We start from the raw sequence: 131,396 nt of genomic DNA on the forward strand, positions 1-131,396 counted from the left end.
GGGGGAAGGGTTTTAACACAGGAATTTGGGGACGCAAACATCGGGGCATAATCCAGAGCAGCGTGGTTCGGTGAGGGAGGCCGAGGAGGACCCAGGGACGCAAAGTGGGCGCGTCGGTGGTGCAAACACGAGGAAGGAGTAGCAGACCCTGTGCAACGGGGAAGGAGGGTTCCGGGCTGAACTGCGGGATCCCGGGGCGGGGCGGGGGGCGGGGGGACACGCCTGTCTTACCTCCCTAGAGTCATACGGAGGACGAACGTCCACCCAGATCTTGGGGATGTGTTCTTTGCAAAAATGGCAGGTCAGGGACACGGAGCCCTGCTGCTGTGACTGCGGATGTCGGAGCCTGTCCCAGCGAGTCCCAGAGCAGCCGGGGTTTGAGAAGGTTCCCGCCACGGAAGCGTTTGTCACTGGAGCGTTACACGGATGCTTCTCCCTCTGCCCGCGTCTCTGCCTTTCTCTCTCTCTGTCTCTCATGAATAAATAAATCTTAAAAAAAAAAAAAGCTAAGAAAATCTCACGTGCTGGGGAGGACTCCGAAACTGGAGGCGCTGCTGCTGGGAGCGTGAAATGGTGCAGCCCCGTGGACAACAGCATCAAGCTTCCTCAAAATATTAAAAACGGAATTACCAGCGGTCTCCCCTCCGAGTGCCCCCCAGGACCGGGGGCAGGGCTGCATCACACGCTCACAGGCGCCCAGAGGGGGTGGGGACCCGAGTGTCCCGCACAGACGGACTGACGAAGGAGGAGCACGGCAGCTCCAGCCACACCGGGCTGCACTCAGCCGCGAGAGGTGCGGACACGCCCCGAGGGCACGAGGCCGAGGGAGAAGCCAGACACGGAAGGACGCGCCGCGTGATGCCACGGTGCATGAGGTCCCCGTGGGGTCACCTTCCCAGAGACGGGGGCACAGGGGGCACGGAGGGCGGGGACAGAGTCTCAGCCTGGGGGAGGGGGCCCCACCGCAGGGAACGTGCTGGGTGATGCTGGACTGGATGCTTGATGGCTAAGATGGCAAGTTTTTTTTTTTTTTTTTAAGATTTTGTTTATTCATGAGAAACACACAGAGAGGCAGAGACACAGGCCGAGGGAGAAGCAGGCTCCACGCAGGGAGCCCGATGCGGGACTCGATCCTGGGACCCTGGGATCCTGTCCTGGACTGAAGGTGGATGCTCAACCGCTGAGCCACCCACGCGTCCCCCAAATTTTTTAATGTATATTTTAATGCAAAAAATTTTTTAAAAGGTATGAATCTATCGTCCAAGGGCCCTTAGTGAGATGAGAGGGGCCCTACTCTGAGGAGCAGTACTAGGAGATCCTGCTGGGGACCTCCCTCCACCCCCGCGCTCGCAGTCAGGCCCAGGCAAAGATGTGCTCGTGGGGGGACGCCCTTCCCGCTGCGGCGTGTGCATGCCCCCCGCCAGAGCCGACCCGGGACACCTGCACGCGACAGGCCCGCAAAGCAGGGTGAGGATGCGCTCACCCCGCTGACCCGCAAGGGGCTTGGAGTCTTCAGGGCATTGGCCACCGCACGTTTTTAAAGAGCGGAGCATCCGGCCGAGCCGCTGGGCTGAGCCAGGGCGATGGCAACAGCCAAGACCCCTCCCCTCCGGGGCCTGAAGCACTGAGGATACCAGGCGAGGAAACTTGGGGTTCCCTCCTCCGCAGAAGGGGCTGGCGAGGGGGTTTGGGGCCCCCTATTGTCCCTACCCCTGGGGGCTGGCAGATTTGCCCACCCTGGCTGTGACCTAGGAGGGTCTGGATGGCGAAGGGCCAGGATCGTGAAGCAGAGGCGAGCATGAGCATGTCTTGCGCCAGGGGACTTCGTCACCTCTATGGTTGTGGTCTCACAGGCCCCCAGGACCTGCCATGGACACCGTGGAGAGGTGGGCTCAGCTTTTGGGCTCGGGGAGACCACTCCTGCTCCTACCGGGGGCGTCTTCCGCTGACTCCTGAAAAGGACTTGGGGGAGGGGCTTGTAACCCACCCTAGGCCCACCACCCACCCCAGAGCCCCAGGGACTGCGGGAACCTTGGAACACAGGCCTGCAGAATGCCCACCCCCTCACTGAGCATTGTGGCCCGGGGCACCTGAGCGTCTGAATGAGCCCCTACTTGGGAAACTATTGTTATGTTGGGCAGGAGCCCCCGGCTACTTCCTTATCTCCCCAGGGCGGGAGCCCCTCCGGGATGGCCCTTTCGGATCCACCTGTGGAGGGTGGGGTCACAATTACTATTTGGAAAATGCTCCCAGGGCGGTTCTGGCCAAGTCTTCCCAGAACTGCAGGGGCCTGGTCCTTGACCTAAGTCCAAAGTCTCAGAGCCCCTGCCAGGGCCGCCAGGGCCCACCCAGAGCAACCACTTCCCCGGGACTAAAGAAGCCCCTTCCCGGAGGTGCCTTGGCTCTCTGGCCGCTCCTTAGGCCTGCCTGGGGCAGCTCGGGGAGGGGACCTGCCCACAGGGCCGGGCTGGGAGGTCGCTGCCACTCCCACCCCCTCCCAGCGTCCTGCTCAGCAGGGCTCCCGGGAAGGCAGAGGCTGGTCTGTGCTGCTGGGCCACGTCCTGGAGCCCCGGGTGTGGGAGACCTGGGGTCCAAGGACCCCAACCTACCGGCCAGCAGCCCCGCACACCCCTGGGTCCTCCCTGGGGTCTGGCTCCGCAGGCCCCACCAGCACATTCGCAGAACGAGGTCGGGAATAAACAATCTCTTTATTGAACTACCTAGACTGGGAGTAAGGGAGGGCGGCGGGACCGGGTCGCAGGAGACGCGCCCCTACGGGGGGGGTGGGCAGGCGGGCCTCACTCCCGCAGGTCGGCCAGGACGCCTCGCTCCGAGGCCGCGGCGCTGCCCAAGATGAAGCCCACGGCCAGGGACACCGTCTGGTCGAAGGAGCCGCGCAGCTGCTCCACGTGCTGGTTCAGGGTCAGCAGCTGGTCGCGCAGGGGGCCCAGGATGGCCACGATGTCGCCCAGGTGCCCCAGGGTCTGCAGCAGGGCGGTGTTCAGCGACGGGGCCGCGGCCTGCGGCGGCGCGTGGTGCTCGGGGCGCCGGGGCGGAGACTCGGGGTCCTCCCGGTCCAGGGACGGCGGCGGCGGGGAGCCCGGGGCGCGGAACGGTGCGCTGTCCTCGTGGCGGCCGGGCGCGGGGGCGGCGGAGAGCGGCGGCGGGGAGCCCGGGGCGCGGGGCGCGTCTGCAGACTTGGGCGGGGTCGGACTGAACCTGAGCCTCCAGGCGGACTCTGCTTCGGGGTCGCGGGCGGAGGGCGGCGGCAGGACGTCTGCAAGGCGGCGGGGGCGGCGGGGGCGGCGGGCGGGGCTCAGAAGGGCCCTGCGCCCCGGCCCTGACCCCCACCTCTACCCCCCATCCTGTCCCCGCCCGGGCCCTGCGCCCCAGGACCGCCCCCGCTTCAGACCCGGGGTCCTGACCCCCGTCCCCTCCCGCCCCCGCTCCCCGGCCCTGACCCCCACCCCCCCCCCCGTCCCCTCCTGGTCCCTGCGTCCCCGCTCCCCGGGCCCTGACCCCACCCCTTCCCCCTCCCCGTCCCCTCCCGCCCCCCACCCCGGCCCGACCCCCACCTCCCCTCCACCCCGTGCCCTCCTGGCCCCTGCGCCCCCGCCCCCCCGGGCCCTGACCCCCACCCCCGCTCCACCCCGTCCCCTCCTGGTCCCTGCGTCCCCTTCCCGGGCCCTGACCCCCACCCTTCCCCCCTCCCCGTCCCCTCCCGCCCCCCTCCCGGCCCTGACCCCCACCTCCCCTCCACCCCGTGCCCTCCTGGCCCCTGCGCCCTCCGCTCCCCCGGGCCCTGACCCTCACTTCCCCCCTCCACCCCGTCCTCCCCTCCACCCCGTCCCCTCCCGCCCCCCTCCCCGGCCCTGACCCCCACCCCCCCTCCACCCCGTCCCCTCCTGGCCCCTGCGCCCCCGCTCCCCGGCCCCGACCCCCACCCTTCCCCCCTCCCCGTCCCCTCCCGGGCCCCGCCCCCCTCACCTGGCTCGGGGGCCGGCCGACGACCGCGCGGGGGGCGCCCGGGCCCCGGGGAGCGGCGGCGGCCGCGGGGGTGCCCGTTCTCGCCCAGCAGCCCCATGAGCTCGCGGATCTGCGCGTCGAAGGGCCCGGGCGGCTGGCCGTGCGCGTCGCGGAGCTTGTCCTTGAGGAACTTGTAGCGGCGGCGGCACTGCGCGGGGGTGCGGCGCACCTGCTGGCGGGCCAGCGCGGCCGACACGCGGCGGTAGGTGGGCAGCGCCTGGCGGCGGTCGAGCAGCAGCGCGCGCCACACGGACGGCTGCAGGAGCGTGCCCAGCAGCAGCTCCGTCTCGCGGGCGCTCCAGGGCGTGCGCTGCGCCGAGCCCGGGGACACGGGCGAGCCGCGGAGGCCGGGGGACGCGGGGGCCGCGGGGGGCGCGGGGGGCGCGGGCGACGCGGGCGCCGCCAGCGCGCCGGGCGAGGCGGGCCGTCGGGGCGGGGTCCGCGGCTCGGGGTCCGGGCTGTCCGGCGAGGCCGGCGCGGGGAGGGCGGGCGGGGGCGGCCGGCGCGGCCGGAGCAGCATCCCGGGGCCGGGGCCGGGGCCGGGGGCCCGAGCGAGGCCGCGCACACGCGCTCGGACGGTGCGAGCGAGCGGGAGCCGGAGCTGGAGCCGCAGCGGGAGCCGCAGGTCTACGCCGCCCGCCCCCGCGCGCCCCCGCGCGCCCCGCCCCGCCCCGCCCCCGCCGACTCGCCCCCGGGCCGCGCGGGCCCCGACCGGGAACCACCTGCAGGACGCGGCGGCCGCGCTTCTCGGGCTCTCGCGCGCAGGAGCGAACGCGCACGGCCGCCAGCCCCGGGGCGCGGCGGCGACTCGCTCTTACGCATGTGCGGGCCCCGCCACCGCCCCGCACCCCGAGCCCTGGAAGGTTCCACCCCACGAGGCGCCCCCGCCCCGCCCCGCCCCGCCCCGCCCTGCGGCCTTAGCTGCGACCTCCCGCGGCCGCGGGGGCGGTGTGTGCGGCCCCGCCCCCACCTGCGGGGGTGCGAGCAGCGGTGCGCGTGCGCGGGGTGGGGCCGCCCAGGGCCCGCGGGCGGGGCTCACACTCCGCAGAAAACCGTTTTATTAAAGAGTCTCTGCAGCCCACGCCAGGACTGAGAATGTTGCATCCCTGGGGGCGATTCGGAATAAGCCAACGGTGCTGCAACCAAGCAGTGACTACGTGACTCGTGACTCCTTGTAGTCGACGTTGTTCTAGAGGTTTAGCCAGAGCAATAAGACAAGAAAAAGGAATGAGGCTCATGCAGGCCGGAAAGAAACAAGTAAAGCCACGATCATTTGCAGGTGACGCGATTACAAATAGGAAACGTACAAAGTAACCTGCGAGGACGTTATTGGAATTGAACGGATCTAGCAAAGTCGTCAAATACAACGAGAAATAACAGAAATCCGTCGTGTTTCTGTGCACCAGCTCTGGCAGTTTTTACAGTTTTTTATTTGCGATAGTTTTAGGTTTACAGCCAGGTGGCAGGGAAGACGTTGGCATCCCCGTGCTTCCCCTCAGGTGAGCGGCCGGCACCTCCATCCCAGCTGAGAAATTCTCAGTGGCCCAACGCCATGGGCTGAGCCGCAGTCTGGGTCTTGCCAGGTTTCCCGCAGATGCACCTCTGCCGTCCCAGGACCCGGTCCCGCATCCTGCCCTGCCTCCCCTACCCCTCGGGACCCTGGCAGCTTCTCGCTCTTGTTTTCCACGTTTCTGACGCATGGAGGAGGCTCTCGGGTGTTCTGTGGGTGCCCCTGTACTTGGGTCTGCCGGGCGCCTTCTCGTGATTAGCCTGGGGTCATGGGTTTTCAGAGGAAGACCGAGAAGTGAATGTGGCACCTGCCAGGTCTCCATGTCCCCTCCCTGCCCTGCCGGGGGGGGGGGGGGGCGGGCATCCGTGCACCCCACCCTCGTGGGTAAACCAGGCCGCGCCCGGGGCACCGACAAGTGCTGCTTGGGGTTCTCCCGGAATTGTTCCTGTTCGGTGACTCAGGGGTGCTCTTTGGTTGCAGGGTGCAGGCCCACGCGTGGCGTGTCGAGGTCAAGGATACCAGTCTTCCCCTTTCCCTCTCCTCCTGTGTCCTTCTGACATGCTCTACCCCCTGCCCCCCACACTTCCTGGTTTTGCAGTGTGACCAGAAACTTCTGTTCATCTTGTACTTGACCAATTCCAGCCCTAGAATCAGCCATTCGGCCATTTCTCCAAAAATCTGTGCTTCCTTTTTTTCAGAGCAGATAGAGGATGCTCTCTGGGTACAGGGTGTACTGATGCTCCTGGGGTGTCACTGCTTCCAGGCCACAGGTTGTCGGGGGGAGTAGTTTGTCCCCCAGGGTATGTTTGGTGGCGTCTGGAGATGCTGGCTGTCACACATGGGGGTGCTGCTGGTACCCAGGGGGTGCAGACCAGAGGTGCTGGGAACCCCCCGCCCCACGGTGCCCGGCACGGCCCATGGCAGAGATGGTCCACTCAGAACACCAGGGGGGCCGTGACAGCCCTGCGCTGGCACAGGGGAGGGGGTGAGGACGCCGACCCACAGGTCCACACACACCTTGCCTCTCCACTGGCTTCTCGGCCACGTCTTTCTCCGACAGCAGGAGGCCTGGCTCCCTTATCTGTGATTTCCTTCTCCATCCGTGAGTCCTTGTGTGTAAGGGAAGCGGCTGTAGGATGGCGCATGGGGACACTGGTGAGACTCGACTGCAGGCCTTACGTGGTCTTTGGCCCCGTCCTTTCCCTTCTAAGCACCGCTTCCCACGGTGCCTTAGGTCAGCCCCCAAAGGGGTGGGAGGTGGGTGAGGAGATGGGCAGGCCCACGCGCGGTGCCCCCTGGGAAGCCCCGGTGCTCATAGAACAAGCCCCAAACGGCAAGGGCGGCCAGAGGACAGCCCCAGAGTGCCCCTGCCTGCAGGGCGGTCCAGGAAGGCCGGCCTGGACCCATCCACCGGGAGCCGGGAGCCCATCCACCCCACGGCACACAGGACACCGAGCCGTTCGGCGCAGTGTAACCCAGCGCCCCGAGCAGTGGCTGGAGCTGGTGATTCTGGGGTCAGAGCCGGGCCTTCCCTCCTGACGGGGCGCCGTGCTCTGGGGCCTGGCTGCGTGGGGCTCCGCGGGCCTTCAGCGGGCCTGTGCTGGTGTCCCCGCGGCTCCTGGGCTGGCCGGCCGGCGCCGCTCCCTGCAGGTCCGCTCGGCCCACTTGGGGCCACCTGACGCTCCAGCCTGGTGGTCCTGGGTGGTCTGGCTGGTGTGGGAGGGGACTGCCCTGGTGGGGGTACCTGGAAGTCTGGCTGAGGGGGCGCTCAGGGGTCACCTAGAGGACAACCCCGTGATTTGCTTGGCCCCGGTGCAGAGGAGCTCCTCATGGTCCTCATGGCCTTGCTTGAGTCTCTGGGAGCAAAAGATACCGGGCTGCAGTGATTTTAAGGTGGGTGAGGACTGGGCCCACCCCTCCACCCAGGGCTGGGACGCGGGATCCACCTAGCGGTGGCAGCTGCTGCCCATGGTGCCCTTGTTCTTCGGGACCCTCTGCCAGGCAGAGGGCTTCTGGGGGGCTCCTGCTGAAGGTACCACATTCACGTCTCCGAATCTTCTGCGCCCACGGCCTCCCCCAACCCTAAGCTCTTCCCCCAGGACCCTTCCCAGCGGCTGGAAGCCAGCCCTGCCCCCGGACGGAGGATGGAGGAGGGGATGATGGAGGAGGGGGACGGAGGAGCCGTCGTCCCGCCCCTAGGCTCCGGTGGGCTGAGCTCCCTGCCGCCCGCAGACCGTGGTGGAGTCGCCTTGGGGCCTTGGGATGGCGGCCTCGGGGGCTCCGCGATTTCAGGCAGTTTGCCCCGGAGTGACGGGGTTTGCTTCTGGGGGCCCTGAATTGAATGGATCGGCAGACCTGGCCCGTCTCTGTGCCTCCCAAGGACACGGCTGTGGCCGGTCCTCCGCGTCCCCTGGTGCCATCAGGAGCACCCCTGAGGAGCCCACCCTGACCCCCCAGGGCAAGTGTCACTTAGGAGACAAACAAAATAAGGTGTCTGAAGCCGTGTCCGTAGAAATGGTTTTATTTAGAAATCTGTGCCAGTGACATTCGGGCGACATGCAGACAGTCGTGCTTAAGCCGAAAGCCCGGTCACTTCCCGCGAAGAAATCGTTACGACTGGAATGTGTCTCGGCGCCAGACGCTAACTCAGGCTCGGGGACTCCGCCGCTGCAACCTCGGAATCTGAACGTCAGCGTTGATTAGTGGAACGGGTCCTCGTGGGAAGGCCAGAAGCCCGCCTCCGCGTGGCGGGTACCGAGTCCTCCGCGTCCTGGAAGTAAGTCTCCGATGAATTTATGTGGGAAACACATCTTGACGTTACAAACTCAGCATCTTATTGCAAGTAGCCGCTTTCCCAGAACCCCACTGGCTGGTTGTCGTAAGAATCCGTGATTCTGAGGTGAGAACAGCCCTGGGTCTCCCGGCGATTTGCCACCGAAGGACGTTGGCACCTGCGATGGTGTCGGGGCTCAGACCACACTTCCGTGCCCGCAAGCCTGGCCCAGGGGGCCTTCTCGCTGCTGAGCGGCCCCCAGCACCGGCCGGAAACGGAGCCCCGGGAGGAGCCTGGCACCATCCGGGCAGCAACCGTCCTCTGTCCTCGGCTCTGACAAAGCTCTAGTGAAGGCAAGCGGCAGGAGCCTGGGCACAGGCGTGTGCAGCGCATGCACGGCTGCGGAAGGCAGGTGGGCACGGGCCCCAGGCCACCGGAGGGGCTGCCCTGGAGCTGCTGTCCGTGTGCTTTGCGAGGAAGCAGAGCCTGGCAGGCCTCCCCGGGAGCTGTCGTAGGTGGTGGGGTTGGCAAGGGTGGAGGGCGCGCGGGGCTGCGGGCACTTGGCCGCCAGCGTGGAGCTGTGAGGTGCTCACCAGCAGCAGGAGGCTGGGCTGGGACCGAGACCCCATCGGGCCTGTTGGGGCAGCGGCTGCAAAACTCGGGCACCCCTGCTTAGGCTGGAACAGGGGTGAGCTGAGCTGCTCCCCTAGGAGGAGGTCTGCAAGGAGGGTCTGGGGAAGCGGGGCATGTGGGGGTGAAGTGTGGGGTGTGAGGGAAGGTCTGGAAGAGTGTGGGCGGAGATCTGGGGGGCCTGAGTGGAAGGGAAGGGGAGATCTGGGGGGAGGCCAGATGGATGGGAGGGGGCGATTGGGGTCTGGGGGGAGGTCTGGAGGATGGGGGGTAGGAGGTGAGGGGTGGGGGTAGAAGGGGGAGAGGGGTGGGGGCGAGGTCTGGAGGGCGGGGGTGAGGGAGGAGGCGGGGGGAGACTTGGGTGGAAGCGGGGGGGGGGGGGGTCTTCTGGGTGGAAGGGAGCGGGAGGCCTGGGCAGGGGAGTCTGGACCCGGTTAGGGGCTTGGGCCACTGGGAAGCCTCAGGCCCGTGGACGGCTCGGAAACCCCTGGAACCTGGGTTGGCATGGGGGTCGGAGGTCATCTTGGTCCTTGGTTGCTGGGCAGACGGAAGCCAGACTCCTGGAAACAGTGCTCTGAGTCGAGGGGGTGGGTGGGGTCTGGGGGATCCCTGGAGCTGGGTGGGAGCGATTCATCTCTAGAAGTGTGGGTGCTCTTGGGGGGGTTCACTTACTCTATTATTGTTTTGATTTGTAAAGATAGTTTTACACGAGCAGGAAGAGCCCAGAGCCCGCCTCCGCGGGAGCCCCTCCCCTCTGGGCCCTGGGCCTCCACCTCCCGGGGCCCCGGGGCAAGCCCCGCCGCCCAGCCTGAGCCCCGTGTGAAGCAGCAGGTGCAGCGCCGCTCGCCTGGCCGGGCCGCGGGCTCCTCTCCCGGCCCCGCCCCCTGCGCTGCAGTTCTCGCCCCGGGGGCCCCCTCCCCCCGCTACTGAAACGTGGCCTTCATTCTGCGCAGCTTGTCCTGGATCTTCCGCGAGTGCTTCTCGCTGCTCATGTGGTGGGGGGAGGCCCTGCTGTCGGCCGCTAACACGGAGACGTCGGCCCCGCTGAAGCGGGCGATCCTTTGCTTGAGGTAGGACTGCAGCTTGGGGTCAGGGGCGAACGTGTAGGGGTTCTCCTGGAACGCGTGCACCTGGCTCACCACCTTGGCGATGTTCCTGCGTCGGGGACAAGACGTGCGCGTCGGTGTGCACGAGCCGGGCCTGTGAACTCCCCGCGTGTCCTGGGAGGCCGCGAACCGGACCGCGTCCAGCGGCAGCTCGGGGCGCCCTCCGCGCTCACGCTCGGGGCTGGAGCCCATGGCAGCCTTGGCCCGCCTGCCCTGCCGTCCGTCCCTCGGTCCGTCGGTCCATCCAGTCACTTCCGGCGCATGAACACTGCAAGTCTGTGTTGCGCCTGGTTGGTGCTCAGGGGTCCAGCAAGGACACCCCCAGGGCCAGCCCCCGAGGCTCCCCAGAGGAGGTCCCCGGGGCAGATGCACGCGGGGTCACCCCAGGGCTGTGCTCAGGGACGTGATGTGGCTCCGGAGCCGCCACCGCGGGAGCATCTACGCCCCGGGAACTGGCCACCGCCTGGTCCCAGGGCTCCCTTCCCCGGAGCGCTGTGACCCCAACGCCCCGGGCGTCGTCCGGGACACGGGGAGCAGGAAGCAGAGGTCGGGACTAACGCCTGGGGAGGCTGCGGGCCTTACGGAGGTTCCCACCCCGGTGGCGGACGAGGGACGGCGGGGCCAGCACGAAGGGTGCACTTTTGGTTGTTAAAACACAAACGTGCGTGGCGCCCGGGGGGCTCAGTCTGACTCCGGTCGCGGTCCCCGGGTCCTGAGATCGAGCCTCGCGAGGGGCTCCGTGCGGGGCGTGGAGCCTGCTTGGGGGTGTCCCTGTGCCTCTGCCCTGCGCCACCGCCCATCTCTCTCTCCCTCTGAAAACTAAAGAACATAAGTCGAAGACAAACATGCGAGCGCATCGGACGTAAAGCAGGGCAAGGGTGTCGTCGTCAGCCCGCCCCGCCGCCTCTGGACGGTGCCTTCCCTCCAGCCGCTGCGTTCTGTGTCGCCGGCGCCCACCGCGCTGTGCTGCGTGTCAGACAACCGTCAAGCTGGCGGCGGGGAGGGGGGCGCCGCGGGGCTCCGGGCCCCTGGGCCGTGGCTGCCAAGGCCTGCCCTGCCCTGACCCGCTCGCCCGCGTGGTGCTGCGGGGGCGGCAAGGGGGCAAGAGCACCCTGACGGGGAGGGGGGTGTCCGGAGGCGGGGCTCCTCCCCGGGTGCCACGGCGGTCCCCGCCAGCAGCCCCTCCCAGGCGGGTGGCCAGGGTGCCAGGCAGTGGCCCCGTGGCCCCATGGTGGGGGGGGAGGCTGAGGACGGGCCGCGGTGCAGCAGCCCCGGGGCGCGGCCCCTCACCTGAGCTTGCTCCACCTGTGGGCGCCGTTGGTCATGGTGAAGCCCCCCGTCTCCAGCTGCTGGATGTGCATGGCCAGGAGGCGCGCCGAGGGCAGCGTGGGCTGGGCGCGGAAGCGGCGGCCTTCCATCAGGCACAGGCTGTCGCTCTTCAGGAAGACCTGCGGGCGGCCGGGCGGCTGGGCAGGGGGAGGGCTGAGGGCTGCGGGCGGGGCCGCGAGGGAGCGCCGGGGAGCCGAGCGCCAGCCCCAGCCGTCGGGGTGCGCAGCCTTCCAGGGGCGGCTCTGCGGGCCCCGCCCTCTGCCCCCGCCCGCCGCCCCCGCCCGCCGGTGAGGCCCCGGGGACGCGGCCCGGGGTGGGCTGCCGGGCTGCTGGGCGGCCGCGGGGACAGTACCTCCACGGCCTTCAGCTCCTCCATGACCTCCGCTATCTTTGCGGGTAGGACCCTCCAGGCCTGGAAGAAATGCACGTGAGGCGTGGCCGGCCAGTGCCGTGCGCCCCCCGCGCCGGGCCACCACTCACGGGGGACTGCCTCACGGCGAGGTGCTCCAGGCCCCCCAGGATCTGCATGGCCGTCGCGAAGTTCCTCTGCTCGTAGCAGGACTTGGCGATGAGCAGAAACTTGGAGAGCAGAGTCACCTGCAGCTGGGGGCGGGCGGGGACGTGGTCAGGGCCACCCGCGCACCAGGCGTGGGGAGCGCAGGCCGCGCGGCGGGGTGGGGGGGTCGCTGCCCGCAGAGCGGCGGTGTCCCCCCGGGAAGGGGCGCGTGACATGTGGCCACCCCAGAGTGCAGCCCTCAGTCCCCGCCTGCCGGTGCCGCCTCACGGGGATGGGCGCCAGGGGCGCGGGGCGAGCAGGACGGGGCACAGCTGGGGGCCACGGTCCCCACCCTGGGAGCCGGCTCAGGCGTGGGCGCCGGAGCCCCTGGGGGTGTCCTCTGACCAAACCCGGTGTGAGTGTGAGTGTGTGAGCAGCTGTGAGCGCGGCAAAGAGGGCGTGTGTCGGGGAGGCTGTGAGAGGGACTACGTGGGTAACGCGGTTCAGGAGCGGCCCCGGGGGTCGGGCACTGCGTGTGAGGGGGCACAAGGAACAGTGTGTGAGGGGGTGTGAGCGAGGAGGCAGGTGTGGGCGGTGTGAGGGCGTGTATTGGCACGTGTTGGCGGGTGCACACACAGGGTACGTGTGCAAGTTCCGCGGAGGAGGCGTTTGCCACGGCGTGCAGGGCCAGTGCGCACTTGCAGGCGACGCGGGGAGCCACCGTGTGGCCGACGTCACCGTCCGCGGAGGCCGTGACGCTACTTGTACCCGTTGCCTGGGGTGGAGCGTGGCTTCCCTGCGCGTGGGGAACGTCCGCGGGTCCCTGGGAGGCAGCCGGCGGCCACGCTCGGCTGCGAAGGCCCCGTGGGACGGAGCCGAGGCACCCACCTTGGAGGTGTGGCTGGTCACGATCTCGGCGGCCACCCAGGTGCTGACGTCGTCCGCGCTCCGCAGGAGCTGTAGCAGGTACTTGTCCTGCACGTAGTTGGGCAGAAACAGGCTGCAGGTTTTGGCTGACAGGGACTCGCAGGAGCTGGCCCTGGGGAGACGCGGGTGCCCGTCACGGCGGGGCTGCGGGGCGCTGCCAGGTCCGCAAGCGCCTCGGGGAGGCCCCAAGCCCTGGTTGCGGCCGCGCGGCCCGGACTCCGAGTGACACCCCGGGACGCTCACTTGGGGATGGCCACACTCTTGTCCATGACGCCCAGGGCCCGTGAGTTCAGGAAGTGGACGGGATGGCACTTCTGGAACAGCTCCTGTCGGACAAGGGCGCGGACGTCGGGCGTCTCCGGGCCTCGAGGCGGGGCCGCATGTCGGGGACCCGCCGCGCAGCCTGGCTGCAGGTGGGATCGCTCTGTCGCCGCCGCGGCTGCCACCTGGGGCCCAGGCGTGGGGTGCGTGGGGCGGGCTCAGGGAGGCGGGGGCCGGGGAGGCGGGGGCCGCGGGCAGTGGGTTGGAGGGCCACAGGCAGGGGTGGGGGTGGTGGGGCCGGGGGTGGCGGGGGGGGGGGGCCTCGGGGAGGCGGGGCCGCGGGCAGGGGGGGGATGGGTAGGGGCCGGGGTGGCGGGGGCCACAGGCAGGGGTGGGGGGGATGGGTGGGGGCCGGGGGCCACGGGCAGTGGGTTGGAGGGCCACGGGCAGGGGTGGTGGGGCCGGGGGCGGGGGGGGGGGCCGCGCGGCACGCTCACCTGCTGCAGGAGCGTCAGCTGGCTGCAGAGCTGCTGGGTGCTGTACTCGGTCAGGAAGCAGGGCCCCTTCTCGCCGGCCCTGGCGTACGGCCCGTACAGGTCCTCGAGGAAGCAGGGCTTGGGCAGCGCCGACGCGATGCTGTACTGGCGCTCCTTGTGCGGCAGCGCCAGCCCGTTGCCCCGCGCCAGCCTCCAGGGGAAGCTCTGCGGGCAGGGGCGCCGTGTGAAGGGGCGCGGGCGGCCCGCTGCGGGGTCGGGGAGGAGCGGCCCGGCTAGAGCCCCCGCGCGAACGCCTCCCGCCCGCGGCCGTGTTGGCCCAAGGACACCTGTCCCGGTCCCCCGGGCGGGTCCCTCGCGGACAGAGCCACTGAAGTCCCCGTATAAGGTGGACAGGCCCCCCCAGGCCCCCGGCCCGGGCCACGTCCCGAGTGGTGCCTTCCACCCAGGCCCCCGGCCCGAGGGCGGGGAACGCTGGTCCTCCGGGCCGGGGCTCCCCCGCCGTCCTGTCCTCAGCGGGGCGAGGCCTCACGGGCTGGCGCCCCGGGCCGGCAGCGTGGGGAACATTGTGGGTGTGTCTGCCCACGGGTCCACGCGGAGTTGGCCGGGCTGGGCTGGGGAGCCACGGCGCCCGCCCGGGAGGCCCACCCGGGAGAGGCCCCCACCTTCCGGGAGACGCCGTCTTCCGAGAGCCTCTTACAGAGCGCGTTGAGAGGCCTGGCGTCGTCCTCGGCTTCCTTGGGGTGCTCCAGGTCCGCGCCCCGTGAGGGGCCCTCGGCCCGCCGCTCCGCGCCCACCTCCAGGAGGCCCAGCAGGTGCTCCGCGGAGCCGTCCAGGGGCAGGATCTGGGCAGGAGCGCAAGGCGGTCACTTGCCACCCCGACGGTGGTGGCTGTCGGGGCCCTGGCGCCGCCCGCGGGGGCCCAGGGGCTGTGCCCGCGTCACCTTGGAGGAGATGAAGTCCTCGAGGCTGCCCAGGAGCCCGCTGTTGCGGGTGAAGTCCACGGCGTAGCAGTCCTCCAGCCAGGCCTGCAGCAGGCAGAAGCTTCGCTTGTAGATCTTGGTGAAGGTTGAGCTGGGGTCCTGGTGGGCCCTGCGGGCAGAGGGGACGACAGCTGAGCCGCGCGGGTCCCCCCAGCCCTGCGAGGCCGTGCGCTGCGGGGGTGGAGGGCCGAGTGGGGTCTGGACGAGGCTGTCTCCGGGGGGGCAGGACGCAGAGGCGGCAGCCGGCCAGCTGGGCCCCGGGCTCCTGGGGCGGCTGTCACCCCCCGCAGCCGGGCTCCGCGCGTGGAGGTGTCTCCTGTGAGTCCCTGCCCCCAGGGTGGGAGGTGACGGCCGTCGGGCCGCGGCTCCAGAGCTCCCAGCCTGGGCACCGTGCGCAGGCCTGCCGAGGGGCGCATGGGGGTCTGGCGGGGACGACGGGCCGGCTCAGACAGCAGGCCACAGCCCGTCCGTCGCGCTTCCCCTCCCGTGACCTCGGCCCTCACTGTGTGTGTGGCTGCGGAAGGCCGAGGGCTTGGCACGCGCTTGCCTCCCACGGGTCCCGTGCCCGCCGCGGCCACCGCCTCCTGGAGCGTCCGTGGCCTTGCCGCCCGGGTCCCTTCCCGTGTACCCTCTGTCCTCCGTCTTTGCTCTTCCTTCCCCGACCAGGCTGTGGCTTGGGTCCCTACCGAGGCCCGGGGTGCGCCGGGGGTCGCGGCCGTACCTGGACAGGGTGCTGTTGATGCGGTCCAGCAGGAAGTGCAGGAAGTCGTGGGGCGTGCAGAAGTACCGGAAGGTGTAGAGGAACTGCTGCACGTAGCCCTCCAGGAAGGCGTCGCTGCGGCGACAGGACGCGCTCAGGGCACGGCGGGGGCCCGGGCCGCTCCCCACCCCGATCCCCAGCCGCTGTCCAGGGCCCGCAGGCCTCTCCTCCTGCTGGAGCCCGCCCGTGCCTCGGGTACATGGGGGAGGCCCGGCTCCCCGCGGCCTCCGATAGCGGTGCTGGGGTAGGCGTGTGGAAGGGAGCCGTGGGAATGTGCGTGAGCGTGCCGCGGGTGGGCTGCGTGTGTGGGCGCGCGTGCATGCTCGCCCTCGCCAGGAGGACGGCGGGAGAGGTGAAGGGGCGTGTGGGGCGCTGGGAACGCGAGGGGCTCCCAACCATTTCCGGGCGCAGGACCCTCTTTACCACCGATTTCTGAGGTGCCCTCCCCACGGGCTTCTGGAACCTGTTCGGAACCCCCGCGCGGCCCGGGACCCAGCCCAGAGCCCGAACTCGCTGCATCAGGGGCGAGGCTGGCAATTTGTGCCCCCACATTCTCGGTTCCTTGGGCAAACCAGCCGGTCAGGGGACGAGCGTTCCCAGCCTCGGGGCGCCCCAGGGAGCCCCAGGTCGGGCGACACCGCGCCGCTCAGTGACTCGGTCCCAGAAACAGGCAAGGCGTGAGGGTCCTGCGAGGCCGCCTCCCCGGCCATCACGCCGGGCCTCCGAGAGCGGACACGGCGCCTGGAGCCAGGTGGGCGCCCGGGCCGGCCTCTGTGGGCTGCGGCTGCCGTGGGCGCCGGGACCAGCCTGCGGGGGAGCCGCGTCCTCCAGCAGCCAAGGCCCCCGCGCCGGGCTGCCGCGCGCTCGTACACGCCCCCACGCACAGCCCACTCACACATGCACCCGTGCAACGCGCACCTGTGCACACCCCCCCACAACGCACCTGTGCATACACACCCGTGCACACACGCCCCCATGCACACATGCACCCGTGTACACCCCCACACTCATGCACACACAACCCATGCACACACAACCCACACATGCACCCATGCACACACCACCCACACATGCACCTATGCACACACATACACTGCACTCACACACGCACCCGTGACATACCCATGCACACCCCCCACTTACGCACCTATGTGCACACACGCGCCTGTGCACACACTCATGCACACACCCCACCCACGCACCCGCGCACACATGCATCTGTGTACACACACCCCACTCATATAAGCAGCTGTGCACACACACCACTCACACCACACACACATGCAGACACACGCACACCATGAGACCCCTCAACACACACACCCCCATGCACACCCCACTCACACACACCCCCACCCATGCACATATATACCCCCCATTCCCCCACAGGCAGATACATGCACACCATGAAAAACCTCTCAACACACACATTCCCCCATGCACACACCACACACACACCTCATTCAGCACACACACATGCATAACTCCCTCATGCACATATACACACATCCCACTCACATCCCACACACTCCTCACCCACAAACATGCACACACACACACACACACCCATGCACATATGCATACATCCCCCTCACACCCACATGCACATATGCGCACCCCCTACTCACACACACACATGAACACAACCCACACAGGTACACACACACTCCTCACACACCACACATATACTCATGCAATATGCACACCCCACTCACACATGCACACTCCCCCGTGCACATATATACACTCCCCATTCACACACCATACACACTCATGCACACATGCACACATCCCACTCACATACACACCCCCCTCACACACCACACATACACACCCTCCACTCACACAGGCACACACACATCTGTCATCGCACAGCCAGCCCTCGGTGTGTGGTACACTCATCACAAAGAAGAGGGAGGCTAAGGTCTGAGTCCAAGGGTCGGCCTAGGGCTCAGGGCCAGTGGAAGGCTCCTAGCGCAGCCAGGTGGAGCCCACCTTGGGAGAACAGGGTACACGGGAAGAGGCTTCTGTCCTGGGAAGCCCCTGCTCTCAGGGACTTCCCTTGTTCCCTGAGTGTCCCCGTATACCCTGCTGACACCTGACCATCAGTTCTAGGGTCACCACAGCCTCCAGCTCAAAGGTCTTGGGAGCTCCCAAGAGTGTTATGGGTCTCCCAAAGCCAAGACTGGGTAAGGCCTCCCACCCCTGTCTGGGAAGGTAAACTGTACCCAACCCTGAGCTGCCGGGCCCGTGCCTGGTGTGGGCCAGGCCACTGGGTCAAGGGAACTTGCCAAGTGGTCCTGCACCTGCATACCAGGTGGACATGAGAGGCCCATCCACACAGGACGTGGCCGTGCCGACGGACTGGTGGGCCCAAGGGTGGAGGGGTGTGAGGGTGTCCTGGGGTTCTGTGACCCTGAGGGTGAGGGGATTGGCCTCCCTGCTGCGCACGGTGAGCATGCACATTTATCAGTTACGGTGTCTGATGAATGGGCATAGTGCTCCTGCCCAGAAACAGTGGCTGCAGGAAGAATTCAATGAGCATGCTGAGACCAGCCTCCCTGGCAGTCCGGGGGGCTAGACAATTACGGGGTGTTCTGACGTGGCAAAGTGCCTAGGATCCAGGCATGTCCCGGAGGCTCCTGTGTCTGCTTAATTCTAGGGGCCCCCTGGGCTGTTACTTCGGCACGGCCACGCTCCCTGGCTCCTCCCTGAAGCACCTGCCCTGGCACACCTGAGGCTGCAGGTGCACGTCCACCCAAGAGCTTGGCAAGGGAGGCAAATTGCAGCTGAGCTGACACAGGCTTAAAGTTCTGATGAAAAAAAATTTAAATTAAAAAAAGTATAAACCCACGTCAGATGAGGGAAGGCAGAGACTTTCCTCACCTTGTTTACCTCCTGGGGGCCTGTTTCTTTTTTTCGGTCTCCCTTTTGCTTTCAAAAGGCATGAAAGGGTCCAGGGAACCCCCAGGCCCGCCTCCCCACTTGGGGCTGGGCAGCCGCACCTGGAGTAGAGGTATGCCATGAGCCCCAGCGGCGTGCCGGCCTGCAGGACGCGGGCCTTCCTCTGCTTGCCGCCGCGGGGGTGCTTGCTGACGTTGTAGAAGATGAGGGACGAGGACTCATCCAGAGGGCTGAAGTCCAGCGTGTCGCAGTGGGCCGCGGAGATGTTCACGATCACCGGCAGCGCGCAGGGCTCCAGGCCCCACCGCTCGGCATACATGACCTGTGTGTGCGGGGAAGCGGGCGCCTCGGTCTGGCTGGCCTCTGCCACCAGGTGCTGAGGGAGGGGGTGGGCAGGGTGCGGCGCACTTGCCTGCAGATACTTCTTGACCAGTCCCAGGAACTGCACTTTGCACTTCATTTCTTCCAGCTGGCCTCTCAGTTTGGACAACATGGTCTTCACCTCGGAACCTGTGGGCGGGCAGAGTGGGCACAAAGTGCCCCCCACTCCCCCGCGGGTGCCCTGCCCAGCGCCCTGCTACCTTTACTGCGCTTCTCCTTCTGAAGGAGCTTCTGGTAGAACTTCAGAGTCTTCCGGTAATTCCTCTTCTCTATCAGGAGCTGCTGCTCCAGCTCCTGGCAGGACAGAGCCGGTGAGTGTTGCAGGTGCCCGCCACCGGCCCGCCCGTCTCCAAGTGCACCTGTCCCAGCGCAGCCTCCAGAAGTGGCCTCCCCCACCTCTGCGACCACGTGGGGACCTCCAGGGACACAGTCACCCAGCTGCAGAAACAGTATCTGTGCGCCACAGGGGACTGGAATCCAATGGGGGGACGAGGAAATGAGAGGGGAAACCGTGGCAGTGGGTGTGGACGCTAACAGGAGGAGCCCTCAGCACCCCTCTCCGGGAACAGCCCCAGCAAGGAACCCTGCAGGTGGACACACTGCTCTACCGCGGAGGGACCGGGAAGGTTTCCTCCTGCCCTGGCAACAGCCCAGCCAATGAGAGACGGCCAGGGCCCAGCCAATGAGAAGCCGTTACTCTTGCAGCCCCGAGTTTACTCCAATGGGGTTTTAGTTTACAGCGGGCGCCCCAACTCCCTCTGTAAAAGAGCCTCCTCTTGGACCCCAGAGCTCCCCTGTGGTTTTGCCTTAATTTGCTGTTCTGTGCGATTCCCAAATAAACCTGTTTTTCTGGTAACATAACTGGCAGTTTTATCCTAAGAGTCCACAGAACTGGGGTGCAGACAGCACGTCGGTAGATCCCACTGAGCCACTGAGGACAGTGAGCTCGGAAGACGGCTGGGGTGGCGAGCACCTGACCTGGACCCAGACCTGGTCCCCCGACCCGGACCCTGCCCGCCGCCCCCAGCAGCAGTGCTGGGCCCCCAGCCCCCGCAGTGGCCCCCCCCAGCCCCCCCATGCTGCCCCATGCACCGGGGGCTGCCCTTCAGGGGGTCTCCAGCGCTGCTTCTGGCAGCAGGGTGGGGTGTGGTGGTGGGGTCTGCTGGCCAGCGCCTCCAGCCTTCCTGTCCCCCAGGCCCCTGTAGGCCCCCCATACCCCGGGCCCCTGCCACAGACTCCTCCCACTCACTCTCGTTACCCCAGGCCCCTCGGCCGCCCTGTGTGGGGACAGCAGCCTGGACGTGGGGTCATTGCTGCCCCCTGGCCATCTAGTGAGTCACGTCCTCAGGGGGTTTCCTGGGGGTCACGGTCTGTGGGGTGCGCAGGAGCGGGGGTCCCAGCTCCTCCTGGAGAACGGGCACCTCCCAGGGGACCCCCCAAGCTGGCCTGGCCGCACAGTGCCCCCTGCTCTGTCCTCCCTACAGGCACGGGTCAGGGTTCTTGTGTCACAGGAAAGCCCCGGACAGGGCTGGCTCAGGCAGCCAGTGGTAGCAAGGACCAGAACCCGCTCCGGACAGGTGCAGCCTGGCTCGGTGTCCCCACCCTGGGGCCCGGGGCTGCGGAGTGGTCAGGGTGGCCTGGCGCCTCTCCCCACCGCCGGCCCGGAGCCTCCACCTAAAGCCGGATACACTGTGGCCTTCCTCTGGGCCCGGGGATCAGCGGCACCCCGAGCGAGCTCCCCCTCACCTGTCCAACTGCCGCGAGGGACTTCGCTTTGTTGGTAACACCTACTTCTGTGTGGTTTGTAAGATTAAAAATGCAGGTGGTGGTGTATTTAAATGTTTGAATATCTGGTGGTTTTACCCGAAAGGTCGTTCCTCGTGCGGCTGTTTGAACAGCGGGGAGCAGGTGCTACCGGGGTGCTGCAGGGCCGGGGCCGTGCCTGCTCTTGGGGGACGCGGTGCAGACCGACCACCTCCTCCCTCTGCCACGTGAAATCAGGTCCCAGGCCTCGGGCTCGTTCTCCAGCCGCGGGACGAGGAGGTCATGGTGTCCCGAGTGGGCTGGAGGCCCCAGCGGCTAGCTGCCAGGGTCGGCGCGGGACCGACCCCCGGGGTACGTGGGCAGAACCGGGTGCGCAGGACCTGCGCGCCTGCAGCGGGGAGCCACTGGCCGCATGTGGCGTCTCTCGTACAGAAAGGACACAAAAATGTCAGTTCCTGGGTCCGTGGGCCGCACCTCGAGAGCTCAGCCGCACGGGGCCGGTGGATGGCACGGATCCGGCCTGTGAGGTCACCGCGGACAGGCTGCCAGGTGGCATGAGGCCTGACACAGCGGTCCCCGCAGCGGCCCCACAGCACTGTGCTCACAGGGACTGGCCCCCCGCCCCCTGGGGTCTGGCTTGACCCCCCGGGGTCTCTGCGGTTCTGTCCACACACACTTCTCTGCCATCCGGCTTCCTGAAGACGCGGGGACCCCAGCTGACGACCCCTAAAACCCAAAGCGGGGGACGGCCTGGAGCCCTGGGTGGGGAGCCCTCCTTTTGTGCAGCTCAGGACCGCCATGGGGAGAGCGCCCTTGGGGGACAGCCTGCACACGGCCCCCTCCAGCCCCGTCGCCCCCTCGCACCTGTCCAGGTGCGGGCCTGGACCGATGGCACGCACCCGCTTCCTGCCCGAGTGGGGCTCACACACACTCGTCCCCGCATCTTGGAAACTTCGGTTTATGAAGTTAGGTATGAAGTTTGTTGGCCACGCTTCTCACCCCACCGAACTACAGACTGGTTTTTCGGAAAAGACCTTTTTGACTGATTTTAAAACTAAGTTTACATGAACTAAAATTCACAGAAGATGTTGGGGGCCACACAGTGGCCGCAGGCCAGACACGGACTGGCCAGGCCTAGGTACACTCGGGGGCACGGGCGGGCAGGCTTCCGGGCCTAAGCCAGCCAAGGGTTCTCTGGGGTCATAGGAGCGAGTGTGGATTCGAGGCCCAGAGCACACGTGGCTCCTGGTGCAGGACCTGAGGGTGGTCGGGACCAGGACAAGCCGTTGGAAGGAAGCCGGAAAGTGGGAACGCGTAGACAAGGAGAGGAAAGGCTGAACGGGAATCAGCACTGAACGCCGACGACAAAGCCTGACAGCCTGGGGCCGCAGGGGCCGCGGGCACCCAGCCCACACTCATGCAGGGGCCTCAGGCCCGGCCACTCGCGCTCCTGTCGATGCCCTCAGCCGTGCTGCCCACACCACGCCCGGGCCTGCCCCACACTCGCCCTGTGTGGGCAGCGAGTGTGGACGCGTGTCCAGTCCATCCCTTCCGAGGCAGACGCAGGGGTTTGTGAGAGGAACGCGCAACGACGGCCGCCCCGTCCAGCCCGCCCACGACGCGTGGGGCGCGGGAAGCTCACCTGTCTGCATTCCGGTTCCAGGAGAGACGTCTTCCCAGGTGAGCGGGAATGAAAAGGAAAACAAGGTCACCCGGGTCACTCTGCAGCGCCCCTTGCACGGCCTGTCTCCCCCAGACTGTGCCTGTGGGGCTGAGCCCGGGTTTCAGAGTCCGAGGCCCAGGGAAGCTTGTCCACCTTGGGGTCGTGGCCGCCGGCACCTCCTGTCCCACTCTGGTCTGCAAGGCCCTTTCAAGACCCGTGGGAGCATGGTGACGGGGCCCGGGGTCCCCGGTGGGTGTGTGTCCTTGCGGGGAGCCAGGGATGGGCGACAGGGTCCACCAGCTGATGGGCACTCACGCGCACCAGAGCCACCCTCTGCGGTCCCCACACGGTGTGAGGTTGGCGGGTATGACCTGTGATGTCAGAGGACGATGAGGACGACCTGGGGCGCTGGAGGCCACACCTGGACTCTGGGCGTCCCCCTTCCCCACAACTGCGAGGATGAAGCTGTTGGGCCTCCGAGAGGCCACGTTCTCTGTGACTCGGGGCGTGACCCCCGGTGCCACCATCATCCCCGTTCCTGGGTCAGCAGGGCCCGTGTCCTGGTCCAGCTGAGGTCAGGGTGACAGGCCTGTGTGAACACCCAGGCTCGGACTAAGGGATGGCAGAGGGACCTCCTGGGGATGCCGCCCAGCGTCTTCTGCGCTCACTTTGACTCAACTGTGATGACCTGTGCTTCACGTCCCCAGGGCCGCTGGTCGTCTGCCCCATTTTGTTCTCAACTATTTTATTTAAAGATTGATTTATTTACAGGATCCCTGGGTTGTTCAGTGGTTTGGTACCTGCCTTTGGCCCAGGGTGTGATCCTGGAGACCTGGGATTGAGTCCCACATCGAGCTCCCTGCATGGAGCCTGCTTCTCCCTCTGCCTGTGTCTCTGCCTCTCTTTCTCTCTCTCTGTATCTCTCGTGAATAAATAAAATCTTTTAAAAAATTGATTTATTTGAGAGGAAGAGCGAGCACATGGCACAGTGGGGAGGGGCCGAAGCTGGGACCTTGAGGTCACGACCTGAGCTGAAACCAAGGGTTGGACACCTGACGGACGGGGCCACCCAGGCACCTCGTTCTCAGCTGGCTTTTACATTTCATTTTCAAAAGATTTTTGTGACAACCTATAGAATGTACAATTTACCATTTTTCATCATGCTGTTCAGCAGCATCACCCAGCTGGGTCACCTGGGCCACGGCGGTGCGGCCCCGATCCCCACCCCAGCCCCGTCCCCAGGCCTCTCCCACCCTCACCCCCACCCCCACCCCAGGCTGAGGCTCTGTCCCCGCCCCCGTGCTCCGGTGCCCCCGTCTCTGGGAAGGCGACCTCGCGGGGACCTCGTGCAGGTGGCATCATGCAGTGCACGTCCTTCTGCGTCCGGCTTCTCTCCCTCGGCCTTGTGCCCTCGGGGCGCATCCACACCTCCTCTCGTGGCTGAGAGATGCTCCGTGTGGCCGGAGCCGCCTGGCTCCTCCATCTGTCTGTCCGTCTGTGCAGGACACGCGGGGCCCCGGCCCCTCTGGGTGCCTGGGTCCGTGTGGTGCAGCCCTGCCTGGTCCTGGGGGGCCACGGGGGCGTGCTGAGTCGCGTGGTAAATCCAGGCGTAGGCTTGGAGGAGGCTCCCGGGAGGTGGTGCCACCTCCTTTCTCCGCATGCCGCCCGCGCATTCCCCGCCCCAGGGGGCTCCAGGAGGCTGGAGGAGGCTGGAGGGGGCTGGAGGGGGCCGGCAGTCCCTCTCACCGCAGGCGCCGCCCAGGTGGTCCTGGGCTTTCCCGCGGGGACCGGGGTGGGCGCCTCCTTGCGCTCGGGGCTGTCCGGCCCCTGCACGGCCGAGGTCCCCGCGCCCTGGGGTCGACCCTCTGCGGCCTGGGGCCTGCGTGGGCTCCGCCGCTGATGCACAGGCTGCCTCCTGGCCGCGCACCTTCTCCGCTGGTACCTCCGGTGCCTCGCTCCAGGCGCCACATCCGAGAAGCCGTGTCCGCGTCCCGTGTCGCGGAGCTTCCACGCGTGATTTCTTCCAGGGCTGCGGCTGCAGCGCTCAGGTCGGGGACGTTCTCGCTCCTCCTCGGAGCGGCCTGCGGAGCCCGGACACCCGGGGGTGCAGGGCCGGGTCGGCTCCTCCGGGAGCTGCAGGCCGGGCGCTGGGCCCGCGGCGCCGACGACCCCCGCCGGCACCTTCCGGACTCAAGGCCGCGTCCCCAGGCCGCGGCGGTCCGGGAGGTCCCTGGGCGTCTCCGCAAGCTCGGGTCGGCTCCTTCCACCCCCCGGACAGCACCGTGGGCGCCGCGCGGCCCTGGGCGTGGGCGTGGGCGTGGGTGTCCCAACGCTGAGCGGGATGCGCTGGTCTCCAAGGCCCTCCCGCCCCGGCCCCGCCCCGGCCCCGCCCCGGCCCCGGCTCCAACTCCGCCCCCAGCTCCGCCCCGACTCCGCCCCGTTCAGGCCCCGCCTCGGCCCGGCCCCAGCCCCGCCAGGCCCCGCCCCCGCTCCGGCCCCGCCTCCAGCCCCGACCACGCCCCCGCCCCGCCCCTGCCACGCCACGCCCCCACTCTGGCCCGGACCCGCCCCGACTCCGCCCCTACGCTGTCCCGCCCCGGCCCCGCCCTCCCGCCCTGACTCCGCCCCGGCCCCGCCCCCGACCCAGCGGCCCCGCCCCCTCCCGCCCTGACTCCGCCCCCGTTCAGGCCCCGCCCCACCCCGCCGGCCCCGCCCACCCCGCCCTGACTCCGCCCCTGTTCAGGCCCCGCCCCAAGCCCCGCCCCCGGCCCCGGTGCCCCCTCTGCGCCCCGCGGCGACCCAGGGAGGCCCAGCGTGGGGAGGACCGTCCCGCCCCCGGCGCACCCGCGCTGCGGCCCCATCTCACCCGCGGCGCCAGCCCCGTCCGCTTCGCAGCCTCAGTTTCCCTACGGGCCCACTCGGGGCTCCCCCCGGGCTTCGGGGTCGCCCTCCGCGCCAGGCCCCGGGGTGTCGTGGCCGCACGGCGCGTGGGGGGCGCAGGAGGCCGGGAGGAAGGGGCGGCGGCGGGAGGTGACCCGGGAGGCCGCCTCGACCCGGGGGACTGGGCGGAGCGCGGCAGGAACCCGAGCGTCTGGGGCCCTGCCCGTGGCTGTCCCGGGGGCCAGACCTGCGCCCCGAGGCCTGAGCGGGCCCTGCTGGGGGGCGCGGGGGCTACAGCCCCCTCCAAGCTGCTGGCTCCGTGGGCGCCGAGCCAGGGGTCTGGGTGTCCTCCCAGGGGCGGCCTGCCCGCTCTCAAGGGTGAGGCCCACCTGGCCCTGCTGACCCGGAGAAGCTTAGGCTGCCCAGCGGGGCGCAGGGGGACGCTGCCCACCTCAGTCGCCCAGGCCGAGGGACCCCTTGTGCCACCTGGACAGACCCCACGGGCCTGGCACCTCTGCTGTTCTTGCACCTCGCGCTGCCCCCCGTTTGGGGAGGTGGCCTGGAGGAGGGGCTCAGCCCGCCTGCCCCCGCGGGGGACACGGCCGCACCCAGGCCAGCCGGGGCTCACCGCTGCGGGACCTGCGGCTACCACGCCCCTCCCCGCACTGCCAGCAGCGGGCCGCAGGGGACACTCACCGGGCCCTGGGCATCCGCGTCACCAGCCCCGCCAGCCTTCTGCCTCGCCAGCTCCCTCACGTAGCTGTAGACGTCGGCGCCGAAGCAGTCGGCCTCGTAGAAGGCGCTGCACCAGCCGGGGCTGCAGCTCTGGAGCTCGGCCAGCCCGGCGTCCTTGGGCCTGGCCAGCCGGGTCACCGCCTCGGGGCCCGGGCCCCCGCCCGGCTGCCCGTGCTCTCCCGCCTCCTGCTGCTGCTCCCGCTCGGCTTTGACCGACTTCTGAGGCCGGAATCCCACCTCGAAGTTACCCCGTGACAGCTCGTCCGCGTCGACGTCGGACAGCGACGGGGGCGGGCAGGGGGCTCGGCTCATGCGCCCTGCGGTCAGTTTGTCCTTCCCTGCACAGGACGGGAGGACCCCGCTGGGAACTCGGGTGCGTGGGGCCGAGCGCATCCCGATCGTCAGGGGAGGCTGCTCGTGCTGAGCCGCGGACGCGAGGCCCTGCCTGCTGCTCGGGGGCCCACGGGGTCCTGAGGGTTCAGGGCACAGTCCTGCTTCCCAGGAGGCCCCCGATCCCCTCCCCAACGCAGGCTGCCCTGAGGCGGCATCCCGAGAGGAGCCCCCAGGGCCGGTGCAGGGTGAGCACCGGGAGGCGGGCCCGGGGGGCCGAGATGCTCGCTGGGCACCAGCACCCTGCTCTGCACCTGCCGTGGCTGCGCGGGGCGAGAGGGCGGGAGGAGGGCGCCTGCCTCGCCACCGCTGCAGTGGCCGTCACACGGGTGCTCGTGGTCACGCGGCCTGGCGCCCAAAGCCGCGACCGCCCAGGACTGATTCCATGAGCTTGCGAAGGTTTCAGTGACCTCGGAGTCCTGCGCTAGGACGACCAGCCCCAGAGCCTTGGAATGGCACAAGTTTGCAGGAAAAGTGCCAAGACGTCCCGGTCACCACGCTGCCGCCGATGATCCCAGGACGCCAAGGTGCCCGCCCAGCCTCGCCCTGCACCTGCTGACGTGGGGACCCCTCCCAGCACGGAGCCCCCGGGGGACGAGCCTGCGCTGGGGCCTCCGTGGGGGCAGGGAAGCCTCTGCCATAGTGACCCAGTCACAGGCAGGGGGCGGCGTGGACAGCTCCTGTCTTACCCGCTCCGCGCAGCGACGGCCTTTTGCTGGACAGCGAGCAGCCATGTGGCCCGCCGGCCTCGCTGGCCTCAGCCTGTGACCCGGCCTCCTCCTCGGGAGCTCTGGCATCAGAAGGGAGGACACTGCAGGCGCCCCCGGCGCCCCCCACCGCACCGCTTCCCTGCACTGCCTTCTGGGGGGAGACTTGGCGCTGGGCTGGGGGCCGCCAAGGGCACCTGAGTGCAGGCCCCAGGCCGTCCCGACACTCTCCTTCCAGAGTTCAGGGGCCCAGTGCTGGCACGGGGCTTCCTGGGCACCCGTTTCTGGAGGTCCCCGGAGGGCCCTGCTCACGCTGTGGGAACTGTGGCGTTTGCTGCCTCGCGGGGTGCAGGGGTGTCCGGGGGGGGGAGCGTGGGACGGGGTGGGGCGCTCCTGCCAGTGCTCCGTCGACGTGTGTGCACAGGCGCCCTCACAGCTCCCACGGCACATGCGAAGTGACCATGGGCCCCACCCGCCCGCGGTGGTCGCTGTGGCATCGGGTCACCCCCCTCGGTCCCCACAGCCCCCTGGGAGGCACTGTGACTGTCACCCCACCTTCTGCCGTTAGGAGGGGAGCTGTCCCTCGTGCTGACCTGGACAGCGAGGGGGCAGATGCAGTTCCCTGGGGTCACCCTCCTCTGGGGCTCCTGTCACGTGGCCTCTTCAAGCCGGTAGCTGAGCGGGGAGGTGTGCTGCCCACACCCCGGGGGCCCCCTGCCCTGTCCTCCCGGGGGTTCGGGTGGCTTCAGGCCCAGCCAGAGGGCCCCGGGGCCGGGGCGGCCAGTGCCGGGAGGGGAGGGGGACGAGCTGGACGTCAGGCGATAGGAGGGTGTGCGGGACACGGCGGGGCTGGGAGGGGGCGGACCCGGGGCCGTCCCGCCCGGCAGGGACCCCAGGGTGCGGAAGGCCTGGGGCCTGAGCAGGACTCACCTGTGGGAGGGGGACGTCCTCCCGTTCACCACCCTGAAGAGGCTCTGCAGCAGCTTCTCCCCCCAGTAGAGGTCGCAGAACTTCTCGGAGATGGCCCCGCAGAACGTGGCGTACGTGAGGTCTTTCAAGGCGTAAATGTATTCCCCTGGGTTTGCGGGGCGGTAGCGGCCAGTTACGCGGTGGGCGAGCCCCCTCGGGTCCCCTGCTCCCCACGGCTGACGGGCGGGCGGGGGAGGGGGGACCGGGTTCTGAGACCCTCGTCCTGCCCTCCCCGGGGGCTCAGCTCTGCCCCGAGCTCCTGGTGCAGATGGACGAGCGGGGCCCCTGCTGGTGCCGAGCCTCCCCCGGTGCACTGTGTCCCCTCGTGGCCTCTCCCGGGCCCTGGGGTTCTCTGGGGGACCCCGTGCCCCCCCACAATACCCATGATCAGAGCCTCCAGCCCGTTGTCCAGGTAGCCGTCGAAAGCAAACTCCTCCTGGATGAGGCGCATGGCCTCCTGCAGCGACGGGCAGGCTGTCCTCCTCGGGAGGGGCGAGGCGTCCACGCTGGCCGGGCAGGGCTTGCGGTCTGCTGGCGGGGGCCGCTCGGGGCCACCGTCCGGGGCCTGTGCATCCTGCTCTGGGACACGAGTGCGTGTGGGGCTGTCTGGACTGGCCTCGGCCGCGGAGGGGTCCCGGGGGGCTGGCGCGGGACCCGCAGGCTCCTGGCCTAGGCCCTCGGTGGCCTTGCTCCTGGGTGGCTGGGCCGGGCGGCGGGCGTCGAGGCCGGCTGCATCCGACCCTGGGGCTCCGGGTGCGACTCGGTCCGGCCCCTGCTCCGCGGTGGGAGGCGCCTGTGGCTTCAGGAGTGGGACAGCCGTGGCGGGCTCGGGCCTGGCCGGGGAGGCCCCCTCCAGGGCAGGGGGTGCAGGACAGGGGCTCCCCTGGGCCGTGTCCATCGCGGGGTCCCTGAGAGGTTCTGGGGCTGCTCCCTGGGGTCCGGGCCCCGGTGCTGGCTGCTCAGGTGTCGTCCGGCTGGGGGCGGCTCCGTGGGCCTCAGGGGCCTGCTTCCCGTCGCCCGCCCCATCCCTGAGAGCACAGAGAGCAGTCGTCACTGAGGGGGGCTTGGGGACCCCGCGGGGTCCGGGGTGGAGGTGCTCACCTGGCGCCACCTGCGTCGGATCCCAGCACGATGGGCCTGAAGCGCGAGGCTGTGGAGGTGAGGGCAGCCGGCAGCAGCGCGGCCCCTTCGCGGCAGGGGGGTGTAGCGGGCACGGGCCCCTGCGTGGCCTCCGGCCTGGTGGGGCCACTGACCCCAAAGGAGCCTGGGGACGAGCTGCGGGTGAGCGCTGGCGCCGACGCCCTGGTGGAGCCCCCGCCTCTGCCCACCACGGGCCCCGCGCGTCTCCGAGGGGACTTCCAGAGGCCTGAGCGGAGGCGGGGCGGCAGCCGAGGGGGGCTGGGGGACGCGGCGGTCGGCGGGATGTGCACGTGGCCGTGGGGCGAGAGCGGAGCAGGCTCACTGGCCTGCTGTGGTGGCTGGCGACGCGGGGGCTGGTGGCGGTGGGGCGAGGGCTGGAGTGGACGGCAAGGCCGCCGGACGCCCCGGGGCACCCCCAGGGCCGAGGGGGCAGCGGAGCGCGAGGGGCTGGGCCCGGGGCCCACCTGAGCCGGGCCCTGGGGCGGGCTCCGCGCTGGGCTGCAGCTCGACCAGGGAGACCGCGTTCTGGAGGCCGATGGTCTCTTCCTCCTGGGGAACCTGGGAGGGGACAGGGCCGGCCCGGTCAGGGCGGCAGCAGGGCCTGAGGCGCAGGGTGGACGCTGCGGCCCGCACCGGCTCACACGGCGGGCTGGCTCGTCCTTCCCGTGGGTGCCCTCGGAGGCCGGCTGCATCGCCTTCCCAAGTCAGCAAGGTTTTGTGGCTTTCCCCCATTGAGGCCCCGGGTGACTTGGGGCACAGACTCCCAAGCCGAGCAGGGGGGCATGTGTGCGAGTCCAGCGTCCGAGGGCCCCGCCTGGGGCAGCGTGCCCGGGAGGCTGGCAGGTGCATTTATGAACCCCACCAGCACCCTAAGGGTCGCCCGGCAGGATGTGTCCGCGTCCCCGTGGCGGCCGAAGGGCACCCACCCACGCGGGCCAGCAGCAGAGGACGGGGCGCGGGCTGTGGGTGGCCCCTCTGAGGCTAAGAAGTGACCACCTCTTCCCTAAACTCGCTCTGTATTTGCAGAAAACAGCATAAAATGAAGATCCTCCTGCCCCCCGGGCCCCCAGGGCAGAGAAAGGGGGTTCGCCACCTGCAAGGCCCCATCTCACCTGACAGGTCAGCGCCCTCAGGTGGGCCAGGATCTTTCTGCTGTCCATGCCTCGCTGCAGGAGGTAGGTGCTGCATACCTGCGGGGGACAGGCCTCGTGTGCAGGCGCTCTGCGATGCCACAGCTGGGCACGGGCCCCCAGGGCCCCCCGGGACCCTAGGTCACCCCCTGTGACCCCTGTCACCTGCACATGGAGGGGCACCAGCCCGCCATGTGGGAGCGTATACGGTAACGGGGGTGACCTGTCCCCTGCCCTTGAGCATCTGTGTCCCATGCATCTGTGTCCTACCCCCCAGCCTCAGGAGCACCATCGCCAGGAAGGACGGGGCCCCGGCTCCCAGCATCTGTGGGGCGGTGGGCACAGCACCCCCCGAGCCCCTCATTCTCAGAAGCCTCCCAGCAGGCTCCGTGCCGATCTGCAGTGGAGGGAAGGTCCTTCCCTGGGGTCTGTCCACCCGTCTGTCCACCTGTCCGCAGCCACTGAGCAAAGTGCTTCAGCATCGAGGCTGACGTCTGCTGCCTTCATCTGCCAGGGGAGTGGCCCGGGGCAGCCAGGGGCACAGGGGGCCGCACAGGGCTCCCCTGCAGAAGGTGGCCGCCTGCGGCCTCTTCATCTCGGGAACAATCTCGGGACCCCCTGGGCTGGTGCAGCTCTTGCTGGCAGATGGGGGCTCTCCTGGGAGGGGCAGGACCCGGCCCACGAACCCCTGCCCAGCCTGCAGAGACCACAGCGGGAAGGGGAGGCCCAGAGGACCCGAAGGAGGCGTGGGGGGTTGGGCTGTTGGGGAGAACACCCCGTCCCCACGCCAGCCGGGCGAACTCCCCGGAGACAACCGGGTGTCAGACGCTGTCGGCCACCTGTCTGCAAACGAACCCACGGCCCTCCCCGCGCAATGCCCACATGTCCTGGAGTCAGGCACCTGTGCACCCCGTCGGCCACCGCCCGGACCCCGGACCGGGAGCTGGGGTCCTACCTGCGGTGCATTACCTTGATGGCCTCAGCTGGGCATGGCCGCTCCTGGGCACTGCGTCTGGCCATGTCCAAGAGGAGGGTCTTGAGCCTGCGGGGCAGGGCCAGCTTGTGGTCTCGGGGGACGCTGAACTTGGCGGCCGTCCACAGCACCGCGGCCACGCAGTACACGGAAGCCTGGTGGGGAAGAGTCCAGCCCTGCTCAGCGCCCCCCCAGGGCCCCCAGGGCCCCAGCAGGGCAGCCGCTCCGTGGGGACCCCTCCTCGGAGCGTGGACGCCCAGCTGGACTCACAGGCAGGTCCCCCCGGGGGCCTGTGGCCTGGGAATGTACTCGTTGCCAAACACCCTGGGGTCACTCGCAGCCAAGACCCAGGGCCCCCGCGGGACCCTCCCACTTTCACTGACCTGGGGGGGGGGTGGAGGCCGCGTCCCGGGGCCCTGAGCCAGCGCGTGCTGCGAAATGGTCGACCGGGCTCCTGAGCAGAAGTGCCCGCCTCTACGTCCACACGGGACTTTGTTCTAAGTGCCCCGTGCGCAGGGCGGTGCACACCGTGGGCGAGAGGGGCGGGATACCGAGTACGTTCCACGGAGCCTGGGGATCGTCCCCGACACGCTCGCGCATTTGACTCGGGCTTGGACCTGAGTCCACCTGCGGCCGACACGCGGCCCCCACGCCTGCCGCCCGGTGTTTCCGTTTAACCCAAGACGGAAGCGCAAGTGGAAGGCCGTGGTCAGTTCGCTGCGGGGCGGGGGCGGGGACGGGGGCGGGGGCGGCTGTCTCGCCACGGGTGGCGGCTGCTGGAGGTGGCGGGTCGGCACCGGACACGTGCTTCACCACCAACACTTCCTCCTCACGCCGTGAGGTCTGCGCAGCCCTGGTTTCTGCGTGTGCCCATCTCCGGGGTGAACGGTCCACACGCCTGCACCGGGCACGGGGGGGCGGCCCACGGCGCCCCTCCTGGAGCGCAGATCCGTGCACGACGCTCTCATCCCGCAGACCCCGTTTGCTGTGCACATTCACTGACGTTTTTAGAAAACGTAACCCTTTATTTTGAGATAATTACAGATTCACGTACAGTTGTAGGAAATGATACAAACGGACCCGCGTACCCCATACCCAGTTCCCCACAATAGTCACATCTCACAAAACCGTTGGGCAACACCGACCAGGACGCTGGCCTCGACAGGATGACGACACAGGACGTGTCCCTCCTTGGGATGCGCCCCGCTGCCCTCGCCGCAGGCACTTAATCCCCAGCGACTAGGATCTGTGGTGCGTTTCTGTGATTTTGTGCAGTTCGCATGAATGGGCACAGCGGGTGACCTCTGGGGATCAGCATATGCGGAGATCCAGCCAGGCTGCTGCCTTATCGTCCCCCGGCTCCCCGTGCGCAGGGACCAGGCTCGCTTTACCACCATTTGCCCCCCGGGGGCAGACGTCTGGGCCGTTCTGGAGGCAGTGGCGGTGATCATCCGGGGGCAGGATTTTGTGCAGATTTACGACTCGTTTCTCCAGGACGGCGCCTGGGAATGCGCTTCTGGGCTGCAGGGAACCTACGTGTTGAGTTTCTGACCCAGCTGCCAAAAGGGCTGTGCCCCCCAGCAGCGACCAGGAGCTCCCGCCGTGCCGCGTCCTCACCGGCACCGGCTCTGGTCAGCATTTGGGGTCGAGCCATCCTCATCGCGAGGAGTGGGGTCTCCCTGTTTTGGTTTGCAATTCCCACGAGCCACATGACGTCGCACGGCTTTCATATGCTCGCTTGCCATCTTGTTCGGTGAGGGTCTGTGCAGATCTTTTGCCCACTTTTTAATAGGGTTGGTTTTAATTGTTGACTTATAAGAGCTCTTTGTATATTTAGGATATAGGGGCTTCATCAGATGTGTGTTCTGCCAATATTTTCTCCCATCCGTGGCTTGTCTTTTCACTCCCTTAGAGTGTCTTTTGCAGACTGGAGGTTTGAGGTTATAGTGAGGCCTACACATCGGACTCTCTCTTTCACAGACTGCTTTTGTGTCGTGCCCAGAAACTACTGCCAGATTCCTCCTCTGGTATCTTCTGGGGGCTTTACGGTTTGCATGTTGCATTTAGGTCTAGGATCCATCTTGAGTTAACGTTTGTGAACAGTGCAAGGTCTTTGTTAAGATCCGTCTTATTGGGATCCCTGGGTGGCCCAGCGGTTTGGCGCCTGCCTTCAGCCCAGGGCGTGATCCTGGAGTCCCGGGATCGAGTCCCACGTCGGGCTCCCTGCATGGAGCCTGCTTCTCCCTCTGCCTGTTTCTGCCTCTCTCTCTCTGTGTGTGTGACTATCATAAATAAATAAAAAAAAAATTAAAAAAAAAAGATCCGTCTTGTTTTTGTGTTTTGCACACAGGCACTCAGTTGTTCCAGTGCCATTTGTTATCTTTAACCGTTGTTTATCTCTTGACCGTTGTTTCTCCAAGGAACGGCCTTGGCTCCTTGGCTGAGACCGTGGACTATATTTGTGTGGGTCTATTTCTGAGTTCTCTGTTCTGTTCCATTTATTTGTCTTTTGCCAGCAACACAGTCGCGATAACAACTGGCTTTATAGTAAGTTTTAAACTTGAGCAGGGTCAGTCTCCTGATTTTTCTTCCCCTTCTCCTTCCCCTTCCCCTTCTCCTTCTTCTTCTTTACTGGGCCTTTAGTCTCCATACAGACTCAAAAACCAGATCGTTCACATCTGTGAGTAACTTGGGATTCCGACTGGAGTTGCATTCAATCTATGGGTCAACTTGGGAAGAACTGATATTTTTTTTTTTTAAAGATTTATTTATTTATTCATTCAGAGAGAGCGAAGAGAGAGGCAGAGACACAGGCAGAGGGAGAAGCAGGCTCCATGCAGGAAGCCCGACGCGGGACTCGACCCCAGGTCCCCAGGATCACACCCCGGGCTGCAGGCAGCGCTAAACCGCTGCGCCACCGGGGCTGCCCAAGAACTGATATCTTAACGGGATTGGATCCTCCTATCCATGAACATGGACTATCTCTCAATTTATTTAGATTTTTTAATCAGAGAGTTTTGTAGTTTCCCTTATGGATCTTATATGTATTTTGTTAGATTTTTGCGTGTGAATGTAAATCGAATTGTATTTTAAATCCCAGGTGCCAGTTGTGCACCGCTGGTGAACAGTGAAGCAACTGACTTTTGCATATTAACCTGCCATCCTAAAATCTCGCTTATTAGTTCCAGGAGGTTTTTGTTGATTCTCTGGGATTTTCTACATACACCGTCATGTCACTATGAACAAAGGCAGTTTTATTTTTTCCTTCTCAATCTGCACCCATTTTCCTTTCTTGTCTTATTCCATTACCTAGGACTTCCAGTATGAGGTCGAGCTGCAGTGGTTAGAGGGACACTCTTGAGTTTTTCCCAATCTAGTTCCTCACCGTTAATTGTGTGAGCTCTAGGTTTTAGTGGATGTTCTTTATCAAGTTGAGGAGGTTCCCCTCCATTCGTAGGTTGCTGAGAGTTTGTACCCTGATGTGTGTCAGATTTTGTCGATAGCATCTGTTGACATGAACACAATTTGTCTTCTTTGGCCATTGACGTGATGTCCTGAATTGATGGCTTTCCCATTGTTGACTCAGCCTTCTATACGTGGAATAAAATCTCACTTGGCCAGTTTCTGACTTTGGTGAAGTTCATTTTTCCCACTTTTCCTTTCATGGAAACATTTATGGACGCTGCTTGTGGTGTCAAGTTTTTTTTTTTTTTTTTTTTTTTTATTTTTTTTGTGGTGTCAAGTTTAAAGACTCTTTGCCTGGCACTTTATCGCAGAGATTTTTCTTTGATTTCTTTCATCAGCGTTTTGTAGTTTTCAAGACATAAGTCCTGTGCGTGCTTGGTTAGATTTACATGTAAGTATTTCATTGTTTGAGTCACTATACATTAGATTGAGTTTACATTTTATATTTTAATTAGATTTATGTTTATTCAAAAATAAACACTTTCCTTCAGCTAAGACAACAGAAGGGATTTATTGTACATGTTATAAATCAGCAGCAACTGAGAACAGAATTAGTCCTAAATGTCACAGTTCCGGGGCAAAGGACAAAAGGGATTGTTTTTGTATGAACAAGGTGGATCTCTCAGAAGTGGCTGTGATCAGGGACCCCTGGGTGGCTCAGTGGTTTAGCGCCGCCTTCAGCCCAGGGCGTGATCCTGGAGTCCCGGGATCGAGTCCCACATCGAGTCCCACAGGGAGCCTGCTTCTCCCTCTGCCTATGTATCTGCCTCTCTCTCTCTCTCTCTCTCTCTGTGTCTCTCATGACTAAATGGATAAAATCTTAAAAAAAAAAAAAAAAAGAAATGGCTGTGATCAGATGGCGATGGATGTTCTAGAGCCACTGAGACAAATTCTAGAAAGTAAGTGTGGCTGTCCAACAATTTGCACCAGTGTCCCTGGCCTCTGGCCTTTCTTTCCTGTGGCCTTGTGGGTGCACAAGCTTGCACTTTACTTGGACCTCAGCCTCCTCTTTCTTCTTTTTCACTTTGGTCTCTGCATTTGCTTTTTCCTCCACTTGGTTCGTGGCCCAAAGGTTTCCAAGATGGTGCCAACGCTGAGAGCAAATGCACTGTATATGTATATTTTTTGTACTGTATTTTAAATTTTGGTGTCTGCATGTTCATCGCTAACATACAGAAATACAATTGATTTTTGAACGTTTATCTTATATCCTGTGAGCTTTCTGAACTCACTAATCCCATGGGCTTCCTTGGAATTTTCTACATAGACAGTTATGTCTTCTGCAAACAGTATCATTTCATTTCTTCTTGGCATTTATGTTTTTTACTTGTTTTTTTTTTTTTTTTTTTTTTTTTTGCATTATGGTAGTGGCTGGAACTTCCAGCAGTAGCTATAGAAACTGATACTTAAAAAAAATAAAAAAGAAACTGGTACTTTATGTTTCCTGAAGAGTTGGTCCATTTCATCTAAGTTGTTAAATTTATGTGTGTAGAGTTGTCTGTGGCCTTCACTGCATTATTCTTTTGATGTCTAAACGGTCTGTGGGGATCCGTTTGCCATCCTGATATTGATAATTTGTGTCTTGTTTTTTTTTTCTTGGTCAGTTTTGCTGGTAAGTTTTAAAATTTTATTCATCTTTTCCAAGAACCAGATCACTAAGTTGAGCTTTTACCTTTTCTCACATAGGCATTTAGTGCTATGAATTTCCCTCTTAGGCCTGCTTTGGTGTGTCTCGGTGTCGATGTTGGCATCTGTTGATTGTCTTTCTTTCATTTGGTTTGAGATCTTCCTGGTTCTTGGCGTGGCAAGTGGTTTTTGGTTGAAACCTGGCCATTTTCATGTTGTAAGACTCTCAGTCTTGTTTAACCTGTTTTTCCTGGCTTTCTCTGACAGCACCGTCAGGAAGGGGGCACCATCTCATTATCGCCGGTCGGGGCAGAGTCCAGGTTCTGTATTTGGCTCCATCTGACACCTGAGTTGCGGGGGGGGGGGTCTCCTCTTCACTGTGAACGGGGTTGGGGGATACTCCTCTGGCTGGGGAGGCAGGCATGCATCCTTTCTGCTCCTCACCTGCCTCCCAGCACGAGGTGGGGGTGGCCTTGTGGCTGCTGCGAGGTGGTGGGAGCCCCAGGCTGGGAGGAGCATTTGCTACTGCCAGGGCTGGGGGGTGCGGTGGGGGTCCAGGCTCCCCCCGGGTCCCCATTCGCCTAATGGACAGAGGTGCCTGGGGGCCCACTCCTTCCCTTGCCACGTCCTCCGGCTTGAGAGCACAGCCTCTGTGTCTCCGTGTATGAGGTAGAGAGAGGGAGCACGGCCCTCCCTCCTGTGCCTTCCTCCGGCCTGAGGCCCCGGCCCGGCTGCCTTCTGCGCTCTACCCTTCAGACCTCTCGTGCTTGTTTGAGGGATCTGGGGTTTTGAGATGCGTTGGAGGAGCGGGGAAGTGGAGTTCCACCTCAGTTTTGAATATAATTTACCTAATTTTCAAGTTTGTACAATTTGATTTTTTTATTATTATTTTTTAAAGTAAGCTCCATGCCCAGTGTGGGGCTTGATCCACCACCCTGAGATGAGGAGTCGCGCCCTCTACTGACTGGGGCAGCCAGGGCCCCCTACGTTCGTACCTTTTAATCTTTAATAAAGCCTGTGCTTGGCAGGTGCCTGGTAAATATTCCTGCACGTTTGGCCCTGGGCTCTCAGGCCAGGACTGCCCAGAGTGTCCATGCACAATCCTGCCCATGTGGGGCTGATGCCCCCAGAGCCACTGCCCATCCCCCCTGGGGAGGCACCTGCTGGGTGGGCGCTGCCAGGACTCTGGATGCACCTGCTGCCCTGTGCCCGGGCCGGGCCCCTGCCTCTTCCCCCAGCCCCGCTCCTTGGGCAGAAGGGGGGCTCCCCGAGGATCTGGGGGCCGGAGGCTGCAGGAAGGGAAGGGACGGCCCCGTTACCTTCTCAGTCACCAGTTCCTTCTCTGCAACCTCAGGAGCCAGAAAAAATGTGTCATAAGTGCCTATAAGAGAAAAGCCCAGGTTCTGAGTTCACCTTTCAGCCTTGGGTACGGTGGTGGGGTGCAGGTCGGGGGGCTCCCGGGTACGCACCGTTGGCAGGGGGTGGGCTGAAGAGCACGGCCCCGTCCTCGGCCACCAGCACGGAGTCCAGGCACAGGTAGGCTGCAAGAGAAGGTGAGGGTCAGGACAGCTGGAATCACTGGGGGAACCAGCATTTCTCCTCATTGTCCCCAGGTCCTGCTCGTATCCAGGGGCCATCGGCCAGTCACACTGTCCAGGAGGGTCGAGCTTCGGGGAGCCGCAAGCCTGGCCCAGTTTGCCTCCTTGGGGACAGCGTCGCACCTGCCGAGGGGCTGCGGCCGTCCACGCTCCCTCACTTTAGAGCAGGGCCATCGCCCCTCTGCTGCCCCCTGACATCTCTAGGGCACTCCCGGCCCCAGTGGGGACACAGCCACCTGGTCCCTGGGTGTCCCTGTGGCCCACACGGGGCCATGTGCTGCCCTTGGTCCTGGGCCCGGGCCACATGCTGGGGGCAGCTGAACGGAACCACAGACGGGTAGTCACCTGGGTGCTCGCTGTGTGTGCGCAGGGCAGTGAGACACGCGTGGGACAGCGCCCAGAGCTCATACTCCTTGAAGGGCCGGCCCAGCTGGCACAGGAGGTCCTGCAGGGAGACGCCCTGTGGGGGGAGGTCGCATCTTAGCGAGAAGGGGCCGGGGGGTCGGCTGGGCCCAGGCTGCTGGGCCAGTGACAGGTGGGAACCCCTTCAAGTGAGGGTGGGATGTGCCTCCCACGCAGCCCAGCCTTGACCAGCAAGGCCCCCGCGTGTCCTGCACAGACGGACAGACGGAGGAGCACGGCAGCTCCGGCCACATGCAGCGTCTCTCAGCCGCGAGAGGAGGTGCAGATGCGCCCTGAGGGCACGAGGCTGAGAGAAGCCAGACGCGGAAGGACGCGCGCCATGTGACGCCACCTGCACGAGGTCCCTGCGGGGTCGCCTTCCCAGAGACAGGGGTGCGGGGGGCACCGGGGGGCAGGGACAGAGCCTCAGCCTGGGGTGGGGCTGGGGGTGGGGGGCTGCACCGCAGGGAACGTGCTGGGTGACGCAGGGCTGGGTGCCTGACGGCGGGGAACAGCAGATTCTGTGCCGTGAGTTGTACTCTAGCCCCACCGTCCCCGCCACACACGGAAATGTCCCCGGGTCAGAAGGACGCGCTCAGCTGGAAGGTCGGGCTAGGGCCGCAGCCATCACTCTTTAGGGAAGGTTCCAGAGGCAGCGTCTGCCCCCTGGGCCCCATCCATGCCCCGGGGTGCAGCCGCCCTGCTCTCCTAGCTGCTGCCAGCATGGCCGGCGGCCCATGGTCGGGGGGTGCCCTGCCCAGACCTCCCCACATGCGGGGCAGCCTGCTTGGAAAGTGGGAGGTGCTTGCAGCAGGCCCTGGGTGGGCCCTGGTCCCATGAGGCCTCTGGGCAGGGGAGCCTGCTGGTTAAGACCGTGCCTGGGCTCCCAGTCTGCACTGCCCCTCACGGGCACCCACCCTCCAACGGAGGGCATGCCCACTCCATGCCTCAGTTTACCGCCTGGCAGGTGGCTGTCTGAGGCTGCTGGGCATGGGAAGGTGGGCCCAGTCCAGGGCTGGGGTGTGTGAGGTTTTCCGGCCTTGGCGGCTGGAGGTCGGGTGGGTGGATCCAGGGGGCAGTGGAGACCGTGTGAGCTGAGGTGTGGACACGCGTGTGTGTGGCGGTACCTGTCAGTGCACTGGGATCTTCAAGGTACACATTTGTTTTAAAGTAACCGTATCTTTGGGGGGCCTGGGTGGCTCAGTCGGTCAAGCATCCGACTCTGGGTTCGACTCAGGTCATGATCCCGGGGCGTAGGGTGCAGCCGGGTCGGGCTCCCCGCTCCATGGGGTATAGGCCTCACGTCCAGGGTGAAGCCCAGGGCGGGGCCGGAGCTCGGATCAAGTCAGACGCTCAACCGACCGCAGCACCCAGGTCCCGAGTCCTCACACAATCGCAGAGGAAGCCGCTGCAGCCCCTGAGGGCCGGGGTGGGGGACAGGCCCAGAGGTCAGGGGCTCCTCCTGGGGAGCTGCTCCCGGCAAGAACATGAACCCCAAGGCGGCGGCGTGCCTCCTCCAAGGGACGCACCGGGTGCTGCCTGCGGCCGGAGCCAGGTGAGGCCTGGGGCCCGCGGGCCTCGGGGACGCCCCACCTCCAGGGAGGCTGCAGCAGGGGCTCCGAGCGCGGGGCACCAGGCTGTGCTCAGGCGCCCTGCGGGCCCGGGGAAGCTCGCCCGAAGCTGGTCGGTGACTGAGCGGGAGGCTGAGCTCCTCGCGGGACGGCAGCGGCCCCGGGCTGCCCACAGCCCGTCACCCACCTGCTCCGCGGCGGCGCTCGCCGGCTCCCCCGCTCCGTCCGGAGGCCCCCCGGCCCTGGAAGGCCCTCGGCCTGCGTCTCCGGGCTCTCGGGATCGGGGCGGCGGGCTTTCCTCCGCAGGGCTGCGGCCCGGCGCCCCCGCTGCCCTGTGCCCCGCGCTGGCGTCTGCGGCTCCTCCCTGCCGAGGCTCAGGCCCCCGCTCCGGCCACAGTCTGGCCTGGGGCTGCGTCGTGTAGCTGGAAAGGCCGCTCTTCCCGTCGAGGAAGGCCCTCCTGGGGTCTGGAGGGAAGACCTCGGAGGCGGGCGGCTGGAGCCTGGAGGGGGCCAGGGTCAGGCCGAGGGCGCTGGGCTCAGGGCCGTCGGGCAGGAGCCTGGGGAACGTCTGCACCTTCCTCAGGCGGCTCCTGTCCGGGTCCCCCAGAGGGCGCTGGGCGTCCAGGATGAGGCTGGCCAGCCGCTCTCCGTTCCTCACCGGGGCTGACAGGAGGGGCTTGGCGGGTGGCTCCGGGGGGCCGTGGGCTTCGCGGGCAGGGCGCGGGGGCAGGCCCTCGGGGTCGGCGGCACGGCCCCCGGGCGGCTTCCTGGGCCCCAGGCTTCCCGCAGCAGGTCTCCCCCGCCAGGCGCTCTCGTTGACATCTGGGCAGAAGCAAGGTGGTGGCTGCGGGGACCTCCCCGGGGGACCTCCCAGTGGGGAGGGCGCCTCTTCTGCTCTCCGGGGTCCCCCTGGGTCCCCCACGCCTCCCGCAGGACCCGCCCAGGACCGCCTCCTTCCGCCTCCTGCTCACATACCCCTGCGGATTCTAGTTACCGGGGCTCCAAAGGCTCCCGGGCCCTCCCCGCCTGCACGGCCGCCGGGTCTTCCTCAGGCCGCCCGAGCAGCGTGTCCCTTCCAGCACACGTCCACGGGCGATGCCCCCGACGGAAGGCACTGGATCTGGCTGCGGCCCTGTCCCGTGCACCATCTCCCCCACACTGTCTGGGTCTCTGTGCAGACACCGGCCCCTCTCGGTGGCCCGCAGCCCCTCCTGTGGTGACTGCTCTCTGCTGCCCCGCTGCAGCCAAGCCTCAAGCCTGCGGTCCCCCGGGCGGCGTGGGGAGAACCCTGTTGCCCCCAGAGGCTCTGCGCGCCTCCCCCGAGGGCCTCCAGGCTCCCTGCTGCAGGCACAGTGCAGAGCGGACGCCGGCATTTGTTCAAAATGTGACTCTAGACGGAGCCAGGGTCCCATGAGAGCCAGGCAAGTCCCAGATGCTGCAGAACAGCTTCCACAGTGGAGAACTACGGGTCTGCCGGACACTGCGTGGAGACCCCGCGTGGAGACCCCACGGGGTGTGTGAAATGTCCCCATGTCCGGGCACTGACCACTCACAGACTAGGACGGAGGTGAGAGGTCTGATACGCTCACTTCTCAACACGACCTGGGTTTGCACCCCCAGGGGCACAGGTGTCTGCAGAGTGTGCACACGGTGATTGAGAGTGATGGTGAGCGTCTGTCAATCTGCGAGCATGTCTGCCCAGGGGTCTGTACGCGTGGGGGAATGCTGTGTCTGTGCACAAGTGTGCATGCTTGTGTAAGAGCGGGCGTGCATGACTTTGCACCTCCATGTATGTTTCTGTGACTGTGAGCAAGTGGGCACGAACATGTGGGGTCCTGTGGGGCACCTGCGACCTGTTTGCATACGTGTGCACGTGAGTGGGCATTTGCAACGGTGTGGACCTGCGTGTCTGATCTGTGCTACGGTTTGTGCACACGCACGTATGTGAGCTGGTACGTATGTGCATGGCCATCTCTGTGTGCATGTGCAAGCACACGTGCACCTGCTTACCTTGAAGTGCTCCGAAGGACTCAATGGAGAGCACCCTCCTCCCGATGGCTGACAGGCTCCGGCAGAGGCGGCAGGAAGACGTGAAGAGCATCTTCTCTTCACACAGTGCGATGATGCTCTGCAGAGCGCGGGGCGCTCAGACGGGGAGGCGCACCCGGGAGGCCCGCCCCCCGCAGCCCCCCACCCGGCCTAAGGAAGCATCGTGCCCTGCGATTACAGAAAACCAGCCCGTGAGGATCACGAGCCAAACCTCGTCTAATAAGAGCGTGCAACCACGGGTCAAGCTCTTCTTGAAGCGAAAGGCAACGTGGCACCAAGGCCCGGGCGCAGAAGAGCCGAGACGGGCAGGGGAGAGGCACGCGGGCCTCGTGTGCGCTCAGGTCTCCGCCTCGGGGGTGCAGGCGGGGAGGGCCCCCCGCTGTTTACCTCGAGGTCGGGCCGGTCCCTGGGGTCCTCCGCCTGCATCTGGCTCAGCAGCTCCTCCAGGTCTCGGCTCAGCCGGGGCTCGGGCTCGGGCTCCGTCACATACTCAAGGGCGGCCTTCAGCGTGGCCCCCAGGGAGTAGATGTGAGCCTGCGGCGCCGAAAGCCTGTCAGCGCCCGGAGCGTGGCTGGTCCCCGCGCGCCTCTGCCCCCCCCCCGCCGGACACGTGTTGGGGGGCACCTGCTGGCCACGGGCGGCGCAAGGAGGGCTGGCGGCTCCCCCACCGCGGCTCACTGCAGTGCCCGTGCCCCCCCGGGCCTCGGGGTCGCCCCGGCCCCCAGCTCACCCCACCCGACGCTGGGATCCCGCTGTGATGGCGGCCGTGCCTCCGAAGGGCCGTCATCTCTTTTTATTATTTATTTATTTATTTATTTTAAAAAGATTTTATTTATTTATTCATGAGAGACACACACACAGAGAGGCAGAGACACAGGCAGAGGGAGAAGCAGGCTCCACGCAGGGAGCCCGACGCGGGACTCGATCCCGGGTCTCCAGAATCAGGCCCTGAGCTGAAGGTGGCGCTAACCGCTGAGCCACCCGGGCTGCCCCATCGTCTCTTTTTAAATCTGCGTTTCTCTAATTAGGAACGGGGCCGAGCATCTGTTCGTCACTATTTGCGGCTAACTTTCCTCTCTCTGCCCACTCACGGACCCCGTTGTTTCCCGTTCGGGGTGGAGCCCTGGCGCACAGGGGATCTGACTGCCGGTCTGTGCGCCACACATATGTTCTTACCATTTGTCACTTAGCTTTTGACGTGGTTCACACATCTTTTGACATTCACAAATTCTAATGTTTAATTTGTGAAAACAGACGTTTTATTTCTTTAGCTGCTTCTTAGGAGGAGCTTCTCTATCCCAAGATGATAAAAACAGCTTTCTTTTGTTTCCTCCAATATTTTTATAATTTTTACACATCCAGCTCTAATCCGTCTGAAATCTGTCAGCGTGCTGGCGTGCCGTAGGGATCTGGGTTTGCTTCCCTCCTCGTGGAGAGCAGCCCCGGCACCATTCACACAAGATTCCAGCCTCTGCTCGGAGCTGCTGCCCGACCTGCTGCTCCGCTGGGGCCCTGGTACCACTGGCCTCTCCTCCTCTAATGCTGGTCCCTGAGTCCGTCCTGTCCAGACTGTGCTGTTTTGATTATAGTAGCATCAGCGTGTATTTTCATATCGTGAGGACAAGTTGTCCCTTTTTTCCTCAAAAAGTTGGATTATTTTCACATTTGTCAGCTTTTAAAAAACAAATATAGGTTCTCCCATTCCCATTCACAAAACAAACCAAAAATGGTTGCGATTTTATTGTAATTGCACTCCCATTGCAGAATTTGGGAAGGACCAACTTCTTATAAAATAAAATGTTAAATAAAATAAAATAAAAAATAAAATGTTTAGGATGTTGCCAGGATGGTCAACAGGATGTCCCCAGAGCCTGTCCCTCAACAGCCATCCCACCTCCTCTGTGGGGGCCGCGGGAGCCAGCGCCTCACGCAAGGGACCTGCGTATCAGCTAACGGGTAGACATCGGTCCTGGCTGTGACCCCACTGCTGGACCAGCCAGAAAAACAGAGAGGACTCAAATGAGTAGAATCAGAAGTGCAAGAGGAGACATTACAAGTAACCCCACAGAAACGCCCTGATCTTAAGAGACTAATATGAACAACTGCACATCAACAAATAGGATAACCTAGGGAAAAAAACGGGTGAATTCCTAGAAACCTACAACCTACCAAGACTGAATCATGAAGAAATAGATACTCTGAACAGACCGTGAATAGTAAGGAGATTGAATCAGTAATCAAAGGCCTCCCAACAAAGAAAAGCTCAAGACCAGATGGTTTCCCCAGCAAATTCTACCAAACACTTAAAGAAGAGTTAACACTAATCCTTCTTAAATTCTTCCAGAAACCTGAAGAGGAGGGAATACTTGCAAACTCATTTTGTGAGGTCAGCATTAACCTGATACCAAAGTCAGATAAGGGACCTAAGTAAAACCACAGAGTAATATCCCTGATGAACACAGATGTAAAAGTTCTCAGCAAAACGTTAGCAAAGTGAATTTAACGACACATCAGAAGGCTCATACATCACGGTCACGTGGGATTTGTCCCTGGGATGCAAGGGTGACTCAGCATCGGCAAATCAGTCAACGCAACGACTACCTTAGTAGAAAGAGGAATAAAAATCGTATAATCATCTCAATAGATGCGGAAAAAGCATTTGACAAAATCCAACATCTCTTACGATAAAAACTGTCAAGAGATTGGATATAGGAGAAACACGTCTCAACATAACAAAGGCCACATGTGACGGCCTCCAGCCAACTTGACACTCAGTGGTGACAGGGTGAGAGCTTTTCCTCTGAGATGAGAACAAGACAGGGGTGCCCACCGTCCCCTCTCCCATCTGACACAGCACTGGAAGTCCCAGCCAGAGCAATCAGGCAAGAAAAAGAAATAAAATACATCCGAATCAGAAAGGAAGAAGTACAACTGTCTCTATTTGCAGACAATATGGTCTTACATATAGAAAATCCACTGAAAAGGCTCCACCGAAACTCTTAGAACCAATCAACAGGGATCCCTGGGTGGCTCAGCAGTTTGGCATCTGCCTTTGGCCCAGGGTGCGATCCTGGGGTCCTGGGATCGAATCCCACATCGGGCTCCCTACATGGAGCCTGCTTCTCCCTCTGCCTGTGTCTCTGCCTCTCTCTCTCTCTCTGTGTGTGTGTCTATCATGAATAAATAAATAAATAAATATTTAAAAAAAAGAACCAATCAACAAACTGAGTAAGGTTGCAGGACACAGGTCAACCTGCAGACGTCAGCTTTCTAAATACTAACAACGATATATAGGAAAAATAAAGGAAGAAAGCAATCCCATTCACAATAGAATCAAAAACTAAAAACAATAATTAGGAATAAATATGACCAAGAAAGTGAAAGTTTTGTACACGGAAAAAGTTTAAGACTTTGGTGAAAGAAATTAAAGAAGACACAAATACATGGGGAGATACCCCGTGCTGGAAGAATTAGTGTCGCTACAATGTCCATCCATACCACCCAAAGTCAATTCCTACGGCATTTTTCACAGAAATAGAACAATCCTAAAACTCATCTGGAACCACAAAAGACCCCTAAAGAGCCAAAGCAATCCCGAGAAAGAAAAGCGAAACTGGAGGCGCCGCACGTCCGGATTTCAAACTTTGCTTCAAAGCTATGGTGATGCGAACAGAGCGGTCCTGGAATAAAACCATCACACAAGCCAACGGAACCGAATCGAGAGCTGGCAATGAGCTCACGTCTATACAGTCAGCCTGTATTTGACACGGGAGCCAATAGTACTCAACGGGGAAGGGATGGTCTCTTCGATAAGTGGTGTTGGGAACACTGGACAGGCCCCTGCAGGAGAACGACGCTGGACCATCTTACACCACTTACAAAAATTAACTCAAAATGGATGAGACTCCACGTAAGATCCCAAAGTGTAACACTACTGGAAGGAACCATGGGAAAAAGCTCTAGGATGTTGGCTTTGCCAACGATTGTTAGGATGCGACAGCAAAAGCACAAGCAACGAGAGAAGAAACAGGTCAGTGGAATCACATCCAACACTGAAGATTCTGGACGCCACGGGAAACAGGCCGCAGAGCCAAAAGACGACCCACGAGTGGGAGGAAACATTTGCAACCCGCCTGTCTCCTAGGGATCTAATATCCAAAAACACATAAGGAACTCGCACAACTGGAGAACAAAGGAACAATCTGATTGAGAAACGGGCGGAGGAACTGAGCCGACACCTTCCCAGAGAAGACATCCAGATGCCGCCGGACACAGAAGATGCTCCACGTCCTTGTCATCAGGGGAGTGCGAATCAAAACCACCCCGAGGCGTCACCTCGCGCCGGTCAGAACGGCTGACGGCGAAAAGACACGCGATAACGTGTGGTGGGGAGGATGTGGAGAAGGGGGCACCCTCTGGCGCCGTTGGTGGGAACGCGAAACGGTGCGGCCACTGTGGAAACAGCGCGGAGGTTCTCAAAGGTCAAAGCGGGAGCCACCTTGTCACCCGGCCATTCCACTCCTGGGCACGGATCCAGAGAGCTAAAGTCAGGATCTCAGGCAGGTGTGTGCCCTGCCACGTTCGCGGCAGCATTATTTACAAAGGGGCAAGATGTGGAGGGCGCCTGGGTGCCGCGTTCGGCTGAACCGGCCAAGCAGTGTGGTCTAGAGACAGCGAGTGGGGTTCAGAGAGGAGGGCCCGCGAGGGCGCGGGGCTGCGGGAGGCGAGCCTGGCGGGGAAAGACACGACGTGTACGTGGGATCTAAGAAAGCCAAACTCTCAGAAACAGTGCGGGGCGGGGGGTCGCCACGGGCCGGGGCTGGAGGAGACAGGGGGACGCTGGAGAAAGGGCGCAGGGCTGCGGTCCCAAGATGAGCCAGCTCTGCATCTGACCCGCGGCTCGGCGACACGGGACGCCCGCCGCGCTGCAACCTCGAGGCTGACGCGGTAGATCCGGGTGTTCTCACAGCCAGGGGCGGTAGCTGCGTGATGCCGGTGGTGACCGTCCCTAGAAGCGGGAAGCATTTTGCAAAACACGAACGTGTCAAATCATCTGTGCACGGACCCAATGCTCCACGTCGGTTCCGTCCCCGAGGCCGCGGGGCGACGCTCAGGGGCACGGACAGTCCGTCTCCTTGTTCTCTTGCATCTCGTTTTCTCATCTTTGAGTGGTTCCCTTTACATTTCTAGCCTCCTGCTCTGTTTACTGCAGAACGACGCTTCCATGGCTGTTGCTGTTATCAATGAGATATTTTCCATTTCATCTCTAACTGGTCATTACTGACACACAGAGAAACTACTTATTTTTGGGGGGATTGGACCTTGTTTTCAGCTGGCCTCTGAAGTCAGCTCTGAAGAATTCAGGCCCACGATCTTGTCATCCATCCACAGACAAGGCAATCCTGCAACCCCCCCGCCCGCCCCTGGCACCACTCAGCGTCGGCGTCCTGCGGCCGGCTTGGGTCCCCCACGTACGTGATTGAGCGGCCCTGGTGATGCCTGAATCCACTCACTGTCCCTGTGCCCAAAGCTGGGCCCCGGGCCACTACCCCGTCTCTCACAGAAGACACGGGAACCCCCAGTTGGTCCCCATGTGGAGGGCAGCCTGCTCCCCCTTCTCACACACAGACCGTGCCGATCGCACCCCAGGTCCCCCCTGGGTCCCCACACAGCCAGTGTCCAGGGCCTCCCGAAGGGGCCAAACTAAAGTGACGCTGCTGCATGGACTCAGGGCAGATGCCTTGTTGTAGGGACCCTGCTGGTGACCTTGCTTGGGGTGGTAGGAAAAGCAAACCCTACGCGCCCCCACCTGTAGGGCTCCAGCCAGGGCTGTGAGCTGTGAGTCTGCAGTGAGCAGACCCCCCACCACCCATCACAGGTCTGAAAATAAAACCTGGCTCTGTACCCCCAATGTCAGGGCATCTGCTTCTGCCCTCTACCACCTTTTATTTCCCTCCAAGAACACTGGTACTCACCTGTCCAATCACCTGTCTATCTAGCCATCCGTCCATCTACCCACTCACCACCCACCCACCCACCCACCCACAATCCATCCATCCATCCACCCACCAACCCACACATCCATCCATCTACCCACCCACCCACCCACAATCCATCCATCCACCCACCCACCCACCCACCCACCCACACATCCATCCATCTATCCACCCACCCACCCACACATCCATCCAGCATCCATCCACCCGTCCGTCATTCCATATCTTTTAGTTTGACAATGATTCAACAAATAAACTTCTCCTTGGTTGTTGGGTGACACTGCCCGTGACATGCTGCCAATATCAGCATCTTTGCCACCCAAGGCCTCTGCCTATCTCCCTCCTTCCGTCTGGGTCCTCCCTGGTCTTGATCTGGTGAATCCTACTCACTCTTGGTTCCAACCTGAACATCATTTCTCATAAAGTGGCCTCTACATGAAAAGTCCCTAAAAGCGGATGAGGACCCTATTATCTCCTTGAAAGGCCCCGTGCTCCTCTCTCAGGACCCCGCTCACTGCCCACATCAAGTCTGTCTCCTGTGAAGATCGTGGTCCTCCAGGCGGCAGGAGCTCGTCTGTCTGCTCTGTTCACCGTGAGGCCTGACACACGTCTGTGGACAAGTGACAGTGGGCAGTAATGGTGGGTGGTGGGTGTTGAGGTTGTCCTGGCTGGGCTGTCCTGGCTGGGCTGCCCCAACAGGCTCAGGATGACGGGGCCCAGAGGAGAGTCCCGGGACGGTCAGGGCTTGCCTGGCGCAGGCCTTGAATGCTGGTGATGGGTCATAGCTTATCTTTAGGGAACTAGCCCACCTCTGGGGTCTCCTGGGCAGGGGGTGAGACGTGCAGGGGATGGTCCTAGGAGGGCCAGCTTCCATGTGTCTGGGGATCTGGGGACCTGAGGGGTCATCCCAGCAGCGGGCAGGGTCAGAAGGGGGAGTTCTGTGCGAGGATTAGAGGGCTCAGAAGAGCTGCCCCCATCTTTGTCCTGTGTGTGGGGTGGACGTGGGGACAAGACCGGACCAGCAGGGGCCGTGCTGACCGGTGGTCAGGAAGGCACACAGTGGGCCAGGGGTGGGCTCAGTCCCGACGTGGCCAGCAAGCACGACCCAACATGCTGCACCCTGGCCACAGTCCTGAGACCCAGAGGTCGCTACCGGAGGCGTCAATAGCAGCAGCGGCACCAATAGGCCACATTTGCCACTGTGGTCCTGTGGGCAGGGGGCTGCCGCCCCAGGCCGCAGGCAACAGGCAGCTGAGCATGTGACGTGTGCAGAACGTGGCACCTACGGAAGGGGCTCCTGACAGCCCCAGGAACAGGCACCAGATAGAAGCCAATCCGAGAGCAGCACGGAGACCCTGGGGGACACTCGGGCCATGCACACCGAAGTGTCGGTGCACACCCACAGGCCCTTTGCACGTGTCGGGAAGAAGGGCTTGTTTGCCCCGTTGGGGGGGGGGGACCCCACTGGGAATTGCCCTCATCACAGGACGATTCTAGAGATGCAAGTATTAAAAACTTGGAGCCTCCAGCTTGGCAGGTGGACAGGCTGGAGTGTGGACCCCGTGGCGCCCCGCAGGGTGCTGTCATCTCTGCTTCTGGATCCGGTGCTGCCTTAGGGACCTCGGTCTGTGAAAGCCCGTGGAGACGAGCGTGCTTCTGGGCGTGTTACATCTCAGTAGAAAGTCAGGAAGTGGCCAGCCCACTGCTGCTGAACGACTCACAGGCTAAAGAAGAAACCCCCGTGGGAATAAAGGAGACGCCTAGAAGCGGAGGACCCGCGAGCGCTCCCTGGCGGGGCTCTCAGGACGCAGCGAAACCCGCATCTCGAGGGGAACTCGTGGCCTGGGCTGGAGATGCTCGTACCTGGAGAGGAAGGGGGGCCCGAGACGGGCGAGCCGGGGGCCCCACGCGCGTTGGGAGGGACGCGCCAACTCCGAACCAGGAAAAGAGGATGAAAACTAACAGCAGAATCAGTGGAAAAAGAAAACAAAGACACGCCAGGACACTAGCAAAATGAATACCCCTGGCACGGCTGACGGGCGCGAGGAGGGAGGATTTCAAGCATCCCACGTCCCACGTCCCACATCCCACGGACCGTGTGGTGACTCACAGGAGACGCCACAACCTAAAAGCCCAGTAGGAACGGGGAAACGCTCGGAAATATCTAGTTTACCGGGAAGCCTCGGAGGGGAGTACACGACAGGTGAGGCCCGTCGCCGCGAGAAGCTGGGCAGCCGCGAAGGCCCTTCCCTCCAGGGACGCAGGCGGCTGAGGGGGCGCGGCGCCTGGCTCGGGGACAGGGGAGGGACGGAGGGAGGGGTGCTCGCACGCCCTGGGGGCCCCCCCGACACGTCGGAAGCCGCGCGAACGCCCCGAGGAATAGACGCGACCGTGCAGTCAGCTGGGCCCTTAGGCCTCCCTCGGCGGGAAGGGGGCTCGGCGCTGGAGAACACGTGTGCAAACACGGGACGTCCTCACGGTCACTTCAGAGGACGCAGAAGCACTTTCGTGAAAGCCCCGGTGGCTCGACAGCTGGTGCAGGCGCCGTCCTGGCCAGGAGGGGTGGGGACGCCGCGCTCAGGGACCCCGTCCCCCGTCCCCCGGGGCGCACACCTGCCGCCCGGTGAGGCCAAGGCCCGAACCGTGACCCCCACCCTCGCTCGTGCTGCAGGTGGGGCCGCGCAGAGGGAAGCCCGGGAGGAGCTGTAGGTCACGGGACACACGGAAGGAACTCAGCTCGACGGCGGGATACGACACGCAGGGGTCCCGGCGACTTGCGTTCCGTGGACTTGAATCAAACGGGCAGAAGGATGCCATCGCGAGGATGACGTGGGGCTAGGACGGAAGCAAAACACCAAGTTCCCGAGAGCAAACGCGTAAAGGATATTCAAGGCTCCCACGGGAAGGGACTCCCCGTGGCTGGCACGTTGGAGGCTCTCGCTAGGCCAGTGGTGAGCCGCGTGGGCAGAAGACCGCGTGTGACAGAGGCTGAGCGTGTCCCTGTGACCGACGGACGCGCCGCCCTTCCGTCCTCCGCTCACACTGCAAAGTCCCTGAAGCCGCTCACAGGAGAATAAGCGGGTCTGCAAAGTCCTCGTAGGAGATTTCAGGGAACCTCCGGGTGCCTGGGGCTTGGGACGGTCGCTTAAGGTACAAGAAACACTAGGATGCGAGCAGTGTCAGAAACCTGAATCGGTTTCACTCCACCAAGCGGGGGAGGCCTTGAGGCTGTCGTCCCAGCTGGGGCTCCTGGGGGGCAGCTGGGGACGTGCTGCGTGCCCCCCCCCGACCCCTTCCAGCTCAGCGCACCTGGACCTGCCAGGCGCTATGCCCGGGGACGCGGCCCTGGGGACACGGCCTGGGGACACTGCCATGGACCGAAAACCCAGCTGGTTTCCACGGAGCCCAACATTAAAGGGTGGACGACAGGTGGCTGGAAAAGCCCTACTCTTTGCAGATTTTGGGGAAAAATACTGCTATTTTTCATAAAAATACATTCTGGATGGTACGTGCAGTGGCTTGTTACTATTTTTAACCGGCCACGGGCCCTGGCCTGCAGGGGGTCAGGCGCTGCGGTGACCTGCAGCGGCGTCGGGAGTGGGAGGCGCCCCCGGAGCCGCTGGCTGCCCTCGGGACACGCTGTCCGCAGGACATTTACAATCCTGACAAAAAGAGTGAAAATTCACGGAGAGAGACGGGCCTTGCGGGGGGCGCGGGGCTGGGCGTCCGCCGTGGCGGGAGGCAGAGGGGCACCCGCCCGCGTGCCGTGGGGCCGCCTGTGGCCGCGTCCACCGAGGCTGTGCAGAGCGGGCCCGGCGCTCGGAGGAGAGGGGCCCGGACGGGGCTATTTCCAGGGCTGTCGCTTCCAGAACGAAATGCGAGGGAGAGAGAGCGGTCGGTGCGGACCCGGGACGGGGCGGCCACAGCCCAAGAGCACGCGGGGCCTGGTCCCCCTGGGGCGTCGAGGGCAGCAGAGACCCAGCCTGGTCCTGCCGGGCGCCCGGGCGGGGACGAGGGCCCCTGCAGCCAGGGGGCCGGGCAAGAGCTCACCTCAAGGTAAACAGCACGGAGGAGCCAACCCCTCGGATTTGGGGTAAAGATCTGACCTGATGTCACTAAGCTAACGGGTTTTCACTGAAATGTTTGAGTTTGTGATCACGCACGTGTTAACCATTGATTTATTTTTCCCCATGCAGGCTGCTCGGGGGGGGAGGCGGGCCGGGCAGGGCGCCCCCCTTCCTTGGTGGCCCAGACACGCTGTCCCGAAAACACGGGGCGTCCGGGGGTCCACCCTGTGAGCAGGGGCGTCGCAGGGGCCTGTGGCCCTCGGTGGTGAGGCCGGCGGGCGCTGCGCCCACCCCTCGGCTCCTCCCCCTGGCAGCTGGGGTGCCTGCCACCCACCAGGGCCACCTCGGCACCTTTAACGCGTTAAATCCGGCGAGTTCACACTCCAGAAACACACTCGACGATGGTGAGGACGAGCAGGCGTCCAAACAGCAAGCTGCCCCCGGAGCCAAGTGCATCACGGGGAGCCCGAGTCTGACCAGGGCGGGGGTGCCCCCAAGCAGCTCCCCGGCCCCGGCCCACGTCCCGCACGGAGCTGCCCCCGATGTCGCGGCCTTTCCCGCCCGTGGGGTCAGGGTCGCAGGGGCCCCGGCGCTGCTCACCTGGAAGGTGTTCCCGGTCACGTCGAACTCCGGGGGAACAAACGCGCCCTCGGGGTCGTCTGCGGAACGGAAGATGGGCTCAGATCACGGGCCACACACCCACGGGGCCCCGGGAGCAGGAATCCCGAGGCCGGGAGGCAGGCACTGGGGCCCGTTCCCACCGCCTGTCTGGGCCTGGGCCCCGGCATCGAGGAAACGGTGCTCGGGAACAGCCCCCCCAGCAGGGAACCTCCCTCCCCTGTGCGCCCGGGGTTTCGGGGTCTCGCTGGCCTCCCAGAGTAGGGGCCGCGGGCTGTGGGGGAGTCGGCCCCGCTCAGCCTCCCTGGCTGCGGGGCAGGGGCGCGCTCGAGCCAGCAGGGGCCCTCCCCGCCCGCCCAGGCCCTCGGCCCGCTCACCGCTCAGCTGCTCCATGAAGCACACGTTCCCGCTGGTGTTGAAGGCGAGCGTGTCAGGCGTGATGCACAGCGTCTGGAAGATGGCAGCGTGGGCGACGCTCCTCATGGACAGGCTGCACTCCAGGCACACGGCCCAGGCCTCCTGCTCGCTGAGGCCGCTGTCCCGCAGCGACAGGATGTCGGCCAGAGACACGTTCTCCTGCCGGGAGGGGCCGCGGTGAGGCGGGCGTGGGGCCGGCGCCTGGTGCCGAGGCGGGGCTGTGGGCCAAGGCTCCAAGGACAAAGGGCGGCAACCCAGGAGGTCACCCGCCGCACTGTCCCTGGCCGCCGGGCCACGGAGGATTAGGCAGAGCGGCCCGCACCTGGGGCCGGGACCTGGTTGTGCCAGAGATCACGGCCCCGCGGCCCCACGAGCAGCGGCCCCACCGCCGCGGCGCCGGCCCTCGGGCTCAGGAGCACGGAGGAGCGGTGGACGGGAGCCGGTGCGTGCAGAGGCACGCCTGTGCGGGGAGCCCGTGGAAGAGCACACGCGCTGCGATCGGTCCACACAAGCCCGTGACGTACGGAATCGCGTACACACGCGGCCGAGGAGCGGCCCAGACGTCAGCTCCGGGCAGTGCACACAGGGACGCAGACCCCAGGCCTCCCCGCGCGGGCCCTGCCCTCCGGCCTGAGCTCAGCGCCAGCGTGTCAGCAGCATGCGCACGGGCACTCACGTGTGTGCACACGCCTCCCCCTGCGTGCAGACACACGCCACGTGTACTCACACATGCCCACGTTTTCAGGGGCGTCCCACACGGACACACACTCATGCAATGAGTTCATGCACCCGTGGTCGTGCACGGGCCACCCAGCCTCACGCACGCACTCAGGGACCCACACTTTCACTCACGTGCACGATGGTGCCGTCCCCCCTCGCACGCCTGCACACGGACTCATACACACTCTCACAGTCACACACCTCGGATCTCTAGGCCCTAAGCTGGCCTGCGGCTCGGTGCCCTGGTCACCTCTGTGCTCCACGAGGGAGTCAGGCTGGGGGCTCAGGTGGGTCAGGGCGGGGTGGGGGGCGGGGGAAGCAGGGGCGATGGCGCAGGAGGCCGGGCCCCACCCTTCCCAGCCCATGGGCCCTCCTCCCAGGCTGCCGAGGCCTCGAGGCCTCGGGGCATCAGAAGTCTCCTAGCTGCAGCCCCTGAATGTCCCCACCAGCACCACAGGCGAAGGGCAGAGGCTTCAGGAAAGAAGGGGAGTGGGGGAGGGAAGGGGGAGGAGAGCGGAGAGGGAGGGGAGGGGGGGACGGGGGAGGGGAGGGGAGGGAGGAAGGAAGTGAATCAGGAAGTGCCGCGGGGGCACCTTGGCCAAACCTGGGGGTCAGCAGTGTGGGGGTGGGGACCCGGGGGCTGGGCCGCCCGGTGCCCATGTGCTGGGCACCCCCCCCGCCCCCCGCCGGCTTCCCAGTCGGGGTTGGGTGTGGGCCTCCCCTCCCGGCTCCCTCTGCCGGGTCCATGGGTGAGGGGGCCGGTTCTGGAAGCTTCTTCCAGAACTGGCCGCAGGGCACACCGAGCGCAGACGTGCCGTGAGGAAGGAGGTCGGGGGTTTGAAAGGAGGCTGCAGCGTGGGCAGGACGCGGTCACACCGGACACGGGGGGGGGGGGGGGGGCGGGGGGGGGCGGGGCTGGCGAGCCCCGAACCTCACTCCCAGCTCCCGGCTGTGCCCCGGGGCCCCGTGGAAGGTCTGCTTTGGCTCAATCCCGAGGCCTGTGTGCCCCCCGGGACTCCCGAGATGGCAGAGAGCCCGTGACACCTGGGGGCCTCGTTCAAGAGGGTCTTGGCTGTGTGCACACGCACACACCACACACGCTGCACCTGCATACACATGCGCACACCACACATGCACACGTGCACACACCACAATGCTACACTGCACACACATGCACACACTACACCACACACATGCACACATGCACACACATGCACACACCACACACTACACCTGCACACACGTGCACACATGCACACACCTGCACACACCTGCACACACGTGCACACATGCACACAACACTCACACTACATGTGCACACAATGCAGATACCTGACACGCATGCATGCTATACCTGCACGCACACCTGCACACCTGCACACACGTGTGCACACACCACACAATGCTACTCCTGCATACATGTGCAGATAACACACGTGCAGACACACGTGCACATGACACACGACGCCCACATATGCCTGCAGATAACACGTGCACACATGCGCATGCGTGCAACCACATACAGAGGCACACGCTAATAAACAACCCAACGGGCCCGTGGTTTTGTGCTATTTAGGAGAACAAGGCCGGCCCACGGTGTGAGTGTGAGCCAGTTCCCAGTGCAGGGGCTGGTGGACACCCCGCGGGTGGTTGCCCACACGGGCCTCACGCGCCAGCTCCCGCGGCTGCCAACTGGATGTGCTGCCAAGAGAAGGGAGCCCAGGGCAGCTGTGCCCCCGGCATCTCACGGCCCACGGCGCCGACCCGTCCCCGGGACACGCCCCCGCGGTGGGGGTGCCCTGCCCCCCAGCAGCCCTGTAGCCCCCCTGCCTGTTCGTGGTGGAAGCACCTAAGGGGGGACTCTCGGCGTGACTTTATGGGGTGAATCCTGTGGGTCCTGAGTCACCGCTTCCGGCGCTGAGGCCTCCGCTCACGGACACAACGCTCTCAGCCCCTCCGAAGCCCAGCTGCTGCGAGGGGAAGGCATGATTCAGCTGACAGCTGGCCCGGGGACAGAGCCGAGGTACGCCGCTGGCACTCCCGGTAGTCCAGGGCTGGGGGGCGGGGGTCGCCAAGCGCTGGGGATGCTGCACCATGGACCCCACGGTCACCTGTCCTCTGGGACCTGCCACCCACTTCCCCCGTTCACCCTGGCAGGAGGAATGACCCTCCCTCGCCTGAATCCATGGCCCGAGGAGGGGGGACATGATGAGGCTTGGCTGATGGGTCAGGTAGGAAGACGGCCATGTCCCCACCACAATCCCAGGGGACACCCCCACCTCGGCCACCCTGACTGACAAGGGCCATGGGGACATCCCGCACGTCTGCGCTCATGTCCAGAAGGAGCTGCTCCAGGACCCGTGGGCCCTGTTCTGTGCCCGGATGACACTGCGGGAGCCTCACTGGCAGACGTTTCAGGAGGAGGCCAAGCCGGCCACGGTGCCCCTGATGCCTGTCTGCAGCCCCAGCCCAGGGCACCCACATGCCCAGCACCCACGAGGGCTGTGGCAGGCCAGACGCATCATGACTTCCACGCCGCAGCTGTCCTCTGCCAACAATGTGTGGCCTTGTGCCTGCTGGGCAGCCTCTGGGGGCTCCCCCACCTGGGTGGGCCTAGAAGGTTCTCCAGAACCAGCAGAGCCCGTGGGTCCTGGAACCCCCACCCCGCACCGTTCTCCAGCAGGGCACCACCTGGGTGGGCCGTGGAGGAGGGTCACCGAGGTCACGTTCCTTGCAGGGCACGGAGGACTGTCCTTCCCTTGCACAGACTGTCCCGGGGGCCAGGCCGGGAGGAGTGGCAGCGCTCACGGCCGCCCCGGGGGTCAGGGGGCAGGGCTGGCTTCCCCCCGAGGACCCCAGATGCCCCCTCCCAGTGCAGCAGGGCCGCTGCGGGAGGCCCAAGACGCGCCCGGGCCGGGGTGTCCCGCTGGGGGCCGTTGGGGCGCGCTCCCAGAGCAAGCGCTGGGCAGTGGCCGCCTCCCACGTCCCTCTCAGAGCCGAGCTGCTTTCCACCTGCTGCCACCGTCGGGGCTGGGGTCTGCCGCCCTGCCAGTCCCTGCCGGCTCAGCCACCGTCCAGGGTTTACCGCTGGCGCTGCGGGGGCGCTCCCGGCGGGGCCTCTGTATTCCTTGCTGACGCCGAAGTTCGACATTTTCCTGTGTCTCCGGGCCCCTCGGGTTTTCTCTGGGGTTACCACCAGATTCCTCGGGGCTCCTGGGGGCGCACGTAGGGCCCCATGTCTGCGCCTTGCTAACGGTCTGCTCTAATCAGCTGCAAACCGGGTGACTCCCCAGGTGCACGTCCCTCTGTGGGAGCTGCCCGGGGCTTCTCCCTGGGGTCGCATCAGCACGGCCGGGCCTGGGGACGATGCAGTGGCCCCCCCTCGTCCTACATGGGAGGGCGAAGTCGCCACCTGACTGTGACGCCGTAGCAGGAGTCGGTGTCTCTGACGGGGACGTAAGACCTTCAACAGCAACGGAGCTGAGCGTGTGCGGGAAGCATGAGGCGGGACCAGGGGTGTTTGCGGCTCCAGGACATCGGTCTGGCTCCACGGCTGCGGCCTGGGCAGGCTTCCTGCTTTGTGGGCGCGGGCCCCAGACAGTGCCTCTGCCTCCCGGAGAAGGTGCGGAAAGGCGGGAGGGCCCACGAGCCTCCCCAGTGGAAGCCAGCAAGGTGGTGGCCATCCCACCTCCTCGAGGCCCCGGGCCTAGGCGGGAGGTCCCCAGCCCTGTGCACTGGGCACAGCTGGGGGTGCTCCGACCCGGAGACGGACCAGGGCACCCAGCGCCCAGGCCGTGGGCTGAATCTGGGCCCTGCTGTTCTGTTTACCGGGCACCAGCCGCTGGCTCCGTGGGGCATGAACAGGCCCCCAGGTGTGGGGCAGCTGGCACGACACAGCTCTGTAGGAAGAACCACGTTCTCCATCTGCTTCCGATGGTGACTCCGGAGGTGAGTCTTCTGAGAGATGCTCTGAAACGTGTCCTGTGGGGGAGCCTCTGGCGGCTGGGGGCGGGGTGCACCTTTCATTTTCCATCAAAGCCACGGAGATGCCCAAAGGTTCCTCACTCCCTTGCTTCTCCCTCCACAGTCTTCCCTCTCACCAAATCCAGGCCACCGTGGGTGGGGGGGGAGGGTGTCGTGGGGGAGGCAGCTCCAGCCCTCGGCTGCTGCCGCGGCTCTCACCGGCACCCTGTGGCAGACGTGCCTCCCAGGGCAGTGCTCCCGGGGCAGGAGCTCCGTCCTCACAGGCAGCTCTTCTGAGAAAGTGGGCGGAGGGGGGCAGCGGAGGAGGAAGTCCCTGGGGACCGCCGCTGTGGCCCCCGTGAGCCCCCTTGTGTGCTCCGGGAGGGTGGTGGCCACGTGTAAGTCTTGGTGTTGGAGGGCGTTCATGGGCACCACGCTGGTCACAGCCCATCCCACGAACGGCTGCGTGATGCCAGCATTCCCGAACCCCGGGCGCAGAAGCCCAGAGGCGGGGCGTTGGCCTGCTGGAGGCCTGGAGGGTTGACCCCCGGACCCCATGGCCTTGGGTCTTCCTGGGAGTGGCCGCCTATCACGTGGACGGACCTGGGCAGCTCCTCTGACCCCAAGCCACCGCCTGCGGGGCGCACCGGGGAAGCCGGAGTTGCGGGCGCACCGGTTCTGTGGGCACCTGTCCAGCTAATGACCAGGAGCTCCATGGGGTGGAGACTGCCGGGCCCTCTGAGCCTCCGGAGGGGGTGCTCAGGACCCAGGACCCCGCGTGGAGGCACCTGCTGCCCTCCGTGCCCTAGAAGCAGCCCGCAGCCCTGGGGGTCCTGCCCGACCCCCACCCAGCTCCTGAGCCTGTTGCCAGGAGTGGGCTCTGCTGGCTGGTGCCACCCGCTGACCTGCCAGGCGCACGCAAGGAGGAAAACCGCCGCCCACGCGTCCCCCCAGATGCCCAAGCAGCTCCCCCAGGCGCACTCGAGCCCGGAGCCCCCCCAGGGCACCCACTTCCTCAGGGACCTCCCACCCCTGCGGCCCACGCGGCCTTCGGGGCCTGGCGCTGCAGCCCGGCGGGCGCTGGGGGCCGCGGCCCGGGGGGAGGGGTGCGCGGCGGCGGCGGGACCAGCTCACCTCGTCCTCGGGCAGGGTGGGGAGCGGCTCGAAGTCGTAGCCCGCCAGCCCCGCGCCCTCCTCCGCGAGCACCGCGGCGCCCGCCGCGTCCGTGGCCTGCATCCTGCTGCGCCCGCCCCGCGCCCCGCTGCGCGCCGCTGGGTCGGGTCGCCTGGGCCGCGGGCTCCGCTCGGTCCTGCCCCGCGGCTCGGCTCGGCTCGGCTCGGCTCCGGCTACGCGCGCTCGGCCTCCATGGCAACGCGCCCGCCCCCCGCGCCCCGCCCGCGCCCCGCCCGCGCGCCTGCCGCAGTGTCACCCGAGCGGGCGGCCGGCCCGGGAGGAGGGTCCCCAGGGCCCGCTCCGGGGCTGCGCGGGGGCTCGGGGTGCGCGGGGCCTGGGGTGCGCGCTCGGGGTGCGCGGGGGCTCGGGGTGCGCGCGGGGTCTGGGGTGCGCGCGGGGCCTGGGGTGCGCGCTCGGGGTGCGCTCGGACGCGCGGGGCCTGTGTCCTCGGGACTGGCCGCCCTCTGCGGGGGGGGGGGGGGGCGGGGCCCTGGGGGCCGGTGTCGGTGTGGGGCGGCGCCACCGCAGGCTGCAGGGGGGGCACCTGCCCCCCACCCCGAGGCCGAGGCCGCGGTCCACTCCTCGGAGCTCCCTCCCCCGCCGCCCAGGGCGGGGCTGCCGCAGTCTTGGGGGGGGCTGGGGTGGGGGTGGGGAGGGGGAAGGGAGCAGGAGACCCGAGGCCCCCTAAGCCTGAGCTAGAGTCCGGATGCCTCCTGGGAGCCACCACTGCTTTCAACCCACCAGCCTTGGGGCAAAGGCCTTCCCAAGACCAGACAACCCCACCTGTGCCCTGGTTAACCCCTTCCCTGCCCCACTTACTGTCCTGGCCGACTGGCCTTCTCCAAGCTGGGGCCCCTGGTGGTGCTGGAGCCAGGATGCTCTCCCCACCCCCGCAAAGAGCCCCACAGCACCCCCACCGCCTTGTCCTCAGGGGGGGGGGGGGATGGCAGCCACATCCCTTCCCTCCCAGCAGCACCCTGGGTCACCACCCTCGGAGAGCAGATCCTCCTGGCCAGGCTATCAGCTTCCACGTCCTGACCTGGTACATGACCTGGCCATGGTACATATGCCACCTGGCATGGCCTGGCCAGGTACACAGCAGGCGCTCCATAAATGCTGCTCCTGTGAATGAGGCAGGGCTTGTGGCCAGGGGTGCAAAGTCCAGGCGTTCGCTGAGACGCGAATTCCCAGCGTTCTGTGCTCGGCTCAGGTCACTGTGACCCTGGGCCCTGGCACGGGACACCCAAGCACGCGGGGGGGCCCCCAGATGACCAGAGAAACAGGCCTCCAGATGGTCACAGGGTGGTCAGCCTCACTTTGTGCAAAGTGCTGGTCCTCGTGCCCACCCAGGTCAACGCAGCAGAACCTGGGTGCAGCCCCCCTCATGTGGCACTGGAAGGATTGGGGCGACAGCCGGGGCTGGAGAAGAGCGGCTCCCGGGGTGCGACAGGGGCCAGTGGTCTGTGGGCTGTGTCTGCGAGCACCGCACGGGGCCTCAGGGCAGGCAGGGGGTCTGGGGGCCCTGGGTCCCCCTGCCTCAGGGTCCTGGGGGGGCGGCTGTGGCACATAAGCCTCCCCCACCCACAGCCTAGGTGCCCGGGGCGGGGCACAGAAGAGCACTGCAGGGACCTCACGGAGGTGGATGTGGGCCTTGTCCCCGGTGTCCGGTCACTGCACCTGGCCGCGGGCACCAGGGTCAAGGCTGGGGACACAGCCCGGGAGCGGGAGATGCAAAGATGATCCCTCTCCGAGGAGTGAAAGCAAGTGTATGGCGAGTGCTCCCGGGCGCAGGGCACACGTGTCCCTGAGGGGAAGGTGCCTCCTCCTGCGGCTTGGGTAAGACGTGGAACCGACAGGCTGCCCGTGCGCCCCCATGTCCTCGGCCGGCGGAGCGTTGCCGTGGACAGCCACCAGGAGCGTGGGCCGGCCGGGCCAGGGGTCGTTCTCCTACCGCCGGCTCCCCTGCTGAGGGCAGCGATGTCCCCCCCGCTGGTACCGGGGTGCGCACTTGGCGGCCGCTCTGCTGCAGGAGGTGCTGGCCCCGCGTGCTGCTGCCCGAGCGCTAATGGGCACGGTTGGGCAGGTGAGGCTCTAACCGGCAGGGCAGCTCCCCACGAGGCCCTGGGAACCTCCCAGAGCCGAGGAGGCCACGCACGCGGCCGGGAGCACGTTCAGGCAGCCCCGACGGCCCCCAGGATCCCCGCGGCTGTGGCTGTGCCCGCGCCTCCCGCCCCGCCCGCTGTGCACCCCGGGCCCAGCCGGCTCGCCCCCTCCTCAGGCCTCAGGCCCGTGGGATCCTGCTCCGGGGGTGAGGCCAAGACGTGGGGGCGCCCCGACCTTCCGACTGCTCTCCCTGCCCCCGCGGCCCTCCCGCCTCCGGCCTCTGCCCTCTTCAGGCCGGGCCAGGACGCCCCCGAGGCCCGCTGCATCCTGCAAAGGCCCTGCTTGCCCCCGAGCCCCCGTCCTGGCACATGGGGGCTCCGGCCCCTCTCGGGGGCGCAGGCGGCACTCGGCCCGACAGGCCTGAGGTGACGTCGGTGCAGCGGGCTGGGGGGCGTCTTCGGAGTCTGGCTCTCGTTTTCCCTAAATGAATTTTGAAAAGTTGTCAAACTGCTTGCACAGTTTGAAGTCAACATTTAAATTTTGTAAGAAATCTCAAATGTAAATAATTGCGAAGGGTGGAATTTCTGGCGTGGTAAATATTGATGTTTTGCAGTGAAGCTGTTGCTCTCGTCAATGTATCCGAGAAGCTAAATATCGAAATGTTTTTTTTTGTTGTTGTTTTCCTTTTTTTTTTTTAAGTAGGCTCCGTGCCCAACGTGGGGCTGAAACCCCCCCCCCTCCCCCCGCCGAGATCGGTGGTCACGCCTCCACTGACGGCGCCAGCCAGCCGCCTGGATACCAAAATGGTTTTGCTGCCCACCGTCAACTTAAAAAAAATCACATAAACACGTTGTTTAGCGTCCAAAATCTTCATCACAACATTTTCCCTTAAGATAGAACATGGGAGACTCCTAATTCTGGGAAATGAACTAGGGTTGGGGGAAGGGGAGGAGGGCGGGGGGTGGGGGTGACTGGGTGACGGGCACTGAGGGGGGCACCTGACGGGATGAGCACTGGGTGTTATTCTGTATGTTGGCAAATTGAACACCGATAAAAAATAAATTTATAAAAGAAAAACAACAACAAAAAAGCATTTTCCCTTAAACTTACTACAGACATCAAATTCCGGCCAGAGTCTATCCTGCTGGGATATCCTTTTGCCTCAGAAGCCTCTATACATACCTCCCCCATCCCACGTCTTTGCAACAAATACACATATGAATTTTAATAAATCGTATATTCAATAAATTAAAAAAAATTAGACTTTTTTTTGGTTTGTTTCCAGTGACCATAAGACTCGCGTACAGTCCTGAAGTCTTTTGGTGAAGTGAACATTTGTCCTGGGGCTGGGAGCACACCCGAGGATGGTGGGCTGCTGATTCCCTGTGGCCGTCGCCCCGTCCCTCTGTCGCTCTCACCCTGCCTGTCCTTTTTTTCACAGACACCGTTCATGTTGGGTTATACCCACCAAGCACTTATGTCCGAATACGACGACTCTTGCAGGTGCCTGGAGTCAGGCCTGACGTGTCATCCTGGGGACGTGACGTGCTCCGGCCCACCGAGCTGGGAGCCTCTGAGAGCTCAGCAAGGCCCAGGGCCCTCCCGGGGGCACCTGCACCCCACAGCCGGGGCTCTTCTCCGCGGCGGGTGGGAGGACCCGGGCCGGGGAGGGGTGAGCAGCGGCAGGACGGGCCGCTTTGGGCCGGCGCCCGCGATGGGGTGTCGTGTGCAGCCCCGGCCCCGCCGCCCCCGCCAGGCTCTCCCCAGCTGGGCGGCCGCTGTGCCCACTGCAGGTTGAATGATCGAGCCGCGCCGCGGTGCTTTCCTGTGTTTTCACTGCGCGCCGCTCACGATGATCCGCGAGGACAAGAGCAGGCGTGGGCGGCGCAGGGCCCGACTCTGACGTGCCAACGCCAGACGGTGGCGGCGGGGTGGGAGTGGGGGCGCCAGCTGCCTCCCCGCCCCCACGGTGACTGTCCGCACGCCTCCCCTTCGCGGTTGCTCGAGACGGGGGGAGACGAGGAAGCCATCGGGGCTCGGCGGGGGCCTCGCTGGGTCCGGAGGGTCCCCGCCAGCGTCAGCCCTTCGCTGCGGCCGAGCGTCTGTCCTGGTTTGTAAGCAGAGCCGGCCCCCGACTGGGAACCAGCGGGAACTGGCGCTTCTTCCCTTGTTCCTATTCATGGAGCCGGATTTCAAACAGGGCTTTTATAGGTTATGGGGCGGAGGAGGGGGCAGCTCTCACTCCCCAACGTGAACCCGCTCAGGCAGGGCCACGCGAGATCCCTCGGCCAGGACACTAATACTAACCCGTTATAAACAAACATTGGTCTTAGACACACGATTCCAGAATAAATCCAACTGAGCCCAGTTTAAACGAGGAATTGCCAGGAGCTTATTGCTCCCGCGGTTCCCTAACGCCTGAAGCGTGAAATTGATATTACGCCGCGGGTCCCTATAAATAAAATGCTAAAATGCTGCCCCCTTTCCTGGATGGATGCTTAGGGTTATTGAAAGCCAGCGGAATACTCCATTCCACCCGCTCCAGTGGGAAACGTTTTGCAGAAAAACACAAGAAAGTCTGGGGCTCAGATCCTATGGGCGCGGGCGGCAGCGGGGAGCCCTGGGCCCTAGACCCCGCGGGCGGCGGGAGCAGGATTCCCCGTGTCCCGGCGACTCCCTCTCCTTTCTCCAAACTCCACGCAGGGGTCTTCATTCCTGGACGCCCCGTGATGTGTCCCCTCCAGCTCTCTGGAAGCTTCTGCAGCCACGGCTTTGGCAATCTTCCCACGGAGCCCTGGGACCCGAGCCCCGCGGCCTTCTCGGGGGTCCGCGCGGCCGCCGGCGGTCAGCGGCTTTCAACGCTGGGCTCGGGCTCAGGCTTCTCCTTTTCCACGGGGGGTTCACCGCATCGTCTGCCCCGAGTCCCGGGCCGGCTTCCCGGCTGGCCCCGTCTGAGGACGGTCGGCGTGACGCGCTGTCTTCACCTGCTGATTCGTCCCTTCTGGAGGCTCTTGGCCTCCCCCGGGCCTGAGGCTGACGCCTGGGCTCAGGACGGTGTCCCACGGCTCCGGAGGGGATTCCGCACGTTGACCAACAGTCTGGACATTCACACTCACCTGCCTGAGTTTCTGGCGCGTCTGCAGGAAATGGGAGACTTTGCCTCGTGAGCTCCGTCTGCAGCCCTGGGGCTCTGAGAACATGACAGGCGCCCCCGTGAGTCGCCGGCACCGGTGGTCACTGGGGCCCTGGCCACTGAGCCGTGGGGATGCGCATCTCACGGACGGGAGGGAGGCCCGGGCAGCAGGGAGCGGGCAGGGGTGGTGGGTGAGCGCCTGCGTCAGGCCGGTGCCCCCCAGGGAGCGCTGGCCATGGGGACTCAGACGCCCGGGCGTGTGCTTCACGCAGGTTCTGGCTCCGTCTCGTCCCGACTGTGTGGCCCTGTGCAGGTCACTCGACCCCCTGGGCTCATGGGGCTCGACATCAGCGTTTGACAAGTGGCATGGGGAGGCCCCCAGGTGAGAACAGCAGGGGCTGATCCCCGGAGCGCACCGTGGCGGGGGTCCCGTGACACTTGTCTGTGGCGGAGGCCAGAGGCAGGCCGGGAGCGGGGACGTCGCGGTGGGGAGGGGGCTCACGACCGGCTGGGGCGCTCGGCTCCCCCATCACTGGGCCTGGCCCGGAACAGGGTCCGTTACTGAGCCGGGTGCTGCGGACGCCGCGGGTGGTCCTGGGGCTGCTGAGAGCTCAGACCGTGGTCCCGGGAGCCCGGGCTCTCCTGGGTCCCCCCACCCGGGGCCTCAGGCCATGAGCCCTGGGGCACTGCACACGGTCAAGTGAGGCCGGACGGGGGGTGACAGGGACGCCTGCAGGCCCCTCCTCCGGGCAGAAACTTTCCTGTTTTCCAGTTTCCAACCCGGGGCTGTGGAGCGTGTGCAGGTAAGAGGTGAGGCGCTTGCTGCGCTTCACCCGCAGGTACCTGGTGAGGTCACTTCTCGCCGACCCTGTGTCCTGGACCCAGTGGGTCACCGCCAGCCCGGAGCCTGCGGTGGGGGGAGAGCCGTCTTTCCCGAAGATTCGGGTACCGTTCGTAGGGGCTGTTTTACATCAATTTAGATTTTTTAACAGGGTGTCCCAGTCCGATGACAGGACTTTTGGTGCCTGCCAGCGTGTGCTGAGCGCGATCCCAGGACCTCCCGGGTCACGTGCCTTCCACGGAGCTTGGGCTGGGCCGCGGCTGCAGGGGCGCCCTCTGCTCCCCAGAGGTGGGGTCTCCGAGCCGGGCCGCCTGTGAGGTCATCGCGGGGTGTGGGGGGCCCTTTCTTGCACCTTCTCGCTCGGACTTCTGGTTAAGTTCTGGGGAAGGAGCAGGTTTTCCAGGTGGTGCTTCTTTTTCGGGGTGTGTGGGTGAGGGGAGGCTTGGCCTGCCCCGACGTGGCCCTCAGGCCTGTTGTCTGTGAGTCCTGGGGTTGGGGAGGGGACACCTGGGGACAGCTGGGAGCAGGGCAGGAGCACAGGCCTCCAGCTTCCGTGCAGGGTGTGTGGCAGGCAGACCCCTGGGTCCTTGTCACGGCCCCAAGGCCCCGAGGTGCACGTGGTGACGGACTGTCCTCACTCGACTGCTCAACTCCCGGGGCCTGGCTCCTGGGCTCGGAGCTTCCCTCCAAGCCGTCCGGTTTCAGCGAGTGTCCTGCTGGCCTGTGAGGCCGGATCCCGGGGCCTGGCAGCTGACCGGCCACCCCGATGCCTCCTGCGGGGATCCCAGGGGCCCCAGCTCCTGGTCTCGCTCCCACCGTGTCTGAGAGCAGCGCAGGGCGGAGGCCGCGGCAGTGCAGGCTCCTGTGTGTCAGGCAGCTGTGGGGCAGGTGTGGGCCCTGCGCTGAGCACAGCGTGGACGCGGGCGCGGCCCTCGGGGAGGACCTTTCTCCAGCAGTGGGACCCGAGCCAGCCCCTGACTGAACACAGGAGGGAGCCGGGAAGACGGTGGCAGCGCACCCAGTGCAGGACCTTGCCCACGACGGGCCCGAGCCCACAATGAGACCCAGGCCCTGCCAGTGGAGACCCCGGCCCCTGAGGTGTAGACCCCGGCCCCGGCAGCGGAGACCCAGCACATCTGAGGCCCAGGAGACAGACGGTCACACGCTTGTCCTGGTTCGCCTCCCACTGGGGACCACTCTGCCCTCGGCCAGCACATGTGCTCAGGGTGGCCCCGGGCACCTCCCGCCTCCGGCCCACCATGAGCCTCACCTCGTCCGTCCTTGGTCCCTGGTGCCGAGGAGCAAGGGCAGCCGAGCAGCAGCCGAGCAGGGCCTGGGCGTGCCCCCCCATGTCTTTCCCTCGTTTCTTGCCCACGGCCTACGGATGAGTTTCTAGGGTTTACGGAGGGATGAGGACACCCTGAGCTGTACTCGTTTGAACCGCGTGGATCCGCGGGGAGAGCAGCAGGGCAGTGGGCAGGGCCACCCCGTGTGCCCGCGCGGGGGCAGTGAGGACACACGTCAGGGCCCAGCCCTCAGATGAGGGCTTCTGGGAGGGAAGGCAGTAAAGGCCCGAGAAGTTGTACTTGGCTGTTTCACGCCGATCGCGGGCACAGGTTCCAGAAGCGGAGACGTCAACCTGGATGAAACAGGGACCCTTGCAGGTGAATTTCCGAGCCAGCCCTGCAGCGGGGGTGGCCCTCGGCTGCCGTGATGTCCCCGAGTGGCCCCGTGGCGGAGCCTGTGTCACGGTGTGACCCCGGGCCAGCTGGGGAGGGGGCGGGGGGGTCAGGCCCCCAGTAGCCCTGGGCCAGGCTGCGGCCCCACCCGTGAGGGGGGCTGCGGGGCTGAGGCGTCCTCCTGGTGTGGTGCATCCCGCTGGCTTCTGAACGGGCTGTCGGGGGTGGTTCCCGTGTTCGCGGGCTCCCCACCGCGTTCCCCCAAAACCAGGGTCCCTGTGTGCGGTGTGGCCCAGCGACAAGTGCTGCGGCGACGCCAGCCCCTGGGGGGCGGAGCCAGGTCTGGGGCGACCTCAGGTCCCCGGGGGCTCACACCTGGCCTGGACACTCAGCCTGAGGTGGCGTCTGCTGTATGATGTGGGGACGTGTTTGGTATGGGGGTGACCTGCGGTGCCCACTGCGATGTCTGTGTCCTCGGGCCCCACTGTCCCCGGGTGCCGCATTCCCTGGGCCTCCCGCACACAGGGCCCTGTGGGTTTTCTCCGTCTGTTCTCTGCTCCTGACCACCGACCTTGCAGCCCAGGGCGGGGGCTGCACAACCTGGGGGGGTCGTGTGGGCGCAGCCACCTGCGGGGGCTCAGCCCTCACGGCCGGTCTGCTTGCTCTCCACCTGGACTGGGGCTGGGGCTCCATGGAGGGGGGTGCTCAGTGTCCAGCACCCGGGGCTCCATGGAGGGGGGTGCTCAGCGTCCAGCACCCGGGGCTCCATGGAGGGGGGTGCTCAGTGTCCAGCACCCGGGGCTCCATGGAGGGGGGTGCTCAGCGTCCAGCACCCGGGGCTCCATGGAGGGGGGTGCTCAGTGTCCAGCACCCGGGGCTCCATGGAGGGGGGTGCTCAGTGTCCAGCACCCGGGGCTCCACAGAGGGGGTGCCCAGCGTCCAGCTGCATCCATCTGGCAGGAGGAGCTGCCCTCCACTTTCCATCCAGCCTCTGCGGCCCTGGGGGCAGGAGCCTGACCAGGCCTCGGGGGCCTGCAGGGAACTGGCTCCCTTTTCCGGGCCCAGAGCCGGGGGTTACGGGAGGCAAGGGCCCCCAGGCCTGTGGGGTGGGAGGTGGGGCCTCAGGGAGCTGCTGGGGGAGGATGGGCGGGGATGAAGCCTTCGGTGTGTGAGTGTGCACGTGTGAGCGTGCCCCGTGTCCTCATGGGACTCCTGCCCTGTCCCGTCCCCACCTCCAGACACACCCATCCCTGCACACGCAGAGCTGCCCTGCACCCCAGCCAGACGCCCCTCCTTCCCGACCTGTGGGCCCAGAACGTTCTTTGATCTTGGATCCAACAAGAAAGTTATAACCCGAAGGTGCCTGTGTGATAATAAATCACGTAATACCAGCTTCTACTGGAACCCCTGGGTCGTAGACACCCCCGGGGACAAGGTGAGAGGGAGGCCCCGGCTCGAGCGGGTGGGGGGTCGGCAGTCCCCGGGAGGCTGCGGCCGAGCTCCAAGGGAGGACACACACAGCCTGAGCCCGGCGGTAACCCCCCCTCAGAGACCCCGGGGGTCACAGGGAAGGGGGGCAGCCTGGCGACAGCCCCGGCTCTGCGTGCGGCTCTGTGTCCACCCAGGGCCCTGAGTGCGAGGGCAGGCTGCCACCCCAGCCCCGCACACAGCCTGGCACCTCGTGGGAGCGCCCGCACAGCTGCCTTTGGAGGTGTGACCTGTGCCACGAGGTGCACCCCAGAGGCTCTCCTGGGCTCCGGCCCCCAGACAGCTGGCGCTCACGGGGCTCCTGGGGGCTCAGGGCTACTGTGACCATCATGTAGAGCCCCAGGCAGGCAGGGGGGCCGTGGGGTGATGGGGGGGACGCTGCTGGCCCTGAGCCCGGATCCTTCCCCTTCCCCAGGGACCTGGAGGGGCTCCCCGTAGCGCGAAGGCCCTGGGGTCCCTCATTCGGAGGGGGCTCCGGAGGCTTCTCGGAGGAGTCAGGGGCCGCGGGGTAGCCTTCATCCAGTCGGCCGTGCCCGCGGGGGCGGAGCCTCCAGGTGAGCATCCTGGGCGCAGGCAGGTGCGCGGCTGCTGCGGACGGCCCGGGGAGCGGGGCGGACACCGAGGCGGCGCCCAGCACTGACCGTCTGCGTCCTTGGCTCCAAGCGCCGGAGGGACGCTGTTCAGGCCTGTTGGGCTTCCAGGGCCTTCGGCTGATGGGGTCAGCGTGGCGTCCCTCCCCCGGGCAGCTACTCCGGCCCACCATGCACCTCACACGCTCTCAGAGGGCGGCACACGCGCAGCTCTCAGCACCCACACGTGTACACACACACACACACACGTGTAGACAGGGGAAGGAGGGGACACACCGTGAGACCGGAGACCCTGGTCCCGTCCCTGACCTCCGTCCCGCATCCTCCTGGAACACGCCCCGTGTCGTGCGCTGAGGCCTGGGTGCCCTGACGAGGTGCCAGGCAGACGGAGCAGGTCACAACACCGCCCCAAGTGGACTCAGGAGGCTGAACCGATATCGAAACACGAGATTTAATGTTTAATGTTGAATTTCTTTGGTTTGAGTTGGGGAGGTGCGCTCCGCTCGGCCGGGCCGCTGGGGCAGGGAGGACTGCGGCCGCCTCCCAGGGGCCCGGAGGGTCGGGGTGGAGCAGCCTCCCTGGGCGCCGGCCCCGCCCGGTCCCCGCGTGCAGAAGCAGGAGCCCCCACCGAGGACGACAGACGCACGTGATGCCATTAACCAGCCTCACAAGGGCAAACAGTGCAAAATACTGTATTTTGTCTGACAGGTGTGCATCTACAGCGTGTACACAGCACAGCGTCGGCTCTCTGGGTCCTCTCGGCTACGGAAGCAGGCGGCCCAGCCGGACAGGCGGACACTGCCGGGCGGTCATCTGGCGGCCTGTCCGGGTGGCCTGTGAGGATGCGCGGGGCTCGCGGCGCGCGTGGGACGTCGTCAGGTCTACGGGAATCCCGGGAAGCGAGGCTCCTCGTGCTCAGATGCTGAGCGGTGGCCCTCGGACCCCGACACACCCCTGTCCCCTAGGCATGCGGTAGGACGGGCCTGCGCCTGGTGGAGCCCCCGCCCAGAGCGTGGCCACAGAGACGACGTCCGTGCGGGGCAATGACACGGGCGCTCCGATGTCTGGGGACACGGGCTGTGCGTGCGCACGGAGTGCTGAGTGTGTGTATGCGCACGCACGTGTGCAGGTGTGGACACACACGATGCACCTGTGCATCAGTGTGCCACGCACACATGTGTGTGGTGTGTGCACGCGTGTCTGCACGTGTGCGTGGGCCTGGGGGGAGGGAGGGGTTGGCTGTGCACAGTCCTGCACACGTGTTCCCCGGGAGGTCGGGCCTCCATCCATGGCCCTGCCCGCGGGATGAGCCTCGCTTCATTCACTGTCCTGACACCCGTCCTGAGTCGGGGCGTCGTGCCCGGGTGTTCCTGGAAATGCCAGCCCCCCTCTTCCCAGCCCTAGTGACCTCGTGGGGTGGGGTACGGTCCCGACAGAGGCTGGCGCGACAGGCGAATCTGAAGGGCTTTTGGGCATTTCCGAAGGCACGCGGCCCCTCAAAGACCCCAGCCAGCGCCCCGGAGCCCGGTCGCACGTGCACCCGCATCACAGTCACAAGCCCCAGCATCCGTGACGCCCCCAGGGCGGCCGCTGCAGGCAGAGGCGGCGATGGGGGCCCCTGACTCTGACACGGGCCGGCGAGGGGCCAGCGGTGACTGCCCAGGTCCCGGGCACCTGTGCCGACCAGCAGGCTGCCCGTGCCTTGGAACCAGACCTAATGACACACTCACTAGACGCTGGAGAAACCGGGTGGCACCTCCTGTCGCGGCCGGGCTGGCGGGGCAGGCGCCGGGCGCCGCGGGTGTTTCCCTGCTCGGTTCCTGGGCTGCCCCGGGGACTGGGTGCCACAGGCCAGGAGTGACCGGGATGCGGACGGCCCGTCCGGCCTCAGGGTTAGCGGAAGCAGGCGTGGCCCGAAGCGCGTTCCCGCTGGGTCCGTCGCAGCGCAGGTCAGGGGCGCCAGCCACTCGGAGAAGCGGCCCCGCTGGCCTCCCCTGGGGGCCGGCTCTGCCCGGCGCGTGTGTGGGGCGGGGGCGGGGCAGCTACACGGTGGTCTCGTTCTTCCACGGCCCCGTCCGGATGTTGCCCATGCCGTTGGCGCTGAAGGACAGGACCTCACACAAGTCGCCCTTGAGCAGCCCGTTCTGGCCGGGGCCGCCGAAGGGCAGGGACTGTGTTCTGCGGAGCATCTCGAAGTGCGGCGGGCCGTGGGCCGACTCCCGGCCCGGCCGCAGGGCGCAGCCGTACAGCACCGAGCCCGCGTCGCTGCCCTCGGGCTGGCTGACCAAGGGGAAGGGGTCGGCCTGGGCGCAGCAGGCCAGCGCGTGCGCCCCCACGGGGCCCTCGAGCGAGCTGGGGGGGCTGTCCGAGCGCGAGCTGCGGGGGCTGCCGTCGGGGCTGGACGGGATGTGGTAGGCGTACTCCTCCGCCGCGGCTGCCCGGTGCCGGCCGAAGTAGGGAGGCTCAGTTCTGGCCTGGAGGCACCTGTGCAGGTGCGCGTCGTGCCCGAAGGCGTCCTCCTCGTGCACGTGGACGTGGGCCGCGTCCTCCATCAGCTGCTCGCAGTGCATCTTGGCGCAGCACGGCGTGGCTGGCGACAGGCAGTTGACGTGGCTCTGGGCGGCCTGCAGGTTGGTCATCTTGCAGTGGCCGGTGGGCGGGGGGCCGAAGCCCCGCGGCTTCCCCGGACACGGCGAGTCCTGCAGGCAGGCCGCGTGCCCCAGGGCGTCCCCGTTGGTGTCGAGCGCGGGGCAGGCCCCGAGCTTGGCGCCGTGGGCGTCCCCGCGGGAGGGGCAGCAGGACCACCAGCAGTGCCACACGTCGTCCCGCTTGGCGCAGTGGTGGATGAGCACGAAGAGCCCCAGCGTCACGCAGAAGGCGCCATACAGGCAGCTGAAGACCATGTCCAGGAAGTGGCCCTGGGACACGGCCAGCGCCCCGAAGGCCCAGGTGGCCGCGAACAGGAACAGCGTGAAGGCGGCGGCCCGCAGCTGGGCCTTCAGCGAGTGCTCGTTCTGCAGCAGGGAGGCGGCCAGGGCGTCGCAGGCGGGCAGCGAGCCGGGCCGGGCGCCGGGGCTGTGGCGGGCCTCGGGCACTGCCAGCCGCTGCTGCTCCTCCGCGCGTGCCCGGAGCTCGTACCTGCGCTCCGGGTGGCGCCGCAGCTGCACGTAGGTGCCCAGGAAGTAGACGCAGGTGACCAGGGCGATGAAGGCCGCCGGCCCGTAGAAGGCGCCCAGGCTGGGCTCCCAGGCCATCCAGCAGCTGCGGGGGGGTGGCGGGAGGGGGGGCATGAGGAGGGGGCATGGGGGGCAGACACACCTCCCGCTGCTGGCGGGGCCCTCACCCCTCCCTCCCACCTCAGGGGCCGCGGGCCTGTGCCCGGCGCTGGAGCCCGGGGAGCAGAGATCAGCTGAGGGCAAGGGGCGCTGGGCGCTGGGCGCTGGGTGTGCACCCTCGGCGGCTGCAGAGGAGCCGCGCTGGGTGGGGAGGGGCCGCGGGCGCCGGGGGACTCACTAGGGCACGTCCTCGCTCTCCGTCCCGTAGTTCCTGATGTTCGTGGCAGCCGTGACCCCGCAGATGATGAAGGGCACCCCTCCGCTGACGAGGTAAAACCTGGGGGGCGGAGGGCCGCTGGGTGCCTGCGGAGCCGCCCCAGCCCCCGTCCAGCCCTCTGTGGGCAACGGGGGCCTGTGCTGGACCCCACCCTGCACCCCCGGCCCTGCACCCCTGGCCCTGCGCCCCCACCCCGCCAACCCCACCCCGCAACCTCCACCTCCCTCGCCCCACACCCCCCAGCCCTGCATCACTGCCACCCCCACCCACCCTGCGACCCCCGGCCCCCGCACACCCCGCCCCTGCCCCGCAAACCCCACTCTGTAAACACCCTGTCCCCGCATTTCCCCCCTGCAACCCCGGCCCTGCATCACCATCTCCTCCCCCGGATCCCCTGCAACCTCGGCCCGCAACTTCCACCCGCCCTGCCCCCCCTGCCCCCCCCCCACGTAGCCCCTCACCCTGTACCCTGCCTGCTCCGCAACCCACACCCGGCATTCCCCCGACCCTGCAACCACCCCCCACAAACCCCGCCCGCAACTCCCCCGTCCTCGCCCCCCAGTCCTGCACACCCCCTGTCCCACCCCCAACCCCCGCCCTGCATCCCCCCTGCAACCACTCACCCTGCCACATAACCGCGCCCCCCCCCCCCCCGCAACCCCCCGCTTCCCGCCCCCCACGCCTGGCAAACCCTGCCCTGCCATGTAATCCCCCCTGCAACTCCTGCCACCGGCCAGGTAACTCTGTTCCCCCCAGCCCAGCGCCCTGCAAACCCCCACCCTGCACGCCCCCCCAACATCCTCTCCCCCGTAACTCCCCAGAGGGGCCTCTGCCCAGCCCTCCTCTCCCCCTCGCCCTCCCCCTCCCTTCTCCTCCCCTCACACCCAGGGCCCTGCCTGGCAGCCCCGCCTCTCCGCTGCTTGGGGCGCATCTGACCTCTGACCCTGCCCCAGGACAGTGACCCGTGTAGAGGGGAGTTGGCCCCACTCTGGGCCTGGCCGACCTTGGCAGCAGGGCCTGAGCCAGCAGCTCCCCCTGGAGGCATTCTAGGGCCCCCCCAGGCCGGGTCCTGGAGGAACCAGAGCTCCGGGCCCCACGGTGAGGGTCGTGGGCGAGGGGCAGCTGACGGATGATGCCCCACGCTCCCGGCGGGCACCACGGCTCTTTGTCCCCCGCGAGGGGATGACACGGGTCCCAGGCCTGCAGGTGGGAGCCCAGGGACCCCGGGGACTCTGTGCCTCCCCGAATTCTATATGCAGACAACGTGTCCTTCAGAACAGGAAAAATACAGACGCTTTCTGACAAAAATAAAACTGAGCGCATGTGTCACCAGCTGGCCTTCGGGAAACGCTGCGCTGCGACCTTCAGGCTGAAGGGCTACTGCACCAGACTGAAACCGGGGGAACGGGGCACCCGGACGCCAGACCTCGGGACAAACGGAACACTTTGCCTTCTCTTCCTTAAAACACACGTATGCGGTTGTGTAAAGAAGCGCCACGCTGCGGAGCGGAGCTGCCAGGGCGTGTGGGCGCGTGGACGGCGGGGGCCGGCCCCGCGGGGGCTCCTGCGCACACTTGCACGGACCAGCGTGACTCTCACTCCAAAGATACGGGAAGAGTCCGTGGACTTTGATCCCCAAGGCAACACCGAAAACTAATAGGCAAAGGGCTAAGAGATAAAACGAAATGTAGAAAAATATTAAAATAATTCAAAAGAAGGAAACAGGACAAGAAAGGAGGAGGAGAAGGGAGAAAAGAGGTAAAACCAGAAAACAGGTGGTGAAGCGGAGCCCGAGGGCCCCCTCGTCCTGGACGGGAGGCAGAGGCGGCAGCTCGGGTCCACGGGAGACGCCCGGGGCCCCCGCGCCCAGGCTTCAGGGGAAAGAGAGAGGAAGGCCCTTGCGTGTCCGCGTCAGCACAGCCCACGGGGGACCCGGCGCCCAGGGAGCCCACATGGGAGGGAGCATCGCCCCTGGGACCTCAGGGGACTGGGCCAGCGCCGCACGGGAGGGACGGGAGGGAAGACGAGTGAGCGCATGGCAGCCGGGCCGCGGGGACCGGGGCCAACGGGGGCAGAGGTCGTCAGGCCAGAGGACAGGAAAGCCACCCGGGACGTGGATGAACCCCACGCGGGTCCTTTAGAGCCGCCCGCAGAGGTGGTCAGCTGCTGGCCGCACCGACCCGGAGCGAGAGCGAGAGGGAGGGAGGGAGGGAGGGGCTCGTATGGTCCCAAGGCCCGGCCTGAGCCACCAGGCGGGAAGACACGCGTCCTCACTGGACAGGTGTCCCGTGGCCGATGACAGGACCGTGGACGCAAGATCCTAGGGACCCACGGGCAGCTCCCCGAGCTCGCTAGCAAGCGCAGCAGATCTTCCAGACACAAGGCCTGTGCACGCGACTCGGTTGTGTTTTGACCCGTGAGCGACGCTCGACCCAAAGAGACGATGAAGGAGACGATCCCGGTAAAGTCGCGTGAAAACGGTCCGTGGGCAGGGAGCCCAGCCCGGGTGGCACAGGACGCACGCTGGGGGCTGGGAGCATTGGATGCTGTGGGCGTGGGCGCGTCCGTGACCCCTACGGGCTCTGTGGGGCCCAGGCTGGCGCCACCGAAATTCCAGGGGCTGTTTTCCCAGAAATGGAGGAACGGATCCTACTATCCACGCAGGAGGGAAGGGACGCGGGATAGACAGATCAGCCTTGCGACGCGAGACCCTGCACCCCCTGTGCCCCTTGAGCCGCCCGCCTGAAGGCCGGCCCCACACAGGGACGCGGGCTCCCAGACCGGCAGGCCGTCCGCCCGGCAAGGACGCCCCGGTTGCTCCACATTCCAGGTCACGCGGCTGCAGTGGCCGTGAACCATCTAAACGGGTTTGGTTCCCCCAAAGCTGCGCGGAGGGGGCGTGCAGACCCCAGCACGGCCACAGGGACAGTGGGGCCCTCGGCAGACCCGTGGGCCACAGTCCTGGGGCCACCTGGCAGCGGGGCCAAGGTCAGCGGTTAGACGACTGGGCCCTTGTCTCTCCAAAAGCCGCGTGCTCGGGGGCACACACCGGGTCCTAACCCACGACCACTTTCCTTTTATCTGTCGTCAGAAGTGAGACGGAGCCCCCGCCCGCCGCCGACCGTGTCCCCTGCTCTGCCCCCCGAGGCTCTGCGGGGCCTCTGGCCGCTCTCTCGGCCTTGGCGGGGGCCCAGCAGCCCGAGCAGGGGCTCCCCCCTCCCCGGAAGGCTCGGGAGGGACATTCCTGCTGATGGGCCCTGCTGGGAAGGGGGCCGGGGGTGCCGGGGGCCGCCGGGGGGGCATCGCTGGTAAGGACGCCTCCGGCTGGACGGGGCCTGCAGCGGGAGGGCACACGAGGAGCGGGGCTCAGGGAGGAAGGCAGGCGCCAGCGGTGGGGCCCCACCAGCAGCCCCGGGCAGGGCCTGGGCGGAGAAGGCGGTGAAGGGGGCAGGCCCGCAGCCCAGCCCAGAGCCCGTGTCCCCCCTGCCCCCCAGGGTCAGGCTGTTTGTACTAAGAAGGGGACACGGGGGACAGGGACAGGTGACAGTGGTTTCCAGACGGCACAGTGAGGGTCTAACGTGGCCGATGTATTACACGGTCCCCGAGCCCACCCCTGCTGGTCCAGGGCCCCCTGAGCCCCCGACCCACAGGGCACTTGTCCCCCGAGCCCTGGGGCCTCTGCTCCCAGAAGCACCTGGGAGCCTGGTTCATTTTGTGCATGTGATGCCATCGGACAGAAAGGTGCCAGAATGTTCTGAGGCTGCCATCGTGTTCTTTCATCAAGTAGAGACCAGGACAATCATTTTGAGACGGACTCTTACACCCAGGAATGGGGGCGCCCCAGCAGGGAACCCCTGCCTCCCTGGGCTGAGTGGGCAGCAGAGGCTCCGGGGCCCTGGAACGTGAGGCGCCGGGCCCGCGGGCTGCAGCGTCGGGAAACCCCGGGGGTCGGCGCGTCCTCCGCCGGCAGGTGCACGGAGGTGTTTTCCCAGATGCCCCTTGGAGTTTGGTCCTGGACCAGCTCTGTCCAGGGGGCTGGGTGTCCGTGACCCAGGGCCCAGGCCACAACCCGATAGCAGCGTCAGCTGCCCCTCACGGCGACCACCTGCCCTCCCGGCACCCTCCCAGCTTGACCAATAACTGCCCCCCAGCCTCGGGAGGCCCAGGCCCCGTGGTCACCCTGGGGCTGGTGCCTGGGCCGCCTCAGTTTCTCCCAGCTGAGGAGCCGGTGCCTGAGCTCGCTGAGGTCCACGTGTGAGCCGTGGGCAGGCCCGGAGCAGTGATGTGTCCCCCGAGCTGTCTCCACAGCCCCTGGTGGGCACACTGGCCCCCGGCCCCGCTGACTCGGCTGCGGCCCAGCACCCCCACGTCCCGTCCCCGGCCCCCGGCCCTAGCACCCACCCCACCCTGGCCACCTGTGCACACTGGGCTGCCCTTGACCCGTTTCCCTGGAGCCCGTTTGCTGAGGCCCCGGAGGGGAGCCCAGAGCTGGCGGCTGCGGGCGCCCGGGGGGTGCGGGAGGCCGGGCACGCGCGCTTGGCTACCTGAGCAGGGGCTGCCTGGGGTACGGTGGGTGGTCTGCGCCCGGGCACGGCGGGGCCTTCTTGGTCACCTGCTTGTAGATGTTCCTGGCGGTCACCCCGATCCACAGCATGGTGGCCAGCGTGGAGTAGTGCAGGAGGATGCCCACCTGCAAGGGAGAGGCTGGTCAGCTGCGGCCTTGGAGCCCGTGCGGTCCCCTGGGTCTGACCCTCCCGCTCCCCCTGCATCCTCAGGACAGCCACCGGCGACCGGGAGGAGGGCACATGGGGTCCCGCGTCACAGGGAGGCGCGCGGGCACCCGGCCTGGCTCTGCTGTCCCGCGGGGAGCCGGGGCTTGGCGCACACGGACCCATCCGCACGATCCCCCGGGGGGTTCGCGTGAGGCTGGCCACGTGTGTGCCCTTGGCAGCGTGCACTCGGCGCCCGCCCTTCGGGCCTGCGTGCCCTGTGTGTGCAGTCGGCGTGTCCCAGACGTGGGCCCGGAGGGCTCCAGGGAGGGCGTCCTGTGGGCTCGGGGCCACACAGGGGCCACGTGGTGGAGCGGGGTCCCGCAGCGGGCTCTCCGGGGGCCGGCGCGGGTGTGGCAGGCGCTGAAGCCCACTCCCCACGCCACGCCGTCCGCAGCTGCCCCGCACGTGCCCTGGCCTCCCTCGCCTCGTTAGCTATCGTGCACCCCCTCCCTCGTCTCCACCTGCCTCCGGAAAACAAGGTCACCTGTGAAGCCACAGCCGGACATCTCACGACGACGAGTCGATCGTGGCTGTGACTGCACAGGGCCCGCGGGTCTAAGGAATGCCGAGATTCTCTGAATGAGCTGACGTTGCCAAATCCAGGGTCCACGTTCACTTCTTAGAAAGCTCTAGAATCGGGGATCCCTGGGTGGCTCAGCGGTTTAGCGCCTGCCTTTGGCCAAGGGTCCCGGAGTCCCGGGATCGAGTCCCACATGGGGCTCCCTGCATGGAGCCTGCTTCTCCCTTGCCTGTGTCTCTGCCTCTCTCAGTGACTCTCATGAATAAATAATTAAAATATTAAAAAATAAAAAAGAAAGCTCTAGAATCGTCATTGAGACCGGGGTGGGTGCGGTGTGCGGTTCCAGGTGCGCTCCCTGCGCCAAGTCCCGCCTGCCCTCAGCCGGCGGCCTCGAGGGGCACCCGGGCCTCCCGCAGGCTGCACCCGCCCCGGGACCGGGGGCCAGCGCCCTCCGCACCTGAGCCGGAGGGAGAAAGGGCCACGTCCGCCCAGCCCTCAGCTGAGGGACGCAGGGTGTCTCTGTCCGGGGGCAGCTGTGCGGCGTCGTCCCGGGTGACCACGGACACTCACGGTCCTCGGGGGATCAGGGCTGGCCCTGCCGCTGTCCGGCTGCCCCGAGCCTCGTCCTCGGGCTCACTTGCTCGTTTGGTTTGCAGGAGGGTGCCAAGGCGCGACGCCGCCTCTGGACGCTTGGAGAGGTCACAGGGACCCGCCCTGCCTTCCGTCCCGGGCCGCTGCCGACACAGACGCACATCATCATGTGGGACCACTGGCCGCTCGCGTTTGTGCTCGGGATGTCACTTAGGACTTTAATGACACGCCTGGTCCCCTGGTGGCTGCAGCAACCGCATGTTCCCGGCCGAGCAGAGCTTCGGGCCACGTGCTGTTCATCGTCTCACGGTCGGGGTCTGAGCCGCACCCGGCAGGGAGGTGGTCCAGGGCGGCCCACGTCCAGGCGCCAGGGTGGTGGCAAGCTGTCCCTTGTGCGGCGGGGGCCTGGCTGCGGCCTGGGGAGGACACGTGAGCTCGTGGAGACATGCAGGCTGCGACGTGTGGAATCCACAGTGGGCAGGCTGGTGGCCGGGGAGAGCTGCGTCCAGGGACGGAGACTGATGTCCCCGGCCGCACAGGCTGGGACGGGATCCCTCCCTCCTCTGCCATTGTCCCTCGGCCCTCAGGGGAGTGGACAAGCCCCAAATGGGGAGGGCACCCGCTTGGCCCAGCCCAGGCTCCAGCGCTGGCCTCGCCCGCACCTGCACGGCCCAAAGGCGGCCCCACGGCCGGGAAAGCCGCCTCCCAGCCGCCTGCTGCCGGGCGGGCCGGGCGTAGCCTCCGGAGCAGCGACCGACTGTTGGCGTCTCGGGGCACGCGGCCGCGTTCCAGAAATGGCAGAGGAGTCCCGGGCAGAAGGTACCCCCGACGGCTCTGCGGGCTCCTCCCACCGGCTCGCTGGGCCCCAGCTCTGTCCTCCCGCCCGCACACGGGGCCCACGGGGCCCACGGGGCCCTCTGTCCCTCGTCCCCGCTGCAGAGCTGGGCGGCACCGCAGAGCTCCAGGGACTTTGCTCCCCAGGGCGGGTCCGGTCCCGATGCACGTTTGCAAATGAGCGCGCGAGGGAGCCCGGGCCCTGCTGCCTCGTGGACGGGGGGTGGAGGCCAGGGCGGCCTCCCGCGGGAGGACTGTCTCCTCCGTGAAGCGGCCGTTTCTCACGCCAACCTCACTCTCCTGCCCTGGCCTCTCGGGACCCGGCCGGGCCCGGGCCGACCCCAGACTGTCTGCCCGTAGGCGCCGGGCCCCACGTGGAGGAGGACCCTGGCCTCCGGGGCTCGCCACCCCGGCTGGAGCGCGGGCAAGGCTCCCGGGTGTTCGGGGGGAGTGAGCCCCGGGGGCCGAGAGCCGCGGGGCCCAGAGCGGCGCTTCCTCACCGCCAGGGGCCCAGCTCGGGGCGCGCTCGTGTGGCCGAGTGTGACCTGAACACGCGGTCGAGCTCACGGCTTGCCCCTCAGCAGGCGCTCACGGGCCGGCCGTTCCCACGCCCGTGCCCAGGCGCCCCAGATGTGCGGCCGCCCCTGGGCATGCTTCCACCTGCGCGCTGGGGGCTCCTCGCTGCGGCCCAAGCGCGGGGCCCAGGAGGTGGCCGGCCGGGGGTGTCGGGCAGGCCTGCGGGCCGCAGGCGCCAGGGCTCGGAGCCGGCCCTCACTCCTGTTCTTTCCCAGGCACCCCTGCGGAGCAGCGTCCCCCGGGGCGTCGCCTGCCACCTGTGCCAGGGCCAGGTCGTCTTGTTGCGCGGACCCCACCAAGGGCGGCACCAGCGCCCCCGGCTGTCGGGTGAGTAGGTCCCAGCAGCCCCTGCAGCCCTCAGCCAGTGTTGACTTCCCAGAACGACGGCTGGGGGGGACCAGCTCGCCATCCCTGCTGCGGCCCAGGAAGGTGCACCCGCTGACAGACCGAAGACGCGGGTCCTCGCTAAGATGCTCTTCGGTCCCCGGGGCAGCCCCACTCCGGCTCCTGCCTGGGTGCTGGAGGAGACGGTCCTCCTAGAGGCCACTGTCCACATAGAGGTCACTGTCCACTCTGGCGGTCACTGTCCACCCTGGAGGTCACTGTCCACCTAGAGGTCACGTCCATCCTAGAGGTCACTGTCCACCTAGAGGCCACTGTCCATCTAGAGGTCACTGTCCACATGGAGGTCACTGTCCACCTAGAGGCCACTGTCCACTCTGGAGGTCACTGTCCATGTGGAGGTCACTGTCCACCCTGGAGGCCACTGTCCACCTAGAGGTCATGTCCATCCTAGAGGTCACTGTCCACCTAGAGGCCACTGTCCATCTAGAGGTCACTCTTCACTCTGGAGGTCACTGTCCACATGGAGGTCACTGTCCATCCTAGAGGTCACTGTCCACCTAGAGGCCACTGTCCACATGGAGGCCACTGTCCACCTAGAGGCCACTGTCCACATGGAGGTCACTGTCCACCTGGAGGTCACTGTCCACATAGAGGCCACTTTCCACCTAGAGGCCGTTGTCCATGTAGAGGTCACTGTCCACATGGAGGTCACTGTCCACATAGAGGTCACTGTCCATCCTAGAGGTTACTGTCCACCTAGAGGTCACTGTCCACCCTGGAGGTCACTGTCCACATAGAGGTCACTGTCCATCCTAGAGGTTACTGTCCACATGGAGGTCACTGTCCACATAGAGGTCACTGTCCATCCTAGAGGTTACTGTCCACCTATAGGTCACTGTCCACCCTGGAGATCACTGTCCACATAGAGGTCACTGTCCATCCTAGAGGTTACTGTCCACCTAGAGGTCACTGTCCACATGGAGGTCACTGTCCACTCTGGAGGTCACTGTCAGCCCTGTAGGTCACTGTCCACCTAGAGGTCACTGTCCATCCTAGAGGTCACTGTCCACCTAGAGGTCACTGTCCACATGGAGGTCACTGTCCACCTAGAGGTCACTGTCCACATGGAGGTCACTGTCCACATAGAGGTCACTGTCCATCCTAGAGGTTACTGTCCACCTAGAGGTCACTGTCCACCCTGGAGGTCACTGTCCACATAGAGGTCACTGTCCATCCTAGAGGTTACTGTCCACATGGAGGTCACTGTCCACATAGAGGTCACTGTACACCTAGAGGCCGCTGTCCACATGGAGGTCACTGTCCACCTGGAGGTCACTGTCCACATTAGAGGCCACTGTCCACCTAGAGGCCACTGTCCACATGGAGGTCACTGTCCACCTGGAGGTCACTGTACACCTAGAGGCTGCTGTCCACATGGAGGTCACTGTCCACCTGGAGGTCACTGTCCACATTAGAGGCCACTGTCCACCTGGAGGTCACTGTCTATGTAGAGGCCACTGTCCACCTAGAGGTCTCTGCCCCCCTGGGCTGATCTGGGGCCCGAGCAGGAGGTGGGGTGGGAGCTGGAGGGGGGAGCGCACAGAGCACCCCGGGTTTGGGGTCACTCGTCCTGTGCCCGGGGCCACGGTGAGCAGCACAGGGAAGCGGCTGCCCGCTGGGGAAGGGCCTCTCCTGCGCCCTGTTGGAACCAATGGGTCTGCTCCCCTTGGAGAGAAAAGCCAGGTGAGGCCACAGGGGGTACGAAGACCCCTTGGTGACTTGTTCTCAAGGCCGGATGCGCCGAAGAGCGGAGCAGAACCTTCCCGAGTTCTGCAAGGGGGGTGGGCAGCTCGGCCCTGACCAGAGCCTTACGTGGCCGCGGTTGCGGGAGCAGGTGAGCCCTTCTCGTGCCCCTGCTGCCCCCACCTCCGGGGGGGACAGCTCTGGCCCTGTTCCTGGGACCGACACATTGGCCGGACGGCGGACGTCCAGTGAGCGTGTCACCATAGGCCCCCGCAAGCCGACGTGAGCCAAAGGTGAGCGAGGCCGGGGGCCTCGTGTGGAGAGGCTGTGGTTCAGGCGCGGGGGCGCCGAGCCCTCCCCGGGGACGCGTCTGGACAACGCCGCAGGGTCCTTACATGAGCAAGACCGTTGGCACAGATGCCCCCTTGGTAGCAGGGTGGACAAACGCTTCAAATCTGTAGCGAAATGAGGACACGGACAGCACTCACCGCCTGGCACAGGATCGGGTACTTGGTGCGGTTCACGCCGCCGGCAAACACCGTGAAGGTCAGCGCCGCGTGGAAGCAGAAATTCAGGAGCGTGTGCCGTCCTCTCCGGCTGATCCGGATGGCGCTGCGGGAAATGGAGGTTTCCCATCAGGACCCGCGTGCAAGTCAGCCCTCCTCCCCAGATGCCGTGCTCCGTCCACACGGGGCGGAGCTGAAGGCCTCTCGGGGTGACCGGGGGTCGGGGGAGCACACCCCAAGGGCCAGGCGGAGGGAGGACACAGTGAGTGGCCGGTGGGTCGTTCTGTGTTACGTCTGTCTGGAGCGCTCAGACGGGAAGGGGTTTGAGAAGTCTCCAAGCTACTCATTGGCCAGATGCTGACATTGAGCCCCGAGACTGACTAGTCTGGTCACAGAGACAGACGGTGGGAGGGACCCCCCGGCCTCACCTCCTCGTTCCCCAGACGGACGTCTTCCCTCTTTGTGGAGAGGCCTGTCCTGACTGAATGTTAGCAAGACCCCGATAGCCACACTTGCCCCGGCCATCGCTGTGACCAGGCCTCACCCAGGCTGTGGCCACCACAGAGATTGTTCAGCCGATGCCTAGAACTCTGACGATGGCCACAGTGTCTTCATGGCCTGGGACATGTCCCAGCCTGACATGTCCATGACCCTGACCTCGGACATGCCCAAGACTCTGACCAAGACCATGACCTTGGACACGCCCAAGCCTGTTCCCATGACCATGACCTTGGACACGCCCAAGCCTCTCCCCATGACTCTGATCTCGGACACACCCAAGCCTCTCCCCATAATCATGACCTTGGACATGCCCAAGCCTGTTCCCATGACCCTAACCTTGGACATGCCCAAGACTCTGACCATGACCATGACCTTAGACATGCCCAAGCCTCTCCCCATAACCATGACCTTGGACACGGCCAAGCCTGTTCCCATGACCATGACCTTGGACACGCCCAAGCCTCTCCCCATGACTCTGACCTCGGACACACCCAAGCCTCTCCCCATAACCATGACCTCGGACATGCCCAAGCCTGTTCCCATGACCCTGACCTTGGACATGCCCAAGCCTCTCCCCATAACCATGACCTCGGACATGCCCAAGCCTCTCCCCATGACCCTGACCTTGGACACACCCAAGCCTCTTCTCATCACTGTGGTTATGGCCACAGTCTGGGCTTTGCTCCTGACTGATTATGAGCTTGGCCCTGACCCTGTCCGAGACTCGTCACATTTCCCAGGTCATCCTCCCTGCAGGCAGAGGTGGCAGGAAACCAGCTCAGAAGGAAAGCAACTAGACCCCCTCCCCCCGGGCTAAAGGGTGCAATGCCAAGGTGGGGAGAGTTCTGGCAGCTACGGTAACTTCCCAAGTGTGTGGGCTCTTGAGCTGACCCTGCGCCGTTGGAGGAAGACGTAGGTCACCAGATTTGGTAAGAACACGGAGGCCACTGTGAGAAGACCCTGGTGGAGGCCTAGTCTGAAGGGCATGGCTGTCCTGGAGCGCTTGGCCACCCTCGGCTGCAGCGGGCCACCCCTGGTGCTAGGCAGGCGAATCTGAAGCACCTTCCGGGACCTCCTGTTATGTGAGGGTGGGCTTGCATGTGCGGGGAAACGCACGCGATGCCGAGGCAAAGCGGGGCCTTACTTCTGGTGCACGATGTAGGTGATGACAGAGGCGAGGAGGCACAGCAGCATGACAGCGGTGCAGGCGTACACCACGGGGTGCAGGAACTCCCCTGGGTACTGGGGCAGGGAGAGGACAGTCTTCAAATCCTGGAAAGAACACAGACAGGCCGTGTGGGCCAAGTGGCCAGGGAACGAGGCGCCCGGCAGAGCCGCCAGGCTGCCCCCAGGTCCGGCCTCGCCCCTGCAGGCCGTCAGAGGTGTCTGCTGAGTTGGGTGGAGATCTGTGATGGGTGCCCCGCTCCCTCGGGGCCCACCTGGGTGAGGGCGCGGGCAGCAGAGAGGCAGCAGCACACGGCAGGTGCCCCGGATCCCACCCGCCCCGGCACCAGGAGATTGTGCTCCCCGGGATCACACCAGCCCCTGGAGCCGACTCTGGCCGGTGGGGAAAGGGCGGCGCCGTGACGGGGCCGTGTGGCTGGGCCCTCCGGAGCGCGCCGACCCAGGGTCGGGGGGCACGTCTCCCCACGGGGACGGAAGGCTGAGGGGCGAGGGCCCGGCTGGCGTGTGAACCGAGGGCATTTTGTCTCTTTGTCTGCGAGGGGGTGAGGTGAGCTCTTGCGGGGTCAGCACAGGCCACCCTGGGGTTCCGGGCCCCAGGCCCGGGTTCCCAAGATGCCGCCGATAGAAGAGGCACCAACCAAGCTCAGGGGGGTGCGGGCGGCCGTGCACACCGCGCCGGGCACCCCGCTCCCAACCTGCTGATTCTGTGCGCTGAGCGGGCCCCAAGGGTGCAGAGCCTCCTCTGCCGCGGGCTCCGGAGGGGCAGAGACAGGAGGCAGGGAGGCTGGGAGTCGGGAGCCTGGCCTCGTGCACCTCTGACCTCCGACCTCTGACCCACACGGAGCAGTGTTCCAGCCCGTCGTGTGCCGTAACTGCCGCGGGACAGGGAAGCCGGGCTGTGGACAGAAACGGGGCCCTACGGCTCAGGGGCTGGAGCCCTCGCACTCCACGGGCTTTCAGGGGGGCGACTAAGGTCACGGGGGGTCATAGGGCGAGGCCTGGTTCCATAGGACCCGCGTCCTTAGCAGAGGGAGACGCGCCCAGGACCTGCCGGCGGGAAGGCCGTCGGAGGCCACGGCGAGAAGGCGGCTGTGTACACGACCGGCGGGGTGGCCTCGGGGGAGACCTGTGACTCCTGGACCTTGGACTTCCAGGCTCTAGGACTGAGGGGCGGGTCGCGTCTTAGCGGGCTCGAGGGGCTGGGGGTTGGGGGCCGGTTATGGCCATGCCCTCCCTGCCCGAGCCGGTCATGGCCCCCGCGGCAGATGCGCACACTCGACGGGGGTCTGCTCCTGCTCCCACTTTGCAGGTCAGAGGGTCAGAGCGTGAGACCCTTTCTTGGCCTCTGGGCTCCTGCTCTGAGCTGCCCGCTCTGCTCCCACGGCCCGGATGTGCCCCGCTGGGGGAGGCAGGTGGACGCTGGTGCCCCTAGAGGGTCGCCCGGGGCCCCATGAGAGCGTGCTGAGCCGTCCAGCTGTGACAACAGGCTGGTGGCTGGCGGGGGAGGGGTGGTCTGCAGCCTCGCCAGCCGTGCCCGAGGCGGGTGCACCCACCCCAGGCTGACGCGGGACCTGGGTGCGCGATGGGCCCCTCCCGGGGCAGTGAGGGCGGCAGGAAGCAGCTGGTGCTCCTCCAGGAGGGTGCCCGGCCTGAGTCACGCGGGAAAAGGAGAGAAACTGGCCCTCGCAGGGCTTGGGCTCGCCCCGGCCGGGACAGTGCCGCGTCCCAGAGCTTTCCTGGTGGACCACATCTTGCCGGGGCAGCGAAGACGAGGCCCCAGGCTGTCGGGGATTTCCAGGGACCGCAAGGGCCACCCTGGTGTCCAGCCGTGGCCTCTGCACCCCGATCTGGCTCTGCCGGGGGACGTTTCCGAGGAGAGCTCCCAGCGGTCTTGGCAACAGCAGATGGAGTCCCGTCACCAGGGAGAAGGTGCCGAGCGACCTGGACACCAAGGGACTCCTTCCAGCTGGCCGCGCGGGAGGACCGACTGACTCTCGAAGCCAGAAGTGGGATCCCTGACCCAGCACATGGCCAGCTGCAGCCGAGGCGGGAGCGCGTGTCACTGGGTAGACCGGGGACGGCACGATGGCGGCGCGCCAGGAAGCCTGAGGGCAGGTGCGGACGCGCGTAGGACGCCAAACCCCAAGTGCCAGGGCGTCATGAGCTCAGGAGGGAAGACAGCCGAAGGACGCCAGCCTCGCGGTGGCAGGGCCACGTGGAGGGCCCGCCGGCCTGGGCCGCCTGGCCACTGCGCAGGCTGCTCCCCGGGGCACACACCTGCCGGGCCTCCGTCCCGCGGCGTGAACGTGTGTCCCCGGGGCACCGCTGTGCCAGTGAAGATGCGGAGCGGGGCTGGGAGGTCTCGGCCAGCTTGTGGGCTTCCCGGGCTCGCCGCTCCCCTCGGCTCCCCGCCTGCTGGAAGCGCTCTTGCGTCCCGACTCCATCCCAACTTCTGAGCGTGAGGGACCCTCCCTGTGGCCCTGGGGGGACGAGGGTTCTGACGCTTGTCACCTTCAGCCTCCTGCCAATTGTAAATCGCTGCAAAAGTCGAGGAGGGCACGCTTTCCTGGTCTGATCCTGATACGGAATCGTCTTCTCGTGGCCGTTCCTTCTGGAATTCCCCGCTGCCCACCGGGAGGGAGCCTGGCAGGCCGTCGACAGGCCTCAGCACGCCCCAGATACGCCCAGGCCCTCGCCCGCGTCGTAGTCCCTGCCACAGAGCAGTGGCTTCTAACCCGGGGTCTAAACACCCTGACGCTCCTGACCTGAGGCGCCCTGGCTGCTGGGACGGGCTCCCTGAGTGCGGAGCTGGCGCCTCGGGTCCGGGCCAGGGGTGGGCACGGCCCTCTGGGGGCTTTGCCAGGCGCTGCCACTGCTCGCCCAAGGCCCGCGCCCTCCTGCTGCGTGGCAGCCCCGAGTCCTGGCGGGGGCGGGGGGCCGAGGGAGCAAGCACACGTCCCAGAGCAGCGATGCCCAGCCCCGTGCCCTGCGCCCCATGCCCCCTGTGGCGCCCAGGCCTGCATCGGAGACATCACGCTCAGCACGTCCCACCCACCGAGGAAACCAGGCCCCGGTCGTGCCGCCGGATGATGCTTCTGGGCGATGCTCCAGACGCAGCGCTTCCCGGGAACGGCCCCTGGCCCCACGCAGGCCCCACGCACCCGCCTTGGGGGCTCCTCAGCCCAGGGCCGGGTTTTGAGTGAGGTGGTGCCGGGGGGGCGGGGGGGGGAGCTTCCCGGCTCCGAGCTCTGCGGCAGCAACATCTGCTTTATGAGAAACGGAGCCTCAACCATCGGGGCTCCTGGGTTTCTCCTCCGAGTTCCCGACCGACTGTGCCTTTTCTACATTTTTGAGGTGACATTTAAAGCTCCAAGTAGGTAATGCGAAAGGGAGGTATTTTATATGTTAAAGTTCACGCGTGTCCCAGCTCCTCCTGGAGGACCTGCTTCACTAGCGTCCCACGGACAGGGTCCTCGTGGGGTGCGGACGGGCCCGCACGGAGCTCGCACGGAGACGCCGGGCTCAGGCCGCAGATCCCCTCCTGCCGCGGCCCGGCCTGGGGAAGACGCTGCGCCTCCTGCCAAATCCGGGCTCCGTGTTCCCTCGGACGGGCCCGTGCTCCCGCGGAGCCCGGAGGCTCAGAGCCCGGCCGGGTTGGCTGGTGCTCCCCCTCCTCTCAGGCTTTACCTTCCTTGCACGTGTTATTATTATTTGAGGGGATGTATCCTTTTTGGTATGTTCTGCAAACAGTCGACTCGGATGTTGAGAGAGAGACAAGAAGAGGGAGGAAGGAGGTGCTGTCGTCCGATCCTGACGGGGCCTGTGCCGGCCGCGGGGTGGGGAAGGGGCCGCCTCGGCCTGGGAGACGCGGACGGTGCCGGCGTCCCCTCCGCCTCCGCTCCGGACCGACTGAGACGGATCCCGTTACTGGTCTCCGGCGTCCTTCGTGTTTTTAACGATCATCGCGGCTCATCGATCTGTCAGCCTCCCGCGGCAGCGTCCCGGGGGAAAGGCAGAGGCAAAAGGTAAGTAATTTATTCATTTGGAGCACAAATTACCCTAATTGGACATCACATTTGTACAGCGTGTTACACTTTTCTCTGGGAGGGGAGTGTGGGAAATAGCACAGGCTCGCCTGCTGGCTGGGCTGCCGGCCTCAGGGTAATGCTCAGGTGGGCGTAGGGGGGACATTTCTGGGACGAAGGTAAGCTCAAAAGTTTTTAGAACCTTAGATATGAGGCCGAATGAAGAGTAGCACAGGGGAGAGCGGGTGGGGTGTGGGTGCTTGTACGTGCCTGCAGGTGTATATAGGTGCTTGCGGGTGCTTGCAGGTGGTTTCAGGGGACTGTAGGTGTTTGCAGGTGGCTGCAGGTGCTTGCAGGTGGTTTCAGGTGATTGCAGGTGTTTATAGGTGCTTGCAGGGGGTTGCAGGTGGTTTCAGGTGATTGCAGGTGTTTGCAGGTGCTTGCAGGTGTTTGTAGGTGGTTGCAGGTGGTTTCAGGTGGTTTCAGGTGTTTGCAGGTGTTTGCAGGTGCCTGCAGGTGCTTGCAAGTGGTTTCAGGTGATTGCAGGTGTTTGTAGGCGCTTGCAGGGGGTTGCACGTGCCACAGGCGCCTTGTGTGGCCGGCTGGAGGTTATGAGGGTGCAGCTTCGACGAGCTGTGGTATGTGCACAGGCCAGGCTGGGTCCTGCCCGGCTCTGCCTGCGCAGCAGTGTGGTGGGCACCAGCCAGGCTTCTGCGTCTCCGCCCTGCAGCTACCCCTGGTCTTTTCAGGGGTCTCAATTCCACTGTTGGCTTTTCAAATGTGGGGTGCTTTTGTGCAGAAAAGGGGTGTCCTGAGCATGCTGTGTCCTTGGGATCCTGTGCTCCGAGCACAGCCAGGGCAGGCCTTGCTTTCTATCCTTCCAGCCCCTGCTGGATGTGGCAAAGGACAGTCCGGCGACACGGAGGCCAGCCCGAGTTCAGGGCAGGTGGGGCTCTGCGGGGTCCTGGGCTGCTGCCGGCACCTGCTGGGCCAGGGCCACGTCACACAGAAGCCACCCAAGGGAGGTCTCGGCCCCGAGGCTCAGCATCGGTAAGTGGGGAATCTTGTCCTCTGAGATCCGCTTGGCGTCCCAGCGACCAGGGGAGTCCCCGGCACACCTCGTGGCCTCGGGAGATGTGGCCGGAAGGCAGAGCTTGTGCAGCGTGAACGTGGTGACCACATGCTCCTCAGGCCACCAGACCCACATGCTGAAAGGAAACAGGGAGAAAGTGCACAACTTTGGACAACTTCTTACTCCCTTCTGGCGCCTGTCACGTGTTCCTGTGGGGGAGGAAGTGTGAAGCTCACGGAGGATCACGAGGTGCAAAGGAACATGCATTTTGGTCGCTGCTTGAATTTGGACACTAGCGGGGCTGCTGAATGCACACTCGCATGCACACACACAACTGCCCGTGCACACACACACACATACACGTGCATATGCACATACACGCTCACACAAGCACACACCGCAAGTGCACACGCACACGTGCACATGTACTACACGCACACGTGCACACACAGACATGCACACACAAGTGCACACGTACACGCACACACATGCACACACATAGACACAAGTGCACACGGGCAATACATGCTCACGTGCACGCACACAAGTGCACGTCCGCTTCTGTTTGCTCACAGCTGGGATGGAGGCCTTGGTCCTGCAGGCCCGGCTGGGGAGTGTCGGGTGTGTGTGCGTGCATGGTCCTGCTGGAGCACCGAGGGCAGCTGGGGCGCACGTCCAGGAGGGAGGCACAAGCGTCTGTGGGGCCCCCCAGGTGCCTCCAGGGGACCACGTGGCGTCACCCAGGAGCCAGAAGGCTGATTGCCAACCGCAGGCGTCAGGGAAGCCGACCGCCAGCCCGAGGCAGGTGCCTCGCAGGTGAGTGTGGCAGCGTGGGCCGGGCAGGTTGGGCCGCCCTGCTGGCCGCAGCCTCCGGGCGTCCTCCCCGTGTTGCCTGGGCCCCAGGGGTGAAGCTTGCACCGGAGCTGCCCCACGCGGGGCTGTCTCCCCATGTCTTTGGAGACTCTCCAGTGAAAATGTTATTGGGTGAGAATAAAAACCAAACAAATTGCTAAGACTCCAAACCCTCTGGGCAAGTGTAACCCGCCCGTCTCCACTGTCCTGGACTGGCCGGTGTCAAGAGGCTGGACCGGGGCAGCACTGTGCATGGACGCCGTCACCGGGGATGGGACGCAGGGTGGATGTGCTTGGGGGCCGGGGTCAGAGAGGAAGAAGCGCCAGGGCAGCTGCTCTGGCCGGGCCCGCCCCTGCCCCGGCCCCTGCGGGCCTCCTGGCTCACGCTCCGTGTGCCGACAACGGGCTCCACTTTGCAAATAAGGCTCTAACCTGAGGACGAAAAGCCAAGAACCAGGCTGACCTAGAGGCCCCAGGTGCATCGGGTGAGGCACCGCAGGCGACAGGCTGTCCCTTAGGGAGCCTGGCCAGGCTGGTGGTCTCCCGAGGAGCCGCCGAGCCTGATGCACAGCCTCTAGGGCATCTGGCGTCCTCCTGGCCGGCGAGGCTTGGGGCGGCGGTGTGGACGTGCGATGCTCAGTCCTGGCAACCAGCACCGACCTTGTTTGCGCGTCTCGAACGGAACAGGAAGGAAACAAGTGACTCAGACAGACCCCCCCCTTAGGAAGCAGACAATCGGGTGTGCATTTGACTCATTGCTGGCGTCCGCGCCACGGCCACTGCCGGCCACGTGTCCCGTGGCCATTGGCATTCCCTGCACGCGCTCTGGGCCCTCCGCGGTCGCCGTCCCTCACACACGCACACGCACACACACAATGCATTATTTACTCGGCCCCCAGCCTCCCAGGGTCCAAGCTGGCAGCGACCACACGGAGGCTGCACGAGCCTTCACGACAATCCCCCGTGGCCCTGCTCGCTGCTGACAGCGGCCGTGCCCCCTTTCCTGGCGAGAGAAGCGTCCCCCCCACCCCGTGTTTGCCGTATGCGCTGCTGAAGCTCACCCACGTCTCCCCGCCGTTTGGCCAACTTTCCGAGGGGAAGGGGCGGGCGGGCCTCGGTGGGAAGGCTGCACGACAGCCTGGGACGGAGGGCGGGGCCCCAGCCGGGGGTCCTGGGGCTGAGCCTTGGGGGAGGGACGCAGGCCCGCGTGTCCTCCCCTGGCTCCACGGCTCCACATTGCGGCACGCCTGCCACTAATTAGTATGATCGACGCCGAGCGAGCCGACATCAGAGCAGCCCGCAGGCAGCCCCGGGGACCGGGGACCGAACGCCACTACCTGACCGCGCGGTGGCCCCACCGACGGGGTGGCCGCCCTCGGTGCTGCTGGGCCCCGCTGCCCGGTGGGGCACGTACTCACCATGAGCCCTGCGAAGTGAGTGCTGGACGGAGGGGGGTCGCCGCCGAGCCGCTTATGTGGCACCTTCTTCCCCGCCGGCCTCCATGGCCAACCCGAAGGTCAAGGTCCCACACAGTGGCCGTGGGGTCGGGCCCCGGGCCAGGTGCCTCGGGGCGACCGTGGGACGGGTGAGGGTCAAGAGGCCGTCCCCATCTGCGAAGACAGGGCACGGTCAGGGCAGGGCGGAGGGTCCCCTGGCCTCAGCCCCCGCTGGCCCCACGCAGCTGTCCCACCCTGGCTCGGGGCACGCAGCGGCGGCGGCTGCCGGGGACCCGGGGCGGGACGTGAGAGCAGACCCTGCCGCCCGCCCGGGAGCCTTTCCAGCGGGGGGGAAGGCAGGGCTCAGAGCCCCGCGACATGTCCGTCAGGTTCCATCAGGAGCAGAGCAGACCCGGGATCCGCCTCCTGACAGGCAGCTGCGTGGGGCCGGCACACACGGGGGCCGGGGTGGCCCCCCAGACGCCCCCGGGGCCCAGCCGCTCGCCCCCGGGAGCCCGAAAGTTGTCAGCGTCTGCATGGGGCTCCGTGGCGGATCCGATGTGGGGGGAGCCGCCCCAGCCCGGGGAGGGAGGCACCCAGGGCCGGGAGCCGCAGGGGCAGGTGCTGGGGTCCGGGACCCCTCACCCCCTCGTCCCGCGCCCCCCGCCCCCGCCCAGGCCCACCCGCCGCGCGGCCGGAGCCGCAGCTCAACTTCTCACCTATTTTGGCAGAAGCAGCCGGAGCGGCCGCGGCGCGCCCCGGGGAGGCGAGCGGCTGCGGCGGGGGCTCGGGGCCCGGGGCCGGGCTGCCATGGCGGGGGGCGGCCGCCGGCGAGTCCGCCGATCAACAGATTGCGGGACCGCAGCCCGGCGCGGGCTCCGCAGCCCAGGGGATGAGTCAGAGCCCGCGGCGGCAGACATGCGAGGCGATGCTCCGCGGGCGGCCTCCGGGGCTCGGGCGGGACCGCGGCCGCCTCTGCGCCTGCTTGGAGGGCGGGCGACAGCCGCCAGCCAGGGACGGGACCGGCCGCGAAGCAGGCGCCGTAACCATGGGGACGGGGGAGGCGCCGGGCGGTGGCCGCTCCCGCTCCCCGCTCCCCGCTCCCCGCTCCCCGCGCCCGCAGTGGTTCTTCCCGCGCCGCCCGCCACACTGCGGAGCCGATTTAAAGGGACAACCGGCCGCTGTCGCCTTGGCTCCCTACAGAACCAGACGACTCCGTTAGACATCCCCCGAAGGGAGGCGGGGGGACTGGGTGGTTTTATTCTATTTTATTTTTTGCAGGAAATCTGTGTCTGTTGAGGCTCAGGAACGGACACGTGAGCAAGAAAATTGATTTCAGAGGAATTCTCACGGGCCTTGTGTTAGAGTAGCCTCCAGCTCACACTGTCCGCAGGAGGTGAGCCCACCTAGGGTCTGTCCCCCCGAGGGCCGGCGACCCCCTGCCCCAGCCCGGGGTCCCGGCCCCCAGCCCCGCGACAGGCCGGGTGCCGGGAGGGCGACGGGGCTGAGGGCAGGCGTGAGCCCCGGGGACGGGAACCCGGGCAGGCGAGGTGGTCCCGGGGTTCCAGCCCCGAGCCCCAGGCAGCTGCGGTGGGGGCCCTGGGGAGACCCCCGCTGTCCCCTCTGGGCGGGAAGGTCGTGACACTGGGCCTGCTTGGAGAGTCACTGGGTTCAGGACGCCTGGGCCCCGACGCTGGGGGGACATCCTTCAGGGTGAAGCCTTCAGGGGGCCCTGCCTGAGGGGCTGCGTCCTCGGCTCCTGGGGGTCGGGTCACTGTGAGGAGCCCGGGCTCCCGACCAGGGACGTGAAACCCGAGGGCTGCACGGATTTTCCGGTCGCCCAGAGATCGAGTGTCAGCGTGGGCGCCCCTCAGGCCCCGACCCACCCTGCTGCCCCGGGGTTGCACCCCCAGAGCTCAAGGGGTCGAGGGCCCGGGTTGGTGCTTCTGTGTGAGTGGGGGCAAGAGGAGGGCGGGAAGGCCCACAGCCCCTGACAACCCCCAGTCCCTGAGCACCCCCAGCTCCTGACGGCCTCCAGCCCTAGACCACCAGCCCTTGACCACCTGCAGCCCCTGATGACCCCCAGCCCCTGACCCCGCAGCCCCTGACCCCCCAGCCCCTGACCACCCTGTAGCCCCTGATCGCCCCATCCCCCAACCGCCCGCAGGTCCCTCCACGCCGACTGCCCACAGGAACACAGGTCAACTCCTCACCACCTCTGGGGGCTCCCAGCCCAGAGACGATGGGAGGACAGACGCCTGGGGGGGGTGGGAAGGCCACAGAGGAGGGGGTTTGCGGGTCGCCGCGGCCCCCTGCTCTGTGCGGAACCCCGTGTGCTGACCCCACACGGCCTGTGCTATGCCCTGGCCTCGGAGCAGGGGTTGTAGGGCCGGGACCGGGGCCTCCTGCATCCCGAAGAGGTGGCTTCTGGGAGAAGTTACAAAGATGCATTGGGAGGCAGAGGGTGGGGCCAGCCAGCCCTGGAGGCCCCGCAGAAGCCCCCACCCTGGCCCTTGGGGCCCCGGGGAGGCACGTGCACCCGGACCTTTGTGGCCTGGATGCGGGGGGGGGGGCGCGCCCAGAATCCCAGTGTTAACCTGGTGAAGGTGGGGGTGTCCCTTTGGAATTGCTGGGCAGGCCCTCATCAGGGTGGGGGGGCACGACGGAGGCCTCTGGCAGGTGCCCTGCCCCTCACAGCCGCCCTGCCAGCCCACCTGCGGGCTGCCGGGTGCCCCGGCCTGGGGGCTGCCCCCAAGGGGCGTCTGCGGCAGGTGGGGGCGGGGGCCAGCGGGTCTGCACGTCACGCGCCTGTGAGATGGGGAAACCGAGGCACCAGCAGTGGGTGCCCCCACTGCCATGCTGCCCGGGGGGCCAGGGATAGCGGGTCCAGTGCTCGGTGTGACCATCCGCCGCCGAGAGCCTCAGACCTTCCCTCCAAGGTGACAGCGTCCTGGGCGTGGAGAAGCCGGGGCCCCACTGGGTGTGACTGTGGATGTCACAGGCGCCGGCCCCCCGCGTTGCACCCAGAGCCTCAGGGTGACCCTGGCGGTGAGTCCCTGGCCCTTCACCCTGGGCTGCGGGTGCCCTGGTTTTGGGAGCATGGGGCTGGTGTGGGAGACGGTTGTCACGCACCTGTCGTCCCTCCCAGGGCAGCAGCCTCGTCTCCTCGACAAGCGAGTGACCCCTGGACACGGGCAGCCCCGGGGACTCGGCCGGCACACCTGCCGTCTCCCGGGAAGGCCACACGGTCCGGGCTCAGGCCTCCGCGTGAAGGGCTCCCACGGCCGACGTGGGTCCGCGCTGTCCACGGGGAGGCCACGCCGACCTCGGCACGTCCAGCTCTGACCTATCTCACGCCTGAGCTGTTCGTTCAACCGAGGGAGGTTTTTTCCGTCTGGGGGAGCCTGTTTCCGACGCGGAGGTGGGCGGCTGGTGGGTTCCGCGCGGGGCGGCTGGACGGGCTGCTCTGCCTGTGTGGGGCCTGCCTGCCGGGGTGGGGTGGGGGGTGGGGGCCGGGCCCGCCCTGCTGCTCGTCCCTGCTGAACAGCCAGGGTCCTAGAGCCCTGGGTCCCCACGCCCAGGCCACATGCTCAGGGGTCGGGGTTTCTCTGCACCTGCTGCCTTCTCCCCAAACGCCGGGACCTGCAGGCGTTTGGGGAGAAGAGGAAACGGTTCAGGGGAGGCTGGTGGGCCTCGAGGTCGGCCTGAGTGACGCGGCCTGGGGATGTCATGAGGACGGAGTGGCACGGCGGGGCTCAGGGAGCTCGGGTGCCCGCTGTCCTCCGTCCCTTGCGAGTGCCCAGCCCCCACCCGCGCCCAGATGGCCTTGGAGCCCCTGGCAGGTGTGCGCTTTCCTGCGCTGCCCGGGCCCTGGGCCCGAAACAGAAGCCCCGGGAGCCTGGCCGGTGGGGGCGGGGGGCAGGACGCGGGCGCGTGCAGCCTGTCTCACCGCACACTTAGCATCCAAGCCTCACAGAGCGGAATTAAAACCAGCTCTCCCGTTGCCGTGGCAACCAGCCCCCACCCCCAGGCGTCAGTTTGAGTTTGTGCCGAGCGTTTCTAACAAAGATTTGCAGCAACAGATTCATTCTGCCCTGAAGTGAAGCCTAGTTTGAGACCAAACACACGTGTCGGGCCCCAGGGGCACCCAGGCGGCGTCCAAGCCGTGGGGCGGGGAGGCCGCGGGGAGGCCACGGGGCATTTTGCACGACTTCCCGGTGACCGTCCGTGGTTGGCGGGGAGCAGAGTGTTCAGGCCCTGCCGGAACGAGCCTGGGCGGTTTCTGCTGTGGGAGGTGTCCTGCGGGGTCTGCGCCCTCGTGCGTCTGGGCTCGGGGTCGGGGGCCGGGGGCAGGCCCACCTCGGGCTCCCCGGGACACAGGTGGGTGGCCCTCGGTGACTGAGCACCTGGGGGCCGATGGCCATTCCTCCGGTGCATCCTGATGGCCCCCCGCAGGCACGGGGGGCAGGCGGGGTGCTGAGGTCCCCGGTCACTGGTGCATGATTAGTCCTTTCTCCTTTGAAATCACATTTTTTCTTCTTCCTCGTCTTCTGGCCCCTGGGAGTGTCCTTCAGGGGTGCGTCCTGGAGCCGACGCGCTGGGATGAGGGGTCTGCGGGCCGCAGGGCTCCAGGTGGGCCGGACTCGCGGAGGGGGCGTGGGGGGGGATGCACTGGGGGCCTGCGGGCGCCGCTCCGCCTGGAGGAGGTTCGCCTACGGAGGAGGAACAGCTGGGATGCTATTCGGGACCAGGTGGGGAGGGCGGGTGTGTGAGGAATTGTCGCTGGTTCCGAGGCACTGGGGAGTCATGGTGGGTGTCGGGGAGAGAGCAGCCCTCCGCGGCGCCGGACTGTAGGTGTGCCAGGGCTTGGCTCTGGCTCCTGGGTCAGGGCTGCCGCCCGAGGCCGGTCATCGTCCTCGGGGGCCTCCTCCTGGCTCTGCTGACCCCTGTACGCCCCACGGCCGTGCTGCAGCCTGTGCCATGGTGGGCACCGCGCGGTGGGAACGCACGTCCGTCGGCCGGCCCGTCGGAGGACATGCCAGGGCTCCCTTGGGAACCGAGCACACTGCTTGCGGCGACCGGCGACCCTGTCGAGGCCCAGACCGGCCCGCGATCTGCTCGGTGCAGGTTCTCGGCGGCCGTGACCGCAGCTGCCCTGTGACCCCGAGGCCCCCGGGCTGTGCAGACGTGCACATGACGGTCCCGGGCACGCATGGGGAGGCCGGGCGCTCCACACGGCGTCGGGCCCTATAGGCCGTCCGAGCCCAGGGTGCAGCACACAGCAGAGGCCGCGGGCGGGACCCCGGAGCTGGAGACCCGGAGACTCCGAGCCCAGACCCCGGGCGGAGAGGAGGCCTGGCCCCGTCACAGGCAGCAGCCCGTGGACCCTGCGGTGGGGCGTCACCTGTGGTGCACGTGGCTCCTCTTCCCCCCTTGTCTGCGGTGGTGGTGGTGGTGGTGGTGGTGGGGGGGGGGGATTGCAGGCCCGGCGCGGGCTTTGTGGGGCGGGGGGCACATGTTCCCTCCAGACCCGGAAGTCGCGTGAGTCGTCCAGACGCTGCTCTCGTGACCGGGGCCTCCATGCGACCGTCTCTTGGTGGAACCGCTGCGCCTGCCACCGGCCCGATGGTTTTACACCAGGACCAGACGCCAACAGTGGACCGAAAGCTGATGTTCCCTGGAGGCGTTGGGCCTGCTGGACGGGGCGGCCGTCGTGGGGCTGGGTGGAGGCTGGATGCTCCCTGCCTGCGCCCCAGCTCGGGGTCCTGCTCCCAGGAGCTCCATGTGGGGAGGCAGGTGGCACTCACGCCCCCCGGGCACGCTCACCAGCCCTGCTGTCCCCGAGGTTCACGCGGCACCTCCCTGCCCTGCACCTGTGAGGCTGCAGCCCAGACAGTCCGTGATCTCCCTGCTGGTGACCCGCCCGGAGCCCTCAACCCAGCTCCAGGCTCTTGGTGCCCCTGCCCGCGTGTCCTGCCCACCTGCTCCGCCAACGTGGCCGCTGCCCCGATGCTGCCCGCCAAGGCTTCCGCACGTGAGCCAAGGCAATGTTACCAGATTGGAAGTGGTCAGGAGCAAGTCTGTCTCCACCCGGCGATTCTCTTAGAACCTGATTTGTCTGAAAATTAATACTCCCAAGTGGCTGGCTTCCATATTCCACACACGCAGGACGGTCCCACGGCGCCCGACGTCCTGGAGCAGCTGTCCCTCTCCTTGGAAAATATCCTTGGGCATAAAAGCATCTTTAATTTCTGTTTCTCAGCCATTTAGTCCCGTTTTGAGCTGCTGGAACAGCAGTGGGTGGGAACGTGCTGGACGCCTAAGAGCAGGGGCTGGTTGGGGTCACCTCCGGGTGGGCGACAGCGTGGGCACCGGTGCATGTGCCGGGGGTGGTCCACGCGGACCCCGCGGCCTCGGGACGGGAGCCCACAGCCGCGCAGGACGGGGACTGTTGTCACCTTATTCTTTTGCATCCATACTTCCACTATGACTTGCTTGACCATGTAGAGAAAAACCCCAATAAAATTGACTTAAACAATAAAAAAACAACATGACGTTTTTATGTGGCGACGTCCAGGTGTTTTCAGTTAACTCCTTGCTTGTGCTTTGGTTTGTCCCACTGTTTGCCCAGGTCACAAAGCAGGAGAGGAAAAGGTAACTAAAATTTATGACAAAGTAAAAAAAAAAAAAAAAAAAATCAAGGGATAAGGAAAAGGCAAACATTGTGATAAGTAGAAACGTCGGGGGCAAAGCTGGTGGATCCCGAGGAGGAATTCGTGAGCATGAGCGTGCGTTTACCCAAATCGGGTCCTAAGGAAGCTGCGGCGGGCGCCCCACGGGGTCTCTGGTGACACAGGGACGACGGCCGTGTGCAGGGCGGCCGTGAGGACGGGGCGCGGGCGGCCCCCCGGAACTGGGCTTTGGAGGGAAGCGCGTTGCAGGGTCCCGGGCCACAGAGCCAAGGCCCTGCTCACGGCCCCGCGCCCACGCCCCCGGTGCACCTGTCATCCGGGCAGGCACTGGCTCTGCTGCAGGTGGAGCTGCCCCCCTGCACCGCCCCCCCCCGACTTCGGGTCCTTCTCTCCCGGTCGGCGTGCTCGTCTACGCAAGCTAAGATCCTCATTAAATACTTGACCAGGACGCCCGCATGTCCCGCAGCTTCTCCCCACGGAGGCGCAGGTGAAGGAGGGACCGAGGAGACTGCAGGGGAGCGGTAGGTGGGGGGAGCGTGGCCGCGGCGGGAGGCCTGGGGAACACGGGTCCCAGCTCCCCTCTGCCCTGCACTCACCTCTGTCTGCAGACCCGGGTGTCCCCCCTGCCATCCGCGGGTGGGGCTCACGGGCCGCACTGGCCTCTCCCGTCCTCACCCCTGTGCCTGCCCCACCCAGCCCCACGCATCCGGAGGGCTGGAACCTCGCCCCTGCCCGGCCTCCGCAGAGCTGAGACCCCGAGGGCGGCCCGTGGGGCATCCCTGCTCCCGGGCGGGCAGGCGGGGGACGCTGTCTGTGGGGCGGCCCGCAGCCTTCGCCCCTGCTCAGGGGGTCGGCCCAGTGCAGGGAGCGAGACGCCCGGCCGTGCATGCGGGCTGGGGAGCGGACTGTGGGGGCTGGCGTGGGCAGGTGTCGGCCCGGCCGCCAGGTGGGAGGCCCAGCTCCCTGGGCTGGGGTGGGGGGGCGCCTCCCGCAGGGGCGGAGCGTGAGGGGCCTGGGGCTCCCAGCAGGCAGAGGCCGGGACCCCCAGGGCTGACCACACAGGCCCCGGCCATGTCCCTGGGGGTGAGGGCGCAGCTTCCCAGGGAGCCCCCGTCTCCTGCGTGGAATCCCGCCGGGCTCCGCTGTAGTCCTGTCGCCTCTGAAACGCGATATAACAAGCCGCCGTAATCCTGGTTACTAAGAGATTCGCGATGAAGCATTTTCTCCAAATGCAGTTTGGACACAGCCGGATCCATCAGGCGGGGTTGCAGGACGACTTCCAGAGCCCTCCGTCCGTGTCCACCCTGAAGGGTCCGCGGCACCGACGGGCGCGCAGGCACCTCCCCACGGCCCGGAGCGCCAGGTCGCCGCCCAGGTGGCTGCTGTACGGCCGGACGAGGTGCCTGGTGCCTGGGAGAGGCCGGCCCCCGTCCAGATGCTACGTCTCCTGACCGGGGGCTCCCGGGTGACCCCCGGGGTGGCTGGCTATGCCCCGCGGGGCGTGGGTGCGAGCGGGGCCCCTCCTCTGACCCCAGCCGTGTGCAGCCGGGCTGGGGGGCTGGTGGGAGGAGGGTCCAGAGGCCAAGACCACCCTGTGTCTGGAGTACCCCCAGGCCGGTGGCCGGCCCCTGGCTATTCCTCGCCTGGAAAAGTCGGGGACAACCCAGATGCCGTCTGGAAAGAGGATGCTAAATGGGAGATGAATTTGGAAAGCCCGATGTTCTAATTCTGTGAACGAGGGGCCACGGCTCGCAAGCTCTCGATGAGGCATAACGAGCGTGTGTGGATGTGACACTGGCCTGCGACGCCGTGAGGAGCCTCCAGGGCCCCCGACTCCGCGTGGCTCGTCCGCGTCTGGGGTCTGGGGTGCTGGCGGCTGCTCCCCGCCCTCGGGCGCTCGGCCTGGGCCCCGCTGCCTGCGGCCTTCCTGTCGGGGGCGGCCCAGCGGCGCCTCCGCTGTCCCTGAACCGGTCCCGGAGAGGAGCGCAGGCGCCCCGGGACTCTGGGTCGGAGACCCGGGCCCCGGCGAGCTCCTCCCTCCCCCACAAGCGCTCGGGTCAGCGGCCTCTCCAGAAGGGCCTCCGGCCGGGTCCCGAGCCCTCTGCACCTGGACGTCCCGCCTCGGGAGGCGTCCTCCGGGGGGGGGGGGGCAGGAACCGGCCTGTGCCTGGACGCGGGGAGGGGGAGGCCTGCTTCCAGGTCAACGGCTCCTCGGGCGGTGGCCGGGCCGTCCTCCCACTCGTCCTCCACCCGCCGCTCACTCCGGGTCCAGCCTCTCCTCCCACGGGGCCTTGTCAGAGCCCGAGCCCCCAGGCCAAACCCGCACATGCCTGCTTGGGGGTGACTTGAATTCCCTCAGAGACCACGTTCCTGCCGGCCGCCTCTCCCAGCTCCACGCCCGCTGCCCCCTTCCCGGCTCCCCCGCACGCCGCCCACGCTCCCCCCTCAGGCCTCCATGGCGCCTCCATCCTCTCCCCTCCCCTGCGGTGACCAGACTGCCCCGGACACTCAGAGGCAAAGGCCCCACTGGTCACGAGAGAGAGAGGGACAGAGGGACAGAGGGACAGAGGGACAGGGAGACGGGGCGACAGAGGCCTGGGGTGGGTAGCGGGCGGGAAGGCTGCCCGGACCTGCTGACCCTGGGGGAAGAGCCTGGAGCCCGAGGCGCCCGGGAGCAGCTGGAAGGCCCGTCGGAGAAGCCGCCCTCGTGCTGACCACCCACTCCTGGGTGGCTGCCCGGGGTCACAGCGGCCTCGGGGACCCTGGGGGCCCGGGCTCGGGTCTCTCAGGGACATCTGCTCGGGCCGAGCTGAGGTCGGTGCGTGTCTGGGCGGCTCCCGGGGGCCCGTGCGTCTGTCCCCGGCGTCTGCCCAACCCGTGCTCACTGGCCCGTGTCCCTCCGCCCAGGCCACCGCCAAGCTGCGTGCTCTCGGCGACAAGGGGTCTCGCGCGATGTTTCTTGGCAGCCCGCGCCCGGTTCCCGGTACGTGGTTTCTGTGGTGATGCGTCCCTCCTGGCGGGGTGCACCCGCGTGGAGGGCAGGCCGCCCGAGAGATGGGAGGTCCCCCACGTGGTCTGCAGAGCTCGCAGACCCCGGAGGAAACGGCCACCCCTGGGCCGCGGAGCAGCCTCGAGCCCGAGTCCAGGGCCGGCCAACTACCTGCAGGACGAGCAAGCTGCGGGGCCTCCCGGAGGAGGCGGCCTCGGGCAGCGCTTGAGGGATGACCGGCAGCCGCCTGTGGGGAGAGATGGCGGCAGCGGGTGGGGAGCGGGCGGGCGTGCTGGGGGGACGCCGCAGGGACAGGGCAGGGCCTCGGAGGCACCGGGACGCGGGCAGGGGACCCTTCCTCCAGGTGCGCCCCGGGGCCACTCGTCCCTCAGCCCGCCCTGCCTGTGCCCGGGGCCTCCGCTCCCACCGCACCCACAGCCGCTCGACCACCCCCGGCGGCGGGTCCGCGCTCTGCTCCGGGTGGTGGAGGTGCCCTTGGGCACACAGTTAAACCACCAAGTACGTCCACGGGGGACGTCACAGGCATTTCCATTCCTCGATTTCGGGTCAGCAAACGTCTGTGGAGGTCTCAGGCGGTAGAGGGTGCGGGTGGAGGGTGTGGGTGGAGGGTGCAGTCTCCTCTGACCCCCGTCACCCCCCCATCCCGTGCCCCCGCGGTTAGGTAGGGCAGAGCCATGGGGTGCGGTCATGGGTCACGTCCCTGTGCTGAGTCCCCGCCGTGTTGCCCTGTAACCCAGGTCGCTGACCTGGGAATGACCCGGATACATGAGCGATTCACCTGCAGGTCGGGCAGGCGTTGGTCACCCCGACCTGGGGCAGCGTCAGGCCCGCGGTGCTGCTGTGGGCACGTGTGTCACGGGGTCATGTGTGATGATTGGGGCGTGGGTGCCCCCCCATCCTGCCGGACAGTCCATGAGCGGGACGGCACAGGTGCAGCTCCAAGGTGATCCCAGACGGGGCCGTGGGCAGGTGTGTGCAGGTCGCACCCTGGACCTAGAGGGTCGCGGTGGCTGCTCCTCCCAGCGTCAGGACTGCTCCCCCCATACCCCCCCCGTCAGGGCTGGTCCCTCCACCCCTGCGCCCCCGCCCGTCCTTGTCACTCCAGCCCCCGCCCTGTCCAGCCCTGGCGAGCCCCAGCCTGTGGGAAGTGGTGACGGTCTCTGCTGTGACCCAGATCACGCGGGGCGGGGACCCCACTCCTGACGGCCGGCGAGGAGCACGTGTGGACTTGGCCTGTGCCCCCTCCTCAGGTCCCGGGAGGTCAGGACCCGGCGTGACCCCCGGAGGGGCCCCGTGTGGCTTCCTGGGGGAAGCTGGCCCCGGTCGTCCTCCTGAGGCCTCTGCTGGACACGGTTCTGAGATGCTTCCTGGGGCGGGGCCCCCCCACCTCAAGGCGCCACGCCCCTGGAGGGCCCCGCGTGGAGGGCCGGCCTCCCCCCCCACCCGTGACCCTGACGCCTGGCAGAGCTGCGCCCCGGAAGCAAGTGTGCCGGGTCCCCCCGCCCCGGCTCCCCCCGCCCCGGCTCCCCCAACGTGGGACCGTGACCCCAGACCCCGCCCCTCTGCCCCCAGGGGCGGTGCCCGTGGCCCTCGCCTCTGCGTCGCCTGCATGTTTGCCTGTTTCTCGGGTGACAGCCGTCCTGGCCGCAGTCCCGCGTGTCCGCGATGGCCTTGTTCCGCGGGAAGCGGTGCCCGCAGCAGCCCGCAGGGACGGACAGATGGCGGGCGCAGACGTGGGCACCTGTGTCAGGGACAGAGAAGGGGACAGACTCCGCAGGCTGGGGCGGGTGGCCAGCAGCGCTGAGTCCCGGGGTCAGACCTGGGCGGCCGCTTGGTGTAGATGCCGCGGCGCGGGGCCTCGGCCACAAGTTCCGGTTCAGCAGGTCCGGGTCGGGACCGACACTGACCTTACGAACCCGGTTTGTGTGGGTTTCCGGCTCCGTCACGGCGGAGGCTCCTAGGCAGCCGGTCACTTGGCGGCTCGGGGGTCAACGGGCCGAGCGGGTGGGGCCTGAAGGTTCCCTGGAGGTCGCGGCCTGAGGCAGTCCCCCCCGTGCCCCCTGCGTGGAGCCCGATCCTGAGGGCGGCCCTGCCCTGGGCACAGGCGGTGGGGGTCCCTCCGGCCCGGGGACGGGACACTGGCTTCTGTGGGGACGCTGCCGGCTGTGCCGTCGGGTCCTGTGCGGCGAGCCCCACGGGCAGGGCTGCAGCGGCTCCGACACAGGTCCTCCGAGGCGTGGGTGCGGCAGGAGTCGGCCGTGGGCAGGCCGGTCAGGGCGGGCAGCGTCTGTGGGGGGAGCCCAGTGGGCGTGCATCTGTCCCCAGCCCGCTGTCCCCACCCGAGCTGACCCCATGGCTGTGACAGCCCGTTGCCCGCCTGCCTGACGGCCCCCCCACCCCCTGCTTCCGGAGCCCGGCTGTTGGGGTGTGCGGGGTCAGGACACTCAGGGGGCCCGGGGCTGTGGCTGTGGGGTCACCTACGGGGTCGGGCAGGAAACGCGGCTCCGAGCCACCGGCAGTGCGTTGTCCTCACCCAGCGGCCTCTTCGTCGTTTCCTTAAAATGACAAAACTGAGGACAGAGCCGGGGGCGCGGGGGCCTGGGAGCCCCGCAGAGCAGTCAGGGAGCCGGGGCAGCGGGCGGCGGCCGGCCTGGGGGCTCGAGGCCCACGGCCCGACGTCACAACACGCTGGTGAGCAGCTCCGTCAGCACTTGTCAATGTTCTTCTTTTTTCTAAAGATTTTATTTACTTACTCATGAGAGACACAGAGAGAGGCAGAGACCCAGGCGGAGGGAGAAGCAGGCTCCATGCAGGGAGCCCGACGCGGGACTCGATCCCGGGGTCCTGGATGGCGACCTGAGCCGAGGGCACATGCATCACCCCCCGAGCCCCCGGGCTCCCCAAATGTCAGCATCTGCGTCACAGTCTCTCTACAGTATTTTCACACACACACAGGTGAGCAACACACTGACGCCTGTGGGAGAGGTCGGGGCACAAATCCAGAGAAGCTGCCCAGGACCCAGGGGCCGGGCGTCTGGTGACGGTGGGGGGGCGAGTGGCCACGGCAGAGCCGGACACACTGGGTCCCTGCGGGCCTCGTACAGCTGGGGTCGGGCCTGGTGCCTGGGCTGCCTGGGGGGGGCGCGCAGCGTCCGCAGGGCGGGAAGCTCGAGGCCCGCAGGAGCCCAGGCGGGAGAACAGGAGTCAGACGGGCTGCAGAGAACTGTGCTCCTGGAGGGGGACGCCTGGGTGTCACCTGGGGGGATACATAGGGGTCACCTGAGAGTCACCTGGGGGTCACCTGGAGGGGGATACATGGGGGTCACCTGGAGGGATAGATGGAGGTCACTTGGGGGGATAGATGGGGGTCACTTGGGAGGTTACCTGGAGGGGGAGCTTGGAGGTGGCCTGGAGGGGGATAACTGGGGATCACTTGGAGAGTCACTTGTGGGTTACCTGGGGGTCACCTGGAAGGGGATACCTGGGGGTCACCTGTGGGTCACCTGGGAGGTCACCTGGAGGGAGACACCTGGGGGTCACCTGGAGAGTCACCTGGGGGTCACCTGGAGGGGGATACCTGGGGGTCGGGTGGAGAGCCTGGGGGCTCCTGCAGGGGTCTCCCAGGGGATGAACCGCGTCTCCCCAAGGACGGCTCCGTGCTGCCCACAGAGCTCTGCTCACCCCTCTGGACTGACCTCCCAAGGACGAAGGCAGCCCTGTGCCGACACACGAACTGTCTGGCTCTGGGTGACCTGTGTCCTCAGGTGCCACTTCCGACCTGGTCCCCGAGCCGTGGCTCCCCGTGGCTCCTTCCCGCCCGCTCTCGGACGCCGCACTCATCCGTGATCCAACTGCGTTGCTGCAAATTCCATTAGTCCTGGTGCTGAGCTGCAATACGAAGACTTTAAGAAATTAATTTCAAGTTTTTTCCCTTGATTTGTACTTGATTTGCTAAAGCAGTTTTCATTTGAAGATGCTCTCTTCTCATTAAAAGAGCAAAGCCAAAAAAAAGAGAAAGGGCTACGTGTGTCTGTGACGGGACTACACCTGTGGCGGGGCGGGCACGCGCGGCGGGTGGGCAGCCAGAGGGGACGGCGGCCGCAGCCCCTGCAGGACCCCGCGGCCCGGCTGCGTGGACGGCAGCCGTACTCAGCGCAGTCACTAGCAGATTCCACCGGCGGCTTTCAGGGGTCTGAGGGCCCCTCCCGTGGGCGCGCGACGAGGCGCAGGGGCGATCGGGTGAGGCAGCGTCCCCTCCGCCAGGGCCCCGGGCTGCGCGGCAGGGAGAGCCTCACTGGGGGCCAGGCCAGCGGCCATCGCGCTGCCCCAGGTGCACCTGTGTGCCGTGTCCAGCGCCGCCACCACGTGCCCCCGCGTTAGCAAGCGGCCCGGACGGCCAGGGAGCCGGTGGCACGTGGGGGGAGCTCGGGCTCAGCGGCAGCTCCGCAGGGCCAGGAGGGGACGGGGCCCTGTGCCTGCAGCGCCAGCCCCGCGTCACCTCCCCCTCGGTCAGCTGCCCCAGAGGACGGTGGCAGGCGGGGGCGGGAGCGCATCTGTCCCCGAGGTTCCTTCAAGGCCATGGCTGGCTCAGCCAGGGCATCGCTGCAGCGGGGGTGGGGCTAACCCTAACTCCCACCCTAACCCCAACCCCAACCCTAACCCTAACCCCTCCCCGAAGGGAGGACGCTGTGCCAGAGGCACCCCCGTGAGTCCCCGACCCACACCCTGCCATGGGCAGCACCGAGACGAGGCCCCAAAGGGGAAAGGGGCCGTGGTCCTGGAAGCGCTTCCGCTGGGTCCGCGGGGGGCAGGGCTGCGGGCGGCATGTGGTGGGGACGGCAGATGCGTCCGGAGCCGAGCCGGGCAGACCACGGGGCCGCGACGCATCTTTTCAGAAAATACGTCCCACTCGAGGCTGGGTGACGGCCACTTTGTCCTGGGGGTTTTCTTTCTCTGAGTTTTTATTTATTTTATTTATTTTTTAAAAAAGATTTATTTACTTATGAGAGAGAGAGACAGAGACAGAGAGAGGCAGAGACACAGGCAGAGGGAGAAGCAGGCTCCACGCAGGGAGCCCGACGCGGGACTCGATTCCGGGACTCCAGGATCAGGCCCTGAGCCAACGGCAGGCGCCAAACTGCTGAGCCCCCCGGGGATCCCCTTTCTCTGAGTTTTTACCTGAGACGCGTTCCTCGGAGTGGCCCAGACACTCCGGGTCGTGGGCGCCCGGTGGCCCCTCCCGCGTGCAGTGAGGGCAGCTGCTGCTCGTGGGCCCGGCGCCCGGCTGGGAGTGAAGAAACCCCACACCCCCGCCCCCGTGAGTGGGCCCAGGCCTAACCCTGAGGCAGCCCATCCAGGCGCCTCCCATGAATTCAAGCAACAAAAACATTCTGTTTTTCCGAGATAAGAAAACTATCCCCCCCTCGCCCTGACTGGAAAAGTCCCTGAATGTGGTCGTGTTGACCTTCAAAGAAGTCAATCACGTCATAACCCGAATGCTATGCGACTCCCGCGGTTTTTTGCCTTTAAAAGATGCCTGTAATTGCCAGTCGGGGCTCTGCCACCTCGGAGGCGGGGGCCCGTTTGCGCAAACGTCCAATAAACCCTCTTGCTTGTTGCATCTGCCTGTCTGGGGTCTGAGTCTCTGGGGTGTCCACCGGGACACGTTGGCCCCCGTGAGCCAGGGTCCAACAGGAGGGCGAGGTCACAGGCAGGCGACCTGGAGCCACGGGGGGGCGGCTGTGGCGGGGACGGGCAGTGACGGGGGCGCCCTGCACCCTGGCGTCCGGGTGTCATGCTCACGACGGCAGCACCGAGGACCAGCAGAGCAGTGGCTGCTTGGGGTCGCTCCAGGAGTCCGGGGGCCCAACCTCGGGCCGTGTCAGGGTGAGGGCAGGACCCGCTGCCCCAGGTGCCCGCGGAGGCAGAAATGTCTCGTGAGTAAATCGGAGAACATCCCAAGGCAGGAAAATCTGTGTTGCTCACTACAAAGGGCTGAGGAGTCCCGGCGAGGCGCGTCATCCCTACGCGTCTGAGCTGGGTCAGGGGGGCGGTGTGCCCCCAGCCTCGGAGCAGCCTGGCCGCTGGCACGGGCATGGGGCACGGGCAGGGTTAGGGGGCAGGGGGCAGGGTTGGGGGCAGGAGCAGGGGGCACAGGCAGGGGGAGGGGGCAGGGGCAAGGGGCAGGGACAGGGGGCAGGGGCAGGGGCACGGGCAGCCATACAGTGTCACAGCCTTGAGGGTGGATGTGGCCCCAGGCTGCCGCGGGCCAGGGAGGGACCCCGCTGAGCGTAGCACCTGCAGCCCCGTCCGTCTCGGGGTCCCGCGTCTCAGGAGGTGCCGGGCGGCAGCTGGCCCGAGGGTCTGGAGGCCAGTGGAGGCCTGGGGCCGTGAGGGCCTCAGAGGACCCGGCGTCTGCAGAGGACGTCGGTCCCCATGGCAGGGACGTCCAGAGGCAGGGCTGGAGGCCCCGCTGGAAGCCCGGCTGGCGTCTACGCGTGTCCACCACGTCCCCAAGGCCTCAGTCCAGCAGCCACGGACGTCTTTGCTTCCTTGACCCCAGTGGTGTGCCAAGGACACGACCACGCGGCTCCTGCAGCTCCAGCCCCGGGGACGACTGATTAATCACAATATGCAAATGGCTCATTAAAAAAATCCATCACCCGGGACGGTTAGATTCATTATTCAGGGCCGAGGTGTGCACAGAATTCCTGATGACCCCGCGAGCCAGGGCCCAGCGCGGTCGGTGGAGACGAAACGACCTGCGGGGTGGGGGGACACTGCTGCGCCCCGCCCGGCTCCCTCCCCCACGTCTCCCCAGATCACCAGGACCCAGGGCCCGAGCAGGGGGGTGGGGGGCTGGTCAGCGGGTCCAGGAGGAAATGGGGTGGGCCAGAGGCCGGTGCTGTCAGCTGGCCTGTCCAGGAAGGAAACGGGGTTCTGGCGTCTGCGCTGCCCCCCAGCCCGCCCCCAGGACCAACCCCCGGGCCCCTGGCTGCCTCTGCTCCCCCCGCCCCCTGCAATCCCGGCTGGGAGCACTGAGTCCCCTGTGACCTGTCCCCCGGGCTCCGTCCCGCAGGGACACTTGGAAGCTCCCGTCCGCGGCCGCACCCAGAGACCAGAGCATGGGCCTGTGAGGGAAGCGGCGCTGCGCGTCCCCGTGAGAGGAGCCACGTGGGTCCCCAGGTCCCTGCGCCGTCCTGGCTTCATTCCCGGGCCAGCTGGGGCCTCCTGATGGGCCGGAGGTGGGGGTGGCCGCCCTAGGGTCAGAGGGGCGCGGGCGGGCGGGCAGGGCAACAGCTTCTCCTTGGACCCGGCAGGAGGGCAGGGGGGCAGGAGCAGCCCCTCCCCGCACCCCCTCCTCCCTGGCGGGAGGGTCAGCTGGCCCCGGAGGGGCTCGGCAGGCGGGCTTTGGGCCTGGCTCGGCTCCAGGCTCCGGGGCCACAGGTCACAGCTTCTTGCGTGGGCTCCCTGGGGTGGTCCTAGCAGATGGCCGTACACGGGGCCCGCGGCCCGAAATCGAGGTGTCGGCAGGGCTGCGCCCCCCGCAGGCTCTGGGGGTCGGAGCGACTTTCCCCGACCTCCCTGCGTGACCCCATCTCTCCCCTCCCGTCCCGTGTCAGGACCCTTGCCAGTGGACGTGGGTCCATCTGGACCACCCGGGGCGGTCACCTGTCGAGGTCTTCAGCTGGTGTCTGTGAAAGACCGTCTTCCGGAGGTGGCCACACGCACAGGTGTCGGGCGTTCACACGCGGGAGACCCTTCGGCCCGGGGACCCGCAGCCCAGGGCACAGGGGCGAGGGCTCGGCAGCGTGGCTGCGTGGGCGGGAGCGCGAGGGCCCCGGGGACCCCTGCTGGGGGCCAGCGTCACCTGCCGCAGAGGGGCCGTTACCTGGGCTCTGAGAGCTGAGCCGCAGCGCAGGGGCGCAGGGACCGAGCTTCGTCACCCTCCTCTCGGGCTCCGGGCCGCGGGAGAGCGGGTGGTCCGGGGGGCCTGGAGCGGGCGGCGGAGTCCTCAGAGCCCGAACCCCGAGATCCAGGCTTTCAGGCCTTACTTTTGCACCCGAGGCCGGCGCGATCCCCCGCTGGCAGGTGCGCGGAGCTGGGGCTCGGCTCACCGCCCCCGGGCAGGGTTCCTGGGCCCCCTTGCGCACCCGCGTCGGGAAGGCCTTTCCCCGCTCCCTCCGGCCAAGGCCGCCTGCGGGGGTCACGGAGCGCCCGGCACACGGAGGCCTCAAATCCGGGGCCCAATCAGCTGGGACGCACCGGGAGGCCCTTCGTCAGGCGGCCCGGCTCCGGCACCCGTCACCCCGGAGGACAGGAAGGACGTCCGACAAGACAGCAAGACGACCTTGGCATCCGCCCCACAGGGCTTCTGTGACCCGCCCGTGGACGGGGGAGGGTGGTGACGCGGGCACGGCCACACGTGGGCGCTCGCTGGCTCTCGGCGGCGCGCCAGGCCTAGTCCCGGGGGTCCTTCTGTCAGGGGCGCCTTGGCTGAGCCTGTTCGTGCAGACCCTGGGGGGGGGGGGAACCCGCGTCCTAGGTCCTCACGACAACCAGGGAGCCGGAAGGCCTTCCCTCAGCTCAGAAACACGAGGACGCCTGGGGGCGCTCCTGCCTCCCGAGGTTCGGGTTCAGTATTTCTGCCATAATTGTCTCGTTCAACGACTTCACTATTTATTTAGAGTTTATTTTGGACCTGAAATTTTATTTTTCTTAGAGAAAGAAAACGCTCCCAAGTGTTTTCTACTTACTGTCCCAACCTGGGAGCGGGCCACGCGGATTGAAGTATATGATGGAGCATCGGGGTTTAGGCTCACTATGATTTTATATTTTTTAATTTTTATTTTTTAAAACATTTATTTATTCATGAGAGACACACAGAGAGAGACAGGGACACAGGCAGAGGGAGAAGCAGGCTCCCTGCAGGGATCCTGACGCGGGACTCGATCCCGGGACCCCGGGATCACACCCCGAGCCGAAGGCAGATGCTCAACCCCTGAGCCCCCCGGGTGTCCTGACTCACTGTGACTTTAAACGTTACGTGCTGACCGAAATGGAAAGTTCATCATGAAGGGTTTCCCTAAAAATACTCCAGAACTGCATTTACTTGGGACGAGATTCATTAAACATGTATTAGGTTTTATGAAACGCTGCGTTCTGAGCTCTCACTTCGGGTAAAGGATCCTCCTCCCTCATCCGCATGTATTTTAAACATTAACGTGTTTCTTAAAATGATGTTTTCTCTACAAAACAAAACTGTGTGTAGCCTTTTAAACATCCGTATCCTATATAATCCTTAAAACTTCCTTCTCGGATGCTCAGCCTGGCACTTTCCCTGCAAACACGACGGTTTGTGGAGGCAACAGCTTCATTTCGATGCGCGGGGGCCCCTAGTGCCCGGCAGCCGTGACGTCGCGTCTCTCACAGAATCATCATCTCTTTTGGGCTAAAACACAGCCGCTGGGAAGGGGGGGCAGATGCCACGGGTCACTTCTGTTCACGGAGGAAAGGGGTCCCCCTCCACCCCCCGGCCAGAGCAGCACAGAGGGTGGAGTCTGCCTGTGCCAGTCTTGGGGGGGCGGGGAGTGGAGGAGCCGAAACCAGATGCCGTCCTCCCAGGCTGAGTCCTCGGCACCGCGGTCTGACACCACTCTGACCCCCGCTGTGACCCTGCTGTGACCCCGCTGTGACCCCACTCTGTCTCCTGCTGTGACCCCGCTGACCCACTCTGAACCCCTCTGTGACCCTGCTGTGACCCCACTTTGACCTGCTGTGACCCTGCTGACCCCACTCTGACCCCTTCTGTGACCCTGCTGTGACCCCACTCTGACCCCTGCTGTGACCCTGTTCTGACCCCCGCTGTGACCCCAATCTGACCCCCACTCTGACCCATGCTGTGACCCCCGCTGACCCTAGTCTGACCCCCTCTGTGACACCAAGGACAGGAGCGGTCGTCACCTGGAGGCGCAGCTGCGGGGCCCTGAACACAGGTTGGTGCGGAGACAGGCCTGATGGTGCCCTGTCCTGCTTGGGGGCCCTGGGGGGCAGGGTCGTGGGGCTGTGACCTGGGCTGATGCAGCCCCGCCCACAAGGACCCCACACTCTGCTGTTGCTGTCCCGAAATTCTCGGCACTTTTTCAACAAGGACCCTACGTGTCCAACTTGTACCGGACCTTGAAAACCAGGTGTCCAGCCCTACGTGTGGCCTTGGGGCCTGTCCTCCGGCCATAAGGGCAGGCGGTGAAGGGACACGGGGGGCGTCCTGCATCCTCGATGGGGCTCCTCCCGGGGGCCGGCCACCCTGCCAGCCCCGTCACTGCCCGAGGAATGTGGGCTGCAGTGGGCGTGAGGATGCTCGGAGCCCCCCACCCTGCCAGGCACCCGGGGCCAGGGTCCTGTCTTCCCTGGGGCAGCCCCTGCGTGGGTCAGCGGGGAGGGCGGGTGACCCCGCGCCCTGGATGCCCTCGCAGTCCAAACGCCGGGGGGGAGGTGGCTGGCGTCCTGGAGCCGCGTGGTCAGGGCCTCGTGGGGCCGTCCCTGGGACGGGGCAGCCCCGGGGTGTCAGGTGGGGGCCTCGGGACTCCTCTGCGAGGTCCGGGGACGTGGACTCTGGGGGCATGTGCGTCGGAGCAGGTGCACGCGTGTCAGCCCGGCCTCTGTAGGGCTGAGCGTGTCCTCACCCTCGCCCCCGCCGCCCGCACTGGAAGATGTCTGGTTGCCACGGCTACTTTCACGCACAAGTCGCGCAGGCCCAGTTGTCAAAAACGGTCCCTACGTCTAGGCTGTTCAACTCCATTAGCCACGGAGAATTGTCAGCGTGACCCAACACGTGTGTTGCATCGGCGCGTTTTAACGGGAGGTTCCTTCGTGTTTGCTCCAAGGCAAAAACGATTCTTTAGAAACCTCCCTTAAAAGTACTTTGGGAGGGGATCCCTGGGTGGCGCAGCGGTTTGGCGCCTGCCTTTGGCCCAGGGCGCGATCCTGGAGACCCGGGATCGAATCCCACATCAGGCTCCCGGTGCATGGAGCCTGTGTCTCTGCCTCTCTCTCTCTCTGTGACTATCATAAATAAATAAAAAATTAAAAAAAAATTAAAAAAAAAAAAAGTACTTTGGGAGGAACGAGCATCTGGAGAAAACCACGTGCGCAAGGGGAACACGAGATCTGAAACCCAGGCGGCGCCGGGCTCTTGAGTGCTTGGTGACACGTCAGCATCCCCGGGGACAAACGTCAATAGGAAAACAATTTCTCGGGCGATTGAAACAGAACCAACGCTCACAGACATGTCGGTTCTGGAAGGAGGAACGGCCTCCGGCTCGACGTGCTGCTCAGCTGCTCTGCGGCGGCCCGAGGCGGGAGGCTCCCGGGTGAACCGCCCACCGCGTGGAACCCTCTGAACCAGCCGATCGGGGAGGGCCTCTCCTGGCTGTGGGCATCTCGGGGGAGACGATACTCCCGCTGACTCAGCCTGGATTCGCGGGGAGGCCAGCCCGGACCCGGGGCGGGCGGGGGGCTCCGGGGTCGGCGGCCGCGCTGTCCGTGGGGCTGCCCTTCCTTCCGCGGCTTGGCGAGGCCACGCTCACGGGCTTCTCTGAACTGGGGCTGGTGGCCCAGGTCCCCGCCCGCGGCCAGGGCGCAAGCATCCGCTGTGGACGGCTCTGAGGCCCGGGACAAACTGCGCCTGGCCCGAGGCTGGGGGGCAGGGGGGTCACGGGGTCTGTCCCCAGACCAGAGCTGCCGGCCATTCTCGCCCCAGGGTGGACGGCAAAAGGCAGGGGCGCTGCGAGCTCCCGTAATTTGTTATCAGGCTGTTTAAAAAAGAAAATTAAGACCCACCTGGTTGAGCGAGCTGCACACTCGGCCGCCCCCGCGTGCCCTCTGGGCCGTCCCGCTGTCCCGCGGGCACTCACCTAGACGCTGCACTGCCAGCAGCTGCCGAGCGCCTTTGCGAGAGGACCTCACGGCCCCGATGGCCAAGGAAGGCCTGACCCCGGCACGAGCAGAGGAAACCCCATTTCTGGTGGCCACTCCGCCCCCACGGGGCCAGGCTGCGGGCGTCAGAGCTGCAGACGCACAGACCCCGAAAGCAAGGTTTGGGGTGGAGAGTCTGCTCCGGGCAGAACACGGACCCCAGAAGTAAAAGAACAAGGACTCTTCGGACACCGGCAAAGCCGTCCCCCCATACGGAGCGAACGGACCAGAGCAGCCAGGCTGGGAAAAGAAGAGTGTGAGGCTCCCACGGCCCGCTTCGAGCTAGTCCCACGCACCGGCCATCACGGCCTGTGGCTCTGGCGTGAGGACGGACATGTGGATCGGAGCCGCGAGCGGGGGCCGGACATCAGCCCTCACACCTCGGGCAGAGGCACAGAAGCATTCCAAGGGGGGAGAGGACCTGAGGCCACGACCGCTGGACGTCCACGTGCAAGAAGAGGAACTTGCATGGAAACGAGAACTGGATCAAAATGAGTCAAAGACCTAAATGAACAAACGGAAATTAAAAAACTCTTAAAGCAGAGGAGTAGGACTTCCTGAGCTCGGCTCAGGCAGGGATTCCTTAGAGGGACACGCAAAGGACAAGCAAATGAAGAACCAGTCAAATGGACCTAAAAAGGCATCATTGAAAGAGGCAAAGACAAGCGACAGCCTGGAAGGCGCACTCGCCAGCCGCGCGTCTGTCAGGGACTCGCATGCGGCGTACAGGAGCCCCTGCCGCCCCGTGACGCAGCACAGAACCCAGTAAAGTGGACAAACCCTTGAGTGGAGACGTCATCAAAGGAGACGCAGGAATGGCCAGCGCGTGCAAGACGCCACCCGGCCTTGGCCCCCGGGCGGGTCCAGGAGTGTCCCTGCTGGTCCTCGGTGGCCGCTCAGCACGGGCTTGCTGGGTGCTTCGCGGCAAACACTCACTTGGAAACACCCCGCACCCCGAGGGCGCTGGGGCTCTGAGGCCGGCCCTCCCGGCCTGCAGACTCACCCGAGCCCCGGCCGTGGCGCGTCACCAGCCCGCGGCTTCCCACCAAGCGGCGGCATTTACCTACAGTCAGACACAGAGACAGAGACGGAGAGACATAGGTGGGCAGAGACACAGAGACAGGGACGCGGATGCCCGCCCCGTGCTGGCCCACAGTGTCCCTCACGTTCCGTCCTCATCACCAAGACCCCAGAGACGACGCCGGCCCCGGATGGTGGGTCTGTGGAAAGGCCTGAGGTCCCGTCACCAGCGCCTGGCTCCCCTGGTTAGTGGACGCCTGGAGACAAGGGCGCAGAGCTTCCCCCGGCTACTGGCCCCTTACAGCTGGGGGGGAGCAGGAGCATCACGGCCCCCGAGGGCGGTTCCCCCGAGGTGCCCCTGGCGTGTGAGGGGGGCGGGGACAGGGTGTGCCCACCCCACATCCCCCTGTAGGGCCCCCCCACCCTGTCCTGTGGACCCTCGGTGCCTGGGCCTGTGCGTGCATCCAGAGCGGGCAGGTGCCTCTGCGGGCGGCAGCCTGGGGGCAGCCAGGGCCCGGGAGGGGGTCAGAGGGGTGGGATGGGGTGGGTTGGGGGTGAGAGGGTCTGGGGTGGGAGTGAGTGGGAGGGACGTGAGGGGGGTGGGTGGGCAAGGGTGGCGTCTCTGGGGCCAGGAGCAGGTGCTGGGAGCACATACGGGGGCGCCCGCATTAAGGCCGCACCTGCCCCTGGGTTGCTCGCCCCGAGGCGCTAACTGGACGTGAACTTTACCCCAATTGAAGCAGTGAAGCTGCCGTTCTTTCTTGGGGTCCCTGTCCCGCGCCCTCGGTGCCCCTCCACATCCTGGATGCTCGGGAGGGCCGCGGCCTCTTTGGCGCCACTGCCCCGGCCTGGGGACAACCAGGGACAGAGTCCTTAGCGGCGGGACTTCTCTGTGCTCTCGACACCTGTCCCCGCACGTTCTGTGCTGTCTCTGCGAAGCCCCCGGACGCACACTCCACGTGCACCTCGGGTCGGGTTCTGGGAGACTCCCTGCTCCCCGAACGGCCTCCTGTCTCTTGCAGCTCGGCCAGGCCCCCCGCCCCGGGGCCACCAAGTCTGGTCTGGCCAAAGGTCACAAACCCAGGGCCCCTGGGTCTCCCTCCAAGTCTTGCGGGTGCCCCCTCCTGCCGGGGCAGCTCCGGGCGACCTGCCGTGTGCTGAGCGTCTGGCCCCGGGGTGGGGTTGCGGCTGGGCCACTGCTGGGTCACGTGGTCCCTCCGCCCTCACCGCAGCCACCCGACCTCCCAGGGCGAAGCCCTTCCAGGCAGGGGGACACGAGCCCCCGCAAGGCCTCCAGACGTCGTGTCCTGATGCTGCGAAGTCTTGGGGAGATCCCCCAGGGGCTGCTCCTGCTCGGTACCACGCGTCTCCGCGTCTCTTCAAGCCCTCGAAGCATCGGCGCCTTGTGCCTGCGACGTGCCGGAGGCGCAGGGGTCCAAGGGGCCTGCGCTCAGGGGCCGCGGGGCGTCCACCTGCCGCCCAGAGTCTCCTGGGACACGCGGTGCTGCGGAGGCCGCCCTGGGGTCCCCTGGGCTCGCGGCGCCGTCAGCTCCAGGCGTTGGCCCCAGGCTGGAGGTGGACGCTGGGTGGACACTGGGCCGGGGCTGCCGCGTGTCCCCTGCCCCTTTGCTGCCTATGGGTTGGGGCCGTGACTCCAGGGCTGCGGACGGAGTGTTGCGGGCGGCTCGGTCCTGAGGCTCCTCTGCCCCACACGGGGCTCCCCGAGGCCCTCCCGCCCAGCCCCTTGCCTCCCAGTCAGCGCGGGAGGTTCTCGCGCCCGGAGGCCCCTGCATGGGGCGTGACACGGCAGCGGTGGTAGCGTCACCCCGGCTGCTGGCCCCGAGCTGGCGTGAGGCCTCCGTCTGAGATGCCCCTGGGAGGCTGGGCGCCACGCCGGCCACCTGTGCCCATGTCCACCCTCACCCGGGAGGCCGGGACCCGGTGCAGGCAGGAGGCTCGGTCCCCCGGGGCTTCCCCTGCCTCCAGGGGCCCCTCGCAGGGACACGGTGGGAACCCCGCCAGCTCCGAGCTCCGGCCCCTGTGCCTCACGCCAGCGGGCAGGACCGGGCACCCCAGTCGCAGGGCAGCTCCTGGTCCCCAGCTCTTGGGAGGCGCCTGCTGCCGGGCAGGGAGGATGGGTCTGGCCTGAGCGGCCCCGGGCGCCCCTTCACCCTGCTGCCCTCCGTCATGACGCGGGCAGTCCAGAGGGGCGCAGGGCTGAGGGGCTGGGGCGCCCAGGTCAGGGGTCGCCCCCCAGGTCAGCCCAGGTACATCGGCTGCTCAACGTTTGTTCCCCCCGAGGGTTGTGCATCAAAGCCCAACACCCCAGAGGTGGTATTGGGAGGGGTTTAGGGCGGGAATGTGGGGCCCTGGCCGGTGCCTCTGCCCGCATGACCCCAGAGACCCCGTGAGCCTGCAGTGCGTGCACGGCCGTCCGGGGACCGAGGGGCTCTCAGCGAATCTGCGGGACCCTGATCGCGGCCTCCGGCCTCCAGAACCGTGAGCATCATGCTTGCTGTTGGTGAGGCCCCGGGTGGGCAGCGGGCGCGGGAGGCAGTGCTGGGCCCCGGGGAGGCCTGGGGGAGCAGGGAGGGCGGGCGGGCGTGAGGACAGGCCTAGGGGAGCAGGCCCGGCGACGAGCAGGTCGCAGGGCAGAGCCAGGAGCTGGGGCTGGGGGCTCCGTGCTCCAGTCCCACGGGGGCCGAGTCTGTGCTCTGCGGACCTGTGGGGGGGCCGGGCCGGTGGGGGCCGTGGGGCCTCACCCGGAGGACGTGCTGTCAGAGCGTGGGCCGGGGCTTCTGCGTGGGGCCGGTGCATTCCCGGCGTCAGGAGCCACGGCTGCCGTCTGTACCGACGCCCCGACGGACAGCAGGCGCCCCGGGAGCCCCGCATGCTCCAGACGCAGGGTGTCTGCACGCGGCACCTGGCAGAGAAATGAGGCCAGTGCCCCGCGTCTGCGGCCTCGAGCCCAGGCCCACGGCACCAGCCACGGCCTGGTGGCTTGTGGCTCAGGTCATGTCAGGATCCTGGGGTGCAGCCTGACCCCAGTGGGGCGCCCTCGCCCTCACCCTCGCCCTCTGCTCTGCTCGTGCTCCTTCTCTTGGTCTCTCAAATAAACAAACAAAATCTTTAAAAAAATCTGATCCCAGCACTTTGCTTGGGGACAAGCACCTCAGACCTTCCAACCTCCCGGCGTGGGAACCACAACGCGTCCTGAGGAGCCGCCTGCCCTGGTGCTGCAGCGTCCCGGGACCCAGCGGACGGGGCGGGAGCCAGTGGACAGTGAGGGGACAGCGCCCCACGGTCCCGGGTAAACCGCCCTCACGCACCCGTGCTCCGTCCACACTCGGTCCGCGCACTGGCGTTCCCGCAGGCGGTGCTCCCCGAGCCTGGATGTGGCGCCCACGCCTGCCGCCCCCTGCGGTGCCGGCCTCGACCCCGTGTCACGCTGTGGGAACCGAGGCGCCCCAAGGTTGCGCGGCTCAGAGGCGGCGTGCGGGGCACTCGCGGGCCTGCACCCCCACACGTGTGCGCACATGCACCTTGTCCCTTCACGACCGCAGACCGTGTCGAGCAGGACTTGAGCCCTCCCAGCGGGGCAGAGCGTGAGCCGGAAGCAGGACCGGGAAAGGCGGCCACTTGCCTCCTGGACGGCCTCGTCGCTCCTTTCGGAAGCAGCCGACTCGCCCCTGCGCCGAGAGCACGTTCCCTCCCCGGGGCCACGGCGATCGCCTGTGAGGAGTCGTGGCGAGGAATCCTCAAAATCCTGCACACTCTCCACGTCCGTCCCGCGCTGAGAAGACAAAGGTCACACAGGCCACGCGAAGGTGCAAAGCCGGTCACTCAACATGCGTCTTCAGAACCGTAGGTGTTGGTGTCGGTCTGTGGACCGAGCTCCCTGTCAGCCCGATGGGCTCTCGGGACCTCGGCTGGGGACCGGAGGCCGTGCACCCGGGGGTAAGTGACGGCGGCGACGGCTGCCCGGGGTCCTCACAGAGCGTGGAGGAGCGGGCCCACCTCGCCCCACACACCCCAGTGCTGCAGCCCAGCGCCCGGGCACGGGGTCACTGGTGGGACTCCCAATCTCAGGAAGCCCCAGGAGCTTCTGCGTGACCACCGAGTCTATTTTTAGAAGTTAACCACGGAACTGCTGGAAGAGAAGAGGAAACGCTTTGAGCATCTGCACAGACGAAGCGTAAGGGGTCCAGCCGGCCTGCAGCGTCGTCATAATGTGAAAATCCACCCGGCAGCGGGGGGCACAAGCTCCATTAGCGTCACTTACAGCAGGTGCCCGCGAGGGCATACCTCGCCCTGCCCACTGTGTGATAACGAGGCCTCTGCTCTGAATCTTCATCCTGAACCCCGATAACAGGAGCCTGTGCACCCCGGGGAGTCACAGCTCTGACGTCTGTCCTGTGGTCTCTGGGTCTGCTCCGATGAGCGCGGCCTTGTGGGCGACTCCCCTGCTGTGGTCTCTGCTTAGGCCTCCAGCAGCGGGCCCTCCGTGGTCCGGGCACAGGGCGGCTTGGGCTGGGCGGCACGGCGCGTCCACGGCCCCTGCCCGGCTCTGCTGGCGGCGTCCGTGGGGGCCGCCCCCACCGCTTGCCTCACACACCCAGGTGCTCGGACGCCTTCCCAGAGTGGAGCAGGGGCCCCGGGAGGTGCTGGCCTCAGGGACGGGGCTGGCGGGTCGGCCCGGGGGAAGCGGCGGTGTCCACGGGGCCCCTGCGCGGGCGTGCAGCTGGCCTCTGACCCGCGGGGGGTTTGGGTTTGGTAGCAGCTGCCCTGGTTTGCGTGGCCCCCGGGCCTGTGTGCCGCCCCCCCACCCCCACCTCCTCATTCAGCCCAACCTGCAGCAGCACCAGGTGCAGACGTGACGCTCACAGCACGTCCAGGGCTGCGGATGTGGAAAGCACCGTCCTCCCGTCCAGAAGCTGCTTGTGGCTCAGGACTCCGCGGAGGCCAGAGAGCAGCTGGGCGGAGGCACGCGGGGCCCGGTGAGCCCGGAGCCGGGCCTGCTCTGGGAGGCAGCCTGGCCCCCAGTCCAGCGGGGAGACTCCCGTGGGGGGCGGTCTGGTGGCAGGAAGGCCAGAGCGTGCGCCCAGGGCAGCATCCCCAGGGGGGTGCCCGCTGCCTGGGGGAGAGAGTCCACCTCCTCTGGCCCTCTGGGTGACGTATACGGGCTTCGGGGGGTTGAAACACCAACAGTTCGGACACCAGTGGTGGAGAATTGGGTGTAATTAGATAAAGATGCTTTTGAAAATGTGTGTATTCGGCCGACGACGCAATCTGGGCAGGGTGCCATCTGCCCTGTCTGCCTCGGGGACACGTGTCGGAGCGGCCGGGCCACAAAACAGGTCACCAGAAGCCGGGGGCTTAGGCGGCACCCTTGTCATCTCGGAGGTGTGAGGCCGAGGTGTCGGAGGCCTGTGCTCCCCCAGGGGCCCCGAGGACCCCTTCCAGCAGCCGCCTGGGCCCAGAGCACTGCTCCTCCGCCCCGTCCCCAGCCCCCCTCTGCCTCTGCCGGGGATGCTCGTTGGGGACTCGGGGCTCACCTAATTCCTGAAGTCAATCACACTTCACAGAACTTTTGCCGAACAAGGTCACCTTCACGGGGACCCGCTAAGGGTGAGGACCTGGACAGGTCTTTGGGAGACGCCGTCTAAGCCACTACAAGGCGCCTTAACTATAATCCGCCAGGACGGAGCAAGGAAGACCTCAAACTTGATGAGACATCACGGCGAGACTCTGGTTTCCAGCTCTGGCCTCCTGCCTCGCCCACGCGTGACGCAGAGCCTACACAGCAGGTGCCGTCAGGGTGCACAGGCCCGCCGGTGGGTCCCGGGGGTGGAGTGAGGCCCCCGCGGAGGCCTGGCATGGTGTCCCTCATGCAGCGTGGCCAGCAAAGTGACAGCCCCCCCGGGGGAGCTTGACTGGTCTCAGCAGGGATCGTGGTGCAGAGTCACGGAAGTTCAATCGGCCAGACAGAGGATTCGAACTCGGGAGCCAGGCTGCTTTACTGCAGGGCTGTGGAGACACCTCCGGAGCGAGGAGCTGGTTAACAGCACACAGGAATGAGAGGAAATCTGTGGCTACGGCTCAGCCCACGGCCACCGGGGGAGGCTGGGCCTGCTCAGCGCTGAGCCCTGCTACTCGGGCAGTAAAGGGGGACACACGGCGGTCCACACTCCCCCACCTGAGTCCACCAGGCCCCTGGCCCCACAGTGCAGGAAGCCCGCAGTGGACAGGCCAGCAGCAGGGATGGGAGGGTGCCCACCGGACTGTGGCCGCTACACCCACAGGGTCCCCTTGCCGCCCCAGACCTGCAACCTCAGAGGTGCCCCCTGTCCTTTGCAAACCAGCCTGCGCTGGCCACCTGCAAAAGAATGAAGCTGTGCTCTGACGCCACAAACATTAACTCAAAATGGATCAAGGACCCTAAATTCAAGAGCTCAACCTCTTGGAAGAAAACACGGGACAAAAGCTTCACGACACTGGGTGTGACAGTGATTTCTATGATGTAAAAGGCACCGGCGGCAAAAGAGAGTAATAGATACATCTGACGTCATGAAAAATAATTTAAGCTTGTGCCTCAAAAGACAATATCCACGGAGTAAATAGGCAACCCACGGGATGGGAGGACGTGTTTGCAAACCATGTAGCCGGTGAGAGATTACTATCCAGAATGTACAGCAAATCCCTAAAATTTAACATCAATAAAAAACCCGATGAGGGCAGCACGGGTGGCTCAGCGGTTTAGCACCTGCCTTTGGCCCAGGGCATGACCCTGGGGTCCCGGGATCAAGTCCTGCATCGGGCTCCCTGCATGGAGCCTGCTTCTCCCTCTGCCTGTGTCTCTGCCTCTCTCTGTGTCTCTCATGAATAAATAAATAAAATATTTTAAAAAAACAATGAAAATACAAGCAAAGGACTTGAACAGACATCTGTCCAAAGAAGAGGTACAGATGGTCCCATAAGGTGACACCACTAGTCACCAGGGAAATGTGGATCCAAACCACAATGAGACACCACCTCACACCCATGGGGACAGCCACTTCCAAGAAAGCTAGAAAATACCAAGTGTGGGGAGGATGTGGAGAGATGGCGGGAACGTTAACATGGGGCAGTCACCGTGGAAGCAGAATTGCCCCGTGGTCCAGGAATCCCACCTCTGGGCGTGCACCTGAAATAATCGACAGCACGATTCGGAGAGGTACCTAGGCGCGCGTCACCGACTACAGGAGCTGCACCACGGAAGCAAAACAAACGTCCACTCATAGATTAATGGATAAGCACAATGTGGTGCATCATACACGCCATGGAGCATTATTCAGCCTCGAAAAGGACATTATTTCTGCAAAACACCGACACACCTCGAGGACACTGCTCAGTGAGATAATCCAAGCGTAGGAAGGAGAGTATCATGTGGTTGCACTTCTAGGAGGTACTTAGAATTATGCAGACACGATGGAAAAAGGGGGCCCCCCAGGGGCTGGAGACAGGAGAATTGAGGGTTTGCTTGGTGCAGAGTCTCATTTTTACAAGATGAAAGGTGTTTTGGAGAAGACTGGTCTGTGCTGGTTGCACAACACCACGCATGTGTTTAGCATCACTGAGTCATACACTCAAAAACCATTAAGATGGTAATTTTATGCTGTGTGTTATTATAGCACAGACAGTGGAGGGGGGGGGAAATCCAAACACCTAATAAGACACTTGAAATGGGTTTTCCATAAACGACATACACATTCTTTTAAAAAGATGGTTACAGAACAAATGACACACATAAATCCTACCTCTCAGTAATTATACTAAATGTAAATGGGTTAAACACATACTCAAAAGGCAGAGATCAATGAAATGGGATTTTTTAAAAAGTTTTTATTTATTTATTCATGAGAAAGAGAGAGACAGAGACAGAGACACAGGCAGAGGGAGGAGCAGGCTCCATGCAGGGAGCCCGACGTGGGACTCAATCCTGGGACCCCAGGATCACACCCTGGGCTGAAGGCGGTGCTAAACCGCTGAGCCACCCAGGCTGCCCGAAATGGGCTTTTTAAAAGTGCTCCAACATTTTCTGCAAAAGACAAAGTTCAGATTCAAAGATGAGAGTAGATTGAGAGTAGGAGGCATGGGAATGGACATACCTGCAAACGGTGACCTGGAGTGGCTACGCTAACGTGAGACGACATAGATCTTTAAATTTTTAAAAAAGATTTTATTTATTTATTCATGAGACACAGAGACACAGAGAGAGAGAGAGAAGCAGATGCTCAACCACTGAGCTTCCCAGGGATCCCCAAAAGGTGACCTAGGTCTTGAGACAAATTTGTTACTAGAGATAAAGGACACGTTCAGATGACAAGAGCCTCAATCCTTCAAGAAGATGGAACATTATAAACATGCAAACACCTGACGACTCAGCTCTAAATGCAGGAGCTTCAAGGGGGCATCAGCCTTTGGTCTGACAGTCGAGCACTCGACCCCCCACCGTCTACACTGAAGAGTGGCCGGACAGAGGGTCATGGGAGGGTGCAGACAGACAGGAGCCACCGGGTGACAGACGCCCCAGAAACCCCACCCGACGGCGGCAGCACCACGTTCTTCCCACGTGGTCCTGGGGCATCGTCGAGAACTCTCCAGATTCCGTCGTGTGTTGGGCCAGAAATAGTTCCAGGACGTTGGAAAGGACGGAGCTCGGAGCATGTTTCTGCCTCGGCGGGGGGCTGGAAGGAAAATGGAAACTGGTAACAGGGAAATCTGAGAAATTCAGAACCTATGGAGGTTGAACAGGATGCTCCCGATAACCTGTGGGTTCGGGAGGAAGGGACGTTGTAACGAAACCCACAGAGGCTGCCGAGCCGTGTGGCGGGAACAGACACCATGAACGCGAGTCTGAATGAGGGGGACCCCGCACGTCGACAGTTCAGTCTCCCACCTGTAGGAACTAGGAAAGAAGGGCAGGCTCCGCACGCAGCGGGCTGAGGCAGGCGGTAGGAGACGAGAGCGCAGGGAACGAGGTGGGGGCAGAAGGGCCACAGGGACAGTCAGCAAACCAGACCCAGGTTCTCCGGGAAGGTCAACAATATTGACAAATCTTTAGCTAAAAAGGGAGGACTCCGGGTGCCGACCGCCTCGCGGAAGTTAAGTGGGTTCGAAGGAGCCGTGAAGACGATTCGGCAAAGACGGCGCATCCCGGGGCAGACACGGCCACTGAAACGGGTGCCGCGGAGCTGAGGGTCAGCAGGGGTCTCCCGGAGGCCGAGCAGACCGAGCGGACACAGCTGCGCAGGGCCACAGGCCACGGGACGGCCAGCCAACGAGGGGCGGCCGTGGGTGTCCGGTCACCTTCACCGACGGCATTGGCTGGAGCCCCTAGAGCCGGGCAGCAGGGTCGACGAGGCCGGGCTGGGCAGGAGGGGGTGGTGGGGGAGTAGGTCAACAGCAGGAAAGCTTGGAGTCGGCGTAGAGGGAGGGGTCTTCAGGGTCCCCGCTGCAGCCTCCCGAGCTCCCAGAAGCCAGGCTCTGCATGGGTCAGGAGTGCGGGGCCGGGACGCGTGGCCAGGGCTCCTCGGACGCTGCAGTGCACTGGCCGCCCACCTGGCCTGGGGGGTCCCGTGAGGCCACGCGGCGATGGGGCCTTGACCCTGAGGTGTCGCCCACAGCACTTGTCCGGGAGCCCGTTGTCCGCCCAGAGGAGGTGCCACTGGGCACGGGCTCCTCCGATCTCCCACGTGCACGGAGGAGGCGCTGGCCTTCATCAGACCCCGTGGGCTGAGCTCGTGGAGGCCGCGCCGAGGGCTTCGCCGGAGCGGCCGTGGCTCCTCAGAGCTTCCGGCGTGAACGTCCAATCCCGTCGGCCGCGCCGTGGGAAGCCCAGATGTTTTGTTGCACGGATGACGCTAAGTAGACGTGAAAGCGGCGCCTGAGTTCTGGAGCGAGGAGCGCGGGATGGGGAGGACGGCGGGTTCCCCGGTGCCCACCTGCCCACCGCGCCGCCGCCCCGTGTGGCTGCTGATGGCACGCTGGCCGCACGCCCAGGGGCTCGGGGCTTGGGCGGCAGGGCGTCCCGGGGGGGCCAGGGCCACGGAGCGTGGGGCAGCTGTCCCTCGGGCCACCTCTCCCGCCCCCGGGCCCGGCTGGGGGCCCGTCCCACCCGGTTCCACGGCAACGGCAAACCCGAGGTGTCGTACACGGGAAAACCTGGTGCCGGCCGAGCCGGCTCCTGGAAGGGACCGTTCTGGAACTTGTAAGATAGGGACGGGTCAGCGAACCGGGGGTGAGACTGGCAGTCTGAGGTCAGGGTCTGGCTCCCACACCCACGTGATCCCGCCGCTAGGACCCCCGACCCCGGGCAGGCACCCGCAGGAGCCCAGGGATGTTTGGTGGACCGGCCGCCCCTGCAGGCCCCATGGGGGGACGCCCCGAGGTGCTGGCGGTCCTGGACCAGAGCTCCCGCTCAGGGATGTGCCGGGGGTCACCGGGGCAGAGGCGGGCGGTGAGGCCGGAGCACAGCCAGGACCCTGGCTGGACTTGGGGGGACAGAGACATGGGAAGCAGGCCGAGGACACGCGGGCCATCAGGGCCCCCGGGAGCCCCTCCCCAGCGCCCACGGCTTGCAGCTGGCCGTGCAGCCCGTCCGGGCTGTGGGGCGACCCAGCGGGGTCCGGAGGCTGCAGCTCGCAGGTCCTGCTCCTGGTCTCGCGCGGCTGGGCCCTCCTGGCTGCACAGGCCCGGGCTCCAGGGGGGTCCCAGGGAAGCGCCCCCATCCGCCTGCCCCAGGCCTCCACCGGGCCCAAGGGGACGGAGCGTGAGGCGGGAGCTCACAGCGTGCTACCCCCGGACGTGCGTGGCCCAGGCTCCGACCATTGGTGCGCAGCCGGGTGCCCCAAGGAGGGGCTGTGGGCTTGGCAGGAACGGGCACTCCGCAGACAGACCCCCAGCCTGGAGGCCCCGGTCCCCTCGTACCACGGCGACTGCCCTCTCCCGGGTGACGGCACAGGGAGCCCTGACACGCATCCTAGCTGAGGCCTGGACCCAGCCTCGGCCCCGCCTCTGCCCCTGGCTGTAGCCCCGGCCCTGCCCCCTGCCCCCTGCCCCCTGCCCCAGACCTCAGCCCTGGGTCCCGCCCTGACCCCACCGCCCTGTCCCCTGGGGCCCCACCGCCCTGGGCCACCATCTCGGACGGCAGAGCCTCTTTCAGGGAGAGCCGCAGAGGGAACCCCCGTGGCTTCGGGGGCGCCTGATGGGCCCTCGCCCCACACCCCGGGTCACAGCCTGCCCCACGGCTGCCCCGGCAGAAAGCAAGGTTTTCAAATATTAAAGAGACGCTGTCAGGACGGTGCTGACAAACCATATTTTCTGGAATATTTAACCCGGCTCCCGGCCGCTCAGCTGGAAAGGTGGGGACGGACGCGCAGGGACTGTCAGAACCAGTTAACCCAGGTCCCGAGGAGACGGCACTTCCTACCATTGCCCTCAGCCTGTCCTCTCAAGCGGCAGCATTCGTCCCTGTGTCTCCGAGAAGGCCGCCCGGCAGACTCACCCCCGGGACCTCGGTGGGGCCTCTCCTCCTGGGGTCCCCCCTCCGACCAAGGGGAGCCTGATGCCCTCCAGGGGCACCGCCGATGGCCGAGCGCGGGGAGGGACGGTGGAGAGGCCCCGAGGCCCTGGTGGGGCCGGAGCACGGGTTTGGGGGGCCAGGACGGGAGCCCGAGGCGGTCAGAGCAGGACCAGGCCCCCGGCGCCCTCGCCCCCCGGGCTGGACGCGCCCCCCCCGCCCCGGCCCGCCGACTACGGCTCCTCACGTAGAGCGCGTCGGTGGCGAGGGCCCAGGCCGCGGACGGGAAGGCTGCTTGCCGGGGCTCCTGGCTCTGGACCTCAGTCCAGCGGGGGGTCGGCTGAGTCCGGTCCCGGCTCTTGGGGGGCTGGGCTGAGCCGCGGGGTGAGCGACCCTGCCCCAGGGCAGCCCAAGCTCCCGGCCGCTGCGGGCAGGTGACTGGTGCCCACCCCATGGTGCCCCTGGCGGCGGCGCAGACCTCGGGCCGAGCAGCCTGAAGCAGGGCCGTGGGAGCCTTTGCGGGGCGTTGCCGGCCCTGGCTTGGGGGGCACGGGGGGCACAGCAGGGCCACGGGCTGCCTCTGCCATCAGCGCCGCCCGCGCCTCGCGGGTCTGGCCTGCGTCCCTCGCTGGTCCCCGCACCCACGGCCTGGACGCGCCCACCTGCTCCGGTCCTGGGAGGGCACCTGGGGCGGCTCACGGGCGTCGTTCTGGGCGGCGACAAAGGACCGCGGACGGACGCCCCCTCCCAGGTCCACAGCTCAGCACCCGGCCCCGCCGGCCCCCACCTCCGGGCTCCGTCAACACAGAAAACGGGGCGCCCGTGTCCCAGCAACCGGGGGCCATAAAGCACCTCGGGACCGCAGCCTCTTGGGAATGAGGAGATATAGCTGATTCGCCCACGACCCGCTAGCGAGTGGGCCCCCGACGCTCGTGCAGCGGAATCCGGGGAACTATGTGGGGAGACCTCCGGGAGGCAGCGCCGCCAAGCGCAGGGTCCCAGGCTCAGCGCGAGGTACAGTCCCCGCAGCCTGCCGCCCGGGCCCCTTGCCCCGGGGGCACGTCCTCATCTCCCCGCGACCTCGCTGTGTTGGGGTGCCCGTGAGACCTTCAGGGCCGAGACGGCAAGTGGTCCCAGCAAACCAGTGGGTGGTCCCCCCACCCGGAGCCTGTGACCGTCCCCTGCGTGCGACTCCAGCACAATCCAACCCTCTGTGGAGACGAGGGCCGTCCACACGTGCCTGTGAGAGGGGGGCGCTGCCCGGCGGAAGAGAGCCCCGGACACGCACCCGGGGTCCCTTCTGCTCTGGGCACACAGCTTGTCCGCCCGGCCACCGCAGAGAATGCTGCTGTCACCTCCCCTCTCGGCCCTGCCCCGCATCCCCGGGGGCTGCCCAGGCCCCGCCGATGCTCCCTGTGTGCCCGGGGCTCCAGGCCGTGGTCTGCACACGGGCTCACCCCGCCCGCCCACGTCTCCAGCCGGCACGTCCTCCTCATCCCTCCGATGAGGCGTCCTGGCCCCTGACAGTCAAGGTCCACAGGAACAGCACCTTCGATGGCCGACACTTGTTGGGGCCACTTGTCATTGTCACGGGGCTCAGAGTCTGTCACTCAGCAGGGCCTCACGGCTGCTGAGTCGAAGGAGCCCAGGCGCTGACCTGCGAGGTGCTGTGTTGGCTCCGGAGTAGGACTTCAGACCCACTCCTGGTCGACGCGGCATTGCCCACCAGCCGGGAGGGCTCCAGGCCTTACTGACACCACAGGGTGTGTGGGAGTCCTCAGGACGTGTCTGCTGCCACCGTCCCACTGTCAGCATGGTCCCCACCACCGTGATCACCCCCAGCATTGTCATCATCCCCACCATGACCTCTACCACCATGATCATCACCACCACCACCACCACCATCACCACCACCACCACCACCATCCTCATCACTATCATCATCATCATCATCACCATCACCACCACCACCACCATCACCACCACTACCACCACCATCCTCATCACTATCATCATCATCATCATCATCATCACCACCACCACCACCACCACCATCACCACCATCACCACCACCACCACCATCACCACCACCATCACCACCATCACCACCACCACCATCACCACCACCACCACCACCATCACCATCATCACCATCATCACCACCACCACCACCACCATCACCATCATCACCATCACCACCACCACCACCATCACCACCACCACCACCATCACCACCACCACCATCACCATCACCATCATCACCATCATCACCACCACCACCACCACCATCACCACCATCACCACCACCACCATCACCACCACCACCACCATCACCACCACCACCATCACCATCACCATCATCACCATCATCACCACCACCACCACCACCACCATCACCACCACCACCATCACCATCACCATCATCACCACCATCACCACCACCACCACCATCACCATCATCACCACCACCACCACCACCACCACCACCACCACCATCAATCGGTGGAGGCTTTCTGGGGTCTATATCCCAGAGGATACTTCTGGGACCTGGACAGCGCCGAGGTCAGGAATTCGTTGGAACGCAGTGATCCATTCGTGAAGAGAGAATGAAAAAACGTTCTTTCAACTCAGCTTTTGGACTCATGTCACTCCTGCACACCTGCCCCAGCACACCTGCCATGTGTTTCCAGGGGAGACCTGCAGTAGGTACAGATGGGGGCCCCCCACCTGGATCGCCCCAAAGCCTAAACAGCAAAGCACACGTTAAACAGTTTCCACATTTTTTCTGTTTTTTCCCTTTTCAGCAGAAGAGCCTTGGTTTTCCTGAACAAAGCCTCAGATGGAATCCAGAAGGCAAACCTGCAGCAGAGCCGCCCTGGGTGCCGGAGGCCCAGAGGCTCCTGCACAGCCCGCCCTCCTGTGCCCCAGAGCTGCTCGGTCCTCGTCCATCAGGGGACAAGCCTCTGGGCACCTCGGAGATGTCTCACCAGAGCCAATGCGGACCCATGGGGCCAAAGGGAGCTTCGCTGGCAGGGAAACTGTCTCGAGTGGAATTCAACAGCGTCTACACCAGGCTTGGCTCTGCAGGACGGAGCCCCCAGCTGCCAGACGAGAGGCTGCCCCGTCCGAGGACGCCACCGGCCCCCGACGTGGACAGATGCCCAAGAACCGGGGATTTTGAGGTGAATGTGCACTTGCATGTACCCGTGGTCCTCAGACTCTTGCAGTGAAGTCAAAGTTTGACAGTAAAAATTATGTTTCTTCATTTTATGTCCGTGGAGTGTCCAGCACCAAAAACATCAGCTTCTTTTCTGGAGGCACCCGTGTGGCTCACGGTCAGGGAGGAGAGGTTCCCCGGACAGACGGGCCGCCAGGGCCCCAGACGTGCCACCCGCCCACCGAGCTCGTCTCTGGTGCGGCCCCGCCCTTGGGGTGGGGGATCCTTCCTGACGCCCCGGAAGCCAAAGGCCTGAAGAGTTGGCTGCTGTGGCCTGGCCCGCACCCGGACTGCACCTGGTCCCTCACGTCTCCATGCCCAGCATGAAGCTTCTGGGCCTTTCCACGGGGCCAAGGCCAGGACACCGTTCGGAAGAGACCCAGCTGGCGGGAGCCAGCCACGTGACGCAGGCTCCAGAAATTGGCTTCAAACCCGCGCTTCTTCCCCGTTTCCTCCTTGGGCGCCTCCGCCGTGTGGCGTGTTCGCCCGCCTGTCTCCGCACGGAGATGACCCGGCAGTCGGGAGCGGGAAGTGGAGACCCGACTGCGGCCGCACCAGACGCCTCCGTAACCAGAAGGCAGTGGCCTCCCTGTCCCCTGCCCTTGCCTCACAGTCGCTGAGGGTCCAGCCGGGTCCGCAGTGGCCCCGGGAGCAGGCCCGGCGCCGTTAGGGGCCATTGATGGCGCTGCCTGGTGCTCCCACCTGGAGCAGACACCCTGCAGCTGGAGGACGCGGGGGTCCCCCGAGAGCTCAGGTGCACGGCTCACCCTCCTGGCCCGAACTCCCCTCACACGACATTCATTTTGTTGATTCCCATCATCGTCGGTGACCTTCAGACGACTTTCTGGGGTTGGTGTTAAAGTGTTTGACGTCTAAAGAAGCAACGGGAGGGTGCCCTCCAGGGTTCAGGCAGCTCTAGGCCGGCCCCCGGGAGCACTCGGAGCACTCCCTGCAGCGGGACAGTCCCCCGGGGGCACTCCCTGCAGTGGGATGTCCCCTGGGACCACTCCCGGCAGCGGCCCCGCCCAGAGCACTCCCTGCAGTGTGGAAGCGTGTTATTCCCCATCAGAAGACGGGTCCTAGGGTGGCCTCAAGCAGGGTGGAGAAGCAGGTGCAAGCCCACGACAGATGGAGGCCACACCAGACTGGGGGCCTTCGGGAAGCCACCCTATAATACAGAGGGACACAGCTGCCCAGGGAAAACCCGAGGGTGCGTGGGAACCAGAGGGGGCTGGACTCGGCCCGATGGGCCCCTGGCAAGGGCGCACAGTTCTTTCTGGAGAAGCACAGACGTCTGTGTACCTCCTGACGGCGGGTTCTGAATTAGGAAGGAATCACCTCCCTCAGCGAGAACGCTGGCCCCACCCGCCTCCCCCCACCCCTCCCTCCTCCCTGCCTCTGCCCACCCCCTCTCCTCTCCCCCCACCTCCCCCATCCCTCTCTCCTCCCCCACACCCCCCTCCTCCCCCCGGCCTCCTCCCAACCCTCCCTCTTCTCCCCTCCCCCCACCCCTCCCTCCTCCTCCCTCCTTCCCCCTCCTCCCCCCACCCCTCCTCCCCACCCCTTCTGCCTCCCACCTCCCCCTCCCCCTGCCTCCCCCCACCCCTCCCCCCTCCTCCCACCCCTCTCCCCCTCCCTCCTCCCCCCGCCTCCCCTACCCCTCCCCCTCCCTCCTGCCTCCCCCACCCCTCCCTCCTCCCCCTCCTCCCACCCCTCTTTCCTCTCCCCCGCCTCCCCCGCCCCCCGCCTTCCCCTCCCCCCTCCTCCCACCCCTCCTCCTCCCTCCTGCCTCCCCCACCCCTCCTCCTCCCTCTTCCCCCTGCCTCCCCCCACCCCTCCCTCCTCTCCCCACAGCCCAGTGGGCCCTCCGGGAGCACCAGCCCGCAGGACCGCCAGCCCGGGGCGCGGGGAGTGGGCAGCCAGGCAGTCAGGAGCCCTCACAACCTGCATGTGGACAGAGCGAAGGGCATGATGAGATTTCCGGGTCACGAGGAGGGGCAGCCGGGCTATTTTTAACTAAATCACCTGTCCTTTTTATAGAAGAGAGAGAGGCTGATTTTTTCCCTGCTCCACAGTTTCTGCTGCTAATGGTAAAATCTGTCTTCAAAAATCCAAGACAAGGTTCAACAAAGCTCGGTCATCAACCTCTGGCAGATGATGCGTTCCTACCTTTCCGAGGTGGGGTTCTTTTCTGACGCTGACAGGTTGGGTGTTTATCATCCTCACAGTAGCCTTTCTGTGATGTCGCCGGTCGCCATCTGGGGAAAGGCCGGACCCTCCGGGATCCTCCAGCCTCCAAGGGGGCAGAGCAGCCGCGAGCTCCCGGCCCGGAGATGCGCCCGAGGGGCAGACAGGCTCCCCCAGCCCCACCCCAACCCCGACGCCTTCCCGGGGCTTCTCCCCTTTGGCCAGTTCAAGCCGGTGCCTGGCGCCTGGGGTTGCAGCTGCTGAGGCTCCCCGAGCCTGGACCGGCCAGTGAGGCGCAGAAGGTGGGGGCGTCGGGGGGAAGCACGGCCACCACACGCACCCCAGCAAGTAGGAGAGCGTTGTGGGGCACCTGGGCCTGCACAGACTCAGTGGGGTCCCCCCAGCTTGGACACTGGGTGAGCCAAGGCCCCACCCCGAGAGCAGGGTGGACAGTCAGTAAGTAGCCCCTGAAGAACTACGCCCTGGGTCAGGCCACACGGGGGGCGGCGGGGGCCCCGACCTCACTGGATGTAGGTTAGAACAGAGCTGGGGGCCAGTGGAGACAGAGGCCCACCCAGGCGCGTCCCAGGCGGGAGGGTGGCCGGGCAGTGGGGCCAGAGCGACCCGGGCTCTGGGTGGGCAGGCGGGGAGCATGTGGAGAGGACGGTGGGCGCAGGCTGGGCCCTCGGGGCTGCTGGACGTGTGTGCCGCGTCCCTGGCACAGCCTGAGCCCCACGAGGGGCAGGTTCCTTGGAGGGCGTCAGGCCCACGGTCCGGGGGCAGGAGGACGGAGG

General features: G+C 65.9%; 4 protein-coding genes across 6 annotated transcripts; all 4 read right to left on the reverse strand.

Moving 5' to 3' along the window:
* Positions 1-2,798: 2,798 nt before the first annotated feature.
* On the reverse strand, positions 2,799-4,546 carry UTF1 (undifferentiated embryonic cell transcription factor 1). Its single transcript, XM_041742356.1, has 3 exons — positions 3,993-4,546; positions 3,312-3,340; positions 2,799-3,277 (listed from the first exon to the last, which is right to left on the reverse strand). The coding sequence occupies exons 1-3, from the start codon at positions 4,544-4,546 to the stop codon at positions 2,799-2,801; spliced, it is 1,062 nt and encodes a 353-aa protein (XP_041598290.1).
* Positions 4,547-9,348: 4,802 nt separating this feature from the next.
* KNDC1 (kinase non-catalytic C-lobe domain containing 1) lies at positions 9,349-58,659 on the reverse strand. The gene is made up of 31 exons (XM_041744615.1): positions 58,558-58,659; positions 52,701-52,899; positions 52,306-52,364; positions 42,030-42,176; positions 41,604-41,721; positions 39,781-40,415; positions 37,966-38,080; positions 37,492-37,563; positions 37,342-37,403; positions 30,928-31,086; positions 29,941-30,018; positions 29,293-29,386; positions 28,790-28,952; positions 28,070-28,716; positions 27,650-27,794; positions 26,702-26,802; positions 25,584-25,960; positions 21,987-22,016; positions 18,781-18,874; positions 18,612-18,709; positions 18,301-18,521; positions 15,257-15,370; positions 14,497-14,644; positions 14,218-14,397; positions 13,556-13,759; positions 13,041-13,123; positions 12,759-12,909; positions 11,855-11,977; positions 11,727-11,786; positions 11,336-11,493; positions 9,349-10,094 (listed from the first exon to the last, which is right to left on the reverse strand). Exons 1-31 carry the CDS (start codon positions 58,657-58,659, stop codon positions 9,863-9,865), a joined length of 5,169 nt encoding a protein of 1,722 aa, XP_041600549.1. The 3' UTR covers positions 9,349-9,862.
* Positions 58,660-69,106: 10,447 nt separating this feature from the next.
* ADGRA1 (adhesion G protein-coupled receptor A1) lies at positions 69,107-91,760 on the reverse strand. 3 transcript variants are annotated; one of them, XM_041739317.1, is made up of 7 exons: positions 91,660-91,760; positions 90,923-91,114; positions 83,515-83,642; positions 81,852-81,975; positions 76,527-76,672; positions 71,944-72,042; positions 69,107-71,691 (listed from the first exon to the last, which is right to left on the reverse strand). In XM_041739317.1, the coding sequence occupies exons 2-7, from the start codon at positions 90,923-90,925 to the stop codon at positions 70,473-70,475; spliced, it is 1,719 nt and encodes a 572-aa protein (XP_041595251.1). In that variant the 5' UTR covers positions 90,926-91,114; positions 91,660-91,760; the 3' UTR covers positions 69,107-70,472. The 3 variants fall into 3 exon arrangements, with proteins under 3 accessions (XP_041595251.1, XP_041595257.1, XP_041595263.1); XM_041739323.1 differs by lacking the exons at positions 90,923-91,114; positions 91,660-91,760 and adding an exon at positions 85,109-85,449; XM_041739329.1 differs by lacking the exons at positions 81,852-81,975; positions 83,515-83,642; positions 90,923-91,114; positions 91,660-91,760 and adding an exon at positions 77,239-77,311.
* A 13,258-nt stretch (positions 91,761-105,018) lies between these two features.
* On the reverse strand, positions 105,019-111,266 carry LOC121484904 (basic proline-rich protein-like). The gene is made up of 6 exons (XM_041744701.1): positions 111,029-111,266; positions 108,908-109,159; positions 108,534-108,839; positions 106,866-107,005; positions 105,821-105,926; positions 105,019-105,155 (listed from the first exon to the last, which is right to left on the reverse strand). Exons 1-6 carry the CDS (start codon positions 111,264-111,266, stop codon positions 105,019-105,021), a joined length of 1,179 nt encoding a protein of 392 aa, XP_041600635.1.
* Positions 111,267-131,396: the final 20,130 nt, after the last annotated feature.

Source organism: Vulpes lagopus, chromosome 2 (genome assembly GCF_018345385.1).
Source record: "Vulpes lagopus strain Blue_001 chromosome 2, ASM1834538v1, whole genome shotgun sequence".
Classification (NCBI taxonomy): Eukaryota; Metazoa; Chordata; class Mammalia; order Carnivora; family Canidae; genus Vulpes; species Vulpes lagopus.

Coding starts and splice junctions, on each gene's coding strand:
- UTF1 (XM_041742356.1), bottom strand. CDS start 4,546: ATGCTGCTCCGGCCGCGCCGGCCGCCCCCGCCCGCCCTCCCCGCGCCG. Junction 3,341..3,992: donor GGTCGTCGGCCGGCCCCCGA/GCCAGGTGAGGG, acceptor GGTGGGGGTCAG/GGCCGGGGCGCAGGGCCCTT. Junction 3,278..3,311: donor GCAGGGCCCTTCTGAGCCCC/GCCCGCCGCCCC, acceptor GCCGCCTTGCAG/ACGTCCTGCCGCCGCCCTCC.
- KNDC1 (XM_041744615.1), bottom strand. CDS start 58,659: ATGCAGGCCACGGACGCGGCGGGCGCCGCGGTGCTCGCGGAGGAGGGC. Junction 37,564..37,965: donor CACACACAGCGAGCACCCAG/GTGACTACCCGT, acceptor CTTCTCTTGCAG/CCTACCTGTGCCTGGACTCC. Junction 29,387..29,940: donor TGAGGGCGCTGACCTGTCAG/GTGAGATGGGGC, acceptor GTCCCCTCCCAG/GTTCCCCAGGAGGAAGAGAC.
- ADGRA1 (XM_041739317.1), bottom strand. Junction 81,976..83,514: donor ACCTACATCGTGCACCAGAA/GTAAGGCCCCGC, acceptor CATTTCCCGCAG/CGCCATCCGGATCAGCCGGA. Junction 76,673..81,851: donor ACCCGATCCTGTGCCAGGCG/GTGAGTGCTGTC, acceptor TCTCCCTTGCAG/GTGGGCATCCTCCTGCACTA.
- LOC121484904 (XM_041744701.1), bottom strand. CDS start 111,266: ATGCCCCCAGAGTCCACGTCCCCGGACCTCGCAGAGGAGTCCCGAGGC. Junction 109,160..111,028: donor AGACAGGACCCTGGCCCCGG/GTGCCTGGCAGG, acceptor CCCCCCCCCCAG/GGTCTGCACGAACAGGCTCA. Junction 108,840..108,907: donor GCCTGACGAAGGGCCTCCCG/GTGCGTCCCAGC, acceptor TGACCCCCGCAG/GCGGCCTTGGCCGGAGGGAG.